The sequence below is a fragment of the Haliotis asinina genome, chromosome 4 (assembly GCF_037392515.1).
Source record: "Haliotis asinina isolate JCU_RB_2024 chromosome 4, JCU_Hal_asi_v2, whole genome shotgun sequence".
NCBI classification, from domain to species: Eukaryota; Metazoa; Mollusca; class Gastropoda; order Lepetellida; family Haliotidae; genus Haliotis; species Haliotis asinina.
This window is the reverse complement of record NC_090283.1, coordinates 41,761,284-41,905,462: the sequence shown is the minus strand read 5'-3', so window position 1 is coordinate 41,905,462 and position 144,179 is coordinate 41,761,284. Positions and strand designations below refer to the sequence as shown.

The window sequence follows — 144,179 nt, the reverse complement described above, 5'->3', positions numbered from 1 at the left end:
TTAATTTGTAAACAATAGAGAGGTGTTGAGTAGCTTGGGTATGGGAGGTCAATATAAATAGTGAGGAAGGGTAGTAATCTGCACAGTCAGCCAGAATCACCACTGTGTTCACTTGTATGGGTTCAACTTTTGTATGGGATTGCGTCTCACGCTGGCTGGCGTAAGTTTTTATTATCATTATTACTTTTGTATTTATTGATTGAGTAGATGTAGCAAGAAATTGTTTTACTGATGTAGTATTTCTAGATATATGTGCATATTGTAACACTATATAGCCACAAAGCCATTCAAAATTTGAATGTTATCGTTCCACAAAAACTGTTCCACTTTCAAGTATGTAAATCGGAGTAAAGTACATGCATAAAGTATAAGACATTGACACATGTCTTACTGAGTAACTGTAGTTACTTATATTGTATTGTAGTGTCCCGGAACTGGCCGGTTATCCTTAAAGTAAGGAGAGGGGTATTATCTCCGCCTGTAAGGAGACAGACAAGAGTCTTCCCTGTTGTACAAGGAGCATGTATCTCCTAGTAATGTGAGATGTGGATGGCACAGCCATCAACCATTACACAGGCCCCTTAAACTCCGTGAGGGAAACCATCGCCTGGGTGTGAGGGATACCACACAAATACCATGACGTCACCAAGTGGAACCAAAGTGCACTGACATTCTGATTACATTGTAAAGAGAAAGTGTTCTCTCTGAGTGGCTAATTCCTTTATTGTTATTTAGTTCAATTGTTTAGTTTCTGATTGGGATTATATGTAATCATTATCTATATTAGTGAGGGTATTAGGATTTTAGTGTAGTTAGTAGTAGTAGTAGTATTATTAGAACTTTAGCAATTTAAGTGGTAGACAGAACCGTATATGTAGCTAGGTTAGGTAATTAGATTAGTTAGTTGTATTTGCACCTGTAGAATTAGTTTAGTATAGGTATTGGGGTTACTTATATCTTAAGGGGAGGAATAAAGTTTTGCAAAACAAACTATTCTTCTGTTGTGGTTACTTTGGTATGTGACACAGAGAGCAGCTGCCTTGGTAGACTAGGTAGCACTACAATGTCACTTATGTCAGTAAAGATGTTTCTTTGTAAGTACTTCAAAGGATTGTTGGTGAAAGGACACTTTTCACAAGAAATTGCTGGATCTGTAACAGTTTGAGTGCTTTGTGTGATTGTCTAGCTGTGTTCTGAGGGTGTCTAAGGTAGTGACCCTGCAACAGGTTGAGTGTTCCAGTGGTTGTTCGGCTTTGTTCTGAGGGTGTCGCAGGTACGGAGATGCCAACCACTCTGATTTTGGAGGCGTTGCTCTGATTTTCGAATTCAAAATTTGCTCTCTGATTTGTCTGTAAAAAACTCAGATTTTTTAGAAAATGTGAATATGTTTATAAATTTAGAGTGTATGAAAGAATTTTAGTAATTCACCGATTGAATTATTAGTAACATCTGGTTAAGTAAGCCCCAAAATTACATATATGCAGCAGACTATATATGTTTTTGTAGGGCAGCCCCCTGTCAAAAGGGGCCGATCCCACTCTTTCGCTCACCCCCCAACTTGCACCTTCAAGGCTTGAGAATTGCTTTGGGCAAGGCGTCACTTTGTTTACACTTGATTCAGGTTTGGCATCTCTGCAGGTACCAAAATCGTGATCCCTGGCTTTTGATAGTACCGACAACCAGTATGTAGAGATGTTGTTCAAGATCTGTGGTGCTATTGTTTGAAACCAAATATAGTGACCAAATATAGAAAGTCTAGCATGGATTCTCTGAGCATTAATATTATTTTTAGCAATGTGACTCAAACATCAACTGACCAAGCAGAATTGTCCTGGATTAAATACTAAACTCAAATACTACAGGAACAAATCTGAATTCTCGCAGTCACTTCCTTCAGAGTTGTAGGCTTAGGGTGCCATGCCATGGATGGAACACCCCTTTAAAGGTGTAAGGGTTTGGGTGCTATGCTATGAGTGGAACACCTCTTTATAGGTCTGACTGTTGGGGTGCCATGCCATGCCATGCCATGAGGGGAACACCCCTTTAAAGGTCTGAGGGTTTGGGTGCCAGATTTCGGGTGGAACACCCCTTTAAAGGTCCGAGGGTTAGGGTGCCATGGTATGTGTGACACAATTTTCAGAGTCATAGGTTTAAAGTGCCATGTTATGGTACCCCGTTAATGCCATGGGGCTATTGTGCCGTGCTATTTGATGTACACCCATTTCAACCATGTACACCCGAGGAATATTCTGGACTAAGCCATAGTTTACCCCCAGCCCTGATACTTCGCCTACAGAAAATAAGTGATTAAGAATGCTGCTATGATTTTCTTGTACTTTTCACACAGTTGAACACTATTTACCACGCTAAAATGGGCTGATACATTTTCAAGATACAGAGCATAATAAGTCTGGGTTTTCAAGCTGAAAAAGGCAGGGAATGTCAGCCATGGCATTGTCAACATAATTCTTTAGGGGTATAGTCTAGGCTGGAGGGGTATACTTTGGACTGGTCCAGAATATACCCCAGGGTATAAACTGGGCTAGTCTATAGTTTACCTCAGGGTATAATCTGGTAGGGGATTATTCTGGGCTGCTACACTGCGGTTTGATTCCCTACGTGGGCACAATGTGTGAAGTTCATGTCTGGTTCCTGCCTTAATATTGCAGGGATATTGCTGAAAGGAGTGTAAAACTGAAACCTCCCACTCCTGTCCCTGCTGTTGTACCCCTCCACACGTACTGTTCCTTCACAAATCCTCTGACCTATGTCAGCAGGTTTCTGGATAAGGGAAGTTCCAAGTTACACATTTGCAGTAGAATGTGCAACAGTTTCCTGTCAGTGGCCATCCAGGCAATGTAAATATGAATGTATCAGGAATAACAGGTTTCTGGATAAGGGAGGTTCCAAGTTACACATGTGATGTAAAGTAGGCAATAGTATCCTGTCAGTAGCTGCAGGCATAACGTATGTTCAATGTCTACTGTCGATGAATAGCAGATGTTGAAGTCTCCCTGGTGTTGGTCGATGCAGCAGAAGTCAGTTATGTCATGGCACTGTGACAAAAATGTTATTCCCAATTAAATATAATTATTGTTGTCATATTGAAATGTGGCACTAGGGTTTATGCAGTGTAATGACGTTTGGTCAAAGTACTAATTGGCCTGAAATAGTGTTGGCGTGTCTCCTTAAATATTCCCTTTACTGAAAAATGTCATCAATGCATGTCATAACTTCCCAGTATTATCCTTTATCCGTAACACTGACCACTATATTGGTCAGTGTTGTACACCAGCCACCCCTGTACTGTACACTGTAAAGGGAGGTAGAGTACACTGGTCAATTCTGGACACGAGCCGCCACTTTAGTGTACACTGTTAGTGTTTGAGGCATGTAGAGCGACCTGGTCAGTGTTGTACACCAGCCACCCCTGTACTGTACACTGTCAGTCTTAAAGGGAGGTAGAGTACACTGGTCAGTGTTGGACAAGAGTCACCGCTGTACTGTACACTGTCATTCTCAAAGGGCGGTAGGGTACACTGGTCAGTGTTGTACACCAACCAGCCACCCCTGTACTGTACACTGTCAGTCTTAAAGGGAGATAGAGTACACTGGTCAGTGTTGGACAGGAGTCCCCCCTGTATTGTACAGTGTCAGTCTGAAAGGGAGGTGTAGAGTACACTGGTCAGTGTTACAAGAGTCATCCCTGTACTGTACAGTGTCAGTCTTAGAGGGAGGTAGAGTTCACTGGTCAGTGTTGGACAGGAGTCACCCCTGTACTGTACACTGTTTTAAAGTTGTGTAGAGTACATTGGTCTGTTTTGGATTACAGTCATCCGTGTACTGTGCACCGTCCGTCTTACAGGGATGTGAGGATGAGTAGGCACCATTTTACTATGCATTGTTTGAAAGGGATGTAGAGTCTGTGTTCCAGCCGCCTGTGTACTGTACATTTTCTTAAAGGTACACTGTTCAGTGTCCATAATCATTACTCTTTGATTTTGTCAGCATGAAGTTCTTTAATGTGAGACAGACAGGATGCACATAAGCCACATACATTGACTGCAGTTTCTTGCAATTCTATAATTATTTACCACTGGCAGATGTGTCTTATCATGATATTGAAGATGAAAATGTTAATGTGTTATAAAGAGGAAGAGTTTTTCCAATTAATTTCCAGTCTAAACTGTATTTCATCCCTTTTGTTCCTCCTTACACCACCAACTGCGCTTGCGGGTGGTGCTACAGAAATTGAAACCCAGCCATGACTGCTTGAATATCGTTAAGGTCCCAGTGAAGGAAAGATACACAGTCCCAACATCTGAGACTGGTGAATTTTGCAGGACTGGTAAAAAATTTGACCAGCCAGTGGAGAGGCGAGATTTTCTACATCTTTCCTACACTGCAGTAATCTATACACAGCCAAGGATTCTTAGATATAATCCAGGTATTTCAAATTTCAGGTGATAGCTAAGTTTCATTCTATTTTGACTGCTTCACTCCCTTTATTTCAGCCACCTGAAGTGAGCGTATGAAACAAGTATTAGGCTAACAACCAAGCTTGTATCCCACAACTAACTGCAATATGCTGATGCAGCTGAAACAAACTCACTCACTCACTCACTCACTCACTCACTCACTCACTCACTCACTCAGGATTATTACCAGCTGTGTGATAAACAATGTAAAACTGAGGCTCTTAAAAGTCTTGGAGTATTCTGTTTAAAGAAAATGATTACTCTCACATGATTTTAACCTTGAGTTCTTTGTTTACGTTGAGAGTGTTTGAGATGTGACCATCTCGTGTGTGAAGTGGATGAGTAACTTTGAGAACTTCCCGAATCTGGTCAATATTTGAATTAATGAGGTTCTTTTGTTTGTCTCTTGGTGACTTTCGCTAAACAATAGTGAAATTATTCAACCAGTTTTGAGTTCTGATTAAATAATAGAATTTATGGCTGAAAACCTGTACATCCATGAATTTCATGTACGTCTGGTACTTACACTTCGTACATCGTCCAGTACTGATTTCTTATAATTCCCTTGCTTATAGCCTGTTCATCTGGTACTAAAACTTGCACGTGTGGTCTGGTACCAGCCTGTACATCATTGGGTACAGCCAGTCTGTACATCGTGTAGGTACAAAATGTACATCTGCTACTTAGAGCTTGTAAATCTGCTACTTACTTCAGTACACAGGATTCTTACAGACTGTATGTCCGGTACCTACAGTCTGTAAATTTGGCACTTAGTTTCTGTACATCTGTTAGTGACTATCTGAACATCCGATACTGAAGTACTGTACATCCAGTAGTGACAGCCTCTACATCTGGTACTGACAGCCTAGCTGTACTTCCAGTACTTATATTCAGTGCACAGCATACCTATATGTTATATATATGACAGCATGTCCATCCGGTACTTACCGTCTGTTCATCCCATTCTGACAGACTGTATATCTGGCACTGAAAGCTATTGTGTCTTGTACTAACTGCCATTATATCCAATACTGACAGCCTGTACATCTGGTAGTATCAATCTGTACATCCTGTACTGGGCAAATTCTACTTCTGGCACTGAGAAGTTCTGCTTATAGTCCTATCAAGTCTACGTCCGGTTCTGACCAATTCAGCTTCCGGTATTCAATAATTCTACGTCCAGTTCTGAGGAACTGTACTTCCGGTTCTGACGAATTCTACTTCCGGTATTGAAGAATTCTACTTCCGGTTCTGACGAATTCTACTTCCGGTATTCTACTTCCTGTTCTCACGAATTCTACTTCTGGTATTGAAGAATTCTACTTCCGGTATTGAAGAATTCTACTTCCGGTAGTGGATTCTACTTCTGGTTCTGACGAATTGTACTTTCCGGTATTGAAGAATTCTACTTTCGGGTCTGACGAATTCTACTTCCTGTTCTCACGAATTCTACTTCCGGTATTGAAGAATTCTACTTCCGGTATTGAAGAATTCTACTTCCGGTTCTGAAGAATTCTACTTCCGGTTCTCACGAATTTTACTTCTGGTATTCTACTTCCGGTTCTGACGAATTCTACTTCCGGTATTGAAGAATTCTACTTCCGGTTCTGACGAATTCTACTTCCTGTTCTCACGAATTCTACTTCCGGTATTGAAGAATTCTACTTCCGGTTCTGAAGAATTCTACTTCCGGTTCCCACGAATTCTACTTCCGGTATTCTACTTCCGGTTCTGAAGAATTCTACTTCCTGTTCCCACGAATTCTACTTCCGGTATTCTACTTCCGGTTCTGACGAATTCTACTTCCGGTATTGAAGAATTCTACTTCCTGTTCTGACGAATTCTACTTCCGGTTCTGACAAATTCTACTTCCTGTTCTGACGAATTCTACTTCCTGTTCTGACGAATTCTACTTCCGGTTCTCACGAATTCTACTTTCCAGCGCTCACGAATTCTACTTTCCAGCGCTGTTTCCAGGTGTTGCATGCAGTGTTGTACTTAAAGCCTGTACATTCTGACAGGCTCAATGTATGCTGTGGATGTATGCTGTGGATATATGCTGTGGATGTATGCTGTGGATGTCCAAACAGCAATGAAATGTGCCATGAAGGTAAAGAATAGTTTGATATAAGTTTGGTGATATCAGCACATTAGTTGTTACAAGAAGACCACCTGAAAACAAGCTGCTTGTGTGTACCCGAGTATGCAGGTCTGTCAGACACTCAGCTGTCCAAGTAATTAGTATAACTAATACCGTTTTAAATGGCTACTCTGAAATGGCCTGGCCGTTAAAGCTTACGATCATCATGCAGAATACCTGAGTTTCCCGACATGGGTGCAATGTGCGAGGCCCATTTCTGGTTCCCCGTTATAATTTTGCTAAGTCGAATAAAACCATACTCATTCACTCACTCACTCACTCACTCACTCACTCACTCACTCACTCACTCACTCACTCACTCACTCACTCTACCACCCACCCACTCATCCACTCATCTGATATACAGAGACCAAGATGTAAGACATGCCCCACATCCCACTATTATTTCTCTCTCAGAAGTGAAAACAGTCTCTCAGCTGAAGGCCTGCCGCAGAATTAAAGTGTTCGCGGCGTGACGTCATCTGTGGCGACACTGACGTCATGACTGTGTCCTTACAATGGACTGTCCACCAAGTTGTTGTTGACTTGTTTGCACCATCAGCTGTGAACGAATTTTGACGTAATCAGTGGCCGTTTTCCATACCCTAATAAATCCTCAAAGTATTGCTGTAATAATTATTTTCAAATGTCCATATTCTCCCCCCTCCCAGAAAAAATACCTTGAATGTATCGACAACACATATACATCAGGTTAATTACTAGGTCACCTGACCGTCGCCCTGTCGGTCCAAGGTAAATTGATTGGCGTTAAAATTATAAAAATTACAATCTGTCGACAACAAATCAATGGATTGGTTGTATCAGTGTTTCAAAGTGATTGTTTATTTGTGTAATTGTTTTAACAAAAGAAGTCAGCAGAAATTATATATTCAGTATTTGCAGGTAATACAAACACCATACACTTGACGCAATGCTAGTTTTCAAGAAGCTCAATAACACTTTAACCATCTTCCAATCCGTCCATCTTCCATATTTCAGGTTAAATGTATTAATTATTACTTTCATCGTCACAAATATGCCCACATCAGACGATGGTTCGTAGGTGGGAATGTACAATCGACAAGTCGACAGTAGTCAATATACTTACATACGTATGTCTCCATAACGTTATGCAACGTTGTTACATAGTTGTTTTCGCAAACATGAAACGTTATTTTAAGTTAAAACCAGTTCTGGATATGAGAGTATATCTTTAGCAAACCTATGACATATCTTTGCAAGAAATAAATAAACAGTTCAGATGCTCGAAACAAATAAAGGTTTGCTGTAGTTTAGAGTTTTAACAATATGTAACCGACGGATTACATCAATTTGTATTTTGTTTTTCAGAGAGGGGTGCTGACCAAAGAGAAAATATTGCAAGAGCTCGGGTAATGCCTCTTCATTCTTGATTCTTCATCTGTGTGTGTAGTTAAAGATGAAAATATTAAAACAGTGTCTTAACTGTACAAGATTTTGTTCTTTGTGGTGAACTGTGTGTGATTCTGTGTTTGGTTTGTAAGACCACATACAGCAATGTTCCAGCAATATGACTGCGGTCTGTGGCAGTCCAGGTTATTACTCACATGTTGAACGATTGGGACAGGATGAATGACATGACTGAACCAAACCAGCGAGTCTGACCACACGATCCGGTTAGTCGCCTGTTGCCCGGATCTTCACGGATACCTATCTAGACCAGCAATGGTTTTGGTTTCGTCTGGGAACAGCAAGCTGTTAATTCTGCTGCCTTGTTTTTAACTGAATTTCTGAGTCGGCTTAAATGTATTTATGAACAGAATTGGTACAATGCACTTCAAAATGACAGCAAATCTATGTTCTATTCTTATTTCAAAATGTCACTGTCCAGGGAATTGTATTTAAATGTGATTTACAATAAAAAGTCTAGAGTAGCACTCGCGCAGTTTAGACGTTTTTCACTGTTACGTATTGAAACGAAGGTATTATAGATAGAAATGAAAGGTTACGTTTACAGTGCAATGAAGATTATGTTGAGGATGAGTACCACTTTCTCTTCATGTGTTTCAAATTCAGACAGCTTCGCTTGAACCATTCGCTACATCTACACCTACACCTACACCTTCACCTTCACCTACACCTACACCTACACCTTCACCTACACCTACACCTTCGCCTACGCCTACGCCTACGCCTACACCTTCACCTACACCTTCACCTACACCTACACCTACACCTACACCTTCACCTACACCTACACCTACACCTACGCCTTCGCCTACGCCTACACCTACACCTACACCTACACCTACACCTACACCTACACCTACACCTACATCTTCAAAATCAATCTTGAAAATCAATCTTGAAAATCAAGTTTCACATTCTTGGTTTCACCGGTCTCAGATTCTCCTTTCACGTTAGAGTTAGGAAATCAGTCATGGTGTGGAGAAAGTTGACCACCGCTCAGAGATGTCAGGTGATAGGTCATAGGTCATAGGTCATAGGCGTGAAAAATGCTGGCATGTCATGTAGGGCCATTGCAAGGCAAATGGGTCGTCATCACAGCGTCATCTCCCGTTTAGTTGGCAAACATAACCAAACCAATGATGTCATGAACAGGCATAGATCTGATAGTGATGATAGTAACCACTGAGTATCCAAAGCAGCAGATCACAGAAATAGTGGGTGGCCCCTAACTTTTGTGCATGTGTATATATTGAATTACACGTTAATATCTTCCTTTCGTCAATCTGTGTCGGTACTGTCGTATTTCGGACATGTTATTATTATAGAATTAACCATTCCAGGTAGTGTTAGGGCGTTCCCCAATAAAACCACTTCGACTATTTCTTCCAGCAATGCGTCGCATTGTCCATACTCCTTAACTAATTCGTTTTATAAAGAGATACAATCAATCCAAAAAATAAGACTGCCTTGTTTTCCATCAAGAAATACCGGTTAATGCTGGAATCGTCCCACCGTGACCTCATCCAGATGTCATAGGCAGTTAACCGCACCATTATGACGAGGGCGCTGTCCTTCCCGTGTGCACTGATGGCCGCCCTACCTTGCAGGTCATGTGTTAGAGACGATAATGTTATTTAATTACTCAAATTACGGCTATACAAATCGATGTTAGCTGATACTCAAAGTACCACAAAAGGTCAAATGTTTGTTAGTGTCTTGCAATGGTGTTTGCATCGTCCGGATGGACTATAAATATCGTATGTTTAAACTACACTAGTTCCGTTCTTATCACTCGCCTGTGAAAATAAGTAATGCTATGATGAATACACGTCTGTTGTGTAGTGTGTCAGGTACTGACGATTAACAATATGTACAGAAACATGGTCTGTATTAGAAAGTGTAGCAAATATTCCAAACCAAACACTAATACATGAATCGTGAAAACATGTTATAGCGGGATATACTCTGGAAAACAATTTAAGCAACTTCACAGTGACCCCGCAAATGCATTTTGAAATAGGTTAGATCCTGAATAAACATAATGTAGTTGCTTTTGTGTTCACTAGTTACAACATAACATGTTTGGAATCTTTTTGCATTTCTTATTGTCGTATGCATACAATCAATTGATGTTTACGAAAAATACCCAGCCACAGAGTACATTAGAATCACCAAGTGCGTGAGAGAATGGTTGATAGTTGAACAGACAGCAAAACGCCGTCAAAGGTGGACAGTGTATCTGTACAGGTTGACTGAAGTTTGTGCACATAACGCGCCCCTGTTTGAAGTCCCAGGACCAAGGCCTGCTCGTTCAGGTACAGACGTAATGACGTCAGGTTTCCACTCGTCTGCTGTCCGTCCAAGCTATCAAGATGAAGACTTCAAATGACTTAATATATTGACTTAAATATCCGCTCGGTTCTCTGGCTGAAAAGAGAACTGAATTGGTCATGGGATGGGAAAAAAATAGAGAGACACTAAAACATTTAGCACTACACTACAGTGTCCCATTTTTCATTGTATGTGGAGAAAGCAAGTCCTATGCACAGTCTATTTCTTTATTGGAATTAGTGTAGATATTCACATGAGATCACTGAATGATTGAATGATTCCCAAAAGCTTGAATTAAAAAAACCTAATAATCAAAGAATATATATGTACTATAACATTTATACAGCACAGCACAGCACAGCATGTTGCATTGCCCATGTCAGGATACAGCTGGCTTGTGAAGGTTGAGGAAAATGCCGGGTTTCCATTGTCAACATGGTTAAAGCCATTCCCAGCGTTCCCCGCCGTGAGATTTGCTGGAATAATGCTAACCACACGTGTAGCTCCTTCACAACAATGGCCCTATTTGTCATATCATTCCCTGCACATATCGGCAGCAACATTTTACCACTGGTCAGAAAGGTTTGATAAAACAAATTCTTCATATGAGGGCAGAGCCAAAATAAATCATAATACGCCACATGTTTCGCCATTCAACCCCAATTTAAACATGATTATGAATATTGTGCACTCTTTGTGAAATTGACTGACGTACATAGAAGCGCGTCCTGATTCATTGATTGATTGATTCATTGATTGAGTTTAGCTTTACGCCGCACCGTAATCTTCCAGCTATATGGCGACAATCTGTAAATATTAGAGTGTGGACCAGACAATCCAGTGACCAACAACATGAGCGTCGATCTGCACAACTGGGAACCGATGACATGTGTCAACCAAGTCAGTTATCCTGACCACCCTCACCTCTGACGACAAGCATAGTCGCCTTTTATAGCAAGCATGTGAATCCCATCCTGAACGTCTTGGGTTCGAAACGCTCAAGACATGCTTAAAAAACTGCTTTACAGATATACTATACCACAGAGGAAATACGTCTATACCTTGATGTAAACACGGTGATGAGTATAGTTTACGTAAAAGGAAATTACCACTTAATTTGGATCAGACTTGAAGGCACGGCGCCAGCATGAGTTTCAGTGAACGGCTGTTTTTTAGATATTTGTAGGCCGCTTCAGTTAGTTAACACTGGCTCTGTTAACCTAGAGGGGGTAATGTAATACTAGATCCAGTCAACCAGATTCGGATCTGCCGAACACACACGTTATTTTCATCAGAAAATATAAATACTCAACGCTCTCCTGGTAGATATGTGTATGTAGCATTCCATGTAAGAAACAACTTTTACCTTATCAATTTTAATCTCAAAATCACCACCCAAGATCTCTATTTCGATATTGTATGTCTGGCTATAACAGGTCACGGCAGTGTGTAAATGCTAAGTTTTTACACTCCATGTGGCTTGCGTCTGCCTTTATAAGCGTTACGTATTAGTATTTACAACCACGCCACGCCACGCCACGCCACGCCACGCCACGCCACGCCACGCCACGCCACGCCACGCCACGCCACGCCACGCCACGCCATATCATAACGCCATGCCATGGCCGGGTGGACATTTCCTGGTACCAGAAAGTTCCAAAGTTCCTGAGTCTATCCCGCCTTGAACATTGTTCATTTCAATATTGCTTTCACACCTTCTTTATTTGACCTTTATCCTGAGAGATAGTACGAGCTCACGTAAAATGTGAAGACACTTTCAATTCATTAATAACGCTCAAATGGCTATAATATCATGTATAACATATCCCACATTGCACACTGTACAACACCAAGTAACATTACTCGGGTCAAACAGCCCTACTGCCTTTCCGCACGTGGTGTATCAGTGCTTATTCCGCCCCACCATTAACACAGTGTAGGAAGGCCAGCGACAATGTCTCAACTTCATTAAGCATGTCCAAGGGCAGATGAAAAGAAAATGTTATTTCAGCTTCCGAAAAAAAAAACGAGAAAAAAATATCTTGTTTAGCGCATACAGTATAAAGCTGACACTGAAGCGCTGAAATGAACAAGTTAACGTTTCCGAGTCCTTACAGAATAAACATAACAGGTGAATGTACCCCCCTGCCCGCCTGATATACAATATATGCACGTGGGTCGTATATCCTTGGCCTCAGCGACAATTTGCAGGTATATTTCGTCCTCAAACTGACACCTGTTACAACATGCAAAGCAATAGTCGCCATGTATGCTTTTTCAGGACTTTGTACCTGGGTATGGTGGTACTTTTGGTCCCGCCAGCTTAAGATGGTTTCACATGCATTCGCATTCTCCCAGTCAGGAGTCGTACTTTCTCCGTCCCAGTGATTAGCCGAACAGGACTTCAATACTGCCTCCACGTTGTCACATTCACATTTAATCCAAAACACCACTCATATTACAGTAGTTTGTCTAATTTTATTAAAGTATACACTGGCATTTCTTAATTACACTGAGTTAATGCCCCTCGTGTGTTTAAAGTTTCATTTACTCTCATGAATGTTCCTTGGTTGTGGTTGATGAAAAGAACGGATTACGTCATCGTGAAGAACAAGAACAAAAAAATTATTTTCATTAGTTTTGGGGTTGGATGCATATTTAAAGAACTCTGACCCGGAAGCTATCGTGTTTACCACCGATTCCATCGTGTGATTGCGCTTTCCTGGATCATCTTAGGGTCCGAAAATTCCACAGTCCGAAGTCGTGGTCAGAATTCTTGGCCAGCGCGCCAAATCGGCATCCCCGACTAGAGCCATCGACATCGAAGCCGGAAGACATCGTAATCCGTACCCTTTGGGGATTTCTTGAAGGCACTTTTGGACACCATACCACGACCTACCTTCCCACTGCGTAACCATACCACGACCTACCTTCCCACTGCTTACGCTATTAATAGCACTGGAAACACCGTCAATTCACCAATCGCCTTCGCCTTCGTCCACAGTTTCGACAAACCCAGAACCTTGCGCCAGGACCATCTTCTTCATCTTGTTCAACAGATACAAACCAAACAACACCCAGCAAAACCTACCACAGGCTACCAACCCAACCCAACCCAACCCAACCCAACCCTCACCCTCATGTCCAGCCACACTGCCTCAACTTCATTCATCTCCCATATATGGTCACGTAGTACTATCGCCTCCACTCAGCCACATGCGCCCACCTCATTCACGCTTCTTAAATACACTCCGCCTGTAGCCAGCTCTTCACCCACCAATGGTGCATAATTTCATTTTATTTTCTCTACACAGACCAATAGTTTACAGTATAATTCTTTTTTTTTCCTCAGAGCCTTCATCCACTCGGCTCCTTCTAGTCTTGACATCAACACGCAGCTGGAGTAATCACTCTCACTGTAACCTGCACCCACCCGCAGGCATTCCCTATCCCGGAAGTGGCAAGCACCAATCAGGCGCCACATCGCACTGTTTACCTCCATCAGCTGATCATGGCTGACTAAACGTGACATGAGTCTCGAGGTAAGTCCATCGATGTTTTTCACTCCACATTTTAGAATTTTATGCACATAGCGTGTTCCTAACAGTGCCATGTTTCCGACAGCCACATGCAAGTCCCTCTTTCATGGAACACAGTGCATGTCACCTGTTTTCGTGCTATATTCTCATGTGCATAGCAATAATTGAGGCGCCTTTCAACGTGTCACCCAATGACTGCCCATCTGTGTTCTCTCATTCCAACAACGTATCTGCTGCTTTCATGATCACAGTGCCCACGTTTTCACAAGCAATTCATTTGTTTATGTTACAATGTTCGCTTTGTTTCTTAGTTTATTTATGTACGAAACGACTGACTCTTTGATCCAGCTAGTATCCACGAGGTAGTTTATGCGACAAGACATACAAGGTCATTTGTGTCGGATGAATATTGTCCATTGTGTTTATAATATGTCATGGATGTCAAAATGGGGTACACAGCTACTGGCCACTTACAAAGTTATTGAATCATAAAATAAGCAAACCCCCCACCCCCCACCCCCACCCCCCACCCCCACCCCCCCCCCAAAAAAAAAAAGAAGAAAAAAAAAAACCAAAAAAAAAAAAAAAAAAAAAAAACAACAACAAAAAATTCGTTTTTAACTTTAAATTTGGGGTGAATTAAAAATGACCGGGTTCTGCTGGTGTTCGAAGGAACCAAACCCAGACATGACTGAAACAGTATCAATCACATAAACCTTTGGTTCTGCAACACATACATAGGCTGAATTTGCCAGTGGTGCATTGAATGGTCAGACATATACATGCAAGTGTACTACGGTTTCCAACTACGGTTTACCAGAACGGTCCAAGTCCACCAGTATACGGGAATCGTAGCAGCGTGCTATCAATATACTTTTAGCACAATATGTGTATCGCCTACACTAGTCCTCCTAAGAACTACAATACTGCTACGTTACGCTGAGATTTGCCACGTTACAGTTTCCGTTGAGCAAATATTTGCGGTTTAGTATTTTTTACAATTTATTGCCTTACTGTGAAATGCTTACACATGTAGAGAATCAAACAGGGTAATGATTTAACTATGTTGATTGAAAGAGGAAGCGAGTCCTACAATTCGTCCTTGCCTGCTGTGAGGAGATTAGGAAGTGCGAGGAGTTAGGATGTCCGCGTCGTGGGGTGACTGGGTTCGGGAGCGTGCAGCGCAGTGGTATGGCCAATACCTCATATATGAGGCCTTATTATGGCATGCTTTGGAAGAGATAATTAAGCCTCAACGACCTGATCATCTCGAGGAGAATTTTATTATCTATATCAGCTTAGGGGAACCGTTTTAATGTTCGACGTTCAAATGAGTTAGGTGAAGAATTTGCCTTCGTTAAGCTCTGTTCATATTAATGAGGGGAATGAGCGTGTACTGACTTCTTGTAAGAGGATGCAAGCGCACCGTGAAATAACTTTTGAATATGATGAATATGAATATGTTTTGCATTCCATAAACAAACACTTTAAAGAAAAAACGTCTTTTGACAAATAGTTTCCTTTCACTTTGCAACCAAAGTGATACCTGGCGTTTCCATGGTGATGCAGATGTTATAGACAGCATCATATTTAGCGGTCGCGTGCAGTGAACTTGTGTTTACATTTTAATTTTAGGCAAGCTTTTTCATTCCATGATAACGTATGTCTCATAGATCAATTAAGACTATTTTACCAAATTATCTCCATCAATCTATCAAGAGATATTTAGTCCAACATACGTAGGCATGATGACTAGACCAGATGAACATGGTCCGGAAGTCGTCAAAATTAAACCAGTACCCAGCTCTTCACCTTGCACGTCTCCATTGCGTGTTTTCTGTGGCACTCCTGAGACTGAAAGCTTATGAAGTGTAAGATTGCATCAATGATCTGTGAATATCATCTGTGAAAACCAGAATGATTATTTCATTAATTCACGCCCTTTGTTTGGAGCAAAGGCCCACGTACATTTAATATATTATAAACTAACATGAATAAACACCTGCATCTCTTGGAAGACAGGGTCGTTTGCAGTGAAGTACCTCTAAAACGAACTGATATAACGAACTGTTTTGGTGTTTCTTTTTTGTTGTTGTTGTTGTTGTTGTTGTTGTCTCGGCCAATGATGTACCTATAAAGAATTATATTCAACAGTAAAAGAAACGCAACATTGTTTTGGTCAAGTTTTTAAATGGACATAAACAAGAACGCTTATTTTTATATGTCATTGATATCATTTTGTTTTCAAAACTTGCGTTTCTTCAGCTGTTCAGTATATAATGTGTCGTTTCTTTCACTTCGTTAAAACTCGTCTGCTGTAACTGCTGCTGAGTGAATTGAAGCGTTCCTCTTCACGGTGAAGACCCGTTGGATTTCCCACATGGATTCAATGTGTCAAACCCTTCTCCGGTGTGCCTTGTCGTTATACAGTTTGCATATTCCAAATCAGGACTGACTGACTGACTGACGGGACGGGACGGGACGGGACGGGACGGGACGGGACGGGACGGGACGGGACGGGACGGGACGGGACTGACCACGTATCTGTGTGGCATGACTGTAATATTTCTGACCCCAAATAGCTGATGTACTGCTGGGCGGTGTGACATAACGGTATTATTTCTCACTGTAATTACAGGTTGGCACATCTGTAATAGTTAACCATAGTACTGCTGACGACATGTCCACATGGTATAACAGTCATATTGATAACATGTTGGTATGGTTTAACTATAGTACTGCTGACGACATGTCGACATGGTATAACAGTCATATTGATAACATGTTGGTATGGTTTAACTATAGTACTGCTGACGACATGTCCACATGGTATAACAGTCATATTGATAACATGTTGGTGTGGTTTAACTATAGCACTGCTGACGACATGTCCACATGGTATAACAGTCATATTGATAACATGTTGGTGTGGTTTAACTATAGTACTGCTGACGACATGTCCACATGTGTAACAGTCATATTGATAACATGTTGGTGTGGTTTAACTATAGTACTGCTGACGACATGTCCACATGGTATAACAGTCATATTGATAACATGTTGGTATGGTTTAACTATAGTACTGCTGACGACATGTCCACATGGTATAACAGTCATATTGATAACATGTTGGTGTGGTTTAACTATAGTACTGCTGACGACATGTCCACATGGTATAACAGTCATATTGATAACATGTTGGTGTGGTTTAACTATAGTACTGCTGACGACATGTCCACATGGTATAGCAGTCATATTGATAACATGTTGGTGTGGTTTAACTATAGCACTGCTGACGACATGTCCACATGGTATAACAGTCATATTGATAACATGTTGGTGTGGTTTAACTATAGTACTTTTGACGACATGTCCACATGGTATAGCAGTCATATTGATAACATGTTGGTGTGGTTTAACTATAGTACTGCTGACGACATGTCCACATGGTATAGCAGTCATATTGATAACATGTTGGTGTGGTTTAACTATAGTACTGCTGACGACATGTCCACATGGTATAACAGTCATATTGATAACATGTTGGTGTGGTTTAACTATAGCACTGCTGACGACATGTCCACATGGTATAACAGTCATATTGATAACATGTTGGTGTGGTTTAACTATAGTACTGCTGACGACATGTCGACATGGTATAACAGTCATATTGATAACATGTTGGTGTGGTTTAACTATAGTACTGCTGACGACATGTCGACATGGTATAACAGTCATATTGATAACATGTTGGTGTGGTTTAACTATAGCACTGCTGACGACATGTCGACATGGTATAACAGTCATATTGATAACATGTTGGTGTGGTTTAACTATAGTACTGCTGACGACATGTCCACATGGTATAGCAGTCATATTGATAACATGTTGGTGTGGTTTAACTATAGCACTGCTGACGACATGTCCACATGGTATAACAGTCATATTGATAACATGTTGGTGTGGTTTAACTATAGTACTGCTGACGACATGTCCACATGGTATAGCAGTCATATTGATAACATGTTGGTGTGGTTTAACTATAGCACTGCTGACGACATGTCCACATGGTATAACAGTCATATTGATAACATGTTGGTGTGGTTTAACTATAGTACTTTTGACGACATGTCCACATGGTATAGCAGTCATATTGATAACATGTTGGTGTGGTTTAACTATAGCACTGCTGACGACATGTCCATATGGTATAACAGTCATACTGCTGATCACAGGTTGGGCTGATTTAGCAATGATACTGCTGATTATATGAAATATGAAAACAATTTTGCTGGACATTGGTCAGCTGTAACTTCAGTGACTACAGATCGGTGTGGTAACGTTTCCATCATCAAGCATTAACGTCATAATAGATCCGCCATGCCTGTATATGTACACGATATAGGGAACACGCATTCACCTAGATTCACCTAGATTCACCCACTGCGACAACAGCTACATCAACTTCCTGTGCAACACCTTCAGCTTTACAAGGACTAAAGGATGTAAGGCATGTCCATCTCATGTATGTCTATGTATATATACGCTATGTTTAGACGAAGTGCTACAGATTTCCATGCTTTTACATTTGATAGAATATCACAGAAAGTGCTCATTAACCTTGAACACTCTAGCAGCATATTCTCGTGTGCATACAAGGAGCTAGCTGGCTATTGTCTCTCATAACACATTACAACTCAAGTGACCAGGGGACCAGCATTGTGTGTGATTATTGTTGGGCTGTGCAACATAACCGCTTTACCGCTATTTGCCGTTTCAGACATCAAAACAACACACATTGAGATTTACTCACCGACAACCGGTATTTTACCTTGCGTTCGGAAAACTTCGTAACATCCGGAGATTTCCATGTTTCATTTGTGCCAAATATTATTTACAGTTTTATGATATTTTTGTCGTGATCAAAACTGATCAAGCATTGTGATTTTGCTGTGTTTTTGTCCTATAAATCAAACATTAACATGATTATAAGTAGTTTGTTGTTTAAAAATTACTTCATGCAGTTCTGCAACATATATCGCAATATAGACTTCAACATCGCAATATGTCGCATTAGGAAACTTCTCTTCAGTTTCCACCCCTAGTGATGATCATGCCCTGAGTAGCCCTAGATGCATGTTTGACTATTGTTGGTGGGTGAATAATACTCTCATTGTTTCTATTGCTCTAATGTACTGGACAAAAATAGTCAGGGATATTTGTAAATTTCGAATTTATGAATGATGATGCTTTTCTTCATTGGCATACTGATGAAATGTCAGTCATAACGATTCCAATATCCCTAACTTATTTTGTCCAGTATAATTACCCTTGCATTGTACCTCCTCAGAGGCTTACTCCCATATACCTCTGATTTTCCAACATAGTATGTTTATCTTCTTCTTGGAAGTGTGTGCATTCCGCATTCAACGACTTCACAACGGGAGACTTCATTAAATCTACAATACAACACATTCATGCCACATTACACTTCCAGTGATAGCATGGCAGGCGCAAGGGTGACCTATGAAGCTATCGACTAGTCATTTTCCCAGTACTGACTACAACTGACGTTTGGTCAAGTTCATTTTGCACAGATAGAATACGTCAGCACATTAACTTTACTACCTCTTCACTGGATTATATCAGTATTGGTTCCCCCATGGTAGTAGAGAAATTCATCTTCGATATATATAATTGCAACTTCAAACCTTATGCAGATGATCATGCGTCTAACTCATGAAAAGCATGTGCAAATATCGTGCATGTGAAAAGCTGCGTTTTGGTATAAAATTTTGTTAATTGGCCCATTTTCATCGAGTGTTATCATTTATTGACCTCATGACAATAATCTTTTCAATGTTGCAAACTTGTTTCACAATACACCAGTTCAGGTGAAAACAGACCTTGAAACAGGATGGAATATTTTGCAAAATCTAGTTTTATATCAGTTGACTTGAACACATGACACGTGTTGTGGATAACACACTTTTCATTCTTTAAACGACGTTTCAGAGGTAACTCTTGCTCCTTCATCAGGCAAATATGACAACATAATTACAATAATGTGCAAAGATAACAACATATTTACAATAATATACAAAGATAACAATATAATTACAATAATACACAAAGATGATAACAATATAATTTCAATAATATACAAAGATAACAATATAATTACAAAGTCAATAACACCGGGTTTATGTACAAAGAAAACACACTGTATCATAAGGACAAAGCCAAGAGAGGGAACGGGGTGCGTTGATGGTCAAAGTAAACACCATAATGGAAACCAATAAGATGAGATTAATGTACAATGATAACAAAATAATGTAAGACAAAGCTGACAATTATAGGACAATAGAGTGTACACTGGGAAGGTAAATGCCTTGGTCCCGGTTCATGACTGGCTTTTTTCTCTGGATTTCGATGCTTTCTTGAAGTTTCCTCTTTTGGCGGTGATTGATGTCGGTGTGTAGAATCTTGGTTTTTTGCCAGGAAATATGGTGGCGGGGATTATTCATGAGATGTTCCGAAAGAGCAGATTTCATGTCAGACTGTCTCCATAGGTCTTGTCTCCTTTTGTCTTAGTGGTTATGGGGCGTGAGGTCTCTCCTAAGTACGTGTCTGCGTTGGCTTGTTAGCTTAGCTAATCTTTGAATACAATCGTTAATTACATCACATAGTTTTATCACAGTGACATTTCAACATGCATCAGTATGCGTAAAATAATTGTTTGCGTATGTATGTGGTTATACATTATGCACAATTTAATGTTCAGCCAAATGACCCGTGCAGATCATCTCTTCAGCAAGCCATTACGGGATAGTGTCTTAAAGATCTTTACCTTGGTTGATGCTTGTCATTTGCACATATCAATACTCATGATATCAATCACTGGATTGCCTGGTGCACACTCGGTACTCGAGTAGCTGGGAATTGCAGACTATGGCGTCAAACCACAACAAACGAGTACATCTGAGATTAGAGTCTGTATTAGTCCTTTTTATGCACCATACATAGTAATTACTGATATCAACCCAGCCACTCTCCTCCCGCCCATTCCAGACACAAGTACGCTCTGTGGGAGAAAATATGACGGGACGTGAGGATGGTCAAGTTTCATACAGCTCTAAACTTGAGGTCCTGCTACTGTGTCTCTGTTTATTCGTTACTATGCATATGCATGTCTGGAGGGGAGGTGTGGTCCATCTGCAGTAGAAAGCTGAGGAAACAACACAAGCATATACAGAAATATTTGTGATAATATATCGAATGTCGATCAAAAAACAAATACGGGTTGAACCACCTCACCCTGCTTGTGTATACATACGGATCCAAAAACGAGCCACGTCAGGTTCGCACGTGCAGCATGTTTCTCGAGACTTCACAGCTATTTGTAAATCAAAAGTAGAAACGTCCTTCAGATGCAGTTCCACAACCCAGGCTTCTTTTAAGGTAGGCACTGAGCATGCACCCACCACCACCACCCCGGCCTCACCACGAAAAGCAAATTATTTCATAACAGTTACGTTTATTACACATTCCAAATATCACCTCTATACCAATATCTGGAGACATAGGCCTAGATGTGAGTGAGACGCTACACAGTGATAATATTTTCCACCAGCATCACGTCAAAATCGTCTACTCCCATTCGGTGGCCGAATCGAACACAGTGCATGGAAAACAGTAATTGACTACAAGAATTACTAACCTGTTTTCATGCAGGACAAGCTATTTCATAAATGAAAAATGATTTTTGGTACGAGAGGTGAAACGGGCCATAGCATTGTTTGTAAAATTGTATTTAGTATGTGAGCACACGTGTGTACCATGATATCGTGGGAAAATAAATACAAAATAGAGTAAATCATCACGCTCAAGACTAGGGTGTAATTCTTCATAAGGGTACAATGTAAACAGATCAGACACAAAGACCATTTCTGTCACCCCCAGTTCTAGCATTTCTGGAATATTGCTAAAAGTGTAAGACGATATTCATTGATTTACATGCTGATGAGCAGAGGTCACACATACCACTGGACGAATATCAAACCTCCGAAAACAATGTATGAGGTTACAAGAGGTTTGTAACGTGATGCAACCTCGGATTCCATGGCATGTTCTGGTATGTCATCACACAATTACAGTCTGACTGGCGGGTTGCTGTACGTTCATTAATTATTGCTATGAAGGTTTGTTTCCACAGACCACATGGCGCAAATATTTGACGGGTGATGATGCATGGAACAAATGTGCCCCAACAACAACAAGCAAACAGGCCCTTGATTGAGGAGCATACTCTTTGCAGGTATCTAGGTTATATAGAGAATGTGTCCAAATCAGAGATCGTATATATGGTCTCTGGTGTCAATGATTTTCACTCATCTGAGAGAAGAAAAGGGGAGGAAACATACATACAACTCTAGCTGTGACGTGTGGGATGTTACACAACCGGAGCTCAAGATGTGAAATGTTACCCCACTGAAGACACAGGTCTAGATGTGAGATACTACATCACTGAAGACACAGGTCTAGATGTGAGATGTTACACCAATGTCGACACAGGTCTAGCTGTGCGGTATTACACCACTGTAGACACAGGCCTAGATGTGAGATATTACATCACTGTAGACACAGGCCTAGATAGGAGACGTTACACCACTGAAGACACAGGTACAGATGTGAGAAACCAATGTAGACATAGATTCGTGACGTTTTTTCCTTAAGAAAATGTTTTTATTGGTTCCCGAGATTATAATATGACCGATATACAACGCCGTGATGCTTACGGCTTTAAGTCATACAACTACATGATGCACGGGTGAGATATCAGTATATTAGTATATTCATGAACATGCATAATTCATTGAATAGATAATGTATAGGTAATGTCAGGTACAAATCAATACAGTTTGAGTCATCTAAGTACCTGGAAGAGAAGGTTCCATTTAAGATGAAAATGATTTATTTTAATTTTTTTTGTGTGAGTGAGCGAGTTTAGTTTTACGCCGCACTATACGGCGGCGGTCTGTAAATAATCGAGTCTGGACCAGACAATCCAGTGATCAACAACATGAGCATCGATCTGCGCAACTGGGAACCAATGACATGTGTCAACCAAGTCAGCGAGTCTTATCACCCGATCCCGTTAGTCGCCTCTTACGACAAGCACAGTCACCTTTTATGGAAAGCATGGGTTGCAGAAGGCCTATTCTACCCCGGGACCTTCACGGGTCTTTTTGTGTGTGTGTGTGTGTGTGTTTATGTTATATGATTTTCCATAATCAACGTTTATTTTAGAGGTTTTATATATAACGTTACATTTGGAAGCATATTTTTATAATGCGATGTGAGACCTTACACTAATATAGATAATGTCCATGTGCCAGGCGCTACACCGCAGATACATCCCCTAGTGTTGAAGGCGGTGAAGGGGAAGGCGAACGTCGAGGACGATTCCCTACATAGGTGTAGCAGAATCACAATGAGTGAGTGAGTTTAGTTTTACGTCGCACACAGCAATATTCCCGCCATATGACGGCGGTCTGTAAAATTAATAATCAAGTCTGGACCAGACAATCCAGTGACCAACAGCATGAGCACCGATCTGCGATTGCAACCGATGACATATGTCAACCAAGTCAGCGAGCCTGACCAGCAGACGATGGACTAACGTACGGTGTACACTGGAAATAAGATAGATTATGAAAACGACCAAGACGATTGGGTGCAAACTATCCGTACAGACGTAATGCTAAGCATGGAAAAATATTTCATACACTATAAAACCTTAGATTGAGATACTTTTTGCCATTATTTGTGCAAAATAAGATAATCATACTTGGACAACATTTATATTCAAAGCATACTCACAATGCCTCGTTTTGTAGTTATTTAATGTGATATTTGTTTCAAAGGGAATATATGTATATAGATGAACTTTCCGTTTACCAGCTTACTATACATACTTGCTACCCTGACAGCATTAGTTACTAGTGACTTATTTAATATATGTTATGTGTTTTAAATTAATTATTTTATGGCTACACTAGATGTGATTAGAGACCGTTTAAGATAGTTTACTAACCTGATGAAAATTTAGTAGATGGCTAGGCTTTGTCTGTCACACAAGTTTTGCCAGTCGTGTCTGGTGACTATATGACGTGTCGGGGTGCGGGATGTTCATGCATAGAAAAAAGCATGCAGGTTTGAACGGGCCAATTGTATCGTGTTGTCATGGTTAAACACTATTGATTTTATTATTGAAACCAAGCAATTAAACTCTATGAACTCTGTGAACTGCTGATATGATCTGAAATCAAGAATGTGTTTAAAATACATAAATTATTATCTATTTTAGTTAGCCACTGTAGTAAGCTGAAATGAAAGTAATATATTAAGACATATTTGCATTTTCATGTTTCAGCGTCTGTTGGATGCTGAAATAAATATGGAGAATTAACGGTTATTTACGATTCTTCAAATTAATAAAGCTATCTAATTATACCTACAGACATACAAATGCACAGACATACAAACGCGCAGACATACAAAGTATGCCCCTGTCACACAGGTACAGTATGTGAAGCCTATTTCCATTATGATATTGCTGGAGTATTGCTACAAGCGGCATAAAACGAAACTCACTCACCCTTCCGATGAGTAATGTGTAATCACTATACATGTACATAGAAGAACGTCCCTCACAGCTATCATCATGAAAGTTTTTCCAATTGCGTGACAATATTGTTCATGGGCGTCCTCTGGCATCAAGGCAACGGGAGTGACCTCCCTTAAAGGAATAGGAGGAGGTGGAACTTTTACGGCCGCATTCGTTCGTACTGACAGACTTGAGGACGAAGCAGTGTGTGTGTGTGTGTGTGCGCGTGCGAGCGTGCGTGTCTGTCTGTGTGTCTGCTTGCACAAATAAGAACAGTAGTTCAGTCCAGAGATCCTTGAAAGAACCATTCAACATACTGCGAGAGAGGCCCTAACCAATACTTTGTCATTGGCCATCACAGCAAACGCCCAACTGAGATAGTCGGCACGATATTGTACTCGTCCAAGTGTCACTGCACGCGTGGAACCGGTGGTCAAACACACACATCTGGATATACTGTAAACGGTATCACACACCATACCGACGTGTACATTAAAACCATGCCGCAATGTAATCAGCATTGTTTCTCTCATATATCTCTCCCGCCTGTAGTCGACAATATTACATTGATATCACATCGACTTGTTGAGGACCCGTGAAGGTCCCGGGGTAGAATAGGCCTTCAGCAACCCATGCTTGCCACAAAAGGCGACTACGCTTGTCGTAAGAGGCGACTAAAGGAATCGGGTGGTCAGGCTCTATGGCGTCAGCCTGTAATTAATCGAGTCTGGGCCAGACAATCCAGTGATTAACATCATGAGGATCGGCCTGACCAACTGGGAACAGATGACATATGGCAAGCAAGTCAGTGAGCCTGACCACCCGATCCCGTTCTTACAAAGGCACTATATCGTCCCAGAAGGGAAAAAAAATAACATTTCAGCTCAGTAAGAAAGAAGACCAACCCACCAAGAAAGAACAGTATACTGATGCATCAAGAAATACAGCAACAAGCCCGCAACAACTGGGTCACCTTTTCTTTGTGTAAAACTAGTTTATTGAAATATGTTACAAAGGAATGTATAAACCAAATTACATTCATGCGTTCCACATCCCTGGCTCAGTTAAACGTATACTTAACAAAACAAGTGTGTTATTCCAAACATGAGTTTATGCCTGTATAAGCATTTTGACGCCGTGGAGAGGTTTGATCGGTTGGACATAAACAGATCTTTTACAGGTCAATTTATACCTCACAGAATATCACAATATAATCAACATCTATACGTACATCCGTCAACCAATGTCTTGTTGCATAAAGTTGTATCAGATACATATATACTCTTCAAAAAAAGAAACTTAACATTCGAACAATATGAATTTAGGAACGCGTTTTTACACAAACCAATCAATGATGAATACCATGTCTCCACATGTTGGGATTCAGCAAGGACTGGTTTGTGTAAGAATGGTATGGTAAATAAACTCAAACACACCATGAGAAGTTTCTTATCCTAAGAGTATATCTGTGATAGATCACTTCAGTAATGCATGTTAGCATTCCATTTTTTTCAGTACAGGCGAGGCATGAATCACTGCCTGAAAGAACGCTGAAAACAGCTTTGAGATCTGGCGTTACACATCAGGCGCTTCCGATAATGAGGACATCACTGATTGGCTGACGTTTGCCGGAAGTGAATCACTCGTCTATATGACTGGCTGCTACGTCCACGTGATAGTGTGGTTGCCAGTGAGGGTCATGTTCAGGTTCAGTAACGAAGTAATCTGTGGATAGACATTGTGGATCAAATTCCTGTATCATCTGAGAATGAGGTTATAGTTGCAAACTGTTTACCAATGTCTTGATTTATTTTGTATGCCATGTTATGCCAACCAGTATTAACTTTAAAATTTGTAGTGACAAAGTTGATTCCAGAAGTTAATAAAATATTGTGTATTTGTGATCAAATAAATCAAAATACCATGTCGTTTTTGGTCCGTTTCCAGCCAAAACCATCCATTAGTGTACACATTACCTTCGTGCAGTTTATATTTAGCTCCCTTTAGAGCTCCTTCCGCTCCAGATGTTGGAACCAGATTTTTTCAAAACCGTTACAGCACTAAATTTGGTGTGTGTTTTCCAGACATAAATGCCTTCATGCGTGTCGAACACGGAAACGGTGCTACAATTTGTTACAGATTTATGGCCCTTGTATGCAGTATGTATTTTCAGGTCATAAATACCTTGATGGAGTTACTTACAGAGTTAAAGCCCCTGCCATGCAGTTCTTGACAGTGCTTGTTGTCCCCAATGGAAACAGTTTTTCTCAGTAATCATTACTGATAGTGAAACCAAATGTATGTGTTTTTTGGACACGAATGTCGTGGTGACATTTAGAAAACAACAGGAACCAAATAGAAACAGAACGCTGTGGCGAGGGATATTGATGACCATGCTTTTTTGTTTATATTTGATCTGGCTTAATTAAAACTAGCAACATACTAACATTTACCCTCATAGTTTACTATATGGGTAGTATAAATAACTTGCGTGGGACTCACCGCGTAGGACTGCCGTATGTTGTCGACGGGCACCACGTGCCCGTCCAGACTGACGGACAGTGGAATGGTCTGGAGGCCGTAGATGTCCAGCTGGTCTAACGGCGGAGGCGGCGGGAACACTGACACAGACCCTGTCTGAACCACGTGTAGCTCACCGTACTGCAGAAACAAACAGGCTTGGATTGAGTCTGGACTCAAACACATACTCAAAGCTAAATAGTTCAGTCCTACTGTTGACTCGAATACAATGTGTTTTGGGTAAATCTTAATTGACAATAGTTACCGCACTTAAGATTATGCAAGACAGAAAAGAATCTGGACCAGACAGTCTGGTGAATATTATAATTAGCATCACTCTGAGAGAATCAAATGAATCAATACGAATCAAATCAACGAGACTATCAGTTACTACCCTAAAAGTACCGTTGGGAATAGGAAAAAACCTGTTTTTTGCTGCTACTCTGTATCCCTAAATTTTACACAATTGCAAATAGCATATGTCGAAATAATCCACATCGGCCTAACTGGCATCAAACTGTAGATGGCACTTAGGTCTCTCAGCCAGGTATGCCGAAGGTCTGTCGACTCAACTGGCATCAAATGCACGTGCTACCTACGGACACATGAGTCCATTGGAAAGCTTAATTTAGCCATCTTATTAAATGCCTTAAAATAAATAGATGTCCTGTGTGCCTCCTTCGCACTCTATTTTACATAAAGTCATGGTACGATCTAAATAAATCTCTTTGGAAAAAACAAACAAACAATAAAGAAAAAAAGAACCAGCATTGCTCATTTCTGCAGTACTCTCACCTCAGTAAAATCCTTTTTCTACGTTCACTCTTCCCCTACCACTCAGACTATAGTTAGGCCGAACGAACAGATAGTTCACACTTTCACATATTAACTACACCAAATGAATTCCGACAGTACTTTAAGTTGCTCGATAATCATAAGTTTCTCAAAATCAGTTCTAACCCAGAACTATTTTGTTGATGAGTCAGGCGGTGGCATAGTTCAACAAAGACTGGCCAGACGTAGGATTTACTTGATGTAGAGGTTGTTGATTGAAGTTGAACTATCACAAATGTAAGAAAATATACAGCGCCAATAGATGGTATATAGCATAAATAAAAATGTACTCTTGATGTTCAGCTATTTTAATGAGTTATCAAAGTTTTCTGCCGTGAACAATGGATTAAGCCATCAAGCAAAGACTCTTTTTGTTTTGAAAACATGCTAGAAATGTGATGCCCGTTTAATAAAAAAAATACAGATATAACAAAAATAGAATGTCTAAATTATTCAAAGTAATACTTATACAATGTTTCCAAGCGACATCATATGTTCACATTGTTCTATACTCCTAAAAAAAGTAGGGGAACTGTACTTTCAATGCACGATTGTCGAAACTGGGAGATATATGGGATTGAATCAGTGCTGATACAATAATGGGTGTTTTGAGATTGCATCACCTCATGGATTTCAGTCAAGGCAAAGCTGTTCGTTCAGTTATCCCCCTTGTTAGGTGACTGGAGTATGACATGAAAGTTTCAGGTTTACAATTTTCAGTAAGTAGTGTGTGATGTCACCCTGAAAACCCTGACCATGCACAGATGCAAGAAAATTATCGGAAAAATGGCCTGCAGTGATTTATCCACCTACCTGAAAAACGCCAAGATTCATAATGACACCCCATGCCCGTGAATGAGGCTCCCACGTTGTGCACGTGCTTCTCATGCATTGTGTTTGCGTGTGGCGATAACGTGAAATGATGAATGTCATTGTCACGTTCCTCAATGGGTTTTCTTTCTACCAGACTTCAAAGTTCAGGTTGCCCTACTTTTTCTGAATAGTATATATATATGATACCGTCACCTGATCGAGTTATGTGTGAATTACGTTCCAAGTTGTCAGCAAAGATGTCCAGCTCCGAGATTTTATTGGAGCTTCGCAAATTATGTTTCTTTGAATTGTTAATGGTCCTCGGTAGATGTATTTCCAAGCTGTTGATGTCATTGTACTGTGTTCGAAAACTCATTTGGCTCTCCATGTCACTCACAGTGCAGAGTGTTGGGGTAGTCCAGTGGTGAACACCACGCCAAACACCCGGGTTCGATTCTCACTCACTCATTCACAGTGCCCAGCTATACACTTATGACTCCGTATCCATGAGCAGAGATTTTATGTTCTATCTCAGATCCGCTGACAAATAATATTATTGTTAAATGCAGAGCTTACCTTGGGCATGCGGAACTTGATCAATAAATACTGGTCTGTTTCGTAGGTATCTGGAAAAGTAAATACATGGTCTGGTTGCATGGATCCTGATCACGAAGTGTTTCATAAAATCTTTGTTTAGACGTACTCACGTAATGTAGACAATTTATAGCATGGTCGGTACTACAAGTTAAACTTGGAGTGAGAGACCTTACAAAGTATGTCCCTGAAGTATCAGGACAATCGGTATAGCCCAGTGATTAAATCCACTTTCGACGCTACGACATTAATTAATTAACATTAACTTACGACTATCTTAGCGCCATGAGAGCTTCGAAATGTAGCCCCCAGGATTTCATTTCCCGCACGGGCAAAATGAGTACGGATTGTGGCATAATTCACTGTGCAGAGTTCTGTCTCGGTGACGCGGAATTTTCGCGTTTGAATCCTAGATTCGCACTGATGATGATATATAGTATGCTCCTACCAGCCGGATGCCTGTTATTTTTTTCGAAGTGGTATAGACAGCTTATATATACAACAATTTGGACATTTCTGACGTTCTGCGATTAACCTAAATTCATTAACCCAAAAGTCATTATGTTCTGTCATTTGATTGGCTGAGAAACATGATCAAATGGTATTAGAATCCCGGAATATTCCTAAAAGCGGCGTAAAATCAAACTCACTCACTTCCCGATCATCCCATAATGGCCTCACCTATTGCTTCCCGATCATCCCACGATGACCTCACCTATTGCTTCAGTATCAGACAACAATGACCTCACCTATTGATTCCCCATCATCCCAGAACAGCTCGCCCTCTGCTCGACCCTCTTTATCCAGGGCAACAATGGCACCCATCTTGTTCTTTCGACTACAATACAGAATGAAGTTACGAACAGCACAAATAAATTGGTAGATAAGACAGTGATGCAGGTTATCCTAAGCATTCAGTTATTCACGCCTGTCTGCCCAAATGTGCTTGTTTGCGCGCCATATGTGTACAACCTATCGACCATTTCTTCGCTTTGCGTTGCACCCTTTTTGATAGCTTGTATATTTCAGCACTGCAAAAAAGTTATCTATTTGCTGCAGATATAACGCTCTGTAATTGTCTTGTAATCTGTACCTATGTATATCTGTTACTCTCTGTTCGCTCACTTTGTTTATTTATATCTAAAACATGCATCCCGACACATTTGTTGCTATAATCCGGCGAGCTGGTCCTGAAGACCTACCTACCTTGAGTTAGTTGTGTTAGCCGGCACCTGCCATGGAATCACGTGACCACCCCTGACGTGAAGGTTGAACTTCTCCAAAGGCGTGTCAAGGTCAAGGTAATCCTTGTTTACCGCAACCGTTTCACCCTTTTACATGCAACAATAGGGATGCAGCATTAAACCCCTTTCCCGGGAGGGCATGCATACTTTAATCTTCAACCAACTTGTACCGTTACCATTATAATGAACATACTTCAACAATGGAACAGCGAACGCTCAATGAGTAAGCGACCATCCCAAGGCACATGTGTACAAGACCTACGTGTTCGAGAAGCCTGAACGTGGGATAATGGTTTCGACGGTATACCAGTTTGGGAATATTGGCATATTCCATGCTCAAAAGCTTACGGAAATGAACGAAAAGGGACGGAACGATGACGGACACACAGGGACGTTTCAGGTACCCATATGGTTGAGTGACTGCAGCTGGAGGAGATCGCGCATCAGCACACATTTTATAGAAAGTTGTCAGGAAGTTGTCAGATGACAAAAGGTCACCAGAAGATATGCTGACTCACCTGGAAGTAGTCATACCAACGGCCTTCTGGGAAATATGCTTTCACGGTTGTCTGCCCCTGGAGAAATGACAAGTCAGCTTTCTCTATTATATGCTTTGAAAACATATTGCGTTTGGGTATTTTTCTAAAATATGCTTAAACAATCGCGGGAAACAAATGTGTGTTTTAGCAGGATCATGGCTAATATTTCGTTTTTAGGTGAATATAACTGAAATGTTACCTGGTCTCTACAGAAAGTCAGAGAGCACTATTTTCAGTGTACACTGTATATGTTATTGGTTAATTGATCAGGTACAGGACAGGTTGGCGTTACATGAAGTCACCTTGTTTAGGACTGGAGACACCAGCAGTGCAGGTCCCAGCAGGAATTGTTCATCAACACTCAGACAGACAGGGTCGTTAGGGAACCTGTGGCAAATACAACACTCAGACAGACAGGGTCGTTAGGAAACCTGTGGCAAATACAACACTCAGACAGACAGGGTCGTTAGGGAACCTGTCTAAGTGAGTGAGTTTGAATGAATAAAACGTGTTACATTTATACTTACTTTGCCACACTGTGTCATTGCAGATATTCATTTTTCAATGATTCATAGATCTTTGAAGCGAAATTAGGAGCGCCTTCACCGTCCAGTTGTCTAGGCAGGCAAGTATAAAAGTATGTCAGGGACCCGCTGCTCTTTGGACATGGACAGTCGTAAGTCAATGTTAAGGCATTACCTATACGACAGCTTTCATAAGCGGACCCATGGTAGTTGAAATCCTTTCGTACTGGCGCGGGTAGTTACAATATTCATCTGTAGGCGTCCGTTTCAGCGCTACGGTTGTCGTAATTTCAAGTCTTGGCGTTACGATAGTGGCAGTGCAACAATCACATATGAGTATCTGGTTCATGATCCATAAAACGTCCATAGCGCTACGACATTCGTAAGATAATATGTTCAGTTACAAGTCATAACATTACGAACGCTTTGTGGATCGTGACCATGTCTAAAATCTGTAAACAGGAATAAACTAGGGATACCACCACTCACTCGAGAGAGTGAGTGAGTTTAGTTTTGCGCCGCGCTCAGCAATAACCACTCACTCGAAAAGGAGGGGCCTCATGACAGTGTCTCCCCGCGCATGCGCATTGTGCATGAGGGTGTACAGGTAGGGTAGCAGCTTGTAGCGGGTGATAAGTGCCTCTTTGGCAAGACGGACGAATCGGGCGTCCCAGGCAGCGGGGTCTTGTGGCTGGAGAACAGAGAACCATTCCAGTCTGTCATAATTTGTCGTTGAGCAAATCTTGACGCAAAATATTAGCTTTGTCCCGTGATGTACATAATTATGTGTGTCTCACGAGGACAGAACACCTGTGTAATCGACCGTTTTGTGTCTATCACATCATCACAAAAATGTAGAAAAACGCGACACCTACAGAATACATGTCCGATAACTATGGTCATAAGAAAGTTGATGTACTCTCCAAACATCCATTATTATCATCTCAACACCGATTGACACCAACATGACCAAATTTTTCAAAAGTAAATTAAAAATGAAGTTTTACAGACTATTTCATGTTTCTTAAACATTTTAAAAAATACACGAAATCTTGACAATGTCTCGCAATACCTATGTTCCTGAATCTTCTGGAAGGAATACAGGAAGACAGTCCCTGACCAATACCCACCTTGAAGAAGTCAGGAGCGTCCCCCAGAGCGTTGTGGTTGCGGGCGAATGGGTAGAAAGCGCCCAGCTGATGCCACCTGACGCACATCTCGTACTCCGCCTCGTACCAAAACCCGCAGATGTCGGCGCCGTTCTGTAAAATCAAGGGGAGATAACTCACGTGGAGAAAATCTGAATGGCCGGATTCCTGATACTTATTCATGTCACTTGCTGCGGTGAGTAAATAAGTTGGTATAGGCCTCTCCGGCGTCCGTGCAAAACGCCCATCCCGAAGGTCACTTCAGACGCCAGAACATCGACGTTAGTGAATGAGTGAGTATGGTTTAAAGCAATATTTCACAATATCTCGACAGGGACACCAGAAATGGACCTCACACACTGTACCAATGTGGGGAATCGAAAACGTTGACTAGGTATCTTTTACGTTGAACAGGTAAACGTGTGAACGTATGGAAGAAGACATGAAAGTTCAAACCAAAGGTACTTACCAAGGAAAACCCGAAAAGACCGAACTCTAGGATTCCTGAAAATCATAACAGGGCATCAAGTACAAGAATCCGGTACTGGTAAGGACTGGCAGAGAAAGGATGGGGAGTGTGCCCATCAATTACGTACATCTAATACTGTAAACATCGGTACGTTTCATCCTACAAGTTAGGGCTGAATCAGCTTGTGATGTACAACCAGCCTATCTAAAGTGGACCCGTGAAGATTCGGGTTAGAACTGGTATTCAGCAGCCCATGCTTGTCGTAGGAAGCGACTTTTGGTATATGGTGGTCAGACTTGTTGATTTGATTGACACATGTCAGCGCATCCCATTTGTTCAGATCGATGCTGATGCTGTTGACCACTGACCACTGGACTGTCTGGTCCAGACTCGATTATTTACAGACCGCCCCCACATAGCTGGAATATTGCTGAGTGCGGCGTAAAGCTCAACTCAATCACACACTGTCTGGTGTCAAGTTTAATAAATACATCGTTGATATTTAAATCTTTGATGCCGAGGCAACCTCTCCGATTTCACGTATAACAGATCGTTGGTGGTTATATTTGCGACGTGCGACTAGTTCATCAATGTCACGTATAACAGATCGTTGGTGGTTATATTTGCGACGTGCGACTAGTTCATCAATGTCACGTATAACAGATCGTTGGTGGTTATATTTGCGACGTGCGACTAGTTCATCAATGTCACGTATAACAGATCGTTAATGAAACAACCGATGATGTACAGCCCATACCATCCCATAACTCACGGCTACCCGCTTGAACTGGTAGCATTTGAGTTACCATTAAATACTTAAACCTCTGTCATTCGACTGGTCACGGATATGTCAACCTGTGACTTACCACCAGCGAGTTTAAATCCCCAGTACGTATGTGTATCCCGACATATTTCACAGATTGAAATATTGGGTTGCGACTTGTTGGGTTGTGACGTACCCACAATGGACCACTTCATCTGTTCCCAGCGAGACTGGTTGTCCCCCATCCACTTTGTAGCATACTTCCCTGTCCCCGCATAGGATGAACGGGTCATCGTCCAAGGCCGCTTGCCGGGGAATATGTTCTTCAGAGCACTGCAGGAAACATCACACACGTACTGGAGGACGGACGTACTTGACGGTTACGGATGTTTAGACTGTGAGCTGTTTGCATCTACATCGAATCTACATTGTACGAGTGAGCGAGCGAGTGAGTTTCGTTTTACGCCATATAGCAATGTTCGAGCTATATGGCTGCGGTCTGTAAATAATCGAGTGTGGACCAGATAACCCAGTGATCAAAAACATCAGCATCGATCTGCGCATTTGGGAACTGATGACATGTGACAACGAAGTCAGCGAGCCTGACCACCCGATCCCGTTAATCGCCTCTTACGACAAGCATAGTTATCTTTAATGGCAAGCATGCGTTGCTGAAGGCCTATTCTACCCCTGATCCTTCATGGGTTACATTGTAGGAAGACCTTACATATCCGGTCACATAAGCCTGGATGAATTATTAGTGTTTGGAACATAGTACTGACCGTCAGTCTCGTTACGTGAAGTCCATTTCTGGTTTCCCTTGCCGTGATATTGCTGGATTATAGCTAGAGGGACGTAAAACTAAACTCATTCACACTCAGTCTGATTATGTATAACGCCAGCCTCTGTGTTTATATCTCTGTATATTGGCGTGCCCTGTGAACTCATGTATATGTATGTATGTATGGATGGATGTATGTATGTATGTATGTATGTATGTATGTATGTATGTATGTATGTATGTATGTATGTATGTATGTATGTATGTATGTATGTATGTATGTATGTATGTATGTATGTATGTATGTATGTATGTATGTATGTATGTATGTATGTATGTATGTATGTATGTCCCGTGTACTCACTTGTATGTCTGTATGGCCTGTGTGTGGGCATACAAACTGTGTACGTCGTAGTGGCTGCCGAGATGTTGTATGGCATCCATACAGAGAGTCTTGTCATACATGCGTCCGTCCTCCCCTCGACCCAGGATATCTGGAATGGCACATTATTACCGTGTCACCGAGAACAAATAATACGTCATACACAATTGCTAACATCGCCATTCGCCCTAATATTTTTGGGTGCTGCTAGACGACTTCTTTCATCTATATGGGGAGTATGACGCGTTGTTCCTCTTATTTGGAATGAATGGCGGGTTGGTCCTCTTTCTTGGGATGCATTCTGGGGTTTTCCACTTACTTGAGATATATGGAGGGTTGCTCAACTTACTTGTGGTGTATGGCGGGTTGTTCTACTCAGATGTATGGCGAAATGTCCTACTTACATGGGGTGTATGGCGGGTTGTACCACTTACATGGGGTGTATGGCCGGTGGTCTATTTACCTTGCGGTATGTGGCGGGTTGTACCACTTACTTGGGGTGTATGGCCGGTGGTCTATTTACCTTGCGGTATGTGGCGGGTTGTACCACTTACTTGCGGTGTATGGCCGGTGGTCTATTTACCTTGCGGTATGTGGCGGGTTGTACCACTTACTTGCGGTGTATGGCCGGTGGTCTATTTACCTTGAGGTGTGTGGCGGGTTGTACCACTTACTTGGGGTGTATGGCGGGTAGTTCCACTTGTTGTTCTCACAGCCGTCTACAGATCCGGGGACAAAACTTGCAGGTTCGTTCATGTCCTGAAGAAGACATGGGCATATCAGTCTCCAGGGCACAATCATAATTCAAGTAACCGACTCATCTAAAGGTAGGAGATCAGATGGTGGACACACAAACACTTGCAGACTCCTCGTTCCAGACATATACTGAGTCAAAAAAGAAACTTCACAAAATGTAATTTTTAAAAATGATGAATAATGTTTCTATGATGGATGATACATCTATGTATCCGAAATGGGATACCTATCTTTCGACTCATGGAAAACGTTAACAAAACCCATTCAAACCCATCTATTCGTCGTGCAAATGACGTTAGTGCCAAATCAGGTTTTGCACGTTCGGTCGATCACGTTATTTTCGCCTCGAAGTTTTCTTCATTGGCACGTGTTTGCATTGGCCTCAAGAATTGACATAAACACTCTTAAACCACAGTTCTAATGGTACTTTAAATGTCACGATTGTCAAATGTGCAATGTGAACGCGCTGTTGGCATGTTGCAAGCGGGAAGATCAGTTATTGACATCGCAAGAGCAATGGATGCAGCCATCGTACTGTGTATTACTTGCGAGGTCGTCTACAAGAAACTGGCACCACTTCTGATCGCCTAAGGTAGGGACGTCCACGTGTGACGTCACGAGCAGAAGACCGCCAAATCGTCCCACGTCACCTACGTGACAGATTGCCGGCTACACGAACCAGGACTGAGATGTTTAGAGGTCGACTGTCCTTACATACCATTCGTAATTGGTTGCGGGCTGCCAATCTCCATTCTCGACGTCCATATCGTGGGCCAATATTGACGCCGTTTCATCAACGTCAACGTCTGCTGTGGGCCCAACGTCACCTCCGATGGACCCAGAGAGAAGAGACTGGAATCGATCTAACGTGCATTGTCACTGAACAAAGTACTGTGTCGACCCAGCTCACTCAGCAGCAAATGTGTACCTTCTAACGATGTGTCGGTGTGACAGCGGTGCTTAACATGAGTTGTATATACCCCAGGGAGCTGATTTGTTAAACTAATTCATGAAAGAAAGACATCCGTTGATGAGGGGACGCTCAAACGCATTCAGCATGCATTGCGTGGAAATGAGCTCTACATCAATGCCCTGCCCTGCCCTTATCTTATCTTATCCACCACCAACAACAACTGACGCCAAATGAAGCTTCAGGAAGCCCGAGACATACAGAGACAACACCATGATCACCATGCACGTTTAGCGTATCACTGGCCTCCTCATGTTGTCTTTTCAGCATCATTGCATTCTTTACCCCATCATTGCCATGTTATGTTAGTGCATCACTGGCCCCCTGATGTTGTCTTAGTGTATCACTGGCCTCTTCGTATAATTGTGCTATAGTCCATGAAGCCAATTACCTTACCGTTTCAGTACATTGCTGGCCTCAAGTCTGTATTATACCCTTTAGTCTTCAACGTTGGTAAACATGTTTTCTTTGCAGCGCCTCGGTATATATACCCCGCTTGGTACTCCCACTATTCACCTGATGAAGAAGCAAGCATACCAACCCACCCACCCCCCACCTTTGTTTTTTCCACAATAAAGAAGTTATAAATCTGGCTTTTCGTAGGCTACGATCGTTTAATTTGTGGAACGCTGTCCATTACCCCGTTTCTTAACGTGATCGTAAGTCCTAAGTTGTTCGTAACTCCAATACTTTAACATAGACTTACGACTATCGTAGCGCTAAGTTGTTCGTAACCCCCATACTTTAACATAGACTTACGACTGTCGTAGCGCTAAGTTGTTCGTACCCCCCATACTTTAACATAGACTTACGACTATCGTAGCGCTAAGTTGTTCGCAACTCCCATACTTTAACATAGACTTACGACTATCGTAGCGCTAAGTTGTTCGTAACCCCCATACTTTAACATAGACTTACGACTATCGTAGCGCTAAGTTGTTCGTAACCCCCATACTTTAACATAGACTTACGACTATCGTAGCGCTAAGTTGTTCGTAACCCCCATACTTTAACATAGACTTACGTCTATCGTAGAGCTACCATTGTTTTGAGGAACAGGAGTTTTCTTTGAGGATACAAGAGATTTCTTTATGATCTGTGTCAGGACGATGGCCCTACATAGTACCTACTACGTGGGCAGTATCTATGTTGATATGATCAGATCTTTGGATGGTCTCTTTGAAGTCTTTACCTTCAACGAGTCTCAACGGAAAGAAATACGACAAAACCAACACACGTGGAGTAATGGTTGACGTCTATAGTCAACCGTTTAGCAAAACCGTTTTGCGCCGCGACCAGTGCAAAACCGGCGCAAAACAATGTACTGGTCGCTTCCAACATACTTTCTTTGAGAAGATGACTTATACTCCCAGAACATATAGAGATCAAACAAATAATTACCACTTGAAGGAGTGAACGAGTGAACGAGTAACTTTGTAATTTCCTTATATGAAGCATTACAAATATCTGTATGTATCTACCTTCTTGAGCTATCATTCGGTAGGTAGGACACATCTGAAGGTCAAGTAAGGTCACTGACCCTGTTATGAACTAAATTACTCACGATCCAGAGGGAATCAAACTCGATACTCTCGTTGTCATGGAAATACCGCGCCCACTTCTCCCACCAAGCCTCTGTAGCCGGGTTTGTGAAATCGGGGTACCCGGTAGTGCCTGGCCACACCTGAAACAACCTCACACAAGTGTTCACCAGGTATTACTAAGGTCGGTAAATAATGACCAGACAGGAGAGATTTGTGGTTGCTATTGTGAACATCGTCCCTCCTCATCTCAGGTTGACGTACCAGCAACTGTCACTGGTAACATCAGTGAAAATTCGGGTTAGAATTGATTTTTCAGCGCTACATGTTTGTCGTAAGTGGCAACTAAGGGGATTGGATGCTCAAGCACGCTGACTTGGTTGACACAAGTCTCCGTATCCCAACTGCGTATATGGATGCTCATGATGTTGATCACTGGATTGTCGCACCGACGCCATGCAGCTGGAGTAGCGTCAAACAACAAACAAACACATGGCATTCTGGTCCATTATTGTCGCCTCTCACGACAAAATGTAATTTGGACCAGGGTTGCATCGCACAATGCAGCTTCGGGGCTAAGGAAATCGTTCGTAGCGTCAAAGGGGTGCAACCGGGGTGGTACGCCCAGCTGTGAAACCGTTTGCTCGTCACGACGAAGGTCACGGTTCTATGAGTCAGATGGATGCAGTATGTAAAGGCCATTTCTGTATTTTTGCAAGCAGTGGTTTTGCTGGAACATTGGTAAATGCGGCATAAAACACAACTCACCTCCCTCTAACCTGAACATTATCCTCACCTAACATGGCTGAAAGGGTGTTCGACTATCCCTGTCGAGAAAGATAGGGATCAAAATCGGGACAATTGTTGCTCTCAACCACAAGTAATTGACCTTTCCAAACACTTACTTCGGCTACGATGGGACCGGAGTTGTTCGGATTCATCACCAGCACTCCCTCTCTGGAACCATCGTCGAATACGTCGTAACCTGGACTGTTGTGTTTTATGAGGCTGCTGATGTTTGGGTCGTTGCCCAAACCTGGATCCTGTATTGCAATTGCAGGATATTAGAATAACTGTTGATACTCAGCAACCCATATTTGTCGTAAGCGGCGACCTAGTGGCCTGGCTCGCTGACTTAGTTGACGCATGTCGTATCCCAGTTGATATCCTATGACGGGTCGATCAAGTCGTCGAGCCTGACCACAAGATTCCTATAGTCGACTCACGACTAGCATGGGTGACTGAAAAACATTTCTTACCAAGATCTTCACCTGTCAACTCACAAAGACAAAACTTTCACTCAGGAAGGTCACAAGCCTACTCATTACCACACGTGTACTCACTGCGTCAACACTTGAGCTCACAATATCTACACGTATTCCCATCACAACTGCTCGTCCACTCCCAATCATGCCAAACTACACGACTACTCACCTCAACGACACGTGCACTCACATCCTCCACACGACTGCTCATCACGGTTACACGTGCACTCACAAACTAGACACAATTACCCAGTAGGACGCTACGTGCACTCATTTCTCCACATGACTATTCATCATGATGACGCGTGCACCCACAACAAGCTCAACACGACTTCTCACCTCAGAGACAAGTGCACTCACAACCTCTACACGAATACTCATAACAATGTCACGTACTCACACCCTCCACACAATTACTCACCAGGGCGGTAGGTGCACTCGCAACCTCCACACAATTACTCACCAGGACGGTAGGTGCACTTGCAACCTCCACACCATTACTCACCAGGACGATACGTGCACTCACACCCTCCACACCATTACTCACCAGGACGATACGTGCACTCACACCCTCCACACAATTACTCACCAGGACGATACGTGCACTCACATCCTCAACATGACAACTGACCACATGACTACTCACAACAATGACACGTGCCCCACATTATCAACCATATTATTCACCACGGTGACACGTGCTCTCACATCCTGCATGCAACAATTCATCACGATGACACGTCCTCTGACAACCTCCACACGACAACTCATCTGGACGACACGTGCACTCACATTCTCCTCACGACAACTCACCAGCATGATACGTGCACCCACATCCTCCACACAACTACTCACCACGATGACAACAAACTTCTGGTCGTGGTCATGAAGGTCACGCACAAGATCGGGGAGTCCCGGGAAGGTCTCGCGGTTGTAGCTGAAGACGAACTTGTTAAACATATATTCCAGGTCGGCCCACTGAGCGTCCTGTAGGAACACAGGTTGTTTAAGCAATTTGTGACATTTTCACATATGGATCGAACAGATATCAAACCATTCACGTTGATATACCTTCTAATAATAACCACTTTACACAGTAATACCCGTGAAGATCAGGGTTAGAATTGATCTTCAGTAACCCATGCTTGTCGTAAAAGGCGACTAATGATATCTGGTGGTCAGACTCGCTGATTTGGTTGACACATGTCATCACATCCCATTAACGTCAATTGATGCTCATGCTGTTGATCATTCAATTGTCTGTTCCAGACGCGACTGCCATATAGCTGGAATATTGCTGAGTGCGATGTTTAGCAGCAAACTTGCGAACACACACCAAGAGCTGTTGAGGTCACAATGTCTTCATCATCCGAATGGTAGTTTTACACCGCATTCGCCAATATTCCTTAACAACCCCATTATCAGTAGCATCACTATCACGAATCCATTAATGATGATCATTTATATAAACATTGTTTTTATCAATAGAAACAACAACAGCACTACTTCTATCATTTATATATTATTATTGTTATCGTCGTTGTTGTTATCATCGTTATCACTATGATCACTCACATATGGTATCCCGATTTCCCTGTTCCGGTCGATGACCATCCTCAGGTCGCTGATGTTGGTGTAGCCCCAGCGGCAGAGGTGGAAGCCCAGCGTCCAGTAAGGGGGCATAACAGGTCTACCGATAGCCTGTGGACATGGAAACATCATATTGTACAGCGAAGCAAGCAGTTATATACAATGAAACACTTATGTGAATCCATGCAGCCTCATCATACACTGAGCATATTTAGTTGTACGCCTCTAGTAGCTATATTCCAGTAATATCAAGCCCGGGGAAGCAAGAAATGGGCGTCACACATTGTAACCATGTAGGTCTTCAACGAACCTAGGTGTTAGTGGTGAGCGATGTTTTAATCACTAGACAGGCCACGCGCTCCCCTCCCTGTGGAATATTACAGAGTGTGGTGTAACACTAAACTCACTCACACATTTCAAAAGCAATATTCGGAGATCGAATCACACATCTGATGATTGTGAAGATTTGAATTGGTGTTTTCTGGATGACAACCCGTGAGGACGATTGGAATGTATCTTCAGGTCCATGATTGTCGTAAATGGTGTCTAATTGGATCGGGTATCGGGTGGTCAGACGCGCTGGCATGTCATCGGTTCCCAAGTGCGCAGATTGATGCTGATGATGTTGATCACTGGATTGTCTGGTCCAGACTCGAATATTTACTGACCGCCGCCATATAGCCGAAATATTGCCGAGTGCGGCATAAAACTCACTCACTCACTCACGAGACTGTTTTGTGTAATCGGATTAAAAACACATTTAGGCTTAGTTACCGCCGTGTACTGTTGAACCGCCTCCCCGGGGGAGGACCCGAGGAAGATGTAGAAGTCGAGGACGCCGCCGATGGTTCTAAAAGTGATGGCTGGATGTGGAGATGGCTGCAGGAACACCTCTGTTTATAAGGAAGTCAGACATTGTACTGTTAAACAAAGAATAGGTAAGTAATTCCACCTGATATACAGTTTTCGACATGTGGAATTGTACCTGTGATCGATAGTATGAGCACATACGTTGGATCAGTCATGATAGTACTAGCAAAAGTAGATGTAATAGGGGATATATGGAGCATATATTCTTCTTTTCGAACACATCTGAACATTTTTTCATGACAAAATGTTATTTTCTTTGAACATAAACTAATATTTGGTACTACCACACGTATATCGTGTTTATCATAATGACGAATGCGTCGTTTTTCTCAGTAGAGATGTCTCATTAACAAAACATGTCACAGTACAAACTACTTATATCCTGATATCAGAAGCACTTTAGGGCTTCAGAAGACTTCTATTTGCAGGGCGTAATCATATCTATCACTGGTTGAAAATGTGTCTCACCCATGGCGTTGCTGTTCTTGAGGAAGACCATGTGGGCACTACCGTCGTCCTCCACGTTCATGTAGGTGGGGTGAGCGCCGTACAGGTTCCACTCGTCCTGGAAGTAACTTGTTACATTGTATTAATACACGCATGTATTATATCGAGTCAAGCGAGTGAGTGATAGAGCTTAGTTTTACGCAGCACTCGGCAATATTCCAGGTATGTGTACATGATCGAATCTAGACCAAACAATCCAGTGATCATCAGCTTGAGCATATAATTAAGCAACTGGGAACCGATGGCATGTGTCAACCAACTCAGGGAGCCTGACCACCCGACTTACAACAGGCGCCACATCTCGGGTGAAGATGCTCCACGTCTTCCAGGACAGGTCATGACGGAGCTGGCGATGGTTGTGTTCACCGAAGCCGTATACGTTGCTGGACGCCAGTCTCGTAGTCAGCTGCAGGTACTGGTCGGAATAGATAAACCCTGGCAGGGAGGTGTTGAATCTGAAGAGCGAGTGAGAGTGGTTTTACGCCGCATTTAGGAACACTCCAGTAACATCACTGCAGGCAACACCAGAAATATAACTCACGCATATGGCAAGTCGAACCCAGGTGCTCATCGTAAGGACGAACGCTTTACCCTTTAGGCTATCCCAATGCCTGACATTAAGATATTTCCATTGTGTAGTGCGGCAGACATGTTCATTAACCTGTGGGTGTATAGAAACTGTGACAATGACATTTAAATACCCACAGTTAACGCTGGGTGTTTGCCATTAATACCTCAGTTTAAATGGAATCAAGTTGGGACGTGTTGCGAAAAGAACATGGACTGAGTGAGTTTAGTTTTACGCCGCACTCAGCAATATTTCAGCTTAATGGCGGTCTGTAAATAATCGAGACATATCAGACAATCTAGAGATCAACAGCATGAGCATCGATCTACGCAATTACGATACGATGACATAAGTCAGTCAGGTCAGAGAGCCTGACCACCCGATCCTGTTAGTCGTTTCATGCGACGAAAATGGGTTACTGAAGGTCAGATCTAACGCTGATCTTCATGGGGCGAAAATAACAGCGTTTGTATGACACGTAATCAAACAACACAAACACGTGTACAGGATATGTATAGGTTAATCACCCTTTCAGGGTAGTTATTTAAATAAAATCTGCGACGGTGGTAAAATGACTTACACCATGAGAACTTACTTCTCCAATACGTCTATAACGTATTAGGCATGATGTAGATTATGAAAATAGATGCATTTCGGTGGGTTTTTTGTCTAAATAGAAATGATTGCCTTGTGTCAGCTAAACAGTGCCCTTAGTCAGTCAAGAACTTTTCCTAGTGGTGTAACCCAGGTTGACCTACATTGTCTGGTTGTTGGACACCCGGGTGATGATAACGCCAAACACTGGAGTATCCACGATGGTTACATTGTACAGCCGTGTCGTCTCGCTGGCCTTGCTGGGAGACGTTATGTTCAGGACGCTATCGGGTATCTCCCATCTGGAGTCGTTCTTGGGATAGAACTGGGGAAAATCACAAGTACATAATACTTATAATGGGAGTACGCGATGTACTTTTAACATGTTTGGTGCAGGTGGTGAGCTCTCGAAATGGTTGGTTTCGTGGTGTACTCTTGAAATGGTTGGTTTACGTGGTGTACTCTTGAAACAGTTGGTTTAAGTGGTGCACTCTTGAACGGAGTGGTTCACGGGACGAACTCTTGAAAAGGTTGGTTTACGTGGTGTACTCTTAAAAGGGTTGGTTTACTTGGTGTATTTTTTAAATGGAGTTTTACGTGGTGTACTCTTGAAATGGCTGGTTTACGCGGTGCACTCTTGAAATGGCTGGTTTACAGGACGTACTCTTGAAAAGGTTGGTTTACGAGCTTAACAATTGAAATGGTTGCTTTACACTGTTTACTTTTGAAATGGCTGGTTTACATGGCAGAAAAGAGCTTTACTGCATGTATATATTTATAACCTTTCAAAGACGGTTTCACTATGCAATTTATGTTATGCACAGTTACTTTTTTCCGTTAGTATATATGTATGTCACCAATGCGTGCTAACGATGTTCACGGCCATTGATAACTAATTAGAAGTGTCACTGACGAAACCGTCAACATACCCTTAATCTAAGGCGGGAGTCGGTGTGGAAGTCCACGTCGAGGTATATATTATCGAAAGACGCCGAGCGGGTGAGATACTGAGGATGCGATGTGCGCTCCAGTTCCACGCGCATGCCCATTGGTGTGTCCATCACGTCACCCACCATTCTGTAGCCATATCCGGCGGGGAATTTACACCAGGGGGCGCCCTTGTCAGATACCGGAGACCATAAGCAGCTGTACCAAAGCAGAGCTCATTTTGATTATGTGTGTTTATAGATGAATGAATGAAATTTCCTTCAGTAATTTTACAATTTTACTGATAATATAGCACCATATGCCCCATCGTCTACAAATAGTAAAAACAGTCATCTTCTAACGCATATATGTTTAGTGTGTTTCAGAAAGTGATGTACCTGTTCAGTATTTTCTCTCTGCATATCCCCCTATTCTATTTTTCTCATGTCCTCATACCCACCTTCCTTTGCACTTCTCTCTGCATACCACTTGTTCCACGCACTTACTCTGTACATAACAAGTTTTCCTTTTTATTTACTTCTACATAGCAGTTTCATTGCAATTCTACTCTCAACATACCCATGTTTTTACGCTTCTCTCAACATACATATACCCACCCTTCTTTGCACTGCTTCTCTTTACATATCCTCTTTCATTGCAATTCTACCCTCTACATGCCTTTTCAATGCGCTTCCTTCTTCATACTCCGTTCTTTGCAATTCTCCAGTCTACATACCACTTTCTAGTTGTACATCTCCATTCTGCATACATGTACATCTATCTACCTCCCTTCCTTGCACTTCTCAAGTCTACATACCACCTTCTAGTTGTACATCTCCATTCTACATACCTCCCTTCCTTGCGCTTCTCTTAGCTACATACCACCTTCTAGTTGTACAGCTCCATTCTACATACCCCCTGTCCTTGCACTTCTCCTCTGTACCGTCAGACTCTGGGTGACAATCAACGATGACATCAGAGCGCTCGCCTAAGCTGGAACTAAACAGCGAAATACACACATTGTGGAAGTCATCTTTCCCGAAATATTTTAAGGAGTTAATGAGAGAGATAGACAGAGAGAGAGAGAGAGAGAGAGAGAGAAGGGGGGAGAGAGAGAGAGAGAGTAGGGGGTCGAAATAGGACGGATACGGGGAGGGAGTGTATATACTGGAAACACCGCGAAACACACTACTGTAATGCACGCACACTGGTGAATTTTCCTTTTCCTTGTTGAAATGCAAGACGAGCCCCACAGTCAGCGAGATAGCCAAACACACAATCAAGAAAAAGGCAAAGGCAATTTTCCTCTTGGCCGTGGAACTCCCAGTAACAGCATCGGCAGTCATATCTCAGTCTGAAATATAAAACAGTGAAAAGTTGAGGTTGTAGTTAGATATGGAGAAGTATCATTTGTACTCAAAAACGACCAGCCATACAATTCCATCAGCAATTTACAAGGAAGACCAGTGATACATTTCCATCGGTAAAATATAGGAAAAAACAACTGTATGAGTTCATTAGCAATATGCAAGAAAGAACAGTTATATAAAAGTAAGAGCAGTTGTACAATTCCATCTGTAATATATAAGGAAGACCAGTTATGCAATCCCATCAGTGATATACAAAAAAGGCTCAGATGTGCAATCCCATCAGTAATATATAAGAAAGGTCATTTGCAATATTCCATCAAAAAAGACAAGTTGTGAAATCCCATCAGTAATATACAAGAAAGACTAGTTGTACAATCCCAACAGTAATATACAAGAAAAGTCATTTGTAATATTCCACCAAGAAAGACCAGTTGCAAGACCAGTCATGTCACACATACTTTAAATGTATTTGGGTCAGATATACGTCGGATCTGTATGTTCAGATTGGGGTTGATACACACCCGTGGTGAAGTGAATAAAGCGTCTGCCCGAAAAACATAAGGCCGTCGATCGATCCCCTTTTGCCCCTTGTCACAAGATGTTGGAAGGCATCTTGGAAGTGGGGGAGTTAGTGCTTAATAACATGAATAAGTACTGAAGGATTCAGGGATCCATATTAAACTGCAGCATTGTATTTCCTCGGACAATCACAATGAAACACACACGCAAATACAAAATCACCTGGACTCTCAGCCTCCTTATTGTCCAACCTCACCTCACGGTTGTAGTAATGTCATTTCACCTAGGGGTGGTTGTGTGTTCGGAGAGCACCGTTACAACCGCATTTGTGTTAAGGTGGCGGGAGACATTACTCATCTCGAGAGACTTAACTTCAAATATAGAAGTCAGTGGCGTAACCTAGTTTCAGAGTTAGTTCGTCACGACAAAATATATCTCTCGCCGTACATGAGCATTGCGCCATTAGCTATGCCATTGCTAGGATATTGTGAAACGCGGTACACAGTCATCATACTCACTGACGTACAGTCGGATCACAGTATCTCGAACTTGGCTCCAACAAATAAAGAAAATATATGTTACACCACACACGAAACCATATGATTGTTCTTTGTAATATATTGTGTATTATTTGAAGGAATTTACTTTTGTGTCGTTGACAAACTGTGCCCGGTTGCGATTTGATTTGATTTCTGTTCAATGTAAACAGATAATTACACACTATAAAAACAGAAAGAAAAAAACACTAAATCACTTGACTCCAACTGTTAGTAACTCGAAGATGTCAGGACGTTTGAGATAGCTCACAACGTGCATAGCTTTAAAAATATTAAAATAGCTTTAAAAATATTAAAATTCAAAACTTCGAGGACAAAGTACAAGATTCCACATTCGCCCTTCTGCTATGGATGACTCAAATCAAAAGCCTTATTTTCGCTTTTCAGTTCAACAAAGCTCAAGTGCAGTGGAAAATGTCTTTCATACTCTGTCCTTGAGCCTAGCTGCGTCACAATGAAAACACCAACACGAAATGTGCATACAGTAGACCAGTATAATATACAGTGTCCAAACTTAGGGTTTAATGTCGCCATTAATCTTAGCGTCTACAGGCAACAGCATGTGTTTGACGACTTTTGTTTTTGTAAAAAAAAACCCGAATATTGTGTCTCATTTTAACTATTTACTATATCTTATTTTAAACCGAAACTTGCACAAAGATACGATAGAGATCATATTGTGTCATGAACCGTGACTAACTGAGTGAGTGCCCCTGAGTACCGCTTTGGCTGTGTTATATTTCATGTAATTTGCATGTCCTTTTGTCTATAACTTCTATCATTATGTGACACTTAAACGAGATTAAAATAGCATGTGATATTAGAGGAAAATGTGTTATATGCGCTAACGACGAATTGACAGTTATAACGCAATATTTACTGTTCCGTATCTGAAAGTCGAAATACGACGGGTACATTATGTGCGATTAGGGGAAAGAGTAAACATGTGTTATTGAAAATACTTAGAAATATGCAAACACAAGTGTAGATTCAGTTAATAGTGTATTACTCAGATGTAGGTGAGTCAGCATAGCTTTGCTGACATGCATACAGTTATCTCAGTCTTGTCAAGCAGTGAGATCGACATTATTTACAGTCGCTCATTTTTTATACGGGTGAAGTGGCTCTAGTTATCTGTGTCAAGGCCGTTGACGTGGAGGTTGTGTGTGTACAGAGACGACGTGCCTGAAGAAAGACATGGGGATCGTATACCTAGCACTCGTGGTGCCAGCAAGTGAGAAACAGGTTTCCGCGCACCTGTGCCACATTTTTATGCTTCAAATACGTATTACGTGGGTAAAATAAATCTTCGACTTGATGACAATCGACAAGATGAATGGATGTTGCTATGACAAAAGAGAGTTCTCATATCAGCACGTCTAGTCTTCTTTAGTACAGGTCTCGGTCCCGAGTGAGTGTCTCTGAGTCCGTGGTTGTATGCGCATGCGACGTGGATGCGTCCAGTTCTAAATGCAGATCCGGATCCAGAGTGAATGCATGCACGTGCGTACGTGCGTACGTGCATGCATTCAGTCCACAAGCTCGGATCTCCCAACAACTTTAGTCACAGTGATAGCGGATCGTGATATATTTTCATGACCGACAGGAGGTCAACATTGTTTTCTCACAATTGATCAACTAGCCCATAATTGAACTGCAACAACAGAGGTGTCTAAATAACAACTAAGAAAAACTTGTATGAAGAATATCAACACGAGCCAGTTACAACACTGATCAGATCCATAGTCCATTCGCTCATTTCTCCGATTCGTCACTAGGATTTATCACTAGGATGTGTCACTAGGATTTGTCACTAGGATTTGTCACTAGGGTGTGTCACTTTTTTATTTTGATTTTTGAATGGGCGTGCTAATAAACTATCGAACTTATACCCTTAAAGCGTTACGGTGTTGACCGGTCAAACTGACCACACAGCACTTCAGAGATGATTCATGCATGGAAATTTCCAAGGGGTTTTCTCAGGAAAGTGGAATTAATCCGTCAGTGTTAAAGTCACATCAAGAATTCGTGACGTCAACATCAGTCTTACGTTCATGTGACTGAATGTGACTGACCTATCACCTGATGGAAGAGATAATTATCGCGCAAACCTCGCTCCAAAAATATTTGCTTTTAAATGCCAGTTGTTTCGTTTAATTTAATTTAGTTTAGTTTAACTCCTTTTCTGAAAGTATGCATGCATTTGTTAACAATCCACCGAGAGGTGTGTGTGGTGGAACGGTCCTTCTGAATCGCGTGATTGAATGTAACACTTGGGATTGCGCTCTCGTAGTAAATTACAGATTCTTGTACATTTTGGGGTTGAGTCCCATACGGGGATTTGGATTTGCCCCCTTGGAGTCAACGATCTAACCCACTCAGCCACTGTGTGCGGACAACTGGTGGACTAAATCACATATTTTGTGTACCCTTCTGACAAGCTGAAATGGGCATGGCTCCAAAGTGGTTGGCAATGTCATATTTGGGATTTCACTTCATTAAGGCATTGTGTAATCTGCTTGGTTGAAGAACTATTATTTTACTTGAAATTTCATAGAGTGAAATAAAGTTCATGTTTAGCCTCAAAATTGGTTTTCCGTGTTGGAATGACACTCCATATTCATAACTAGAGTGACATGAGCTAATACTAATAAATCACAGTGATATATTGGATTTTGACATGTGCCAGTTATGAAATAATAGGACAGTTTATTGTAGCATAGTATAAACATGTGTCATTAGATATCGCAATGATATATTGGAGATTTTCATGTGCCAGTTATGGGATAATAAGGAGAGCTTAACGTAGCATAGTATAAACAAGTGATATTATATATCAAAGTGATATATCAGAGATTGACATGTGTCAGTTCTCTACACATTCGATGTGTTATCGTGACATTAGAACATTGTGAAAACCTGTCGTGTTTGATGGCTTGCATATCTGAATGGTGCAACATATGTCATATTTGGGATTTCACTTTCTTAGTAAAGTACAAATTCCACTGTCGGAAGTCGCAGTGGCTGAGCGGGCTAGGCGGCTGACTTTGTGTGCTGGCGATTAGGTGCCTGACTCTGAGGGTGCGGGTTCGAATCCCGGATGGGACTCAACCGAAAAAAGTACTAGAATTTGTACTTTACTAAGAAAGTGAAATCCCAAATATGACATATGTTGCATTTGACCACTTTCTAAATGGCATCGTGTAATCATATCTGAATGGTGAACATAACTATGTATGTTGTAGCGATGTGGTGATCAAACAGTCGTCCTGTGTCCTTTCTGGTATTTGCAGAAGCCTGAGGTCTTTCTTTAACTGCGAAGGGAGGCAGCTGACAAGACCGAGGGCTCCTACAAATGATAATGCCCTGAAAAGCAGCCTTACTGTCGTTATAGCTAAATGCATGGAATGTGTAATTAAATTGTAATAAAAACAACGGTTGTCAGACTAGTCACGTACCTGAGTGTTAATCTGCCTCCTATGAACACAGACCAACTAGTTGTATCAGATTAGTCACTTACCTTGGTATAACGGCTGTATTTATCGGGGGTGAAGAGACCGGACGGAATACCTTTCTAACTCCGTTTTGTAGCCTGCGTGATATAGCGGTGCGAGACAGTGCACTTACTCCCAAACCCAGCGTGTTTGTCGGTAAACATGGCTTGACACTCGGCCCTTTAGCTTCTGCTATGGGAGTGGCGGTGTACATCTATATTTATGCAATACTGCTGTAAGATACATTGTATCTGCAGCTGTTACCCATGTGCCAAATGATATGGAAAAATGTGGATGATTTTAATTATATTTGCTGCATTTAATACGTTCGTGTTGTGTGTAGAAAGCCGACCAATGCGTCACAGTTTGGTATATTCACGTTGGCATGAAGAAAGCTGTGGTATCTCCTCGATCCGCAGCAGGCAGGAGGTCTGCTTTAGTAGGAGATACACATATTGGATTTGACGACAATAATATGAGTCTCAATCAGTACGCTGTTCTACAACATGTATGTCACGTGCTCCTTTTGTCATGTATCAGGATCCGGCTTGACGTAAGAGGCGACTAACGGGATTGGGTGACCATTCTCACTGACTTGGTTGACGCATGTATCCTTGAAGCGTTGTCAGTTTTTGTTTTTTTGTTTGTTGTTTTTGGGGTTTTTTTAATCTGTTTGAAAATATCTTCACCATGTGAAGAGGAACATAACTATACACATAAAAGTGAATTAGTGTAGTTTTTGATCACATACGACCTCAGTTGGAGAGGGTTATAAATGTGTTTGACACATCTTGAGATTGTTGACATTATGGCCGTAGAGATGGATTACCGACCACAACCTACTTAGAGTTCGCATACATAAACAATTACTTGATCCCTCTTCTGACCTAGTGCATGCTATGTGGGATCGGGTACTCCCAGTACCCAAAGTGCTCACGGGAATAGAAATACAACGGTTTTGGTGTGTTTTTTTCCACGTAGTTTCGAACACGACTAAAGTTCTCTTGCCGAAAATGTACTATTTATTTTTTTAACGGTTCATTCATAGTTTTGATTGTCTAATGCACAATCTCTTTTGCGTTAGACGTGTAAATGCTATTTCCCACTGACACATGTCATCGGCTTCCCATTGTGTAGATCGATGCGCATGCTGTTGATCAGTGGATTGTCTGGTCGATTATTCACAGACCCCCGCTACATAGCTGGAATATTGCTGAGTGAGGCGTAAAACTAAACTCACTTACTCACTCAGTAGTATACTCTCATACCCAGTGTATGTTTATGTGAGTGCGTGAGTTTAGTGTTATGCCACAGTCAGCAATGTTCCAGCTATAAAGCGGCCGTCTCTAAATCATCGTGTTTGGAACAGTCAGTCCAGTGATGAATAGCTTGAGCATCGATCAGTGCAGTGAGGCACCGATGAAATCTGTCGACCAAGTCAACGAGCCTGACCACCGGATCCCGTTAGCTGCCTCTTACGACAAGCATAGTCACCTTTTTGGGGCATTTATTTGCGTAATGAACAAAAGACGATTTCGAGGTCTTGGTAGCAAATGTAAAACCCGCGGAGGAAGGAATTTGAACACTCTTCTCCAACGTTAAGTCAAATACATATAAGAGCGGGAATTATCAGCTAAGATACAAAAACAAACATCGATCATAGGGTTAACTGATAACACGCTGATTGATTAATTCCTTTTGTTTTGCTCACTGGATTTCTCAAAAGGTAGTGTTTATATGTGTAGATTTACTGTTGTATACCGATCAAACCCTGTCGTAAAGTACTTGTGTAAAAACAACATCCTTTCTCAAAGGATTAACCACAGACAGACAACGTGCACTAGATCGTGCTTAGAGCGTGTGTGAAAAATGATTCACATAAGCAATCCTATAAAATGTCTAAATATTACAGTCATGTTCACTACAAATATAAGCAGGTTGTCTGCTTTTCATGAAGTTTCAAAATGCATACAAAAAGGGTAATAAACTGTTTAGGATTATAAGACAAAATATTAACACGTGCATTTATTTTCATTCCTAACATTTTCTACCACTGGCAGATGGTTCAATATCCAAATGTTTTTGTGTGTTATCATAAAAGATCAAGATGGAAATATTATCAAGTGAAAAGATTTCATTTTAGGTGATGAATCTATACCTACGCTGTCAATTGCGAATCCGTGGGCGCCACAAAAGTCAAGAACCAAACGAGAATTCGGTTGATATCATTCTAGACAAAAAAAAGAAAGAAAACCCCCCAAAACGGGGCGGTGGGATAGCTTAGTGGTTAAAGCGTTCGTTCGTCCCTCCGAAGACTCGGGTTCGATTCCCCACATGGGTACAATGTGTGAGGTCCATTTTCTGGTATCCCCCGCCGTGATATTGTTAGAATATTGCTAAAAGCGGCGTAAAACCAAACTCACTCACTCACTCACTAGAAAAAAAAACAATAGCAATATTTTTTCTTAGAAGAGAGTGATGCCGAATTTGCAATTTACACTAAATTTATCGTCCCATGATGAACTCTCTGGGTGGATTTGTACACAAGAATAGAGCAAAATCATATTCTGTTCTGCAAATTGATTTGTTACATAAATTGAAAGCAGCATTTTCTGAAATGTGAGTCCATCTAACAAAATTAATGTAAGTAGTTCTTTCCTAACCAAGACTGATATGCCTCCAGACAGTCTACCATGTGATGACAATTTATCTGCATCTTTGTTTACAAATTTAAAATCATGAAAAACATGGTATAAATCAAGATCTTAACATCAAGATTCTGAGATTCCAATAACGTCAAATGCATGTATATAATTAACAACGTCAGTGGCGGTTAACTTACATTAAACTCAGGAATGTTGTCACCTGAGGCTGAGTAATCCTGATGAAGCGTCCTACAAATCATTTCAATTAGTGTCACTCACTCGGCCCTGGTCATACTTCGCCCGTATATCCCACGCCTGCTCTCTATAGTTCTTAATATATTTTGTTGTCAACCAGCAGAAATTAAATAACCTTTTGCTATCAGTGATTTATAACAATCAAATCCATCCATATCATCACCGCGTACCATCTGTCACTAAACACTTATCGCATCAAACATATCTTCCAATATACCCGAGTACTCAACCCGTATACCCCACACATTGTGCTGTCATCCCAGTCGCAAGTCCGAACTACGTACCCTACTGCACAATGACAGGGTGTTTAGGTTATTGTGACATGCATTTTAATCAAGAAATACCCTGTCGAACCTGTTGCGTAATTACACGGATCGTGCACAACTCACTACAGGGTATGACATCTGAAGTTGGATTGACAACGATAGGATTAATTGTAAAGTTTGATTTGTTGCTCGACTGTTTTGTGACTACGTTCTTCGCGTGCATATTTCTCTGATTTCCACTGTAACTATGCCATAATCAAGACAGTTTTGCTGGAATGTGTTGAGACGGGACAGGACACACCTACCTGGAGGTTCGACTTCCTTGTTATACATGTCACTTAAGAGTCACATGTTTCTGTGCGAGTTGTATCGCAAAAATATCCACCGAGGCATGCATTCTGTAACTATGACACAACACAATGTACACGGTTGGAAATGCATTAAGCAACACTAAATTCTAAGACCTATAAATCGGAAAATTTAGAAAGAAGACAATTTGCCCTAAGCGATACATGAAATTGACATAACTCAGTGTGCCGCACGAGGTTTAAGCATGTAAATCAATAGCAGACAGATCGTATGAAACGTCCCACCTAGCTCATCATCAGTGTCCTGGCACGTCATAAAATGTCCGAGGCTTTGAAATGGCAGATTATTGGCATGGGGAATGGTATGTCCCTTCGACAAATTGGACAGCAAGTTGGGTGCCGCCATTCAATCATTTCACGACTCATCAGCAAGCACAGGGCCATTGCTGTTGTTAAAGATCGCCCAAGACCAGACAGACCCCGTAAGACGGCAGCAAGAGAGGATAGAACACTATCGAGACTTGATTCTAGCTCCTTCTTACGATAATGGTTAGCGGGCAGAATCCTCTTTGATAGAACTGCCAGGAATTGCTTTAAAGCAGCTTGATACAGGGCCAGAAGACCAATAAAGCGCATCTAACTGTCTCCAGCTCATAAAGCAGCACGTCTTGAATGGTGTAATCACCGTGTACGCTGGAATTTTGAATCATGGCGGAGGGTCCATTTATCCGATGATATCTTATTGCATATGGTGGATGGTAGGACACGCATGTGGAGAAAAGGGGCACAGCTATGGTTCCACGATACATCCAAGAGACGGCTCCTTTTGGTGGACATTCGGTCATGGTGTGGGAATGCATTTCCTAAGCTGTACCTTATGAAGGTTCGTGGTACCCTTTCTGGGCCTCGGTATCAACAAGACGTCCTTGAGACCATCCTCTTGCGTCAAGGTCCATCTTTAAGGATGACAACGTGAGGGGCACGTGCTGTAACCGAGTTCTTTAAGCCATTCCATGGCCATCTATGACTCCAGATCTCAATCTTATTGAGCATTTGCGGGACATTTCGAGCCTCCGCGTGCGACAAAGAGACCCCCCCCCCCCCAAATATCTACATACGATGCTGGCACCTGTAGCTTCAAACTCGCAACTTCTCCAGCTGTTAGTGCGTGCGAATACTACTGTGGTCCCTTTGAACAAACGTGACAACACGTGAAGTATGGGTTGCCTCTCCCTCGCTGTGATGGGGTTGGAATATATGTAAAACAGAACACACAGTCATTTCTCTTTCTCTGTCTTTCTCTGTGTCCCTCTCTGTCTCTCCGTCTCTCTCTGCCTCTCCCTCGCTGTGATGGGGTTGGAATATATGTAAAACAGAACACACAGCCATTTCTCTTTCTCTGTCTCTCTCTGTGTCCCTCTCTGTCTCTCTCTGTCTCTCTCCGTCTCTCCCCTCCCTCCAAATATCTACATACGATGCTGGCACCTGTAGCTTCAGTCTCGCAACTTCTCCAGCTGTTAGTGCGTCCGAATACTACTGTGGTCCCTTTGAACAAACGTGACAACACGTGAAGTATGGGTTGCCTCTCCCTCGCTGTGATGGGGTTGGAATATATGTAAAACAGAACACACAGCCATTTCTCTTTCTCTGTCTCTCTCTGTGTCCCTCTCTGTCTCTCTGTCTCTCTCTCTGTCTGTCTCTCTGTCTCTCCCTCGCTGTGATGGGGTTGGAATATATGCAAAACAGAGCACACAGCCATTTCTCTGTCTTTGTCTCTCTCTGCCTCTCCCTCGCTGTGATGGGGTTGGAATATATGCAAAACAGAGCACGCAGCCATTTCTCTTTCTTTGTCTCTCTCTGCCTCTCCCTCGCTGTGATGGGGTTGGAATATATGCAAAACAGAGCACGCAGCCATTTCTCTTTCTTTGTCTCTCTCTGTCTCTCCCTCGCTGTGATGGGGTTGGAATATATGTAAAACAGAACACACAGCCATTTCTCTTTCTTTGTCTCTCCCTGCCTCTCCCTCGCTGTGATGGGGTTGGAATATATGCAAAACAGAACACACAGCCATTTCTCTTTCTTTGTCTCTCTCTGTCTCTCCCTCGCTGTGATGGGGTTGGAATATATGTAAAACAGAACACACAGCCATTTCTCTTTCTCTGTCTGTCTCTGCCTCTCCCTCGCTGTGATGGGGTTGGAATATATGTAAAACAGAACACACAGCCATTTCTCTTTCTCTGTCTCTCTCTGCCTCTCCCTCGCTGTGATGGGGTTGGAATATATGTAAAACAGAACACACAGCCATTTCTCTTTCTCTGTCTCTCTCTGCCTCTCCCTCGCTGTGATGGGGTTGGAATATATGTAAAACAGAGCACGCAGCCATTTCTCTCTCTTTCTCTCCGTCTTTCTCTGTCTCTCCCTCGCTGTGATGGGGTTGGAATATATGTAAAACAGAACACACAGCCATTTCTCTTTCTCTTTCTCTGTCTCTCTCTGTGTTCCTCTCTGTCTCTCTGTGTCTCTCTGTGCCTGTCTCTCTGTCTCTCACGCACACATGCACACACATGATCATATACATGATCTACACTGAAATATTTGTGTTAGTTGATTGTATTATGTTTAAACAACGCTTGCATTTTTGTCTCAGAGAGTATGCCTTCGCACTTTTATCGGCAGACTGAGAGAATTGCAAACTAACAGAGTTACCTCCCTCCGATCGAAATCTTTCTCGACAAGTGCCGTGAATCCTGAGTGAGTTACCGACAAAGCATAATTTAATCGACCGCTAGAGCATGAGTATCAAACCACCTGACAGGAGACATCCGACTTGGGTGACATCAGCGATTAATTGCCAAGTTTGTCTGCTGGCGTTTCAGTGCTTCAGTATGAAGCTGGACACATCCTGTTCTCAGCATGTTTAGAATGTTCTATTTTACTGAGAAACTATCTTCCATTTTTTTTATTCAAAGCATATTTTCATCATAATCCTTAACAATTCCCTACAAAACTGACATCGCTATGTTCATATACTACGAACAAAGTGTCTTCAGCAACTCTTACTTGTCCTAAGAAGCGAGCAACTGGTTGTCTTGATGGGCACTAGTCATCGTGTCCCAGATGCTTATTGATTCTGTTCACCGGACTGCTTGGTCCAGACAAGAATATTTATAGACGGTCGTTATGAGAGCGGCCCCTTACACAGCGCACGAACACACACACGTGTGCTATATAAGGAAAAACAAAGCCAATTCACAACGTACAATATTTCGCTATTGTAGTTCTAATCTACCTGGTATAACCGTGAATACATTAGGTATTAGATGTATGTAGTTTACAATCAAGCCCACTCAAAAGTAATGTCAGTATCGGTCATGTTTCAGTAATTCACCCCCGACGTCTATGGACCAAGCTGCACCAAGCCATGATTATCACTGGAGTACTCAAGACAGCCTTCACCACTGTTATGTTTGTTCTCAGTGATGACATCCCTCAATACTTTCGGCTGGTTTCAGTGCACTGTACCATGTCGACATCTACCATTCCACTTCATGTGTAAAGCCCCGTGAAGTCCAGGGTAGAATAAAAAAGGCGACTATGCTTGTCGTAAGAGGCGACTAAAGGGATCGCGTGGTCAGACTCGCTGACTTGGTTGACACATGTCATTGGTTTCCAATTTAGCAGATCGATGCTCATGTTGTTGATCACTGGAGTTTCTGGTCCAGACTCGATTATTGACAGACTGCCGCCATATAGTTTGAATATTGTTGAGTGCGGCTTAAACACAACTGACTCACTCCAACACACTCCAGTTTCCAATTGAGCAGATCAATGCTCATGTTGTTGATCACTGGATTGGCTGGTCCAGACACGATTATTTACAGATTGCCGCCATATAGCCGGAATATTGCATAGTGCGGCGTAAACTCACCTCACTCACTCATCATACGTAAAACCTGACGTTCCCATATACGACATGTTCTTCAGCGGAGGGTTCTTATTATCACACTTTTTTTCATTTGTATAAAATTTGACATACCAATGTCTCTAAGCGTTCCATGTAAACCAGCTGTTAAGTATGAGTGATGTCTGTTTTCCATAATTTGCTCGTAATATTGAACTCAAGTAAAATATTATTCCAAATACTGTAAATAATTTTATAGATGTAAGTCATACAATGATATCTGTGCAGTTTTCATGTTCGCCACTTCATTTCACGTCACGGCCGAGGTGACTTGTTACAGATCACTTTCCACCGATGTGCATATATACTGGACAAAAATAGTTAGGGATATCTGTAAATTTTGAAATTTTGATTAATGATTATTTAGTCACTGACATACTAATAAAATATCAGTCATAAAAATAAAAATATGGACAACTTATTTTGTCCAGTATATTTTTAAAAAAGAATGAGCGTTTACACCTCAGCCCTGAGATGAGATGAGTAGAAACATTATTGTTGTTGAAGAATCTATAGGAAACCATTGTTTTCAAAGCGAAAAAAGCAGACTTCCGGAATTCGCCGGGGGCATGGAGTCATTAGATCATACGTACTTCTTCGAATCCAAGAGTATGTTTACACCCAGATTTGCATGCGCTGTGTTGTATTGTAACTGCACCTCTTTATAATCGAGATGTGCACAAAGAGTAGTTTGCGATTATTTGTATTATCACTTCGTATGAACCGCTCATTTTGTCACTGGTTTATCATCCAAGGTATAATTTGAATTGCATCACAATGGTTGGGACTTCGGAGCCGAAACAGCAGTTTGTTTCTGGAACTTGACTGTTACTGACAAGGTGCCTAATGATAATGATGTTAAATGCCTCGCAACATAATACACATGCATGCAGTGAAGGCAAGAATGGTCAAGGCAATGAGACGATGCCGTTTGGTTATATTGAAATCTGTTTGAGATTTGCACTCGTGTACTTTGATTCTCGTGGACACTGCATTGTCATCCAGGGCAGTACTTCGAATATCTAATGTCCTGCATCGTCACCCTCTTGCAGCTTCTTCCATGTCGGACGTCGACATACAGACGTTCTTTATCATGACAACAAATGCCGGTTTCACTAGGACAAACGTATTGGTGAGCTGGGGTTTTTTCCAGTATGTTTGGGGATTTGCCTCAAAGTGTGGAGATCACCATAGCCTACTGTGAAGAAACTCTCTCTGGCCTCAAACATTTTCTATGGATAATTATTTTGATTTTATTGAGTCTTGTATTGTTCTGGGTCTATAAACGGAACAATATATACCTGACACGTGTTTCTTGAAAAGTGTCCAGATAACTAGATTAGTATTATATCTACCTACATATCACTTCATAGAGTTTCAAAGTGTAGTATTTGAAGCAAAAACGTTGTTCAAGGCGAGGCTGTCTTTTCCATACATTCTCAACAAAGGCACTTGATAACCTGTGCATTTGCCATTCGTTATGTTGTTGGGTAAGATCGCCCAGATACGTGTCTACAGCTGATAGCTATTTCCGGTTTTGTTTACGAGATAAATATTCTCTGTAATCTTAATCCATGCATATATTACATTGCTCATCAAAAATGGATTTGAACTGAAAAGGTAAACAAGCTTGTCTATTAATGTTTCTTGCAAATGTGAAGTCTTCACTGACACAGTCGTATTCTCTTTATTCCTTATAATAATTTCACGTCCGTCCCAGGTATGCATGCTAATTAAAATATTTGCGTCATTTGTTAACATTTTGCGTAATTTAAGCATGGCGCAGGGCCAAATGAATCCCTGCAATGTAATATGTAAGTATATATAATACTAATATATGGATTTAAACACAAAAGAGGATACATGTTAGGCATTCAGATGATTTTGAGAGCTCGGGCCAAGGCGGACCGAACTCTTGTGGTACAGTGTCTTTGTTGAGAATGTATGGAAAAGAGGGCCTCACTTTGAGCGAAGGTTTTGCTTCAGATCCTACACTTTGAGACTCTGTGGGGTGATATGTAGGGAAATATGATACCAATCTAGTTATCTGGACACATTTCTAGAAACGTGTCCGGTTTATATTGTGTTTAACATGACCGGCCAAGTCGGACCGAAGAGAGACTATTAAGCAATTGAGGCTGTGTTGGTGGTTTTGGTTCCAAAGGATTTTTTTCCGGCAGTCGTTGGGAACGGAGAGAGAAAATGGCTTCACTTTTAGTTTACTTATGAAGTGGTATTTAGGTACATGACTTATGATATAATACCATTTTGTTTTTCGTGTGTACTAGTAAATAAGCGCATATGCATATATTAACATGGAGAAAACGCACAGTGTTTCTGAAGATTTGATGGCAGTGTGTGCTAATGAAATACAGAAATATCACAGACAAACTGACCACGTTTCACAATCGTCAGTTGGCCATGGGTCACACTGTCAAACGAACGTCCGAGACCAGTATCTTGTATGGTCAGCAGATAGAGATAGGCTAATCGAATTCAGTGTGAACTTCACTCATCAACTCGTCAATAAAGTAACTTAACTGTGCAGTAGGCACCTTATCGTCAGTCGAATTAGGCAATGGGATTAAGATATAGCAACTGAAATTCACAGCAACAAGTATATCGTCAGTTTTATCAGAAAATGGGATTAGAAATGATAATTGGAATACGTATAAAACAGGGATGGCACAGTCACAAATCATTTTGTGACTGCTGAGTATTAAACAAAATTGTTTGTTTTACTCAGGTGAGAAACTTTCCTTTCTCCTACTTTGACAAATCGTTGCCACTGATGTTCGGAATTAACTGTAATCTATTGATGATACTTTATGTTCCGACCCTTGCCACAACCGTTAGGTATATGTGAAACGTGGCGTCGTTAAATGTATTTCTCAACTACTCCGTATTTGATAATGTTTAACTTTACATTGTTTTGTGGCTATTTTGGATTGTATAAAGTGCGTCGAACATTGCGTTATCAGCACTGTGCTGTCAGTGCTGCATGAACGCCCGTTAGGTTGTATGTGACATATTTTATCTATTATATTACGCTGTGAACACTATGCTGTTTTGTAACTATGTACTATGTAGATTGTATAAACGCCCTCTGGCTTGATGTGTAGAGTATTCAACAATGACATTACGTTGTATACTTTTGAATGTGTATCGTGGTTAATATCGTGTGTATAACGAATCTGTGTATGATGTTTATGTTCTTTGAAAGCTGATTAATAAATATAATTGCAACATAGTACTATTGAATTATCATGTAAAAATCATCCTGTGACTGTTGTGTATTAAACTCCTTGTTTGTTTTACTCATGTGTTGTGTTGTGTTGTGTTTTGGGTTGGTATAGTCATACCTCTTGCCAAGCGAGCCAATTCCCCAAACAGCTTGTGTGGTATAAAATTCATGACAGTTTTTGTGTGTGTGAATGTATGCTTTGTTTGATCCTTCATAACATATTATAAAATTGTGTTTTCTTTTAATATACATAATCATGTCATATTTGACCATTAAGACTCGTCAATATCAACCTCTCTTTAACATCAATTCTTAAAAATATGAGACCTAAAGGTTCATTAGGAATCCCAATGTCATTGTTAACTACACATTTTCAGTAAAACCATGCTTTTGTGAAGCCAGTAAGTGTATCTTCCCAAATGTGCAGATTTCGTTTGAATATTCTACAGTCCATTTTTTGTATTACCCGGTGGCCCGGTACGACTTGTCTCAAAAATGAAACGTACAGCTTTGTGGATTACAGCTTCTTGTTTATTACGTTGAGAGACGTTTCGTTGTAGTTTCTTACATTGATGCAAAGCTAAATGTGAATACAACCAAACTGTGAGATGAATCACATACATGGCATGTTGTGACAAACAGCGGATTAATATCGATAACAGCATGTGATAGAATAAACAGGTGGTGCATAACTGGAAGAGGCCAGTAGGGAACAAAAATAACAAAGAGCACTAGTGATGATTCCAATGACGAGTGGGATTAAGTAGTAACAACAAATAGACACAATGCTTAGATAGTCTATGTTTTGAATAGTTCTTCATATGTCGATGCTATGTAGTATCCTTGGTCTCTATTGATCAAAGGTTTGTGGCAGCGGATATCGATGGCGTCCAGCAGTTTCCTTTTTGTCCTGGTTTTTGGTTGACAGGACTTCGAATTCGTCGAACTTGATTCGATGAGTGGGGAATTTTGGTCTGAGATTGCTGATTTGCTTGCTAAACAAGTAGTAAGCCGACTTTTCTTGGCCCGACTTTCAGGCCATCCCGTTAATAAGCGGCTGAAAAACCTGTTAGAGCACTACTGCACCAATCAAATGTCATGTGTATGTCATTTCTAAAGCTAATGGAACTTGATCTTTAAGTTTAGAACAACAATATCTTGAAACCTGCCAAGGTCCTTACAACTGTGCACATACATGTGGAATATAACCAAAATATGAAAAAAGAAATTAACTGGAGTCGTATATTAGTAGTTGCCAGTGTAGAGATGATACAACTATTTGGATGATCAAGTTCTTTATATGGACATGCAAATTTTTCATGCTTGAAAACGGTGTCAGAACCGAAACGTCGAAGTTGTTAGAATAAAGAAGTTGATCATCAATATAGTTGTGCTATCTCTAAAGAAATTAACAAAACAAAACAAAACAAAGAACAATTTGGGAAAAAGAACAAAGGTAGATAGATTTGAAATTGTGTTCAAAACCAGAGTGTTCTATGCATCAGAAATATAGCTGAATCATTATTGTATAGCTATTGTGTGATTATTTCCCCTTAGCTGCAAGCGGGCAATGAACACTCAACTTTTCTGTTCACGGATATACTCTCGAGCATCTCTTGTGGATTTTGTAAGACATTTTCAGCTATGAATATACTGAAGTTATGTGAATTCACACAAATGACATCTTAATTATATGAAGATTTGTGTGACCACTTCAAAGATGTACAGTGACTATGTCTCATGAAGGTTTGTGTGACCACTTCAAAGATGTACAGTGACTATGTCTCATATATCTACAGACCATGCATATGTGTGTGGAAAAGGTGCATCAGAAATGTCCATTAATATAATGTTATGTATACTGTTATACTTAGTGAATATTAAATAAAAAATGTCACGTCAATATAAAGTAGCTATATGTTAATTTTCACAAAACATTCAAAGTAAACAAATTATATAGCTGATTAATTACAATAAAATACATAAATGCTTAGGGACATGTTAAGTGATTACATTAGGCAAATGCAAGATCCATCTGATTACAAACACCCTACTTCAAACAAATGCCAAAACAACAATACAATACTTAAACGCTTATGAAAATCCTCTGAACATTTAAAAACATGTATTTATTGGTAATTGTTAAGAAAATATTTCCACTTTTAGTCTTAATAGGTGATGGAAAGGATATTGATAAATAAATGAAAGCACTTTGATGTGTTAAACAAGGAACAATGAAAACATTTCTTCAAAAATATTAGTTTTAAGGGTGTGTGGGTAGACTATTACAGCATAAGCAGATTAATAACCCGAACCCAACATTTGCTGATTGATTGCGTGTCACCAGGAAACCCTATCACACACAAAGGTCTGTCCACTAGGTTTATCATGCTTAGAACCGACCTTCATCACAGATGTCATTTTGTCTCAAGAGAACAGTTAATGTCAACATGTCAATCACTGGATTGCCTTTCACTGGCATATAGCTAGACTGTTTGCTTTGTGTGGATTTAAACAAAGATATCAGTACCCCAGCATGTGGAGAATGACTGCCACTAGAGCAACACAGCCAGCCAGCACTACGCTGACAACCACGGTAGTCACAGACGGCATGTTCCGGTCCATCCATGAAGTCGTGATGGGACTGGCAGGGAAGTCCTCTGATTCTGGTTCATCTTGCATAATCTCTGATTTTTGTATCTTTCCCTCAGCAAACAACACCTGCACATAACAAACTGTTTCTTCAAGTAATCCGCTAAAACGAATGTGGATGTACTGTTATCATCCCTGAAGTTGAAGTTACACAAGGATACTGTGTGCACGATTGATTCACTAAACAGGGATCACCCATACATCCGTAAGCTCCCACGTCATGTCTACACCTGTAATTCCCCCTCGCCCATCCATCCACTCCATATCTACAGCTGTGATCTCCCATCTCACGTGTACACCTGTTATCTCCCAGTCCATGTCCTTACCTATGATCCCCCGCCCAATGTCTACACTTGTGATCTCCCACACCATGTGTACACCTGTGACCCTACTCCTGTCCACACCTGTGACCCCCTCCCGATGTCTACACCTGCACATGTGATTCCCCACTCAATGTCTACACCTGTGATCTCTACTCCCCTCCCTCCACACTCTACGTCTACACCCGTTACTCTCCCACTACATGTCTACACTTGTGATCCCCCGCTCCATTTCTACTCCCGTTACCATCCCGCTCCATGATTACACCTGTGATCTCCCAGTCCACGGCAACACCTGTGATCTCCCACTTCATGACTACACTTGTGACCTCCACTTCATGGCTACACGTGTGACCTCCCACCTTGTGTCTGTACCTATAATCTCTGATTCTTTGACCTTTCCCTTTACCTGTGACCCTCATGTCTACATCAGTGTCACCCATATCTACACCAGTGACCTGCATGTTTACACCAGTGTCACCCATGTCTACACCAGTAACCCTCATGTCTACATCAGTGTCACCCCAAGTCTACACTAATGACACCCATGTCTACACCAGTGTCAACCATGTCTACACCAGTGTCTCCTAAGTCTACACCAGTGGTCACCATCTCTACACCAGTGTCACCCATGTCTACACCAGTGGTCACCACGTACATCTACAACAGTGACCCCTATGTCTACATCAGTGTCACCCAAGTCTACACCAGTGACCTGAATGTCTACATCACTGACACCCACTGTCTACATCAGTGACCTGCATCTCTACACCAGTGTCACCCAAAGTCTACACGAGTGACCCCTCTGTGTGCACCTGTGTAACCCATGTTGCTCCATGTCTTCACTTGTGTCACCCATGTCTACACCAGTGGTCACCACATCTATACCAGTGACACCCATGTCTACACCAGTGGTCACCACATCTACACCAGTGACACCCATGTCTACACCGGTGGTCACCACAGCTACACCAGTGACCTCCCTGTCTGCACCAGTGTCACCCATGTCTACCATTTGCCGCGATGTCTACACCCAGTAACCCCCATGTCTACACCTGTGTCACCCATGTCTACACCAGTAGTTCTCATGTCTTCACTAGTGTCACCCGTGTCAACGCAGGTGTCACCCATTTCTACACCAGTGCCACTCCCTATCAACATGTCTCACCCACCTCTCTGGCTGCTCTCTCCCCAGCCTGGATTGCTCCCTCCATGTATCCCAACCATTCTGTAGCTGTTTCTGTTCCAGCAAAATACACACGGTGGTGTGGCTTCCTGATCTCCCTGAAGAAAACATTTCTTCATACGCATAACATATGTCTCCACTGAAATAACAGTAATGATTCTGACAATCATCTTTAGTTGGCATGACAAAGCAATGTACACTCGTATGATCAGACTCAACAGTCAATGGGTTTATATCAGAGCAAGGCATGATGACAGGTACCTAATGTCGTTGTAGACTTGAATACTGCATACTGCATTAAGCCCGTACGTTCCATTCTATACAAGCACTCAAGGGAAGTGCAAACATGAAGCTGCCTACCACATTTTGATACGCGTCCACTCCCTTGGGAGGGGCAATGAAGTAATCGCTTTGTGAAGGAAGCACTTCTGTGCGAGCTGAAACAGCATTATCTCACAACGAATACAATCCACACTTCAACCCGTCCGTAGCATCAACGACAAAGCACCACCGGAATACTGAAACAGTGTTACAAGTCTGATTCACGTCCGCCCATATTGTGCAAGAGGATGGTGTAATATGTTATCAAGTGTAATATCATTTCACTTTCTTCCCACACTGTGTTAGTACTCTGGAGTGACATGTGACTATGTCATGCCCCACCCCACACCACCACCCCAACCCCCACCCCATCCGTCTGCACCCAGAATTCTGGAACCAGTGTAACGTGGTACAGCTTACCTTCCATACTCTGTCAGTACTCCAGGAGGAAGTGTGACCGAGTAGCACCCCCCAGAATATTCATCATCCATCCAGTTCTTCTCCACATATCCCACAGGCTGAAGAAGTATTGTTTTGAGCAGTAAGAAAAGTCTAAAGATGACTGATGTCAAATTGCATGAACCAAATATATTCTTCTCTTTTCTAGAATGTACCCATGAAACATTAAAGAGCATAAATAACATGACTAGATATTGCATATCTCACTGAAACTATTCACAAACATCAAACTCATTACCTCCAAAAACTTCTTGTTTTTGAATAGTTCTGCAAATTGCTGGCACAATTTCTGTTTTCTGAAACGATGTATAACAATGTTATCATGATAAAATATACTGGACAAAATCATTTAGGGATAATAGTACTTTTATGGCTAATATTTTATCGGTATGCCAATGAATAAATACACCATCATTCAAAATTTCAAAGTTTACAAATATCCCTAACTATTTTTGTCCAGTATATACTGAAATACTATTCCAGCAACTACAAAACAGACTGTCTCATGTCTGAAGAAAACCATTACATACACTGTAAACAACCGCTAGAAGGTTTTAGATTAAAAGACAAACTACATGCTGTTCATGTATATAATCATTTACGTGTGATGATTATCACAATATCACAATGTTCATCCTCCACAGAAGTGTTTGAACATTGGATTTAACAACCTGTGTAGTTTCTAGTCGTAGTCGTAGTCGTAGTCGTAGTCGTAGTAGTAGTAGTAGTAGTAGTAGTAGTAGTAGTAGTAGTAGTAGTAGTAGTTCGGCGAACATATTGTACAATTTGACATGACACACTGATGGACATGGATGCTGACCATGTTATAAACTGGTGGTTCTCCTGGAGCAGACCCTTCTATTTGCAGGCTATTTTGATAGAGATGACTGACATAACATTGACCCACCTCTCTTCCTTTGTAAGTTGACTCAGGCTACGACACTTGTCAGCCAGGATGAAGGCCATGATCGAAGCATGGGAGCCGTCTGGTTTTGTGTCATCAAAGCATGCAGCAGATGGCCCTGTATCACTCGAAGCCATTCCACTCAGATCTGTAAATCAAACATCACTAGTGATGAGACGATATTGTGCCACTTTGATCTGTAACTTTGTATATCACTAGAAATGTAGTATTGATGTGTCATTTAGATTTGTAACATTACCAGTGACGAAAACCTCATTTGTCCCTTAGATCTGTATCATTATGCATCATTAAAAATAAATGCAGCAATGTTGTGGCATATACATTTGTACTCGTAACATAACTAACTGGAAACACTTCATTGCATGTTAAATGTGTATCAAAATACGAGTGATGAAACATTGCTATGCCATGTAGATATTTAGCTCTTCCACGTGGATCTGTAAACTCATCAATAACAGCAGACCAGCTACCAGTTCCATATATCGTGACATGTGCTCACCAAGCTCTCTCCAGAATGGGGTGCTGTAGAACATGTTTGTCTTGATGATGGAGCCCATGGGGACTCGCTGAATCAACTGGGCCTTGAGACCAGGTAGCGGAGGAGTGAAGTGCACTCTGGATATCAGCGGCAGTGGCATGGCGCTGATCACGTATTTACACTGAGGGGAAGAGAAAACACTCCTTAAGTCACCCGAGACAGTTTGGTATTTTATAATAACAGTGCAAGCAAGTTGTGTCGAACACGTTGGGACCAAGGGAACAGTTCAACGTCGATATGTTCGATACATCCATCAGCATAGAGTAATGGTACAGTGAAGGAAATTTGGCAACGACTGAGAGATGTGTTCGACACAACCGTGTTCGAGACATTAGGGTTCTACTGTATTTCAGTTTTGATAGGTTTTGTATCACTATCGGTGATATGCAGTTACAGTGACATTTTTTGCCCATTTCCTTGTCATTGTACCCTTATCACCATTTCTCAAGCAGTTTATGTGAGTGTTTCCGATGCATCTTATACCAATAGTCAGGTTTACAGAGCTTTATGCTTCAACCATTGATCCAGGGAGCATGATGCAGAAAGATAACACCAGTGTGGCAAGTGTGAATTACCGACCTTGACGACTTTCCCATCAACGGTTTGGACAATTGCTCCTGCACCATCCTGTGTGACGCTGGTGACTGGGGAGTTGAGATGAACATCAGCACCGAGCCAGTCACTCATCCCCGCAGACAGCTGCTGGGTCCCACCAACGATCTTCTTCTCCTTGGAAGACATAAACAAGGGGTAAGCACGACAGATCTTGCATAGTTCACGAGAATTTGACTAACATTCATTGCGTGGTACATCATTGATTAGGGACAGCCTGTTTCTACTGTATCCACATTGTATCCATTGTATGGATGGAGTACAGACTGAGACTATCAGGCTATCTGTGTTCCATCACTTATGAGAGACAACATGCTGACATTTAGGTCACTGTGAGTTAAGGGCTGACTGATACTAACATTCAACCATACTGACATTGAGGTCATTGTCGATGGTGTGCAGGCTGAAATTAACATTCTACCTGTGCTCCGTTAGTGATGAGAGATATCCTGTTGAAACCATGACCACCGTGGATATATTGGAGGAAGTATAGAAGGGACAACTGATGGTCCTCGGATGTAAAAATAGCGTTGATGAATATCTTGAGTATTCCTTTCACTTCCCTGAAATATAACAGAAAGAGAAAACAGTAGCCTCAATGGACTTGAAGGTGCAAGAGCAAACATCGTCTTTTTCAAAAACAGTAATTCTCTAGTTCTAACAGTGATTTTTACTCTTTCTAATGCTAATTGTAACCACCATCAGGATGAGAGGCATATAGAAGATCCTACACGGCCTTCTGTGTAATGTCATATTTATTGTACGAGTTAATGATTTGGTGTCAAATTAGCGAAAGCGAGTTTGATACTAAAACTTTCACGGGTATAATCAAAGTGGTATTTTACGGAAGCGACTTTAGTATTCTGAACCCTTATTCTCGAAACGTTCGTGGCCCTAAGAATTCTTAACTTTGACCGTAGCCAATGTGTTAAGAATGGGCTTAAGACGTTCGTAGGGATACGAACGTTTCGAGAATAGCTAGCCTGTTTATTGTTCTCCAAAACAAATTGATAAAATCTGCCTACAGAGTGATGACTCTCTGCTTTCCATGAGTCAAGCAAGGTCTGATACTATTGTGACAGAGGTATTCATACTGTGACGTCAGAACTGTAAACCGTTATGGCGTCACACCTCTTACACTATCACACTAGTTATATAATACCTGGTCCAGCAAATAGAGTCGATGAACTCCTGTACAGTGATTGAGTCCCACTCCTTCGCCTTGGCTGCCTTCCAGGGAGCTTCGACGGGCACCTGCAACCAGCACACTACTATGTTCATTCCATTGTCACCTGGTTCATGTTCATAGATCTTCAAAGGGTGACAAGAAACAACTGAAATTCTTAGTTATCCAATATGGCGGGTCATGGAAACGAAACGTCATTCGCGCACCGATAATACTGGTACATATGATCCCATAGTGCTCATGATTTCTTCTTACAAAATTTCGAAGTTGTAGTAACCGTTTTTTGGCTAAGATGTTTTCGCAGTTTGCGTTAAGAGAGAAACTAAGACTGTTTCTTAAACTTAAGCCTTCTTAAGGAAATTTAAGTGAAAAACTAAGAACATTCTCAGAAGCATTGTGAATTCTGCATCCAGTTGACTGAGAGAAGAATTAGAGAAGAATGAGATGCACACCCGACTCGTTCTCCACACACCTCAAATATTAACTGCTTGGAAAAGACAATGTATATTGACAATGTAAGATATTGTGTGAATGCTACTTTTCCCAAAATTACTTCTCCTCAGGAGTATGAGAATGGGAATGCAATGGCAGGTAACTCTCAGTAGAATGTCTTCCATGAAATGACCAAAACTGCTGCAGTACTCGGGTACTTCTTTGTGAAGATTTGGACATCAGTTCAAAATATTCTGAATATTCAGAGGTTTCGAAATATATTATGTAGATATACTTTGAGATGGAAAGGTAGCCAAACAGTAGAAGTATTGGTTTTGTCAATCGTTTTTTCTTGAGAAGGCAATTGTAAAGAATAGATAATAAATCATCAAGCAATTGCGTTGCAGTGCACCTGTTTAGCCATCTTGTCAATGGTTCTCATTGCATTATTATAATCAAGGTAGCTGAAAGGATTTCTCAGACTTGGCATTCTTCCCTTAAAGGCTGACCAGGAACCCTGAAAATATTCAGACATCACATGACACAAGCATGGAAGTAGTATCTTTGTGACTGTCCATTAAATCAGTTCCTTACAGTGTATCTAATTCAAGAAAATTCAAAATTTACGTTATGTCCACAATATTGGTTTGCTCTTTGCAAAAGTCAAGGTGATATGTTTTCTTCTTATGGTCATTGAAACGTTAAATCCTAAAAGACTAGAAATGTTGAGAATATCTTAATAATCGTTGTCATTTATAAGATGTTGTCTTCAGCCTCACTAAGGGTTGTCAGACTCGCTGACTTAGGACGTAAAAATACAAGTCATAATTAATGCCAACAAATGGGTTCAAGATATGTCACTAACATGAGTATACAGGATAGTCTTGTAATCCTCATTGACATTGTATACTTGTAGTCCAAGTTCCTTGATGAGTCTGTACACTCTGTTCTGGGTGGGTCCAACGTAGGCCGCGCCCACATCCACCCAGCCGTGAGTTGGGTCCTACAATTAAACAATCCACTTCAACAAAACATTGATCACAGATAGAAAATATATCCTGATTAAAAGGTAAGCCCGAGTTTCACCTATAATGAAAAGTAATTAATAGACACATAGACAAAACACACAAACGTATCTTCTTGTTGGCAATGTTAATAACATCATTGCAATGGTTTCTGAAATTACGGTCAGTAAAACAAGTGGTGGATAACCTACGGCAACATCCAGGTAGCCCGTATGTTAACGACTTAATAATAAACTAATGTCCAAAAGAAACGCTAGCAAATATTTTGCTGGTCTGAGAAAAGACTAAAGCTAAATACGGTAACATTAAATACTATATTGCAAAATCAATCATTCAGTACTTGATGACAACGAGAACAAAAACTAGGCCGCTCGTGATCTAAGATCACATTAATGACACTGGGGTGCATTGTCCAATGTTCGATCACCAATGCAGAGTCGACTGGGATTTTCACAACTTTCTGGGCAGCACATTTTGTTCAATGACAGGTGTGGCCACCTTTAGCACTGATGCAGGTCCGACCCCGACGTCGAACTGAGTAGCTGAGTCGTCTGACATCTTCATTAGGGATCCGACGCCACTCCTTCAGCAGAGCAGCAGCCAAAGCGTTCCTCGTCAAAAGTTCAAGACGTCCTAGTTATTCCCAAAGGTGTTCAGATAGGGACAGATCTTGAAGAGCTGGAACTTGCTTTCGTCACCAAAGTTCACTCTTCGCCAGTTTCACTGCTGCCGGTGTGGCACAGTGCTGGTTCATCCCAGTCTGGCATGTTGATGTTGACACGCCAACGTCATGCCCTTGGAAGGTCGATCGGTATACAGACTATGAATGCGGAGTCGTCTGGTCCGACTGTCTGCTGACTGGATGGTGTCAACGTGGTGTATCGGTTCCCCAAACGCAACACTCGTAAATACTGGTCTTCGTATTGGGTATAGAGACCTTCAGCCTAGCACTCTTTGACCTATCGACAGTACTGTCAGTCTGTCGTAGACGTGTGACCAGTCTTCCGATGGTGGGTTTGCACCATGCCATGGCCCTAGCCACATGCTCTTGTGTCTGTTCCATCTGTAACGTACCATTTGCTGTCTCTCTGCTCTGGTGTTAAGGTGCTGTAAAAGACCTTTCAAAATACTTCATCGCACATGTTGCTATTTTTGAGATATTGCTGTCATCGTGCACACTACCTTCCAGGAAATGTTGAAGGATAATAACTAAACAAAGATGACCTGTTCTTGTGTGTGCATATTCGGGTAAACTGACTTCAATGTGTTGAGTGATCTGGAGTTCATTTCAGAGTTGAAGGAGGCATAGAAGAATGAAGACAATTACAACTAACAATGACTTTGATAGGGAGCTGATGGGACTAGACTCAGCCAGACCCGTGCCTGTACCTTGACTGTGTAGGACCGTCCTCCGACACGGTCCCGGGCTTCGAGGACAGCAACACTTAATCCACTCTTCTTGAGTAAACAGGCAGCACTCAGTCCTTTAAGAAAGACAATAAGAATTCACATGAGCAGGAAAACTGTTAACTTGGATACACAGGGTCCACTAAACATATGATATCAAGTTTACCACAGTTTGCAATATGAGGAATCATTAACAGCAGGTGCTGCTACAGGATTGTGTTACAACCTGGTGGAAGGAGGATTGTGTTACAACCTGGTGGAAGGAGGATTGTGTTACAACCTGGTGGAAGGAGAAATCGTCAATGATCATGTTAAAAGAGTTCGTGTTAATGTTTGTGAGTAAACGTTAAGGACTCCTGCTAACAGCATCTGCTAAGATGCCTTCAGCTTGTAATTTGTGTAATTGTTGTAAGAGAGTAAATCTTGTAAACTATCTCCCTAACAGAGAGTCCTAGATGCAATTTCAACACAGTTTCCTCACCACTGATACCAGCGCCAATAACTGCAACATCCACACGAATGCCGTTCATCTTCAAATGCTCAGAGAAACTCTATAAACGAAGATAAAAAATCAAAATATTGCCACTGCTGTCGTCTGATAAGTAAATCAGTGATTATAATAGAACTACCCAGTTCATCAGGATGTGTTTTGCTGGGGCTGGATATTTAACACATTTCGATTTTTCTAGCTTAGTGTAATGCCTCTCAATAAATACTAGTAATTGAGTCTGAACCAGACAATCCTGTGATTGGTATCATGGTCAATAGTCTAGACAGCTGGCATACGATAACAAGCATCTACCAACCAACGAACCAACTGACCACTTGGCCCCACATGTCGCTTCCTTCAACAAATATGGGTTACTTGAAACCAGTTCCATTCCAGATCTTCACGAGTTTAACATGATGTGATCATATTTTGATTGGAAGTAATATATTTCTGCATACATTCCTGACTACGAGCAGAGAAACGTAAAATAGCTGTTAAACCTTCCACATCTGCAAATATGTGGACATACCTTATTGCCCGCTTTCCCAATATGATATCTATTGGTCTGTAATACCCTTACACTATGTGTCTTATCACATAACAAGAAGACTTCTTCATCAGTATCAACCGCCACAGTATTGTCTTCCTATCTTCTCCATTCTTCTCACAAACAGGGGTACATTAGCTGTTAAATGACGACTGATCACTGTTATGCCCCCTATGAGTGAAATGAGACGAAAGATATTGGATGTTAAAACGAACACTGTGCGCAAAAGAGAGCATTCGTCTATTCGTAACACGCTACAGTCAATCAGAATACGCATGGGACAGTATCGTTGTGAAAAAGGCAAATTGAAAACAGATACAATATAAGAATGATTCAGCGTTTACAATTTCCGTCTGCGCTACTGTGCGGAACGGTCTATTTTCTCGCACTGTGAAATTTCAAAACGGGTCTATTATTATCCCTATCAGTAAGTATTTCATATTATCAGACAGGTTCTTTTGTCGTCAGTTTGTGTTAAGGTGCATTTAGTCTGAAAATTATGTTGAACTACTTTCGATTGGACAGTTCATGTTGCGATACCCAATCGAAACATGTGCACTCTTAGTTTCTTGTTGAAAACCGGACAGGCAGGCTTTTGTCCGGACTGGTAATTTTGTAAACTTACCAGTCCGGCTGCCTACGTGGAATTTAGGTAGTTTTAAACACTGGGTAATGTGACATGCTTATATGAAGTTGTCAAAGTGTATGTGCAGCGAGAATCCATGACTGACACAAAATCACGCAGAAAGGAAACGATAATTATCGGCATTACTGGCTTCTTCTCTGGCAATGAAAACGATATAAACATATGACAATACACAGATTGTCACTATCATCCTGAGTTGCTTCAACCCCATATTTATGTACAAGCGATCCCTGAATCAAAGAAAAGGGCCTCGCAAAATCCATCGGTAGACATGTCACACATTAGTATTGTACAGGAGTATACACAGTTGCCGTATACCAACGATTACACTTTCACCATCCTAAAGTACAATTTGCGTATCGTTCAGACATTCTTTCATGTGATTGATTGGATCATTTACGTGTATTCTTTTTCGTATCATATCCGTCCATGTAGGATATACGGTTTATATTTTTTGAGTGTCTGAGTGAGTTTAGTTTTACGCCGCCATCAGCAACACTCCAGTGGTCTGCAAATAATCGACTCAGGACCAACCAGTCCAGTGATCAACAACAGGAACATCGATCTGCTCAACGGGGAACCAGTGAGATGTGTCAACCAAGTCCGCGTGCCTGACCACCCGATCCCGTTAGTCGTCTCTTACAACAAGTATAGTTAACTTTTGTGACATGCACAGGACGCTGAAGATCTATTCTACCCCGGATCTTCACGGGTCTTTTTCTTTGAAAGTACTGTTTGTTTCTTACTTACATAAGAACGTGACATACTGAGTGAAGAATACCATATTTCAAACGTTTTCACAAGTGGTAAAAGAGTCCATGCAGGCATAATACCAAAATGTACTTCAGAAACAGTGTTAGATTCTAACCTTTTGTACAATTCATGGAAACTGGAGATGCCTGTTAATCAACATACCTATGTCGTCTTTTTCCGATGTCGACAAATATATAAAACAACAGGGGCTTGTAACGCTAAAACCTGAAATTTTTAGAGGCATTTTAGAAGTTGCAAGGATGAAGGAAAACGAAGTTCTATTTTACTCTGATGAGTACGACGTTTCGGCGTATGTACTTACGCCGTTATCAAGCATGTGATACATACATTGCTGCTTGCGGAGTATATACAATTACGAAGGCTGATGCACACTGGGTATCTGGAAGTGATCTGAGCAGATTGGGCTGATGTACAGAGTGATGGATTGTGATGTGATGTGAGTTTGATGTACAGTGAGATAATAGTAGGTAGGTTGAAGGATGCAGTTGTGATTACAATACGCAAAGGAAATCCTGGCAGCCGTGGGTGGATTACCGGCGGTGATCTTTGATTAAGGGGTGATAGGCTGGGGAGATGAACTAGCCTTTGTCTCGTTTCATGGTGGGGTTGAGGGGTGGGTGATCATGGATTCAAGGATTTGTTTTATCTTGTCGTCTGCTCGGTTGATTTTCAGAATATCGACGTTACTCCATTGGATGTCATAATCAGGGTTATCTTGGGTGTGGCCGGCTATGGCGGATTTGGAGTCGGTTTTCTTGGACTGAGGTTTGGTGTTTGTGTTAATTGGTCGTGGGAGCGGGCGGGATTGGGCTAAAATAACCTTCATTGTAAATGTCGCGATTTAAGCCTTATTCGCTGTATGTTTTGAAATATGAAATCGGATAATTACTAGGACTATTGAATTTCACAAACAGCATCTTAATCATCACTCATATTACGTTTTCATATAAAAAGTAATGATAATTCTGAAACGTAGTCGATGAACCCAGAAACGGGTGTCATGTTTTCGAAAATACACTTATAGGAACGCCGAAGTGCGCATTCCGCCATATTGGATAGTGTTCATAAATTAATATCTTAAGTTTCTTTCTTTCATAACGTTTATGTTGAGATATGTAAAAGAGTATGATGCCTGATACCCACAGAACAACAATGTTTTAAATGTCCAGTAAAACATAGGTAGCATACGATCGACACGACTAGATATATATGCCACGTTCTTCCACACTTTAATTCCCCTCAAAGATTATCCTATATTAGCTGATATCTCTATCCCCAAGACCGACTCCAACCATCGTCTGCTACACCTGTCCTGGTTTTACTTTTGAGGCGACCCCTCCTACATCTGTCTTTTTCTAGTTATAGTGAGAGTCCGTGGTAGCTACATATATCGGTAACCAAGCGTAGTTTAATAACGAGGGGGCAGACGAGAACGGAGTAGTGTCGTCAACATAGTTACGTCATTCGAAACATGTATATTATCGCCAGATAAAGTACTGTTCATCTTTTCGCGAAGCTTCTTAGAATTTCCATTACTTCGTGATGTAAATAAACATGCTAAGTCATACTCTGTATCCCTTTGTATTTATCCTTGCTGAACTGCACAACACACACACATCGTTTCAACACCATGCACATTCTATACATATCATCTCCTCGATCGTGAGAACACATTGCTTAACCCTCACGCTGTTCACCCCAATGAGAGATCCCATTTATGCATGTACATTCAACATCAAAGCACTCAGGTAGTAAAGCTACCTTATTCTTATTGTATACATTACATACATTTGTCTCCTGTACGCAGTCAATATGATGTCATGCTGGAAATATTTGTACAAAGAGCGCTTTCAGAGTACATAGCATAACATCGAAGTTATAACACCACTTTTATGAACCACGCCCAGCCCAGACTACTTCACCAATTCATCATCCCATAAACAAGCGTAGAGGTGTACCACTGGCAGCACCCTTACACGTACATGCATGCTTTGAAACTGAAATATTGAACAGTAATGCAGTGGAAGCTGTCAAAAGTGGTATGTGTCCAATCCGGAAAGTTGTCAACACCAGCTTAAAATATCAGTCCCATCCGTAGCTTGTACATTTACCATCAGCTCTACAATCCAACACTTTGTCTAAACCGGGTAGTTTTTTCAGTCCCAATGAGACAACGTCTACCGTATATGTATTGTACAAAGTGAGAGGCGTGAGTAACACCTACCAACAAAGCTATGCCACTACCAAGGCCACTTTACAAGATTCACATCCCATAAGCAAGCGTAGAAGTGCCACTTGCAGCACCATGATATATGAGACCAGTATATGGAGGACAGCTTTGCCTATAGTGTATAACACGACGTTTAAGGCCTACGTCTTGCCCCTTTTATCACCTGATATATCGGACCAGTATATGGTGGACGGCTTTGTCTATAGTGTATAACACGACGTTTAAGGCCTACGTCTTGCCCCTTTTATCACCTGATATATCGGACCAGTATATGGAGGACAGCTTTGTCTATAGTGTATAACACGACGTTTAAGGGCTACGCCTTGCCCCTTTTATCACCTGATATATCGGACCAGTATATGGAGGACAGCTTTGTCTATAGTGTATAACACGACGTTTAAGGGCTACGTCTTGCCCCTTTTATCACCTGATATATCGGACCAGTATATGGTGGACGGCTTTGTCTATAGTGTATAACACGACGTTTAAGGCCTACGTCTTGCCCCTTTTATCACCTGATATATCGGAACAGTATATGGAGGACAGCTTTGTCTATAGTGTATAACACGACGTTTAAGGCCTATGTCTTGCCCCTTTTATCACCTGATATATCGGACCAGTATATGGAGGACAGCTTTGTCTATAGTGTATAACACGACGTTTAAGGGCTACGTCTTGCCCCTTTTATCACCTGATATATCGGACCAGTATATGGTGGACGGCTTTGTCTATAGTGTATAACACGACGTTTAAGGCCTACGTCTTGCCCCTTTCATCACCTGATATATCGGACCAGTATATGGAGGACAGCTTTGTCTATAGTGTATAACACGACGTATAAGGCCTACGTCTTGCCCCTTTTATCACCTGATATATCGGACCAGTATATTGAGGACAGCTTTGTCTATAGTGTATAACACGATGTTTAAGGGCTACGTCTTGCCCCTTTTATCACCTGATACATCGGACCAGTATATGGAGGACAGCTTTGTCTATAGTGTATAACACGATGTTTAAGGGCTACGTCTTGCCTCTTTTATCACCTGATATATCGGACCAGTATATGGAGGACAGCTTTGTCTATAGTGTATAACACGACGTTTAAGGCCTACGTCTTGCTCCTTTTATCACCTGATATATTGGACCAGTATATGGAGGACAGCTTTGTCTATAGTGTATAACACGATGTTTAAGGGCTACGTCTTGCCCCTTTTATCACCTGATATATCGGACCAGTATATGGAGGACAGCTTTGTCTATAGTGTATAACACGATGTTTAAGGCCTACGTCTTGCCCCTTTTATCACCTGATATATCGGACCAGTATATGGAGGACAGCTTTGTCTATAGTGTATAACACGACGTTTAAGGGCTACGTCTTGCCCCTTTTATCACCTGATATATCGGACCAGTATATGGAGGAAAGCTTTGTCTATAGTGTATAACACGATGTTTAAGGGCTACGTCTTGCCCCTTTTATCACCTGATATATCGGACCAGTATATGGAGGAAAGCTTTGTCTATAGTGTATAACACGATGTTTAAGGGCTACGTCTTGCAGCTTTTATCACCTGATATATCGGACCAGTATATGGAGGACAGCTTTGTCTATAGTGTATAACACGATGTTTAAGGGCTACGTCTTGCCCCTTTTATCACCTGATATATCGGACCAGTATATGGAGGACAGCTTTGTCTATAGTGTATAACACGATGTTTAAGGGCTACGTCTTGCCCCTTTTATCACCTGATATATCGGACCAGTATATGGAGGACAGCTTTGTCTATAGTGTATAACACGACGTTTCAGGGCTACGTCTTGCTCCTTTTATCACCTGATATATTGGACCAGTATATGGAGGACAGCTTTGTCTATAGTGTATAACACGATGTTTAAGGGCTACGTCTTGCTCCTTTTATCACCTGATATGTCGGCCCAGTATATGGAGGACAGCTTTGTCTATAGTGTATAACACGATGTTTAAGGGCTACGTCTTGCCCCTTTTATCACCTGATATATCGGACCAGTATATGGAGGACAGCTTTGTCTATAGTGTATAACACGACGTTTCAGGGCTACATCTTGCCCCTTTTATCACCTGATATGTCGGACCAGTATATGGAGGACAGCTTTGTCTATAGTGTATAACACGACGTTTAAGGCCTACGTCTTGCCCCTTTTATCACCTGACATATCGGACCAGTATATGGAGGACAGCTTTGTCTATAGTGTATAACACGACGTTTAAGGGCTACGTCTTGACCCTTTTATCACCTGACATATCGGACCAGTATATGGAGGACAGCTTTGTCTATAGTGTATAACACGACGTTTAAGGGCTACGTCTTGCCCCTTTTATCACCTGATATATCGGACCAGTATATGGAGGACAGCTTTGTCTATAGTGTATAACAAGACGTTTAAGGGCTACGTCTTGCCCCTTTTATCACCTGATATATCGGACCAGTATATGGTGGACGGCTTTGTCTATAGTGTATAACACGACGTTTAAGGCCTACGTCTTGCCCCTTTTATCACCTCATAAATCGGAACAGTATATGGAGGAAAGCTTTGTCTATAGTGTATAACACGATGTTTAAGGGCTACGTCTTGCCCCTTTTATCACCTGATATATCGGACCAGTATATGGAGGACAGCTTTGTCTATAGTGTATAACACGACGTTTCAGGGCTACATCTTGCCCCTTTTATCACCTGATATGTCGGACCACTATATGGAGGACAGCTTTGTCTATAGTGTATAACACGATGTTTAAGGGCTACGTCTTGCCCCTTTTATCACCTGATATATCGGACCAGTATATGGAGGACAGCTTTGTCTATAGTGTATAACACGACGTTTAAGGGCTACGTCTTGCCCCTTTTATCACCTGATATGTCGGACCAGTATATGGAGGACAGCTTTGTCTATAGTGTATAACACGATGTTTAAGGGCTACGTCTTGCCCCTTTTATCACCTGATATATCGGACCAGTATATGGAGGACAGCTTTGTCTATAGTGTATAACACGACGTTTCAGGGCTACGTCTTGCTCCTTTTATCACCTGATATATTGGACCAGTATATGGAGGACAGCTTTGTCTATAGTATATAACACGATGTTTAAGGGCTACGTCTTGCCCCTTTTATCACCTGATATATCGGACCAGTATATGGAGGAAAGCTTTGTCTATAGTGTATAACACGATGTTTAAGGGCTACGTCTTGCCCCTTTTATCACCTGATATATCGGACCAGTATATGGAGGAAAGCTTTGTCTATAGTGTATAACACGATGTTTAAGGGCTACGTCTTGCAGCTTTTATCACCTGATATATCGGACCAGTATATGGAGGACAGCTTTCTCTATAGTGTATAACAAGATGTTTAAGGGCTACGTCTTGCCCCTTTTATCACCTGATATATCGGACCAGTGTATGGAGGACAGCTTTGTCTATAGTGTATAACACGATGTTTAAGGGCTACGTCTTGCCCCTTTTATCACCTGATATATCGGACCAGTATATGGAGGACAGCTTTGTCTATAGTGTATAACACGATGTTTAAGGCCTACGTCTTGCCTCTTTTATCACCTGATATATCGGACCAGTATATGGAGGACAGCTTTGTCTATAGTGTATAACACGACGTTTCAGGGCTACGTCTTGCTCCTTATATCACCTGATATATCGGACCAGTATATGGAGGACAGCTTTGTCTATAGTGTATAACACGACGTTTCAGGGCTACGTCTTGCCCCTTTTATCACCTGATATATCGGACCAGTATATGGAGGAAGGCTTTGTCTATAGTGTATAACACGACGTTTCAGGGCTACGTCTTGCTCCTTTTATCACCTGATATATTGGACCAGTATATGGAGGACAGCTTTGTCTATAGTGTATAACACGACGTTTAAGGGCTGCGTCTTGCCCCTTTTATCACCTGATATATCGGACCAGTATATGGAGGACAGCTTTGTCTATAGTGTATAACACGACGTTGAAGGCCTACGTCTTGCCCCTTTTATCACCTGACATATCGGACCAGTACATGGAGGACAGCTTTGTCTATAGTGTATAACACGACGTTTAAGGGCCACGTCTTGACCCTTTTATCACCTGACACATCGGACCAGTATATGGAGGACAGCTTTGTCTATAGTGTATAACACGACGTTTAAGGGCTACGTCTTGCCCCTTTTATCACCTGATATATCGGACCAGTATATGGAGGACAGCTTTGTCTATAGTGTATAACAAGACGTTTCAGGGCTACGTCTTGCCCCTTTTAGCACCTGATATATCGGACCAGTATATGGTGGACGGCTTTGTCTATAGTGTATAACACGACGTTTAAGGCCTACGTCTTGCCCCTTTTATCACCTCATAAATCGGAAAAGTATATGGAGGACAGCTTTGTCTATAGTGTATAACACGACGTTTCAGGGCTACGTCTTGCCCCTTTTATCACCTGATATGTCGGACCAGTATATGGAGGAAAGCTTTGTCTATAGTGTATAACACGACGTTTAAGGGCTACGTCTTGCTCCTTTTATCACCTGATATATTGGACCAGTATATGGAGGAAAGCTTTGTCTATAGTGTATAACACGACGTTTCAGGGCTACGTCTTGCTCCTTATATCACCTGATATATCGGACCAGTATATGGAGGACAGCTTTGTCTATAGTGTATAACACGACGTTTAAGGTCTACGTCTTGCCCCTTTTATCACCTGATATATCGGACCAGTATATGGAGGACAGCTTTGTCTATAGTGTATAACACGATGTTTAAGGGCTACGTCTTGCCCCTTTTATCACCTGATATATCGGACCAGTATATGGAGGACAGCTTTGTCTATAGTGTATAACACGACGTTTCAGGGCTACGTCTTGCTCCTTTTATCACCTGATATATTGGACCAGTATATGGAGGACAGCTTTGTCTATAGTGTATAACACGATGTTTAAGGGCTACGTCTTGCCCCTTTTATCACCTGATATATCGGACCAGTATATGGAGGAAAGCTTTGTCTATAGTGTATAACACGATGTTTAAGGGCTACGTCTTGCCCCTTTTATCACCTGATATATCGGACCAGTATATGGAGGACAGCTTTGTCTATAGTGTATAACACGATGTTTAAGGGCTACGTCTTGCAGCTTTTATCACCTGATATATCGGACCAGTATATGGAGGACAGCTTTCTCTATAGTGTATAACAAGATGTTTAAGGGCTACGTCTTGCCCCTTTTATCACCTGATATATCGGACCAGTATATGGAGGACAGCTTTGTCTATAGTGTATAACACGATGTTTAAGGGCTACGTCTTGCCCCTTTTATCACCTGATATATCGGACCAGTATATGGAGGACAGCTTTGTCTATAGTGTATAACACGATGTTTAAGGCCTACGTCCTGCCTCTTTTATCACCTGATATATCGGACCAGTATATGGAGGACAGCTTTGTCTATAGTGTATAACACGACGTTTCAGGGCTACGTCTTGCTCCTTATATCACCTGATATATCGGACCAGTATATGGAGGACAGCTTTGTCTATAGTGTATAACACGACGTTTCAGGGCTACGTCTTGCCCCTTTTATCACCTGATATATTGGACCAGTATATGGAGGTAGGCTTTGTCTATAGTGTATAACACGACGTTTCAGGGCTACGTCTTGCTCCTTTTATCACCTGATATATTGGACCAGTATATGGAGGACAGCTTTGTCTATAGTGTATAACACGACGTTTAAGGGCTACGTCTTGCCCCTTTTATCACCTGACATATCGGACCAGTATATGGAGGACAGCTTTGTCTATAGTGTATAACAAGACGTTTCAGGGCTACGTCTTGCCCCTTTTAGCACCTGATATATCGGACCAGTATATGGTGGACGGCTTTGTCTATAGTATATAACACGACGTTTAAGGCCTACGTCTTGCCCCTTTTATCACCTCATAAATCGGACCAGTATATGGAGGACAGCTTTGTCTATAGTGTATAACACGACGTTTCAGGGCTACGTTTTGCCCCTTTTATCACCTGATATGTCGGACCAGTATATGGAGGAAAGCTTTGTCTATAGTGTATAACACGACGTTTAAGGGCTACGTCTTGCTCCTTTTATCACCTGATATATTGGACCAGTATACGGAGGAAAGCTTTGTCTATAGTGTATAACACGACGTTTCAGGGCTACGTCTTGCTCCTTATATCACCTGATATATCGGACCAGTATATGGAGGACAGCTTTGTCTATAGTGTATAACACGACGTTTAAGGGCTACGTCTTGCCCCTTTTATCACCTGATATATCGGACCAGTATATGGAGGACAGCTTTGTCTATAGTGTATAACACGATGTTTAAGGGCTACGTCTTGCCCCTTTTATCACCTGATATATCGGACCAGTATATGGAGGACAGCTTTGTCTATAGTGTATAACACGACGTTTCAGGGCTACGTCTTGCTCCTTTTATCACCTGATATATTGGACCAGTATATGGAGGACAGCTTTGTCTATAGTGTATAACACGATGTTTAAGGGCTACGTCTTGCCCCTTTTATCACCTGATATATCGGACCAGTATATGGAGGAAAGCTTTGTCTATAGTGTATAACACGATGTTTAAGGGCTACGTCTTGCCCCTTTTATCACCTGATATATCGGACCAGTATATGGAGGACAGCTTTGTCTATAGTGTATAACACGACGTTTAAGGGCTACGTCTTGCAGCTGTTATCACCTGATATATCGGACCAGTATATGGAGGAAAGCTTTGTCTATAGTGTATAACACGATGTTTAAGGGCTACGTCTTGCAGCTTTTATCACCTGATATATCGGACCAGTATATGGAGGACAGCTTTGTCTATAGTGTATAACAAGATGTTTAAGGGCTACGTCTTGCCCCTTTTATCACCTGATATATCGGACCAGTATATGGAGGACAGCTTTGTCTAAAGTGTATAACACGATGTTTAAGGGCTACGTCTTGCCCCTTTTATCACCTGATATATCGGACCAGTATATGGAGGACAGCTTTGTCTATAGTGTATAACACGATGTTTAAGGCCTACGTCTTGCCTCTTTTATCACCTGATATATCGGACCAGTATATGGAGGACAGCTTTGTCTATAGTGTATAACACGACGTTTCAGGGCTACGTCTTGCTCCTTATATCACCTGATATATCGGACCAGTATATGGAGGACAGCTTTGTCTATAGTGTATAACACGACGTTTCAGGGCTACGTCTTGCCCCTTTTATCACCTGATATATCGGACCAGTATATGGAGGAAAGCTTTGTCTATAGTGTATAACACGACGTTTCAGGGCTACGTCTTGCTCCTTTTATCACCTGATATATTGGACCAGTATATGGAGGACAGCTTCGTCTATAGTGTATAACACGACGTTTAAGGGCTACGTCTTGCCCCTTTTATCACCTGATATATCGGACCAGTATATGGAGGACAGCTTTGTCTATAGTGTATAACACGACGTTTAAGGCCTACGTCTTGCCCCTTTTATCACCTGACATATCGGACCAGTATATGGAGGACAGCTTTGTCTATAGTGTATAACACGACGTTTAAGGACCACGTCTTGACCCTTTTATCACCTGACATATCGGACCAGTATATGGAGGACAGCTTTGTCTACAGTGTATAACACGACGTTTAAGGGCTACGTCTTGCCCCTTTTATCACCTGATATATCGGACCAGTATATGGAGGACAGCTTTGTCTATAGTGTATAACACGACGTTTAAGGCCTACGTCTTGCCCCTTTTATCACCTGACATATCGGACCAGTATATGGAGGACAGCTTTGTCTATAGTGTATAATACGACGTTTAAGGGCCACGTCTTGACCCTTTTATCACCTGACATATCGGACCAGTATATGGAGGACAGCTTTGTCTATAGTGTATAACACGACGTTTAAGGGCTACGTCTTGCCCCATTTATCACCTGATATATCGGACCAGTATATGGAGGACAGCTTTGTCTATAGTGTATAACAAGACGTTTAAGGGCTACGTCTTGCCCCTTTTATCACCTGATATGTCGGACCAGTATATGGTGGACGGCTTTGTCTATAGTGTATAACACGACGTTTAAGGCCTACGTCTTGCCCCTTTTATCACCTCATAAATCGGACCAGTATATGGAGGACAGCTTTGTCTATAGTGTATAACACGACGTTTCAGGGCTACGTCTTGCCCCTTTCATCACCTGATATGTCGGACCAGTATATGGAGGAAAGCTTTGTCTATAGTGTATAACACGACGTTTCAGGGCTACGTCTTGCTCCTTTTATCACCTGATATATTGGACCAGTATATGGAGGAAAGCTTTGTCTATAGTGTATAACACGACGTTTCAGGGCTACGTCTTGCTCCTTATATCACCTGATATATCGGACCAGTATATGGAGGACAGCTTTGTCTATAGTGTATAACACGACGTTTCAGGGCTACGTCTTGCCCCTTTTATCACCTGATATATCGGACCAGTATATGGAGGAAAGCTTTGTCTATAGTGTATAACACGATGTTTAAGGGCTACGTCTTGCAGCTTTTATCACCTGATATATCGGACCAGTATATGGAGGAAAGTTTTGTCTATAGTGTATAACACGATGTTTAAGGGCTACGTCTTGCCCCTTTTATCACCTGATATATCGGACCAGTATATGGAGGAAAGCTTTGTCTATAGTGTATAACACGACGTTTAAGGGCTACGTCTTGCAGCTTTTATCACCTGATATATCGGACCAGTATATGGAGGAAAGCTTTGTCTATAGTGTATAACACGATGTTTAAGGGCTACGTCTTGCAGCTTTTATCACCTGATATATCGGACCAGTATATGGAGGACAGCTTTGTCTATAGTGTATAACACGATGTTTAAGGGCTACGTCTTGCCCCTTTTATCACCTGATATATCGGACCAGTATATGGAGGACAGCTTTGTCTATAGTGTATAACACGACGTTTCAGGGCTACGTCTTGCTCCTTTAATCACCTGATTTATTGGACCAGTATATGGAGGACAGCTTTGTCTATAGTGTGTAACACGATGTTTAAGGGCTACGTCTTGCCCCTTTTATCACCTGATATATCGGACCAGTATATGGAGGAAAGCTTTGTCTATAGTGTATAACACGATGTTTAAGGGCTACGTCTTGCCCCTTTTATCACCTGATATATCGGACCAGTATATGGAGGACAGCTTTGTCTATAGTGTATAACACGATGTTTAAGGGCTACGTCTTGCCCCTTTTATCACCTGATATATCGGACCAGTATATGGAGGAAAGCTTTCTCTATAGTGTATAACACGATGTTTAAGGGCTACGTCTTGCAGCTTTTATCACCTGATATATCGGACCAGTATATGGAGGACAGCTTTGTCTATAGTGTATAACAAGATGTTTAAGGGCTACGTCTTGCCCCTTTTATCACCTGATATATCGGACCAGTATATGGAGGACAGCTTTGTCTATAGTGTATAACACGATGTTTAAGGGCTACGTCTTGCCCCTTTTATCACCTGATATATCGGACCAGTATATGGAGGACAGCTTTGTCTATAGTGTATAACACGATGTTTAAGGGCTACGTCTTGCCCCTTTTATCACCTGATATATCGGACCAGTATATGGAGGACAGCTTTGTCTATAGTGTATAACACGATGTTTAAGGCCTACGTCTTGCCTCTTTTATCACCTGATATATCGGACCAGTATATGGAGGACAGCTTTGTCTATAGTGTATAACACGACGTTTCAGGGCTACGTCTTGCTCCTTATATCACCTGATATATCGGACCAGTATATGGAGGACAGCTTTGTCTATAGTGTATAACAAGATGTTTAAGGGCTACGTCTTGCCCCTTTTATCACCTGATATATCGGACCAGTATATGGTGGACGGCTTTGTCTATAGTGTATAACACGACGTTTAAGGCCTACGTCTTGCCCCTTTTATCACCTCATAAATCGGACCAGTATATGGAGGACAGCTTTGTCTATAGTGTATAACACGACGTTTCAGGGCTACGTCTTGCCCCTTTCATCACCTGATATGTCGGACCAGTATATGGAGGAAAGCTTTGTCTATAGTGTATAACACGACGTTTCAGGGCTACGTCTTGCTCCTTTTATCACCTGATATATTGGACCAGTATATGGAGGAAAGCTTTGTCTATAGTGTATAACACGACGTTTCAGGGCTACGTCTTGCTCCTTATATCACCTGATATATCGGACCAGTATATGGAGGACAGCTTTGTCTATAGTGTATAACACGACGTTTCAGGGCTACGTCTTGCCCCTTTTATCACCTGATATATCGGACCAGTATATGGAGGAAAGCTTTGTCTATAGTGTATAACACGATGTTTAAGGGCTACGTCTTGCAGCTTTTATCACCTGATATATCGGACCAGTATATGGAGGAAAGTTTTGTCTATAGTGTATAACACGATGTTTAAGGGCTACGTCTTGCCCCTTTTATCACCTGATATATCGGACCAGTATATGGAGGAAAGCTTTGTCTATAGTGTATAACACGACGTTTAAGGGCTACGTCTTGCAGCTTTTATCACCTGATATATCGGACCAGTATATGGAGGAAAGCTTTGTCTATAGTGTATAACACGATGTTTAAGGGCTACGTCTTGCAGCTTTTATCACCTGATATATCGGACCAGTATATGGAGGACAGCTTTGTCTATAGTGTATAACACGATGTTTAAGGGCTACGTCTTGCCCCTTTTATCACCTGATATATCGGACCAGTATATGGAGGACAGCTTTGTCTATAGTGTATAACACGACGTTTCAGGGCTACGTCTTGCTCCTTTAATCACCTGATTTATTGGACCAGTATATGGAGGACAGCTTTGTCTATAGTGTGTAACACGATGTTTAAGGGCTACGTCTTGCCCCTTTTATCACCTGATATATCGGACCAGTATATGGAGGAAAGCTTTGTCTATAGTGTATAACACGATGTTTAAGGGCTACGTCTTGCCCCTTTTATCACCTGATATATCGGACCAGTATATGGAGGACAGCTTTGTCTATAGTGTATAACACGATGTTTAAGGGCTACGTCTTGCCCCTTTTATCACCTGATATATCGGACCAGTATATGGAGGAAAGCTTTCTCTATAGTGTATAACACGATGTTTAAGGGCTACGTCTTGCAGCTTTTATCACCTGATATATCGGACCAGTATATGGAGGACAGCTTTGTCTATAGTGTATAACAAGATGTTTAAGGGCTACGTCTTGCCCCTTTTATCACCTGATATATCGGACCAGTATATGGAGGACAGCTTTGTCTATAGTGTATAACACGATGTTTAAGGGCTACGTCTTGCCCCTTTTATCACCTGATATATCGGACCAGTATATGGAGGACAGCTTTGTCTATAGTGTATAACACGATGTTTAAGGCCTACGTCTTGCCTCTTTTATCACCTGATATATCGGACCAGTATATGGAGGACAGCTTTGTCTATAGTGTATAACACGACGTTTCAGGGCTACGTCTTGCTCCTTATATCACCTGATATATCGGACCAGTATATGGAGGACAGCTTTGTCTATAGTGTATAACAAGATGTTTAAGGGCTACGTCTTGCCCCTTTTATCACCTGATATATCGGACCAGTATATGGAGGACAGCTTTGTCTATAGTGTATAACACGACGTTTAAGGGCTACGTCTTGCCCCTTTTATCACCTGATATATCGGACCAGTATATGGAGGACAGCTTTGTCTATAGTGTATAACACAATGTTTAACGCCTACGTCTTGCCTCTTTTATCACCTGATATATCGGACCAGTATATGGAGGACAGCTTTTTTCTATAGTGTATAACACGACGTTTCAGGGCTACGTCTTGCTCCTTATATCACCTGATATATCGGACCAGTATATGGAGGACAGCTTTGTCTATAGTGTATAACACGACGTTTCAGGGCTACGTCTTGCCCCTTTTATCACCTGATATATCGGACCAGTACATGGAGGAAAGCTTTGTCTATAGTGTATAACACGACGTTTCAGGGCTACGTCTTGCTCCTTTTATCACCTGATATATTGGACCAGTATATGGAGGACAGCTTTGTCTATAGTGTATAACACGACGTTTAAGGCCTACGTCTTGCCCCTTTTATCACCTGACACATCGGACCAGTATATGGAGGACAGCTTTGTCTATAGTGTATAACACGACGTTTAAGGGCCACATCTTGACCCTTTTATCAGCTGACATATCGGACCAGTATATGGAGGACAGCTTTGTCTATAGTGTATAACACGACGTTTAAGGGCTACGTCTTGCCCCTTTTATCACCTGATATCTCGGACCAGTATATGGAGGACAGCTTTGTCTATAGTGTATAACAAGACGTTTAAGGGCTACGTCTTGCCCCTTTTATCACCTGATATATCGGACCAGTACATGGTGGACGGCTTTGTCTATAGTGTATAACACGACGTTTAAGGCCTACGTCTTGCCCCTTTTATCACCTCATAAATCGGACCAGTATATGGAGGACAGCTTTGTCTATAGTGTATAACACGACGTTTCAGGGCTACGTCTTGCCCCTTTTATCACCTGATATGTCGGACCAGTATATGGAGGAAAGCTTTGTCTATAGTGTATAACACGACGTTTAAGGGCTATGTCTTGCTCCTTTTATCACCTGATATATTGGACCAGTATATGGAGGAAAGCTTTGTCTATAGTGTATAACACGACGTTTCAGGGCTACGTCTTGCTCCTTATATCACCTGATATATCGGACCAGTATATGGAGGACAGCTTTGTCTATAGTGTATAACACGACGTTTCAGGGCTACGTCTTGCCCCTTTTATCACCTGATATATCGGACCAGTATATGGAGGAAAGCTTTCTCTATAGTGTATAACACGACGTTTCAGGGCTACGTCTTGCTCCTTTTATCACCTGATATATTGGACCAGTATATGGAGGACAGCTTTGTCTATAGTGTATAACACGACGTTTAAGGCCTACGTCTTGCCCCTTTTATCACCTGACATATCGGACCAGTATATGGAGGACAGCTTTGTCTATAGTGTATAATACGACGTTTAAGGGCCACGTCTTGACCCTTTTATCACCTGACATATCGGACCAGTATATGGAGGACAGCTTTGTCTATAGTGTATAACACGACGTTTAAGGGCTACGTCTTGCCCCTTTTATCACCTGATATATCGGACCAGTATATGGAGGACAGCTTTGTCTATAGTGTATAACACGACGTTTCAGGGTTACGTCTTGCCCCTTTTATCACCTGATATATCGGACCAGTATATGGAGGAAAGCTTTGTCTATAGTGTATAACACGATGTTTAAGGGCTACGTCTTGCAGCTTTTATCACCTGATATATCGGACCAGTATATGGAGGAAAGTTTTGTCTATAGTGTATAACACGATGTTTAAGGGCTACGTCTTGCCCCTTTTATCACCTGATATATCGGACCAGTATATGGAGGAAAGCTTTGTCTATAGTGTATAACACGACGTTTAAGGGCTACGTCTTGCAGCTTTTATCACCTGATATATCGGACCAGTATATGGAGGAAAGCTTTGTCTATAGTGTATAACACGATGTTTAAGGGCTACGTCTTGCAGCTTTTATCACCTGATATATCGGACCAGTATATGGAGGACAGCTTTGTCTATAGTGTATAACACGATGTTTAAGGGCTACGTCTTGCCCCTTTTATCACCTGATATATCGGACCAGTATATGGAGGACAGCTTTGTCTATAGTGTATAACACGACGTTTCAGGGCTACGTCTTGCTCCTTTAATCACCTGATTTATTGGACCAGTATATGGAGGACAGCTTTGTCTATAGTGTGTAACACGATGTTTAAGGGCTACGTCTTGCCCCTTTTATCACCTGATATATCGGACCAGTATATGGAGGAAAGCTTTGTCTATAGTGTATAACACGATGTTTAAGGGCTACGTCTTGCCCCTTTTATCACCTGATATATCGGACCAGTATATGGAGGACAGCTTTGTCTATAGTGTATAACACGATGTTTAAGGGCTACGTCTTGCCCCTTTTATCACCTGATATATCGGACCAGTATATGGAGGAAAGCTTTCTCTATAGTGTATAACACGATGTTTAAGGGCTACGTCTTGCAGCTTTTATCACCTGATATATCGGACCAGTATATGGAGGACAGCTTTGTCTATAGTGTATAACAAGATGTTTAAGGGCTACGTCTTGCCCCTTTTATCACCTGATATATCGGACCAGTATATGGAGGACAGCTTTGTCTATAGTGTATAACACGATGTTTAAGGGCTACGTCTTGCCCCTTTTATCACCTGATATATCGGACCAGTATATGGAGGACAGCTTTGTCTATAGTGTATAACACGATGTTTAAGGCCTACGTCTTGCCTCTTTTATCACCTGATATATCGGACCAGTATATGGAGGACAGCTTTGTCTATAGTGTATAACACGACGTTTCAGGGCTACGTCTTGCTCCTTATATCACCTGATATATCGGACCAGTATATGGAGGACAGCTTTGTCTATAGTGTATAACAAGATGTTTAAGGGCTACGTCTTGCCCCTTTTATCACCTGATATATCGGACCAGTATATGGAGGACAGCTTTGTCTATAGTGTATAACACGACGTTTAAGGGCTACGTCTTGCCCCTTTTATCACCTGATATATCGGACCAGTATATGGAGGACAGCTTTGTCTATAGTGTATAACACAATGTTTAACGCCTACGTCTTGCCTCTTTTATCACCTGATATATCGGACCAGTATATGGAGGACAGCTTTTTTCTATAGTGTATAACACGACGTTTCAGGGCTACGTCTTGCTCCTTATATCACCTGATATATCGGACCAGTATATGGAGGACAGCTTTGTCTATAGTGTATAACACGACGTTTCAGGGCTACGTCTTGCCCCTTTTATCACCTGATATATCGGACCAGTACATGGAGGAAAGCTTTGTCTATAGTGTATAACACGACGTTTCAGGGCTACGTCTTGCTCCTTTTATCACCTGATATATTGGACCAGTATATGGAGGACAGCTTTGTCTATAGTGTATAACACGACGTTTAAGGCCTACGTCTTGCCCCTTTTATCACCTGACACATCGGACCAGTATATGGAGGACAGCTTTGTCTATAGTGTATAACACGACGTTTAAGGGCCACATCTTGACCCTTTTATCACCTGACATATCGGACCAGTATATGGAGGACAGCTTTGTCTATAGTGTATAACACGACGTTTAAGGGCTACGTCTTGCCCCTTTTATCACCTGATATCTCGGACCAGTATATGGAGGACAGCTTTGTCTATAGTGTATAACAAGACGTTTAAGGGCTACGTCTTGCCCCTTTTATCACCTGATATATCGGACCAGTACATGGTGGACGGCTTTGTCTATAGTGTATAACACGACGTTTAAGGCCTACGTCTTGCCCCTTTTATCACCTCATAAATCGGACCAGTATATGGAGGACAGCTTTGTCTATAGTGTATAACACGACGTTTCAGGGCTACGTCTTGCCCCTTTTATCACCTGATATGTCGGACCAGTATATGGAGGAAAGCTTTGTCTATAGTGTATAACACGACGTTTAAGGGCTATGTCTTGCTCCTTTTATCACCTGATATATTGGACCAGTATATGGAGGAAAGCTTTGTCTATAGTGTATAACACGACGTTTCAGGGCTACGTCTTGCTCCTTATATCACCTGATATATCGGACCAGTATATGGAGGACAGCTTTGTCTATAGTGTATAACACGACGTTTCAGGGCTACGTCTTGCCCCTTTTATCACCTGATATATCGGACCAGTATATGGAGGAAAGCTTTCTCTATAGTGTATAACACGACGTTTCAGGGCTACGTCTTGCTCCTTTTATCACCTGATATATTGGACCAGTATATGGAGGACAGCTTTGTCTATAGTGTATAACACGACGTTTAAGGCCTACGTCTTGCCCCTTTTATCACCTGACATATCGGACCAGTATATGGAGGACAGCTTTGTCTATAGTGTATAATACGACGTTTAAGGGCCACGTCTTGACCCTTTTATCACCTGACATATCGGACCAGTATATGGAGGACAGCTTTGTCTATAGTGTATAACACGACGTTTAAGGGCTACGTCTTGCCCCTTTTATCACCTGATATATCGGACCAGTATATGGAGGACAGCTTTGTCTATAGTGTATAACACGATGTTTAAGGGCTACGTCTTGCCCCTTTTATCACCTGATATATCGGACCAGTATATGGAGGACAGCTTTGTCTATAGTGTATAACACGATGTTTAAGGGCTACGTCTTGCCCCTTTTATCACCTGATATATCGGACCAGTATATGGAGGAAAGCTTTCTCTATAGTGTATAACACGATGTTTAAGGGCTACGTCTTGCAGCTTTTATCACCTGATATATCGGACCAGTATATGGAGGACAGCTTTGTCTATAGTGTATAACAAGATGTTTAAGGGCTACGTCTTGCCCCTTTTATCACCTGATATATCGGACCAGTATATGGAGGACAGCTTTGTCTATAGTGTATAACACGATGTTTAAGGGCTACGTCTTGCCCCTTTTATCACCTGATATATCGGACCAGTATATGGAGGACAGCTTTGTCTATAGTGTATAACACGATGTTTAAGGCCTACGTCTTGCCTCTTTTATCACCTGATATATCGGACCAGTATATGGAGGACAGCTTTGTCTATAGTGTATAACACGACGTTTCAGGGCTACGTCTTGCTCCTTCTATCACCTGATATATCGGACCAGTATATGGAGGACAGCTTTGTCTATAGTGTATAACACGACGTTTCAGGGCTACGTCTTGCTCCTTATATCACCTGATATATCGGACCAGTATATGGAGGACAGCTTTGTCTATAGTGTATAACAAGATGTTTAAGGGCTACGTCTTGCCCCTTTTATCACCTGATATATCGGACCAGTATATGGAGGACAGCTTTGTCTATAGTGTATAACACGACGTTTAAGGGCTACGTCTTGCCCCTTTTATCACCTGATATATCGGACCAGTATATGGAGGACAGCTTTGTCTATAGTGTATAACACAATGTTTAACGCCTACGTCTTGCCTCTTTTATCACCTGATATATCGGACCAGTATATGGAGGACAGCTTTTTTCTATAGTGTATAACACGACGTTTCAGGGCTACGTCTTGCTCCTTATATCACCTGATATATCGGACCAGTATATGGAGGACAGCTTTGTCTATAGTGTATAACACGACGTTTCAGGGCTACGTCTTGCCCCTTTTATCACCTGATATATCGGACCAGTACATGGAGGAAAGCTTTGTCTATAGTGTATAACACGACGTTTCAGGGCTACGTCTTGCTCCTTTTATCACCTGATATATTGGACCAGTATATGGAGGACAGCTTTGTCTATAGTGTATAACACGACGTTTAAGGCCTACGTCTTGCCCCTTTTATCACCTGACACATCGGACCAGTATATGGAGGACAGCTTTGTCTATAGTGTATAACACGACGTTTAAGGGCCACATCTTGACCCTTTTATCACCTGACATATCGGACCAGTATATGGAGGACAGCTTTGTCTATAGTGTATAACACGACGTTTAAGGGCTACGTCTTGCCCCTTTTATCACCTGATATCTCGGACCAGTATATGGAGGACAGCTTTGTCTATAGTGTATAACAAGACGTTTAAGGGCTACGTCTTGCCCCTTTTATCACCTGATATATCGGACCAGTATATGGTGGACGGCTTTGTCTATAGTGTATAACACGACGTTTAAGGCCTACGTCTTGCCCCTTTTATCACCTCATAAATCGGACCAGTATATGGAGGACAGCTTTGTCTATAGTGTATAACACGACGTTTCAGGGCTACGTCTTGCCCCTTTTATCACCTGATATGTCGGACCAGTATATGGAGGAAAGCTTTGTCTATAGTGTATAACACGACGTTTAAGGGCTATGTCTTGCTCCTTTTATCACCTGATATATTGGACCAGTATATGGAGGAAAGCTTTGTCTATAGTGTATAACACGACGTTTCAGGGCTACGTCTTGCTCCTTATATCACCTGATATATCGGACCAGTATATGGAGGACAGCTTTGTCTATAGTGTATAACACGACGTTTCAGGGCTACGTCTTGCCCCTTTTATCACCTGATATATCGGACCAGTATATGGAGGAAAGCTTTCTCTATAGTGTATAACACGACGTTTCAGGGCTACGTCTTGCTTCTTTTATCACCTGATATATTGGACCAGTATATGGAGGACAGCTTTGTCTATAGTGTATAACACGACGTTTAAGGCCTACGTCTTGCCCCTTTTATCACCTGACATATCGGACCAGTATATGGAGGACAGCTTTGTCTATAGTGTATAATACGACGTTTAAGGGCCACGTCTTGACCCTTTTATCACCTGACATGTCGGACCAGTATATGGAGGACAGCTTTGTCTATAGTGTATAACACGACGTTTAAGGGCTACGTCTTGCCCCTTTTATCACCTGATATATCGGACCAGTATATGGAGGACAGCTTTGTCTATAGTGTATAACAAGACGTTTAAGGGCTACGTCTTGCCCCTTTTATCACCTGATATATCGGACCAGTATATGGTGGACGGCTTTGTCTATAGTGTATAACACGACGTTTAAGGCCTACGTCTTGCCCCTTTTATCACCTCATAAATCGGACCAGTATATGGAGGACAGCTTTGTCTATAGTGTATAACACGACGTTTCAGGGCTACGTCTTGCCCCTTTTATCACCTGATATGTCGGACCAGTATATGGAGGAAAGCTTTGTCTATAGTGTATAACACGACGTTTAAGGGCTACGTCTTGCTCCTTTTATCACCTGATATATTGGACCAGTATATGGAGGAAAGCTTTGTCTATAGTGTATAACACGACGTTTCAGGGCTACGTCTTGCTCCTTATATCACCTGATATATCGGACCAGTATATGGAGGACAGCTTTGTCTATAGTGTATAACACGACGTTTCAGGGCTACGTCTTGCCCCTTTTATCACCTGATATATCGGACCAGTATATGGAGGAAAGCTTTGTCTATAGTGTATAACACGATGTTTAAGGGCTACGTCTTGCAGCTTTTATCACCTGATATATCGGACCAGTATATGGAGGAAAGTTTTGTCTATAGTGTATAACACGATGTTTAAGGGCTACGTCTTGCCCCTTTTATCACCTGATATATCGGACCAGTATATGGAGGAAAGCTTTGTCTATAGTGTATAACACGACGTTTAAGGGCTACGTCTTGCAGCTTTTATCACCTGATATATCGGACCAGTATATGGAGGAAAGCTTTGTCTATAGTGTATAACACGATGTTTAAGGGCTACGTCTTGCAGCTTTTATCACCTGATATATCGGACCAGTATATGGAGGACAGCTTTGTCTATAGTGTATAACACGATGTTTAAGGGCTACGTCTTGCCCCTTTTATCACCTGATATATCGGACCAGTATATGGAGGACAGCTTTGTCTATAGTGTATAACACGACGTTTCAGGGCTACGTCTTGCTCCTTTAATCACCTGATTTATTGGACCAGTATATGGAGGACAGCTTTGTCTATAGTGTGTAACACGATGTTTAAGGGCTACGTCTTGCCCCTTTTATCACCTGATATATCGGACCAGTATATGGAGGAAAGCTTTGTCTATAGTGTATAACACGATGTTTAAGGGCTACGTCTTGCCCCTTTTATCACCTGATATATCGGACCAGTATATGGAGGACAGCTTTGTCTATAGTGTATAACACGATGTTTAAGGGCTACGTCTTGCCCCTTTTATCACCTGATATATCGGACCAGTATATGGAGGAAAGCTTTGTCTATAGTGTATAACACGATGTTTAAGGGCTACGTCTTGCCCCTTTTATCACCTGATATATCGGACCAGTATATGGAGGACAGCTTTGTCTATAGTGTATAACAAGATGTTTAAGGGCTACGTCTTGCCCCTTTTATCACCTGATATATCGGACCAGTATATGGAGGACAGCTTTGTCTATAGTGTATAACACGATGTTTAAGGGCTACGTCTTGCCCCTTTTATCACCTGATATATCGGACCAGTATATGGAGTACAGCTTTGTCTATAGTGTATAACACGATGTTTAAGGCCTACGTCTTGCCTCTTTTATCACCTGATATATCGGACCAGTATATGGAGGACAGCTTTGTCTATAGTGTATAACACGACGTTTCAGGGCTACGTCTTGCTCCTTATATCACCTGATATATCGGACCAGTATATGGAGGACAGCTTTGTCTATAGTGTATAACACGACGTTTCAGGGCGACGTCTTGCTCCTTTTATCACCTGATATATTGGACCAGTATATGGAGGACAGCTTTGTCTATAGTGTATAACACGACGTTTCAGGGCTACGTCTTGCTCCTTATATCACCTGATATATCGGACCAGTATATGGAGGACAGCTTTGTCTATAGTGTATAACAAGATGTTTAAGGGCTACGTCTTGCCCCTTTTATCACCTGATATATCGGACCAGTATATGGAGGACAGCTTTGTCTATAGTGTATAACACGATGTTTAAGGGCTACGTCTTGCCCCTTTTATCACCTGATATATCGGACCAGTATATGGAGGACAGCTTTGTCTATAGTGTATAACACGATGTTTAAGGCCTACGTCTTGCCTCTTTTATCACCTGATATATCGGACCAGTATATGGAGGACAGCTTTGTCTATAGTGTATAACACGACGTTTCAGGGCTACGTCTTGCTCCTTATATCACCTGATATATCGGACCAGTATATGGAGGACAGCTTTGTCTATAGTGTATAACACGACGTTTCAGGGCTACGTCTTGCCCCTTTTATCACCTGATATATCGGACCAGTACATGGAGGAAAGCTTTGTCTATAGTGTATAACACGACGTTTCAGGGCTACGTCTTGCTCCTTTTATCACCTGATATATTGGACCAGTATATGGAGGACAGCTTTGTCTATAGTGTATAACACGACGTTTAAGGCCTACGTCTTGCCCCTTTTATCACCTGACACATCGAACCAGTATATGGAGGACAGCTTTGTCTATAGTGTATAACACGACGTTTAAGGGCCACATCTTGACCCTTTTATCACCTGACATATCGGACCAGTATATGGAGGACAGCTTTGTCTATAGTGTATAACACGACGTTTAAGGGCTACGTCTTGCCCCTTTTATCACCTGATATCTCGGACCAGTATATGGAGGACAGCTTTGTCTATAGTGTATAACAAGACGTTTAAGGGCTACGTCTTGCCCCTTTTATCACCTGATATATCGGACCAGTATATGGTGGACGGCTTTGTCTATAGTGTATAACACGACGTTTAAGGCCTACGTCTTGTCCCTTTTATCACCTCATAAATCGGACCAGTATGTGGAGGACAGCTTTGTCTATAGTGTATAACACGACGTTTCAGGGCTACGTCTTGCCCCTTTTATCACCTGATATGTCGGACCAGTATATGGAGGAAAGCTTTGTCTATAGTGTACAACACGACGTTTAAGGGCTATGTCTTGCTCCTTTTATCACCTGATATATTGGACCAGTATATGGAGGAAAGCTTTGTCTATAGTGTATAACACGACGTTTCAGGGCTACGTCTTGCTCCTTATATCACCTGATATATCGGACCAGTATATGGAGGACAGCTTTGTCTATAGTGTATAACACGACGTTTCAGGGCTACGTCTTGCCCCTTTTATCACCTGATATATCGGACCAGTATATGGAGGAAAGCTTTCTCTATAGTGTATAACACGACGTTTCAGGGCTACGTCTTGCTCCTTTTATCACCTGATATATTGGACCAGTATATGGAGGACAGCTTTGTCTATAGTGTATAACACGACGTTTAAGGGCTACGTCTTGCCCCTTTTATCATCTGATATATCAGACCAGTATATGGAGGACAGCTTTGTCTATAGTGTATAACACGACGTTTAAGGCCTACGTCTTGCCCCTTTTATCACCTGACATATCGGACCAGTATATGGAGGACAGCTCTGTCTATAGTGTATAACACGATGCTTAAGGGCTACGTCTTGCCCCTTTTATCACCTGATATATCGGACCAGTATATGGAGGACAGCTTTGTCTATAGTGTATAACACGATGTTTAAGGGCTACGTCTTGCCCCTTTTATCACCTGATATATCGGACCAGTATATGGAGGACAGCTTTGTCTATAGTGTATAACACGACGTTCAAGGGCTACGTCTTGCCCCTTTTATCACCTGATATATCGGACCAGTACATGGAGGACAGCTTTGTCTATAGTGTATAACACGATGTTTAAGGCCTACGTCTTGCCCCTTTTATCACCTGATATATCGGACCAGTATATGGAGGACAGCTTTGTCTATAGTGTATAACACGATGTTTAAGGCCTACGTCTTGCCCCTTTTATCACTTGATATATCGGACCAGTATATTGAGGACAGCTTTGTCTATAGTGTATAACAAGACGTTTAAGGGCTACGTCATGCCCCATTTATCACCTGATATATCGGACCAGTATATGGAGGAAAGCTTTGCCTATAGTGTATAACACGACGTTTAAGGCCTAGGTCTTGCCCCTTTTATCACCTGATATATCAGACCAGTATATGGAGGACAGCTTTGTCTATAGTGTATAACAAGACGTTCAAGGGCTACGTCTTGCCCCATTTATCACCTGATATATCGGACCAGTATATGGAGGACAGCTTTGTCTATAGTGTATAACAAGACGTTTCAGGCCTACGTCTTGCCCCATTTATCACCTGATATATCGGACCAGTATATGGAGGACAGCTTTGTCTATAGTGTATAACAAGACGTTTAAGGCCTACGTCTTGCCCCTTTTATCACCTGATATATCGGACCAGTATATGGAGGACAGCTTTGTCTATAGTGTATAACACGACGTTTAAGGCCTACGTCTTGCCCCTTTTATCACCTGATATATCAGACCAGTATATGGAGGACAGCTTTGTCTATAGTGTATAAAACAACGTTTAAGGGCTACGTCTTGCCCCTTTTATCACCTGATATATCGGACCAGTATATGGAGGACAGCTTTGTCTATAGTGTATAACAAGACGTTTAAGGCCTACGTCTTGCCCCTTTTATCACCTGATATATCGGACCAGTATATGGAGGACAGCTTTGTCTATAGTGTATAACACGATGTTTAAGGCCTACGTCTTGCCCCTTTTATCACCTGATATATCGGACCAGTATATGGAGGACAGCTTTGTCTATAGTGTATAACACGACGTTTAAGGGCTACGTCTTGCCCCTTTTATCACCGGATATATCGGACCAGTATATGGAGGACAGCTTTGTCTATAGTGTATAACAAGATGTTTAAGGCCTATGTCTTGCCCCTTTTATCACCTGATATATCGGACCAGTACATGGAGGACAGCTTTGTCTATAGTGTATAACAAGACGTTTAAGGCCTATGTCTTGCCCCTTTTATCACCTGATATATCGGACCAGTATATGGAGCAAAGCTTTGAATTTAGTGTATAACACGACGTTTAAGGCCTACGTCTTGCCCCTTTTATCACCTGATATATCGGACCAGTATATGGTGGACAGCTTTGTCTATAGTGTATAACAAGACGTTTAAGGCCTATGTCTTGCCCCTTTTATCACCTGATATATCGGACCAGTATATGGAGGAAAGCTTTGCCTATAGTGTATAACACGACGTTTAAGGCCTAGGTCTTGCCCCTTTTATCACCTGATATATCAGACCAGTATATGGAGGACAGCTTTGTCTATAGTGTATAACACGACGTTTAAGGCCTATGTCTTGCCCCTTTTATCACCTGATATATCGGACCAGTATATGGAGGAAAGCTTTGAATTTAGTGTATAACACGACGTTTAAGGCCTACGTCTTGCCCCTTTTATCACCTGATATATCAGACCAGTATATGGAGGACAGCTTTGTCTATAGTGTATAACAAGACGTTTAAGGCCTATGTCTTGCCCCTTTTATCACCTGATATATCGGACCAGTATATGGAGGAAAGCTTTGCCTATAGTGTGTAACGCGACGTTTAAGGCCTAGGTCTTGCCCCTTTTATCACCTGATATATCAGACCAGTATATGGAGGACAGCTTTGTCTATAGTGTATAACAAGACGTTTAAGGCCTACGTCTTGCCCCATTTATCACCTGATATATCGGACCAGTATATGGAGGACAGCTTTGTCTATAGTGTATAACAAGACGTTTAAGGCCTACGTCTTGCCCCATTTATCACCTGATATATCGGACCAGTATATGGAGGACAGCTTTGTCTATAGTGTATAACAAGACGTTTAAGGCCTACGTCTTGCCCCTTTTATCACCTGATATATCGGACCAGTATATGGAGGACAGCTTTGTCTATAGTGTATAACACGACGTTTCATGGCTACGTCTTGCCCCATTTATCACCTGACATATCGGACCAGTATATGGAGGACAGCTTTGTCTATAGTGTACAACACGATGTTTAAGGGCTACGTCTTGCCCCTTTTATCACCTGATATATCGGACCAGTATATGGAGGACAGCTTTGCCTATAGTGTATAACACGACGTTTAAGGCCTACGCCTTGCCCCATTTATCACCTGATATATCGGACCAGTATATGGAGGACAGCTTTGTCTATAGTGTATAAAACGACGTTTAAGGCCTACGTCTTGCCCCTTTTATCACCTGATATATCGGACCAGTATATGGAGGACAGCTTTGTCTATAGTGTATAACATGACGTTTAAGGCCTACGCCTTGCTCCTTTTATCACCTGATATATCGGACCAGTATATGGAGGACAGCTTTGTCTATAGTGTATAACACGACGTTTAAGGCCTACCTCTTGCCCCTTTTATCACCTGATATATCGGACCAGTATATGGTGGACAGCTTTGTCTATAGTGTATAACACGACGTTTAAGGCCTACGTCTTGCCCCTTTTATCACCTGATATATCGGACCAGTATATGGAGGACAGCTTTGTCTATAGTGTATAACACGACGTTTAAGGGCTACGTCTTGCCCCTTTTATCACCTGATATATCGGACCAGTATATGGAGGACAGCTTTGTCTATAGTGTATAACACGACGTTTAAGGGCTACGTCTTGCCCCTTCTATCACCTGATATGTCGGACCAGTATATGGTGGACAGCTTTGTCTATAGTGTATAACACGACGTTTCAGGGCTACGTCTTGCCCCTTCTATCACCTGATATATCGGACCAGTATATGGAGGACAGCTTTGTCTATAGTGTATAACACGACGTTTAAGGGCTACGTCTTGCCCCTTCTATCACCTGATATATCGGACCAGTATATGGTGGACAGCTTTGTCTATAGTGTATAACACGACGTTTCAGGGCTACGTCTTGCCCCTTCTATCACCTGATATATCGGACCAGTATATGGAGGACAGCTTTGTCTATAGTGTATAACACGACGTTTCAGGGCTACGTCTTGCCCCTTTTATCACCTGATATATCGGACCAGTATATGGAGGAAAGCTTTGCCTATAGTGTATAACAAGACGTTTAAGACCTACGTCTTGCCCCTTTTATCACCTGATATATCGGACCAGTATATGGAGGACAGCTTTGCCTATAGTGTATAACACGACGTTTAAGGCCTACGCCTTGCCCCATTTATCACCTGATATATCGGACCAGTATATGGAGGACAGCTTTGTCTATAGTGTATAACACGACGTTTAAGGCCTACGTCTTGCCCCTTTTATCACCTGATATATCGGACCAGTACATGGAGGACAGCTTTGTCTATAGTGTATAACATGACGTTTAAGGCCTACGCCTTGCTCCTTTTATCACCTGATATATCGGACCAGTATATGGAGGACAGCTTTGTCTATAGTGTATAACACGACGTTTAAGGCCTACCTCTTGCCCCTTTTATCACCTGATATATCGGACCAGTATATGGTGGACAGCTTTGTCTATAGTGTATAACACGACGTTTAAGGCCTACGTCTTGCCCCTTTTATCACCTGATATATCGGACCAGTATATGGAGGAAAGCTTTGTCTATAGTGTATAACACGACGTTTAAGGCCTACGTCTTGCCCCTTTTATCACCTGATATATCGGACCAGTATATGGAGGAAAGCTTTGAATTTAGTGTATAACACGACGTTTAAGGCCTACGTCTTGCCCCTTTTATCACCTGATATATCGGACCAGTATATGGTGGACAGCTTTGTCTATAGTGTATAACAAGACGTTTAAGGCCTATGTCTTGCCCCTTTTATCACCTGATATATCGGACCAGTATATGGAGGAAAGCTTTGCCTATAGTGTATAACACGACGTTTAAGGCCTAGGTCTTGCCCCTTTTATCACCTGATATATCAGACCAGTATATGGAGGACAGTTTTGTCTATAGTGTATAACAAGACGTTTAAGGCCTATGTCTTGCCCCTTTTATCACCTGATATATCGGACCAGTATATGGAGGAAAGCTTTGAATTTAGTGTATAACACGACGTTTAAGGCCTACGTCTTGCCCCTTTTATCACCTGATATATCAGACCAGTATATGGAGGACAGCTTTGTCTATAGTGTATAACAAGACGTTTAAGGCCTATGTCTTGCCCCTTTTATCACCTGATATATCGGACCAGTATATGGAGGAAAGCTTTGCCTATAGTGTATAACACGACGTTTAAGGCCTACGTCTTGCCCCTTTTATCACCTGATATATCAGACCAGTATATGGAGGACAGCTTTGTCTATAGTGTATAACAAGACGTTTAAGGCCTACGTCTTGCCCCATTTATCACCTGATATATCGGACCAGTATATGGAGGACAGCTTTGTCTATAGTGTATAACAAGACGTTTAAGGCCTACGTCTTGCCCCATTTATCACCTGATATATCGGACCAGTATATGGAGGACAGCTTTGTCTATAGTGTATAACAAGACGTTTAAGGCCTACGTCTTGCCCCTTTTATCACCTGATATATCGGACCAGTATATGGAGGACAGCTTTGTCTATAGTGTATAACACGACGTTTAAGGCCTACGCCTTGCCCCTTTTATCACCTGACATATCGGACCAGTATATGGAGGACAGCTTTGTCTATAGTGTACAACACGACGTTTAAGGGCTACGTCTTGCCCCTTTTATCACCTGATATATCGGACCAGTATATGGAGGACAGCTTTGCCTATAGTGTATAACACGACGTTTAAGGCCTACGCCTTGCCCCATTTATCACCTGATATATCGGACCAGTATATGGAGGACAGCTTTGTCTATAGTGTATAACACGACGTTTAAGGCCTACCTCTTGCCCCTTTTATCACCTGATATATCAGACCAGTATATGGTGGACAGCTTTGTCTATAGTGTATAACACGACGTTTAAGGCCTACGTCTTGCCCCTTTTATCACCTGATATATCGGACCAGTATATGGAGGAAAGCTTTGTCTATAGTGTATAAGACGACGTTTAAGGCCTACGTCTTGCCCCATTTATCACCTGATATGTCGGACCAGTATATGGAGGACAGCTTTGTCTATAGTGTATAACACGACGTTTAAGGCCTACCTCTTGCCCCTTTTATCACCTGATATATCGGACCAGTATATGGAGGACAGCTTTGTCTATAGTGTATAACTCGACGTTTCATGGCTACGTCTTGCCCCATTTATCACCTGATATATCGGACCAGTATATGGAGGACAGCTTTGTCTATAGTGTATAACACGACGTTTCATGGCTACGTCTTGCCCCATTTATCACCTGATATATCGGACCAGTATATGGAGGACAGCTTTGTCTATAGTGTATAACACGACGTTTCATGGCTACGTCTTGCCCCATTTATTACCTGATATATCGGACCAGTATATGGAGGACAGCTTTGTCTATAGTGTATAACACGACGTTTCATGGCTACGTCTTGCCCCTTTTATCACCTGATATATCTGACCAGTATATGGAGGACAGCTTTGTCTATAGTGTATAACACGATGTTTAAGGGCTACGTCTTGCCCCTTTTATCACCTGATATATCGGACCAGTATATGGAGGACAGCTTTGTCTATAGTGTATAACACGACGTTTAAGGGCTACGTCTTGCCCCTTTTATCACCTGATATATCGGACCAGTATATGGAGGACAGCTTTGTCTATAGTGTATAACAAGACGTTTAAGGGCTACGTCTTGCCCCTTTTATCACCTGATATATCGGACCAGTATATGGAGGACAGCTTTGTCTATAGTGTATAACACGACGTTTAAGGGCTACGTCTTGCCCCTTTTATCACCTGATATATCGGACCAGTATATGGAGGACAGCTTTGTCTATAGTGTATAACACGACTTTTAAGGCCTACGTCTTGCGCCTTTTATCACCTGATATATCGGACCAGTATATGGAGGACAGCTTTGTCTATAGTGTATAACACGACGTTTAAGGCCTACGTCTTGCCCCTTTTATCACCTGAAGAAGGGACAAGACGTAGCCCCGAATACTAGTCTCATATATTCACCAACTTCTAACGCCTCTCACGAATCTCAACTTACATACACACGCATGTCATGTATACACTGTATATGTCGGCCATCATGGATCGGTCAAGGAATGCCGCCAAGTTCTTTGGTTCTAATTATAGCACGCTTACGCCAAGCCGTAGAACCGTCACGCCAGGCCTAGCTACACCGTCACTAAGCCTTGCTTGTGCATGTCGTGTAAATGGAAGGTGCCCCTAAATCTAGTGTAGTGCTTCACGTCTGACGTAAGGTAAGCCTGAGATATGCATACGTGACGCTGATAGTAGCTTGCATATAAATGCAAGTATACACTCTATATGTATATATGTATACATCTGTTCACGCTTACAGTTTCTATACATCTTATACAGTGCAACGCAATAGCAAAGCAAACCTCTATATATCATACAAGAAGTGTGAAGATTGAATATCATAGCAGCATGTCAGTTGGCCAAGATTTCAGGCTGAGAAAACTGTTGACGCAGGAATGAACCAGTCTTTGCTGTCTGATGATCCGCAGCTTAACATGTGATTGATTCGTAAGAATAATGTTACAGTACCAAGGATGGATGAACTTCTCTGGGATGCCTTTGAAACACTTTTACATGTTGTGTTCCCTTGTAGCAGATGACAGAAGAGACATCATTCATGGAAACTTGCCTGTTGGTGTTTCGATACGAGATTTGATGCAGAAAGTGAAAAGAAATGAAGGCATCTGTGGACATTCCCTCAGAAACATGGATCAGATTTCAGTTCTGGCTGAAAGATCCAAGGTCCCCACCACCACTACAATAGTAGTATTAACATCAAGTTCAGTCAAGAAGTATCTACAAGAGTTTTGCTGAGAGTCATAATTGCATGACATTCTTGAAATGTTAAAAGGAATTTGCAGTCTTACACCAGGAAGATGTTCTGTTGTACTGCATGGATGACGGACACGGAGTACGTGTCAGAGCACCAGATTCTCCACTGGCTTCTCGTGACAGAGTTAAGCGGGTAGTGATGTTCAAAGGAAAGACACCAGTGGCTCTTGATCATGCCTTTCTCAGATTCAAGTTAATCCCTTCTGTACTTCTGGTGCGTGATGTTATAGAACATACTGATGGAAGCATTTACAGAGGGCAAGTGTTTGTTTCTGTCAAGGACAATCTCTTTGATGCATCCACAGCTTTGAGACATATGGAGTTTCCAAAAACATTGTCTGATAATTCCCTCAAACCAACTGAAGTTTTGTTGACAGATGGAGGCCCTGACTCCCATTATTTGGTTCTTTCAAAGCATCTCTTGTTGCACACTTTCTTAGCCGAAGTCTTGATATGACTGCTCCATGATGACGTTATGTCAATCTTGCCAAAAGGATTGAGCAGGGTTGACCTGGGTAAAACAGCATGGCAAAAATATCGCTCATGTGCAAACACGACAGAACAAGAAAAAGCCAAACTGTTGGATGGTTATGAAATGTCCAGTGGGGAAGCAAACAGCCTGTCAAAAACGCTTTATCTGAGCGTTTCAGTTACCTCAGCTTGAAACATGTGCCTTTCAAGATAGTTTATTAGGTGTCTCCTGAAGAGGTACCTGAACTTGTCAACCAGGCCAAAGCCATACTGTCAGAACGTTTACGTTCAGACACCACAACACAGAAACAGCTTACCAAGCACAAGAGTCTCATGCAGGATACAGTTACTCATTGAAGAGAAAGACAATACTCCTTTCAACCGGAGCAGTGCCAAAAGAGCCCATCCAATGAATGTTTGAAAGAAGAGGCCAGCTTACTGATACTTTCAAACAAGAGCCTGAATCATGACAGTCAAGATGAATATTGTGAAGCAGCAACTGTCAGTAGCAGATCTCACACTGAAGGTGGAAAGTGAAGACCCGTGTACAGTTTGTCAGACTCCAAGGATAAGATTACAAAAGTTTATGCCTCTTTCGTGGATTCATGGAAACAGTGTCGACAAAGCAAGGTTCATGCCTGTTATGGACCTCAATGACAAAGATGCCATAAGGGCTGCATCATACTAAGACTGATGATGGCCAGGAACAGCGAAAAAACCAACACACAGACGAGTGGTTGAGTACAGCTGAATACTGAAAAGGGCGACTATGGTAGGGTGAGAGGTGACTAACTGTATCGGGTGGTCAGACTCCCTGATTTGCGAGTCTCGATTATTTACAGACCGCCGCCATATAGCTGGTACATTGCTGAGTGCATCGTAAAACTAAACTTATTCATTCTCTTAAGAAACCAAGGGAAATTTATTCTAACAAGAAGTTAGCATTAAGAAATAGGCCCAGTTTTCGATTTAATTTCAATGGCAAAGTTTTGAAGTTTATTTTAGATATGATTCATGGAGTAGTGAATTTACAGCTAGAAAAGACAACGAATGTTAATATCAAAAATACTAATCAGAGCGTTTTTGAAAAATCTATAACCAGGCAATGAATATTTTCATAGATTGAACAAGTATTGAACAACTTTATTATATTCCTGAATGTTTCAAAATAGTTAACATAATATTTCAATTGTTTCCAATTAAGGCAATCGCTGAAAATATTTTGAAAACTGTTATGCCAAACCTTTAACTTGATTTACTTCTCAACAGGATATCCTCTATACTTGCGGATCACCCGTCTTTCCAGAAGGACATGAATCTGGGGACAAGATGGTGGTTATCAGAAAGCTCTCTTGCGACAGCCTTGTCAAAATCCAGGGACTAGATTTTTGATGCTCTTAAAATAGCGTTAAGATAGTCGTAAGTTAATGTAAAGCACTGAAGACTATCTGAGCGTTAAGAAGAGCTTTACAAGTCTAGGCCCAGTACTACACATGTCAGCTCTTTCCACCTGTGTGTCTCCTGAATACAGTCAGCATGATGTCATGCAGGAAATATCTCTACTTTCAAGGTCTGTTACACACGGCGACACAGTCCAGCGATTTCTATGTACAACATAACAGTAAACATTACTGCGTCTCTGATCATCGCTAAGCCTCGTCGTAAACATAACGTATGAATGCGTTTCTGCCAGCCAACACTAATTAATAAGATCCATATCGCATACACAAACGTAAAGGTACAAGCTTGTGTCTCACACTGTCATTACGATGTCATGCTGGCCAAATCTGTCCAAACCTTGCCTGTAAAATGTATCACAAACGTCGGCACAACCGAAGGGTTTCTGTGTAACATGACATGACAGCAAAGTGATATCACTATGTTTATGAAGTACGTCCTGTCAAGAATACTTTATAAGATGTACATCCCATAAGCTGGCGTAGAAGTACCAGTGGCAGCACCCTTACACGCACATGCATGTTTTGACCCTGAAATGTCGTACTGTAAGTAACACGTGGAAGACAAAATGAGAGGCGAGAGACATACCTACCCGGACCTGGAATTTTCTGCACTGTTGACGTAACTTCCGGGGTATGCATCTATGTTTACGTTCCCTTGTATATATCATGTACATGTGACAACAGGTCGAGGTTTCTAATGAATTAATACACAGTCACGGATATATGAGAAAGTGAAACTGAAACCCCCTTTGTGGAAAGGAGTTATCGCTGAGGAGGTGCACATGTACTTTCTGAAAGAAAATGCAGCGTCAACAGATGTCTATATCAAACTACACAAAAAGCATATGAAATGCCATTTGAAATGATAAAAACGTTTTTTGTAACGAAACATATTTACAAGGCACAATATTTCCAAACTTTAGTACATGCATTAGGAAATTACATATCACAGACATTGTTCTCCAGGTGTAACAATCCCAAAGCATTGCCTGTATAAAATATTCACTTATTATTCATTTAGGGTGGCGATGGGAAATCCCAGCTGCTAAAGCGTTCGATCGTATAGCCAAAGACCCAGGTTCGATTTACCACACGTGTACAATGCGTGAACCCAAGTTCTGTTGTCCCCTGCCGTGGTATAGCTGGAATTAGGGCTCCGACGTGTAGGACGGGTATCACGGATACACGGACCAGATGAGTAATGAGTTGGACCCTGGTATACGTCCCAATACTGGACCCACTTTGATCACGTGACTAATAAATGAAGATTCTGGATAACTGAATGTTTCTTTGACATAGCCTTATTTACAACGAGATTGTTGTCTTATGCTTGAGACTGTGGACAAAACGTGCACTGAAAACTCACAAGATATCATCTGTGGACAACTGCGCATGTTGCGTGTAACATAGGTCGGAACTACGTCAAGTAGGTCATTGTTGACATGTAAAAGACTGAGGAAAGTAAACATCCGCCTCGAGTAGAGTCAAAAGCCGTCCAGTGTCCTCTGATTTTGAGGAAAACGATGTCAGCGCCAATTCCTAACAATGTGTCTATATCTATATCTGAACTAAAGCAAAATCTAACACAAAATATTTATTCGATAAAAGTGTTAGCATTGTTTTTGTGTGTGTGCTTAATCCAGTGTAGTTTTCAAGGAAGAAAATACGACATGGTATCAGTATTACGATGGTCTGCATTGTTTAATACCTCTTTACAATACTTTGTTACTTGTACGTTTATTGGTATACACTATGTATTTATACCTTGTATATATCGTTGTATATTGTATGTAGGTTGTTAGAACCGCAGCTGTTTGTACCTTCATGTTTCTTATGGAAGGATGTCTGTTGTTCAGATGTTTCGACATCTATGACGTATCCACTCCATTCAGACTTAGCTACACTGATCTACCAGATCCAATGTAGTTGTAAAGAGACATATATTGGTGAAACTGGTCGACCACTGACTATCAGGTTAAAAGAGCACAAAACATCAGTTCAAAATTTGGATCAGAAGTCTGCCGTATGTGAACGCATCATGCACAACCGCAATCACAAGATTGTTTGGGACAACACCAGGACATTAGTTAGGAACGCCAGTGACTTAAAAAACGGAAGCTCCTAGAAGCCATTGCAATCAAGCGGAACAAGCCCTCAATCAACAGAGACGGAGGTGTTTACTTACCCAATGCATGGAACCACCTTATCCTCGGTGACTAATCTTTATCCAAACATCTTTACCTGTAACTCGTTAACCTAATCAACACAAGCCTGCACACCAATCAGTTGAAGCCTGTACATAAGTTGAAGTCTGTACATCAATCAATCGAAGCCTGTACATCTTGTTACCCATTGTCATCGGTCTACTGTTATGTGTACATATACTAGAACCCTTTAGTTGTATCCTCACCTCACCTGAAGAAGAGACTAGAATCTGTCTCGAAACGTTGTGACCTTGTATAATAAAGAAGTTGAACCATAAAGCACTTTTAGTTTGATTCCTCCAACTTCTAAATGCCTTTGAAACAACGTATGGGGAAAAGTAATGAATCCCTTAAACTGCGATTTCACGGGCTTTTGTCATCGCGTTATTTTTCAACTTTATCAGTTGAATTTGCATTTTTGATAATTAATGTCTTTAAGGCCATAACGAGAGGTATCAGAAACTGCAAAGTGTCGCGTTGCCTGTGACCTTAAAGACACTGGATACCTTCAGAATAACGGTGGGTAAAGAAACGCACAAAGAATAACAACGCGTTAGAAATGAATATAGAATTGTGTGACGAAGAAATGTTCATATGAATATGACTGTGTAAATAATCACATGGCCACAAGTAATAACGGTAAATTATTTTGGTGAAAACTGAACTCATACGTTTTGTCCTACGTTGGCTAAAAGTAGTATTATACTTTTACGTAAGAAGGGAAGTGTGAAAGATGTTGATAATTATTGAGGTTTATCCTTGACACATTAGGAAAACGTTTAACTGCGGTTCCGAATGATAGATTAGCTCAGTCTGCCGAACGGTATAAAAAGGTTCCAGAAGCACAGGCTGGATTTAGACGTGGTGGCTGTACTGTTGATAATATGTATACTTATAAGGCTTGATTAAAAAGGCTTTTGACGCTATTAAAGGAAACTTTTTCGGTCTTCTATAATATAGAATGGTGTTCATGGTCGTGTATTAGTGTATTATTTGTCCATTGTTATGTTCCATGTTTATGTGAGAACTTTCGAGTATGACAGAATCGACCACTCTAAGAGGTATATCGGTTGGTCAAGAGTTTGTGGAAATAATGTTATTACTACATGCGGCTGACTTGTGTTTAGTTGATGATAGTGTCACTTGATTGCAGCGAAGATAGCTCTTCGTACTTTCTGCAATAGGAGGGGTTTTCGGGTTAATTTAGATTAACAAAAGTCATGGTTTTCAGAAATGGCAGTATATTAAGGCATTATGAAAAATGGTTCTTTAGTGGCACTCAGATACAGGTTACTACCTAAGAATGAAGGTTTTTATGGATATCAACTTCTTTATCAGGTGGATGAAGGAGTAAGCATTAACTCCGAAACGTTGTGTTCTCATATAAAGAAGTTGATATCCATAAAAATCTTCATTCTTATGTATTTCACTTCTAAATGCCCTTCAAAGACAGGTTACTGCGTGCTTGGTTATTTTGTTGTCAAATAGATTGTCTTGGTCAGAGTGTGTAGACACGTTAGCTTTCAAGTGTAATAAGGCCCTGTTTTTCATCAAAAGGCTACGTTTTAAGTTCCCAGGAATGCCGAATATGATGCCGAATATATCCAGGGCCTAGATTTTCGAAGCACTCTAAGACAGCCGTAAGTGACTTACATTAACATTAACTTACAGTGATTGAGTGAGTGAGTGAGTTTAGTTTTACACCGCTATTAGCAATATTCCAGCAATATCACGGCGGGGAACACCAGAAAATGGGCTTCACACATTGTACCCATGTGGGGACAACGTGGGGAATCGAACCCGGTTCTTCGACGTGACGAGCGAACGCTTTAACCACTAGGCTACCTCAACACCCCAACATTAACTTACAACCACCTTAGCGCTAAGAGAGCTTGGGAAATCTAGGCCCTGTGCTAGAATGATCATATTCTAATTTCTGTAAGTTGGTGCGAGGTGTTAGCAAATATATTTCTAGTAATGCTGTTTTGGCGGAGAGTGGTAGGCATCAACTGCATGTAGAGTATCATATTAAATGTGTCCAGTATTGGTGCACACTTTTGAGGATGGATAATAGTAGGTATCCCAGCAGAGTTATCTTGTAATAAAAGAACTCGATGAATCTGGCAGGACAATATGGGCAAGTGGTGTAAGGCACCTATTTTTCAGTTTCGGGTTTGATGTGTGGATGTTTCAGGATATTGGCATGGTGGATATGTTATTTAATACTTAATAGGAAGCAAGGCATGTGTGAATGTAATGTACGAGCAATGTTAATAACATAAGTACATCTGATGATAGCCTATTCAAACAACTATTGGTTGCAGACAGGGTGTGGATAAACGTTTGTGTTTCTGTAAGAACTGTAATGATATGGTAGATAAAGATGTTGTACACTTTTTGTTTGTGTGCCCAATGTATAATCTGAAAAGGTCTAAACATACTCTTTAAAAAGTAAGGGAACTTATTCTTTTTATTTACGATTAAAAATATTTAGAAGATTTACCGGAGTCAGTCAATGTTGATGTGATAATATTGAATGTTTTGAGAGTGCATCACCATTTGCACTTCCTTACAACCATAGCTATTTGGAATGTAGGCGCTTTTGAAAGATGATTGGTGTATGGCATGTAATTTGCATGTGTACGATGTTCATTTTGAAACAAACGACTAGAAACAAGCACTAACAAATGTGTGATGCAAGATGAGTGTCACAATTAATATTCTAAGTGATTTCTCGACCTTCTTGAAAACCGTCAAACTCAAGCATGGGATCCCATGCGCATGTATGGGATACTGCGTTTGTGCGTTGAATATTAACGTTGCATTCGTTGCATTCCACAAACCGATTCACTCTCGGTATCACGCTCTACACCCTGTTCAATCATCACTTTTTCTATTACATATTCAACTGCAATATTTCTGTGACTGTAGTCGCTTTCCTGTTTTTAAAGATGGGAACAGATGTCTGTCTACTCGTTTACATCAATTTCAAGAAACCGTGAATTTCTTAGCATCAGTTCTATTAGGTCCGGGGTTGCACTGGAAACACCAGTTGCACCTTCTGCTCGCTGCCTAAAATCGGAAAGCATAAACTTTCTGAGGCTTGTTGTTTACAGAAAATCAGTACACTGCTGACAATTTCTCCACACTGAGATGTCAGACGGCTTGTCCTTGTCTCAGCTGTTCACAAATGTTGACAATCAACTGAAAAAGGTGCACCTCTTCACAATAATAGACCCAACCAGGTTTGACAGGGTCATGCAATGCATTAGCATCCACTTGACCAGGAAAGCTGAACGGCTTTTACTATATGTAAGCACAAAATGTCACACTATACATAAACATAATATGTTCATGGCTTTTCACACAACCACTCTTTTTATGCACCACATACGTACATACCCACAACCGCTGTCTACACTGGATTGTACTACACTGCAGGAAAGTTAACCATTATTTTTCTGTAAATGTCAGAGGCAATGATAACGCGCAGTGGTTAAAGCATTCCCAGCTCCGCTGCACACCCGAATTCGATTCCGCACGTCTACTTCTTAAACAGCTTTTTCATATCCTACACCTGTGTGTATAAACGAAGGTTTTGCACAAATTGTGAAATGACAACCGTAATTAATATTCATAAGGTGATCTCGATGTGAAAGTGTGTTTCGGTGTGGTGATGTGGACATATTATGGTACTCAGGTCAAGATATGCACCGCAGTGTTTTATTTATAAGCATAAAACGTACTGAACAACATATTGTGATTTATTGTTCAGGTGTATGGGGTGTGAAGAAATACATAGAAACATACACACTACAAAACAAAGCATGTACAGATGTCTTGGTGTTCGTAAAGCCACTAAAATTGTAGTTAATTCTGTGATTCTCCTCGCTTGGCTGTTCCAAGAATGGGGCGGGCGGACGGTGGAAAATGGAAACAGGCAAAAAAAATAATAAAATAATAATAGATAAATACTATCCGGTATTCAAGTATGAATGTTTACTCACGAAATGCACCGGCAAAAACAATATAGTTTGCCTCTAAATTTTTTATCAATGTGCATGTTCAATGGTAGGGTGCTTGGTTACTGTAAGGGTGGAGTCTTTGTGACTTTTGCCACAGAAACTTTATGATTTCTGACAGAGATACTTTGAATTTCTGACAGAGATACTTTGAAAAAAATGCAATAACTTTTCGATTCTATACGTGATATCATCTTGCAACTTTATAATCTACGTATATAGTAATAGTACAGACATCAATAATTTGCAATGAAAGTCATTTTGATGACTTGCATGATTATCAACGGTTTTCTGAGTATTATAGCAATAACGGATCTTGAAGGAACATAGCATTGAGGTAAACGTGGAATTAATTCCCGTTACAGTTGATCTTGGGATGTACATTTTACCTTCACCTCGCCTTGTAGATGGTATATGTAATCACAAAGACTCTGCCACAGATCATAACGTTTCTGTCTGAAAAAAACACAAAGACTCAACTCTCGCTGTAACCAAGTCCCTACCAGTGATACACGATATTGTTTAGTTGACCGATATTTTTAAGCCGATCTCCATGTATGAGCGTGAAAAATCGCAAACTCCTAACATTGTCGGATCGTAAATGACAGTGGATGGCAATCTTAAGTCGTGACAGGGATTAAAGGTGCAAGAGTTCAGGATGAAGATTCGTTTTTCGTTTTCGTTTTTCAATGAAATTTAATACATTTAGCTCATTTTTAAAATTGTTTTTGTCAGGCATTTTGTTTCAATGAGCGGTGTACAATTGAGAATTGGCAGCGCAAAGTTTAAAAAAATATTTTCTTTATTGTATGGGCAAGTGGGATTTCTAAGGGCAGCGGAGATGACATACTCAAATTAACTACGGACGCCCTTAGGTATCTGCTACAAAACGGTGTGTTCATAGTCAGCATCAGTATCACCATCACTTCAGTGCCTTGACAATCGTGACTTTTTTCTCCTCTGTCCTGTTGATGTCATTGCCCAGTACAAGTCTCATGCTGACAATGAGGAGACTTGGGTTATACACTCCGAACATCGGCCACAGTGGTTCACTTGAGTCGACATTCTCTACCGTCGACATGACTTTCTCCTCCTTCACATCAACGAAGACAATCTTCTTCCTGACATCGTCATAGACAACACCGTAATGTAGTGTGTGTGATGCCCCTGCTGTGTTAGGGAGAGTGTCAGGCAGACACAATACACACTCCCCCTCCTTCCATATCCACCTACATATCCCTCCGTGTACAGTACATTGGGAGACGTTCATACTGTAGGAGTGAGGACGTCCAGCTATACAATGATGCACGTCCCTCTCCTCCTCCCTACTTACTCCAATCTCCAGGATGAGCCTATTGTCTGAGAGTGGTTCGTCCACTGTGACCCAGTTCTCCACCTCCCAGTACTGGGGACAGCCATCCTGGGGAAGGGGGACAGTACTGCATGTGCCCTCATACCTCTTCAGTCTCCCCACCCCTGCAGGTCTGGTGTCCGACTTCCTGTTGACCAGCTCTCCTTCTGTGTTGATGTGGACTTTGTCGTTATTGACTCTGTCCTTGTCATACTTCAGTGTTATACCTACAAACGTAAGTCAAGTGAGTCATGTAATGACATCTACATTATGAAATCTACTAGGTGGGTAAGTCTCAATATCATTGGCAAAATGCTGTATAACGAATGTACGTGGTGCAATAACAAAACAGTAGGTGGAATATCAAACAGTGTCAAGATTGGAGTGTCACATGACCTGGTTTCAGTCATTAAAATATTTCCCGAACATTCTGCCTCATTATACTTTCCAGAATGTGGTACAATTCTGTTGAGGCATTGATTGTTTGCTGTTTAACGCCACACTCAACAATATTCCAGCTATATGGCTCCGGTCTGTAAAATAATGCAGACTGGACCAGTTAATCCAGTGACATCCATGAGCATCGATCTGGGAAACTGGGAACCGATGACATGAGCCAACCAAGTCAGCGAGCCTGACCACCCGATCGAGTTAGTCGCCTCTTACGACAAGCATAGTTGCCTTTTATTGCAAGCATGGGCTGCTGAAGCCCTATTCTACCCCGGGACCTTCACGGGTCTCTGCGGATCTGGGATACGATGACATTTGTCTATCGTGTCAATCAGACTGGCAGTTCCCATTAGCTGTCTCTTACCATAAGCATGGAAGATCAATTCTATCTCGGATCTTCACGCGGTTCTAAATGAAAAGAACATCTGAAATCAAAAGCAACTGAATGAATTGTAAACATCCAAACACACTTGGAAAGATTTTCTTCTTTATGTGACGTGACCAATATGTTTGAAATTCTATTGATAGTGATGCACCTCAGATTTTACCTTTTTCAGTTTCGGAAGCCAGTATGGAGAAGACGAAGAAGTTTGGGAGGTTTCAACAGTTTTGTGGATAATATTCTGGTGACTAAAAATGAAAAAGGCACTTTTCGCTCTACTACGATGTCCACCAAGTGGACAACAGCGTGAGTGAGTCTATGAAAGCACTGACTGGCCAATTTGATGCGGTGAATTACATAGTAGCGTCCATGAGTGAAATGCTAATCTTGAAGAACACAGTGGACCAAAACGATGCCGAATTAAAGAATCAGTTGGAACCAATTCAAAACGAAGACACAGATCAGAGGAAAATTGAGACGTCTCAGGCAAACTCTATCACCGCTTTCAAGGCCAAAATTGATAAACGTCCGGAGACGACAAACTGAGCGCCCTCAACATTGGTAATTCAGAGCTGAAAGCCAATACAACATTCAGAATGTCTGAGGAGATGTCTGCAGAAACAAGGGGCAGAAACCTGGGCCAAATGTTATCACGCCTGTCATAATGCAATTTAATCACTCACTTTATGGTGAACAGCATCGACCACGTCAGCAGTGGTATGGCACCATTTATGGTGGCAGTATGTCATCTTTTTGCCAATCATATTCACGATTCGGTGGTTCCTGTGCCCATTCGGCGCATTCCTTCAGGGTAAAAGGTCATTCTGGGTTATGTCTATATAACACCACAAAAACGTAACAGTAATTATGGGGTTGAACGACTGGAAAGTTACATTAAAAGTATTAAGTGCTTAATGTGTTTTGAAAAACAAGAACATTTGAAAATCTGAATAAATAAAGAAAGCAACAACATTAGATCTCAATTTAAACAGACTTGAAAACTAAAACTAAAATTGAAAACCAAAACATGATGCAGTTTTTTCCAGTATAATACTGGCAGAAGCAACCTTCACTTGTTCAACATCTCCCTTATCGATGTGCTGTTGTCTTCCAACCAACAATACCTCGGTCTTGTCATCATTAACTTTAGTTTTCTTTCAGCCATCCATGACTTTATTTAAGTTTCTACTTGGTGTAGGGTGTCTGATATTGATTCTGATATATGTATGCTAATATTTATGTTTGTATAGCGCCGATATCATGTTCAGCTGCTCAAAGTAGTTTTTGTTTTTCCTCGATCTTTGGATGTCAGTGTCAACGGCACATTGTATTTTCACTCTCATGTCCCTGTGAATATATGCCATACAACAACATTTTTCTTACACATTACACTAATGCACTTGCTATCATTGTGAGGTGCTAATATTTCAGTTGTATCATAAAGTGAACCAAGGTTACAAAGCAATAAACATAACAAAGTAATTACTATGGGAGAACACAATTGTGTGTCGGGGACAAATTAAATGGCTGTGTAAACAAAACGTCAGATGAGGTAAAATGGGGTTTAACCTCGCCCTTAAGAATATTTCGCTTAAACGATGACGTGCATGCATGTGTATGTGTGGCGCCTTCTACTAGCCCAGACTGAAGTTGGTTTCATAGTGCTACGTCATCAAGATACCATGCCACAGTTAAGCATGAATATCTTACTCAGACTCAGTATTCTGACTCCGAGTCGACCAGTCCTTGTGTACCAATTAATGCCGAGTGCCAGACAGGAACCAACAAGCATCATATTTAAACGTCTTTTGGTATGACGCGACCGGGATCGAACCAGCGGCCTTCCCTTGTCCAGGCAGACACTCTAAGCACTACACCATGTAAGCGGTCATAAATGAAAGGAAACAATTGTAGTAGCAGACAAATAACATTCCCCACATGGCCTCGGTGATGAAACTTCCAAACTAGGCCTAGAAATGGTACCCAGGAAGAGGTATTGCTATTCACAAACTGTTCGTCGTGAAATGGGATGCTTCACACCTTAGGTACGTCAAAACTATGTCATATACATCTGTGCAGTTCTAGAAGACTCCGGATAACTGACTGCCAAAATAGATACATATAGTACTTTCCACAGCACTACTTACATTGACCATTAATGTATACTTGACTGCTTGCTATTCCTTATTCACATCTATTGTTAGATTCTACAGAAACATAAGAGAAATACAAGTGCACAGGGACTTAGCGGGTTGAAGAGGTGTATAGGCATCCTCTCAATAGATATAATTATGTACTCACAATGCAGTGCCATGTCTGTATCTGGCACGCTCGTCTTCAACATATGAACGCAGCCTCCAGTTGGGAAACCTGCAAGGGTACAATAACATGGCCTGTCCAATAACCTCAACATGACTAAACGTAATACTTTCAGAAAAAATATGACACGTAAGCCTGCCGATAAACATAATTAAACAACGACTCAGATCAATCGGCCGGAGTGTCAGTAATATGGGAAGTGGAAAAGAAAAGGAAGAGAGATCAGGTTGGGAAACGTTCTGAAATATTCCTGTACGTACCAGTCAGGGACGTTTCTGGACGATCAATGGTTTCTGAGGCGATCTCACGGCTTTTGTCTTTCTCAGCTAGCAGCTGCAAGTATGAAAAACGGCTTGCTGTTAAAGAAATTCAAATTGACATTCACGTGTGCAGTATATATCTGTAAAACATTAGTGCAATGCACTATATTTGATCATACGAAAACATGAGTCTCATTAACCTATTCAGACAAGGCACTACTCTTCAGCCGGTCCGCATTTTCTGCGGAAAAAGTGAAAATAGACACCACAAACAACTCTGGTTACACCGTACTTATATTCAATGGCGAGGTGCAGGCAGCATGACCTTAACGAAGACGTCACAGTCTGTCCCTACTTGATGAGGTCGTAAAATGATTCACAATGCATCTGGCTCACCAGACCGTCAAACTTTTGTAGCATTTTCAGATTGCTTTAATATAAGATCTGAATGATAACCAGCTTGGACAAGTCAAACGATAGCGAAATCAGTGGTAGATGCTTCTTAAAGTGTACTTATTGAAACTGACAAATTAGATACATTTTTAATAATAAGAACACATATTCTCATATATAATATATGTCTGTAAAATATTAATATAATGCAAAATTACCGATACAGGGTTATAATGAGGACAAACAGTAAAGTAACGTTGTGATGTTCTTGAATTTGTGATCTCAATGATAACCAGTTTGGACAAGTTAAACGATGCTCCCTACGTATTCAAACAATATTTAAAGCAATCATATCTACCATTCCCGTGATTTAGGCAAATTATCTCAGTGACATACCAGTTTCATGTTGTTTGCTGGGGCATTCACCTTCTCAATTAGCTGATAATGTTCTTCTTGGTCTGAAGCCAAATTTGTTTTCATTTCTGCAACTTCCTAAAACATAGATTATACTTTTAGTAGAATATGGAGGCTGTCTATGTGTACAGCAATATACTCTCATACGTGGACCCATCGCATATTAGACGTATCCTTTCCTGTTTCTGTTTATGAGCTTCAGAAATGTCATCGGTCTGTGTTGCCTTAAAGTTTTCTGAAATGGTATAAGCAATTAGTGTGAATAATGACATACAAAAACACATGAATCAAGTTTAAAGGATTATCATATCATATCATATCATATCATATCATATCATATTTAGCTGATATAAGACCGCTGGTTTGGTATGCATACCATCACTCTTCGTCTTTCAAAGCACTGATAGTACCATATCCACACATATCAGACTTCAACCATTCGCGTTGAATGCAGCTGTAGGCACATCGTAGTATGTTTGAGGTGAGGCAGTTTCTTGTTAAGTTTCTGTGTGTCGTGTTAACTGAGACTGAATGCTCATTCGTTCTTTCCTTCGTTCGTTCGTGTTCGTTCGTTCGTTCGTTCCTTCATTCGCTCGTTCGTGCCACCTGTTGCTGGGTAACGCTAAGCGCGCTTCTCCCGTGTGGACCCGGTGCAGAATGTGTCCACAGTACCCAATTGCTGGTCATAAGAGGCGACCAAATTGGGCAATCTGCTGAGACTAAATGCTCATTCATTCATTCATTCATTCATTCGCTCGTGCGTTCGTTCGTTCGCGGGTGGCACCCGTTCATTCATTCATGTTTTCCCTTTAAAAATTCTCTACAGTATATTTTGCCTATATAGGATTCTGACAAGATTACTGACAACGGGATCCTTCTCACATCCTTTAATCCCTTAAAAGATAATACCATACAAGTATTACGAATAGCAGGTCACACTGATAATATGTTAGATCCTGTCAACCTGAATGCCAGTTTAGTTATTCACAGTATATACGATTACCAACATGATTTTTTTGCAGATTGAAATTATGGTATAAAATCACAGACCACACTCATGAAAGACGTATATCTCGAAGAGATTTCCGCGCCAAGGATACTTTTAGATGGCCTTAGAATAATTTGGTTTAAAAGACATGAGAATAAACATTGTCGAATCATAATAAGACAAGGCTATGAGCCATCTAAAAGCACCGATGGAGTTCGTATTGTAGATGAATACACAATTATTAATATCTCACCCATTTACCTGTATGGTAATCTAACCCTATAAGCGTGTAGAGGGATTTTGACTTAAACCGATATGTGAAATAAAATGTCAGCTAGAACAAGAGCGTGATATTCGGGCATCGTCACATAAAAAAAAAATACAATAGAGCGTTAAACTACATAGATGGTGCTGATACCACCCTAACAACAACTAGCATGGGATTAGGTGCAGTTGGAGTTGGGTTGTGGACAACCATCGTGTCCACACCGGTAGTATTAGGACTAACAGCTATAGTGGGAGGAGGTTTAAATTTATATCCCGCAAACTGAATCATAAAGCAAAGAAACACGATGAAAGTAGAATTCTTGCTGAAACAACGTTAAACACGATAGAAGATCACATTTCCATCGCACTGAGTGATATAAAATCTCAGAGGAAGAGTTTCGTTTGATCCTAAATGAACTAGAAAAACACAACAAAATGAAAGAAGTGATTCGATCAAAGATTCATAAAAAAGTTCTGCTACAAGTGAGGACGAGAATATATATATGTATAAAACAATGGATACACCAAGCCCAACAAACATTTATTATGAAAAACAACGACATAATAGAAGATACAGGTTAAACTGTTTTGCTGAAGTCAATTATTTAAGTTGATATGATTACAATTTGATTCCCTGTCTTACATAAACTAGTCCCTTACCCCACAGTCTTCCTCTCACTAGTAAGACTATTTGGTACTTTTTACAGGGAAGATGAAAAGTAGTCGTGTTATGGGTTTGATAAATTAATATGAGTCAGGGAAGGATGCCTTTTTATATTCTATGGATTATATGGGCTGGTCCCGTACCCCTACTGTTTATGCTACTCTTCCACCTCGTGACCAGCATGGTCTCCTCTCAAACATCGACAACAGGTAGATGTGTGGCAACTTGTGCCAGACAAATCAAGAAGATACCGATTATGTATTCTACAATTTGTTTCACACACTAAATTTTGAGGAACAATATCCCTTGAGTTATGCACGGAGTGATTTCTCGATAGTCTGAAGCTGCTGTGCGTGTTATGGCCATATTCACAAAGTAACCCTTCACACTCCTGACACCAACACACAGCCTGGTTGCCATCATTTTCATGTGGACAGAGGAGTTCTGTGGGTCGCAGTTTAATTGTCAAGTGGAATATTTCGTTCTGTCTCACTTCATCCTTCTGGAGGGCTGTGTCTGTGAGGTTGACCTCCCTCTGACACGTAGAGCATGCTATCACACCACCAGCGGCAGATGTCACACACGTCTCACACACAGCGTGTAGACAGGGCAGTAGGTATGGGGCGGGGCCTTTCAGGGTAAACTGCAGCTGACAGGCAGTACACTTTGGGAACATGTCCATTCTAAAAGACACAAAATGATTTTGTGCAAATACAGCCTTCAAGAAGTGTGTTGACTGTGTGTAAATAATGACGTCCTTAACTGCAAACCAATATTAAATTTTGAAAATCGATCTCCGCAGTTGGGCTATGATGACGTATTACTTAATAGAGCAGTATGTCATTTTCATGACATCACATTTTCATATGTGTTTTACATAAGCCTCAGTGCTTGTTTATCACTGGCTGGTTAGTTGCTTTTCTAAGGCCTTCTACAACATGTACGATACGACAGTGAAATCAGTTGGCCATATGCTGCTCCGATCCCAAATCAAGGAGTCTGGTGTGTCGCTTCTTAGACGCGTTTCGTTAGAAAATTGCGCTTGATGAATCTAAGAACAGTGCAGTGCAAACAAAATTCCTTTTAGATGTGTTATCTACATCAGAGTGTTGGTGTGGCCTAGCTGTAAAACCGTTCACTCATCATGGCGGGTTAAAAACCTTGGTTTCATTCTGGTGACATCTCTGTGACATTGCTGGAGTTTTCAAGAGAAGGAAGAAGAGGATAACCACCACTACACCGCTCTACCTTACTCATTCCCTTATCCAACTACAACGCTCTACCTTACTTATTCCCTTATCCACTACAACGCTCTACCTTACTTATTCCCTTATCCACTACAACGCTCTACCTTACGTATTCCCTTATCCACTACAACGCTCTACCTTACTTATGCCCTTATGCACTACAACGCTCTACCTTACTTATTCCCTTATCCACTACAACGCTCTACCTTACGTATTCCCTTATCCACTACAACGCTCTACCTTACGTATTCCCTTATCCACTACAACGCTCTACCTTACTGATTCCCTTATCCACTACAACGCTCTACCTTACTTATTCCCTTATCCACTACAACGCTCTACCTTACTTATTCCCTTATCCACTACAACGCTCTACCTTACTTATTCCCTTATCCACTACAACGCTCTACCTTACTCATTCCCTTATCCACTACAACGTTGTACCTTACTTATCCAATTATCCGCTGCAAAGTTGTACCTTTTAACTCTCTTATCCACTACAATGTTCTATCTTACTCCCTTCCTTATCTGCTACAACATTGTACCTTACATATTGTTTTATCCGACCCCTGAAGGTCAGAGGTAGAATAGGCCTTCAACAACCCATGCTTGCCATAATTCAGCAAGCCATGCTTGCCATAACAAGGGACTGTGTTCTAGGAGGCGATGCTCAGATCGATGCCAATGCTGTTGATCACTGGGTTGTCTGGTCCAGACTCGATTATTTACAGACTGCCGCCATATATCCCATTACTGTGCCACTTTGATCTGTAACGGTGTATATCACTAGAAATGTAGTTCAGCAATCACCTTTTCATTGAAAAAAAAATATATATACAAGATACAGTTTTGGTACCAGTTGAAGCATCCTCAAAGTATCTTGGCACATACATGCAAGGTTTGTCCCTGAAGATCAAACTGTGACTGTAGTGGAGGGAATTTAGTAAGAGATGCGACACGTCACACCTACCTGGACAGGTACCATCATTCACTGTTGAGTCACAGATAACGTGCAGGTGATAACATTGGGCGACTCTGATCAGAAGATTACTATAGCTGATACGTGCATATACATACATGGTAATAACTGTCAAAACATACCTGTGTATTTCAGTGGAAAATTCTAGTCTTTGTGTCGTGTTAACTGAGACTGAATGCTCGTTCGTTCGTTCGTTCGTTCGTTCATGTTTTGCCTCTCAAAATTCACGAGTTTGCCTATATAGGTGTTTGGGTTTAGATTCATGCAAAATGTATCCATCCCCTTTTTCCTCAATGAGGAAAACATTCTGACTTTGAATCATAGATCCTGCTTATATTATCATATATGCCCACAGACGTATTATCTGCACAAGACGACGACACGAACAATGCAACAAAATTCCCCATTTATTTCCGGGCTGAAATGAAGCAGGAAAATGCAGCCTGTAACTGGGTGTGACATAACATCTGTTAACCCGGTATTAGCAGCAACAAATACTGCTTATGATGATGGTAGACTATGACTTAAAATGATTGCTCTATATTCCTTCATATGTGTGAGTAAGTGAGTGAGTGAGTGAGTGAGGTCACGTCAATATTTCAGCCATATCGCCATTACATGACCGATCTTACATTGTACAACTATTGATTCACTCCACATTAATCTTATCGTGGCCCGCCAAGCTTCGCAATAGAATATTGACCTTCATTAACCCATACTCGTAACAGGTACCTAACGGTGATCGGGTGGTCAGGCTCGACACATGACACATGACACCGGTCCTCATTTGCACAGATCGGTGTTCATGCTGTTGATCACTGGATTGTCTGATCCAGACTCGATTGTTAACAGACCGCCTCCATATTCGTGAAATATTGCTGACTGCGACGTAAAACTAGACCCACACACTGTTTGTTGTCGTATTTAGCTGAATACGCCGTTGAAGTTATCACACAATGGCTGTTCAGCCTTATGGATCTGAGATGAAAACGACATTTATAAAATACCCACACATTTAATTGGTTTGGTGCATTGTAATGAAACTAGTATTGAGCGTGATGTTTGATATATCTCAATAGAGTTTGATGGAGCAAGGCGGGCACATGAGGACATCACTTGACGTGTTTGTTATCTGATAAACAGCATACCTAGTCTGCCACTGCATTTATCCAGCCACACTGTACCGTCTCTCAAGATAAACGACTGCTTGCCATACGGTTGCCATGACTGATAAATGCGTATTGTTTACAGATACAGAGAGTCCATTTAAACTGATGCTGTACATACAGTCTTTACCATACCTGCTGTCACCAGGTCACCATACTTCAAACCATCTATACATCCTAACTTTACGATATAAAACGCAACTCGTAGGTTGATGTTCATGATGTTGATCACCGGTTTGCATGGACTCAGTTATTCCACAGATTGCTGCCATGTAACTACAAATTGTACCCACAGCAAGCAAACAAGAAACGGAAAACGTTACTCAATTTGTTAAAATAACTTGATCGAATAATGTTGTTTTCACAAATGAAAATGTTAACATATTCACAAAACTATGACTGCCTCCAGCAATACAGGACCAATAGAACCACTAAGCAGGTTTCATGATCCTGTGTGTGGAAGCAGTTGTTGAACTGTGTTGAGTAGTATGCATACAACTTGTTCAACGTGACCAGATCAAGTCAATAATAATGCATTGCCTGACCGTGTCACAACTGGTTCGTCTATTATTGTAAAGGGGTGCAATTTCGTCAGATGAGTGTCAACTTGTCCGAACAGGAATTCCACGGAACAATACAGCAGTCCCCATGGTTCCAAGCATGATGCTTCCTTCATTTGCTGGTTATAAATGGCCCATTTTACGACATCTTGATGTTAATTTTTTATTTTTTGAAATACTACCAGCTACTTGCAACTTATGCAACTGTGATAATCTAGCAATTCTACTGTCCATTAACGACACTGTTTTATTCCTTATGTATTTATTCTACATTTTCAAATTCTCGTCACGAAATGGCTGAAATATTGCCGATGTGACACTAAACTTAAACAAATTAGCTTGCGGGCGTAGTGGTAGGTAAAGACACAAAACGCAGCTGCTGAGGTCGTAGGCATTATTTAAATCATCCAGGGGATCCTTCACGAAGCAACCATTACTACGGTTAACCTAACTTCCATTCTTTAACAAAAGGCGCCTATGTTGTTGCGACTAACGGGATCGGGTAGTCAGGCTCGCTGGCTTGGTTGACACATGTCATCGGTTCCCAAATGCGTAGATTGATGTTCATGCTGTTGATCACTGGATTGTCTGGTCCAGACCCAATCATTTACGTACCACCGCCATATAGGTGGAATATTGCTGAGTACGGCGTAAAACTAAACTCACTCACTCTTTAACATAACACTAAGGTTGCCGTAGTGGCTTACGATCACCTAAATGAAAGGACACCCGAGGCATGACGTGTCTCGTCTTATTTGTTTGCTGTTTAATAGTCACATAATCATAACATCAGAGCCAATCCGTTTGTTCTTTGCGTTACTTCTATGGTGCGGATGAGTCCATTGTATGTATGCACCTCGTCATCTACATCCCATCAAACATAAAAAATATATAATTTTCATAGACACACCCTGTTTCAAGCTTCACGTGCATGCTTGCATTGAGAATGCTTGTTCCAGGGGTCGGATTGCTTAAAATGCAGTATGTACATAGCCTCTTTTGACCTCTTTGACCTATGTTATGTTCGCAAACACAGTTAAAATTTGATGGGGCATAAATTAAGGTATATTTTACCAACCAGTGCAATGCCCAAGCGCCCACTGCCTCTGAGCATAGATGGCAAATTATTGATATGCACCAGACTGGTTTGTCATATCGTGCTATCGTGCAGCACAAATGCATATTCATCACATTGTCGTCAGGCAGGCTAATGCGCAAGTATCCTACTTCATATGATGTGACGCATGCACCGACGTCTGCATGTCCCAGAAAAAGCAATGACAGGGAAGAGCGTGTTCTCGTACGCCAAGGCACACGATGCCCAAAGTTCCCTTATACGTCCAGTCTTCATGCACGATCATGCCAGACCACACCGTGCTTGAGCTGTTGTTCAGCATCTCCAAAACAATGCCACCGAGACAATACCATGGCCTAGAGGGTGGTTCGGAATTTATGACGGGGACCATACATGTTGGGATTTGTCCTGAATCTGTGACGTCTTCACAAGCAGTCCATCGTGGATCTATCACGACACTTTCCCCTTATTTACACGATCAACACAATCCAGGTGGGTACCTGAAAGTTCCATTTTGGCTTCTGAGTATAGGCTGGATCTGATATCTGTGTACACTTGCACGTCTCAGATAGTTGTTACATTGAAGCAAGGCATGATTGTGTTGCATGTTGAAGAATTTAACTGAAGAACCAACACAGCATACGAGAGTATTGTTCCAAGAACCTGAAAAAAACAATATTATGTATGACATGTTTTGTTTGTATGTCATTCTAGAAGTTGAACATCCATAAAATTTTGTAATCTGTATGACATGTTATCTATGTGTATATAAACATTTTTTTTCTTGGCATCGTTAGTTTGCGGAATCGGTTCGTGCAGTTGGTGCTGAAACTGTTCTTACCGTCAGTGTTGATGTTCTGTCTATGGTGAAGGTGTCAAACATGGTTATACCAACAGGTTGACCAGTAACTCGAGCCAGGAACAGATGAATCTGAAAAAAAGATTGAAAGCAAATACAAACTGAATGTTTGAACACATTAGACGCAATGAATGTATGATATGTTTGTCATGGCAAACAACTAACACGGCCTTGTATGCGTACGATGTATATATAGTGATAGTGCAATTCATCAGTAGACACGTTAAGGAACCCAGTGGGATAGATAATGCCTGAGAAATGTATTGTAAACCCAGTCTATGACATTATGATTATATTTATTTATTTATTTTATTTTGCTTACATTTGTATATCGCGAATACCCAGCTAAACTGATCAGATGCTTGTCCCCCGATCACTGGATGCCAAACTCAAACGGCACATTATATCATCAAGCTCAACTCCATTGGGATAATACACCATTGCATCTACAAGGCGCACCGAGTTAATGTGGTTTTCCTATATCTACGGGGTACCAATGCACAGCTGGATGGAGGGGGACACATAGTCACAGTACTTTGTCATTGCACATTGCTGTACCCGTATATCGATACTTGCACGTATTCATGTGGCCACCATCTGGTCATTTACCAACGGATTCGTGGGTTCTTTTAAAAACACAGGGTTGTGTACTGTACACTAGGGGTTGTTAGAACTCGGACAGTGTCTGCACACAACGATGGCGCCAATGTTTTACACCCAGATACAGATGGACTCGATCCCGAGATCTAAGGTTCGCTGGGTCACGTCCACCACTTCCCCTATGACATGATAGTCAACAGATAGTTAGGTGGTTGTTGTATGTCCATATAACCAGTCAGTACTTCACAAACATAAAACTGCTTCGGAAGCTAAGAAACAGCACTAGTACGAAGACTGATATGTTGAATCGAACGGAATAGCACTGAGCTGTGTTGTTTAATTATATACACGTGAAGTATCACCAAAATTCAAACAAGAACAGTTTGTGCAAAACATTGTAAAGTCATTTTGGGAATGAAAAGAACAGTCAGGTCAGTCTGGATATGGACGTTTCGCGTTCCAAGTCAAAAGTAAGACAGAGGAAATATGATTTCAATTTCACGATATAAAATATTTGACATACTGGACAGCAAAGCATACAGTAATCACATAAATCTGCATTTGGATAAATTATTTTGGTAATGACATAAACAGTTATGCAGATCAAAAGTGTGCACGTCTGTTGGTGACAAAGACTTGAAAGCTTTCTTCAAAATGCACACCTGTCGAAGCAAAATCGAAAATCATATTCTGATTTTCCCAAACTGAAGTCATAATTATAGGCCACAACGATAAAAACTCGGCTCTTCGCCTTTTTATAAATTCCAGGTGTATATTATCTGTACAATATTGCTTTTATGGCACTGCACACAGCTGATGATTCCATCAGAGTCTTGTGGACAACACTGATTGAACGACCCTTGAAACGTGTTAAACAGGGTCACAGCTAATTACATACAACATTAACTTTGAAACAAAACAAAACGATCAAACAAACAAGCTGTAAAATAATACAAAACGAAACACATTTTACTGTTGTAACAAACACTAATTGAAACTCACTGTTTTGTAGGCATTTTCGTTCATATCAGTGACTTTGAATTTAAGCAGAACATGTCTTGCAGAGTGTGCCTGGAACAGAAATTGGACAGCATGGAGAATACAAAATTAATATCCCGTTAATAAATATATTTTAGAACATTTCATAAGTCGCATCTACTCTTCACCATCGCTCTGTTATTTTGACATGAAAATGTATCAGATGCTCACAGTGAAGAACGTAAGGCCATGGCTGAAATTTCACCCTCCACACATTGTACTCTTAATGAGATTCGAACTTGGTGTGACGAGCGAACGGTTTAAGCACAGGGCAAACACCCTCCCACAGCCACTCCAACACATTATAATGAATGCAATCTGATTGTTGTATTACTTTACTGACAACATCATGCAGAACAAGAAGTAATGTTTTTCAGTGCTTTGAACCTCCAAGTCTGCATGCTTTATCCGCTTTATCACGGTCGCATTTATTGAGTAATGTGTCGGGTCAATGGCTTCCGTTTGCAAAGAATCAATCTTTCTCCAGGCATGATTTACTTTGCTGTTTCAACAATTTGGAGCGTTTATTTCCATAATAGGAAAACATTAATGTTGAAAAATGATATACAGAAGTAGTGATACTTTTTACATGAAAATATGAAAGCATATGAAAATTCAATCTCGTCCAGACAATCGGGAGCCTGTGTTAATTTCTCTGTATATATCTAACATGAGAGGAATGTAAACATCATTAGGCTATTTCATCAGTGAGTAAATATGCCTTCCAGACCGCTGTTTCGGATTTCAATCCACAGGTAAAAGTGTTCTACGTCACCAAACGAATTTGGGTGGAGAGAGGTTGACATTTGTCAGCAATAACAGTAAGGCTGCAGTGTCTGTATCGATACGTGTTCACTCACCCAGTGTTAATGTCACGTGTTGAAAATGTGATCCATAAATGGCTTCTAAAGCTGTCCTGATTTACCGATCAATACAACAGAATGGCGAAATTTAATGTCCTAATGGATTTACAACCAACACGTTCTCATGTCGACATCGAAAGCAACTTAAAAGAAGCTGATTACAGCAAAGGTACAAAATAGTTTCCGTACAAATACTGAGGAGTTATGATGAGATTGTATTTCGTGAAAATCATAAGGGGAATCAAATACAGAACGTCGAGTTATTTTTCTGGAAATATCAGAAGAGACGTTTTGTAAGATCTTTATCAAAACTGAACTATATAACAACGTCAGAAATTAAACTATGAGTGAGTGAGTGAGTGAGTGAGTTTAGTTTTACGCCGCACTCAGCAATATTTCAGCTATATGGCGGCGGTCTGTAAATAATCGTGACTGAACCAGACAATCCACTGATCAATAACCTGAACATCGATCTGTACAATTGGGAATCGATGGCATGTGCCAACGAAGTCAGCATGCCTGACCACCCGTTCCCGTTAGCCTCTTACGACAAGCATAGTTGCCTTTTATGACCAGCATGGGTTTCTGAAGGCTTATTCTACCCCGGGACCTTCATGGGTCATTACACTATGAGAAAGGAGTGGCCCCATTATTCACCAAAATTACAGAAATCTCAATAATGGTTAAAATGAATTCTGGTTCAAGTGTTTATTTCTAGTAAGAAGGCCCATATACAATGCAGAGTATACAGCTGTATATACAGTGTATATTATATATATTATGGTAGTCATATACTGTCTATGTGATATCTGTCTATTATCTAATGTTGTACATGTATTTTCTCTAAAATTTATATGCATGCCATAGGAATTTACTTAAGCTTTTTAAAACTACTACATTATCCGTCGATAGAAGGGATCTAAATTTGTACATATTCGGATTTTGATGATACACAGAACGGAGGTACTTAATTTGCAGCGTGCTATATAATGTACAAATGAATACAAAATGGTACTCGTCTTCAGTAGCTAAATTACAACATGGACATAAACGATTTATCTATTCCTAACCATCTCCCTTCGTTACATTTTAATCTTAATAAGCCACATCTGAACTTAACAAATATATTCCTAAGTCGTTTGTCAACAGTACAATCTAGATATTTCTCAGGAGCTAAAATGCTTTTATATTCACGATATAAACAATATCGTGAGCTATTATTCAGAGTACAAGTCCAAGACTAGAAAACATATTAATAGCAACATTTTAAAGGCATTAATAAAGGTTTAAACCAGTTGATGAAAATGGATGTTGTTTATAGGACGAAGGATTTTCAGCTTCATGAGCTAAGTAGTTTGTGGAAATACTTTCAGGAAGAGCAGGTCATGACATAAGTTCATTTAATTGTCAGTAAGGTCGGCTAACTGAAGCAGTTGGCTAATTCTACACACTAATTAGTGAATTCATCACTATAAAAGTCTGCAGTAGATTGACGGGTGTTTCTTACCTTATCATTCAGATGGGATCCAGATACAGTATAGATAATAATCTGTGACAAACTAATTGTCATCAATACCAGAATCGTGCCACTTTCCTTTCGGTCAAAATCGCCTATGCTGATACAGTACAGCGTGAAGCAGAACACCAGAATCCCGAAGAAGAAGCCAAACAGAGCTGTGTATTTGATGACTTCATCAGCCTGTGACACCACATCACACACTCTCTCGTAGTGTTGACGCAAACCCTCAAGCTTTTCCGACTTCAAGTCAATATCTACCTCCTGATCACACTTCTCGTCTAGGATCACATACAAACACGATGTTATCCTTGAGAATTCTCTCCCAAGAATGACGCATACCTTAACCATCAAAAAGGAAATGAAAACCATGCCCATCACGGACATTATGGCGATGGAGGTGTAGACGACAGCAAGAAGCCGACCCTCTAGTGTGCCCATTTGAAATGGGTAGACTCTGATTGAATCACTGAAAGCTGGTGCTGCATCTGTGAGAGGCAGAAACATATTCCTATGAGCATAAATGACGATAGATGTTGCAGCTACCGAAATGAAAGTCAGAATTAACGGCATCGTTAAGAAGGTAGGACGACCTTCATCTGAGCAGACTGCGCTGAGTTTCTGAAGAATCTGAGGGAGGCGTTTTGGTAGAAGAACGCTGATTACAAGACCAATGACAAAGAGCCAAATATATTGAATGACAAAACAAAGTGCCAATAAATTCCTTTGGTTCAAACCCTCGGTTGGTGTTAATAGTAACAATGTCTTTATGGCCCATACACTGTACACTGTCACATATACCAGCATGTCAAAGGTGGACACTACGTTCAAGAGTTTCTTTCTTCCAGACTTCCACTTGAGAACAGTGTGACGACCAAGGGGATCACAGTACATTCCAACAAGTCTTGCAAAAATCTCAATGTAACCAAATGACTTCATGCTCTTAGAATTACCACCATCCATTTCACTTGTCACGTGTATTGTGTTCAGAGGCATAGCAAATCTGGCAGCGCGTCCTGTAATACACCAACAGACTAATCTGTTGGTGCATTACCTTCATCAGTTTATATGTATTGTCAGAAAGGATCCTTTTACTATGACCATCCATTATAGACAGTATTTACAATACAGAGGACGCAGTTCAGCTAATGAACATCAATGAATACAGAATACACAGAAAGCACTTAACAGTCGTAATACTGGATCCGATATTGATCTCTATGGCCATTAATCCATTTGAGTGTAATGGAATTAATGAGTAAGGAAGTGATAATTACCAGTGTATATTGCCATTTTTGCTTTTCACACGACTTGACTGAACGACAGATTGATGCCAGAGAACGCTGTTTTGTGTTTCTCGTGCCCTGCGACCAAGTTTCATCAGGATACGGTATAACATGTTCACATTTGTCATAATTTAGTTCTAGTTTTAACTAAAATTCGAAAAATATTGTACAATGTTTTATATGACTTTATTTTACTCTAACTAACTGTACTTGCGCCTGGCAGCTGACATATAATGACTTATTACCTCAGGATACAAGCAGTCGCAACTGGTCAAGCGATGCTACATACAATTAAATGTTAAGTCACTTTGCAACTTAGTCGTAACACAGGGCTTTGTCAAATATAATCTATCAAAGGAACCAGCACAAACTGTGCCATCAAAGCAGCATATTGATAAGCTTTGATTATCTAACGTTCACTACTTAGGCATTCAGCGCTAGCATCTGTCATCCAAAACTTGCTTAAGGTAACCAGCATGTCACATATTCTATCATCGAAACTGACAATTAAACTTGCCCGTACAGACATGCTTTCAAATGTGGACAGGAGACCTCGGGTATACATACAGGAGGGTTGCACACTAGAATCATTCCTGCTTTGCCTTAGATCCCTCTCTGATTCTTTTTGACGGCGTGGAGATCCCCGAGTTAATTCCCCGTAATAGTTCTAGGCATAAACAGGCCCCATACAAAGCCTGTTTCACGGATAAGGACCGGCGTAAAATGTCCACTTCTGGCCCGGAGTAGATTCTCGCCTATCCCATAGGTTTTGGAACACTTTATTTAGCTTGACCAGTTTTGTAGCCCTTTTTTGTAGGCAAAAGACAGGAGACCCCCCGACACAGGTCTTAAACCACATGTGCAATGTTACGGAAGAATGACCCTTTACTTGGAACTGGAGTTGAAGTCGGAGACAAGATCTCACCTCAGTCTCTTATGTTTGGAAAAAGAGATATTTTGCAGTATTGTTTGTTATCGCATATGTCGGGATATATTTGTAACCCCCTCTGCCGAACAAAGATATTATGGAGAAGGTTTTAATACTATACATGAAACCAACACATTTAGTCGGATACCTGAGGTATTTAAGGGAGAGGAGATAAGGACAGATTGGCAATGGATAAGGGGTAATGGGCAGTGGGTGATGATTGTGATGGAAGTCAGATGAATTAAATAGCATAGATGGGTAGCAGCACAGATAATTACATTTGCCGTCCTATTGTACAATGCATGGTGTCACAAAACGTTGAAATGAGAGTCTAGAAATTTCGAGAATTCAGAAGACATCATTTCTGCATCATTCATAAACTCTAGTTTCACTTTGTTGTTGTGGAGACCACAGGCTCATTGTGCCTTTCCAAATTTGACTGTTGAAGAAGTATCACGACCTTAAATAAATGACAAGTGGTTCAGTTACATTACAATCTACACATATGATTGTCAAAATGTCATCTTTTCTCTGAGATGAACTATTCATATATCGGATTATATATCGGATATATTGGCGGTTTAATGGAAACTCGCTTATGCGGCAACTCACACATCCACAACGTCGGCGTGGCATTTCAGCAGCTGCGCGAGTCCTGGGCTGTAGTCGCCCCAAATAACACACAGTCTGAGGGTCAGTAAGCAGCAGATGAGCTTTGTTGCACATTGCCCAATGGGTGCCGCATGTGACGTCCACATCAGTCAATTCCGACAGGTTTGTAGCTCCAACACCCACGAGCAGACAGTTGTTGTGAGGTACAGTGTCAGCACAGACAACACGAATCGATTGCACGCTTCATCTGTCAATGAACAACTTCAACAGACTTAACCATCTATCACTTGTCCCACACCCACCTGTCAATGAACCAGTTCACCAGAGATTTAACCATCTATCACCTTTGTCACACCCATCTGTGTATGAATAACTTCGCCAGAGACTCAACCATCCATCACCTGTGTCACACCAATGTGTGTATGAACAACCTCGCCATAGACGTAACCATCTGTCACCTTTCACACCATCTGTGAAGGAACAAATTCACCAGAGACTTAACCATCTGTCATCTGTGTCACACCATCTGTGAATGAACCACTTCAGTAGATACTGAACCATCTCTCACCTGCTTCACATCCGTCTGTGTATGATCCACTTCAGCAAAGACATAATCATCTGTCACCTGTCTAATACCCGTCTGTGTATGAATGAAAATACAACAGACTTAACTATCGGTTACCTGTGCCACACCCGTCTATATGTGAACAACTTCAGTAAAGACATAAACATCTATCAAACCATCAGAATAACTTTGTGCTATCAAAAACCATCAGCATCACCTTATCCTATCGAAACCCTCAGGATCACCTTGTGCTATCAGAAACCACCCGAATCACCTTGTGCTATCAGAAACCATCTGAATCACCTTGTCCTATCAGAAACCATCAGATTCACCTTGTGCTGTCAGAAACCATCTGAATCACCTTGTTGTATCAGAAACTACCAGAATAGCCTTGTGCTATCAGAAACCATGTGAAAGCGTTGTGCTATGAGAAACCACTTATCCACTCTGAATCAGTATATGTTTTCCCAAGGTAACTTTCCCACTTTGTGTAGGTCTAACATTTTGTAATATTAGGTTCATGCAGAATTTCATTAAGTACCTTACATAAAGATTTATTCTTTGTGTATGTTTGAGATGTTGAATGGCAATATTGGTCCTTTTCACTAAATGTTTCCTATTGATGTTTTTTGAGTGAGTGAGTGAGTTTAGTTTTACGCCGCACTCACCAATATTACAGCTATATGGGGGCGGTCTGTAAATAATCGAGTCTGGACCAGACAATCCAGTGAGCAGCAACATCAGCATCGATCTGCGCAATTGGGAACCGATGACATGTGCCAACCAAGTCAGCGAGCCTGACCACCCGATCCCATTAGTCGCCTCTTACGACAAGCACAGTCGCCTTTTATGGCAAGCATGGGTTGCTGAAGGCCTATTCTACCCCGGGACCTTCACGGGGCTGATGTCTTTTGAATAACTCAACATAGCTTGTTTAAATCATTGATAGGAAACTCATATAATTTTACCATGTTCATCAGTAGAATCGTTGAGACATATCATACCCTTTATATGCCACGTTGCAGTATATACTGTACAAAAATTGTTAGGGATAAATGTAAATTTTGAAATTATCAATAATGAAGTATTTATTCATTGACACACTGATGAAATATCAATCATAAAAATACCAATATCCCTAACGTATTTTGTCCAGTATATATGGGCTTACCATCAATTTTGATGGAATTGTTATACCAAACTGATTCGCTCACAGTGTCTTCAGTAGCTGTTTCTTTAGAGTCAAAACAGTTCAGTGTGTGCTCCATAATAGCAATATCTACATCCAAAATTGGTATGTTTGGAGCAATATTTTCATAAATACATGCCAAAGTCCTCATATTCACATTCACTGCAGATTAAACAAATATGTTTCACCACTTAGATTGACTAGTAAATCATCTATTAACCCATCCCAATTTCTGCAATTTTCCATAGGTGCACCAATGCCACCATATTCTGGCTGTAGTGACATTATCTCCTTTGTCTGGTTTAAACTTCCAGATAAACTGAAACCATTTTTCTGAAAATTTTCTGTCATATGCTTTGGTGGAGTAGGTATACTGCTCAAAAGATGATTAAGCATAGGTAGAAGCAAAGGTTTTTAGGTTGAAGCAAAGGTTTTTAGGTTGAAGCAAAGATTTTAACACTACATTTCTGCCAATTGGTGTTAATGTTCTCTTTGCCTGTTACCTGTGAGGGTCCAGGGTAGAATAGGCTTTCAGCAACCCATGCTTGCAATGAAAGGCGACTATGCTTGGCGTAACAGGTGACTAACGGGATCAGGTTGTTATACTCACTGACTTGGTTGACACGTCATCTGTTCCCGGTTGCTCAGATTGATGCTCATGCTACTGATCACTGGATTGTCTGGTCTAGACCTAATTATTTACAGACCACTGCCATGTAGCTTAGATATTTCTGAGTGTGGCATCAAACTAAACTCACTCATTCACTCAATAACTCTTTGCCCGCGATTTCTTTTTCTATCTTAACAAATTTATTTGTGTAATTTAGGCTAACCATATTTTCTAATTCCACATCAAACGTAGTTTAAATTGCGTTTGTGTCCAGTCGAAATTCCCATCTTCACATAGTTATTATCTAGACCTTTTTGACCATATCCATATCAATTTAGTTTTTTCAAGCATTAACTTTTAACCTGAAAATCTAGCAAAACACGACAAGGTGTTCATGGTAGCACAGAGACTTTTTTCAGATCCATCTAAAGTAAGCGTAGTGTCATCTGCAAATTGTGCCAAAAGAGATTTTGGTGGCCTATTTTAATTCCTTGGGGGTTTGGGTTTTTTTGTTTGTTTGTTTTTTGTTTGTTTGTTTTTTTGTTTTTTTGTTTTTTTGTTGTTGTTTTTTGTTTTGTTGGGGTTTTTTTGGGGGGTGTTCACTTTTGTTCCATTCTCTCATTCGAGAATTTGGAAGGGTTTGAGGGTTTTTCACTATGTTGGATCCATTTGGCTTCAGATCTCATAAAGAAGACTTCCGTTCTTATTTTGTATAATTTCCTAGTTCAGATCCAGCTCCTTTAAACTGTTCCCTTATATACTCTGCCTCTCTATCAACATTTTGTTCTCCTAGCTTACTCTCAAGACAGTTTAATTCATTTTTTTCTTCCTATGTGTATAGATGAAAAAAGTAATGATGCTCCACTTTATTTATCAGTAACATTTCCCATAGTAATTGATCATTAATTGTAAACATTCTTTCATCTTCTATTTATATTCTTCTAGGGTATCACTTATATTTTTTCATAATTCCACATATTTCATATCCTTTGTCAGTGAATTATTGAACTTCCAAAAGCCCTTCCCTCTTTGTATATCTGAAACTGTAATTGACACTGAGTGACACTTTTGAGGGATCTGAATAAATACTTAGGTGTATATTACTTTCCTCTACAGAACTGAAAGCATTATGGGAAAAAACAGTCTATTCTAGCTTGCTTTTGTGGTTATTGCCAGGTGAACCTTCTTAGAGGGACGCAGTTCTCAGGTTGAGTCTTTAAGATAGGAAGTCTATTGCCTGTAAACAATTCCTTCCTTGCTATAGGGTTATTAACATGTGTATACTTACAGGTATCATTATCAGGATTAATCACCAATTTCCAAACACAATATGTAACAATATTTAATTCTTCAGATTTTTCTGTAACATTTCTATAAATTCTGGTTTATCAGAGTTTTTCCATCGAAGTTTATATCTTATCATTGATATTCACATCCACTGCTACACAGTTGCCATCATCTTTGTCTGTTTTAGTTTGCATAACCTGAAATTTATTGCTGAATAAATTGCTGTCCTCCTTGCCTTACTGTTAAATGGGCTTATGTACGGTAGTATCCACTATACATGCCCATTGTATCCCCATTGTTGTGTTATTAGTTGTTCCTGGACAGCTGTAACATGATCATCTTGAAGACAATAGATTTCAGCCTTTTTCTTTCTCAAGAATCTGAAAACTTGTATCCTTTTAAGGTTATTTTTAAAACCTCTTCAATTTAATGATAATATTTTATTTCTTCCCTTTGGGAAACTGTTCCGCCCTTTTCACATGGTAGATTTGCTCCAGGGGAATATGCCAACACTGAAAAAAAGTTCATTGAATCGATTGATTGTTTTTGTACCTGTTATAGTTTACTGAATGCATATTTAGGGTGAGCTTTGCATGTCCGTTTGCAGTTTTGGTTTTTGATGGGAGTTGGGGGTACGGGCTGAACTACTATGCTTCCGTTTGTTCCAAACCGAAACAGCCCTCATTAATGAACATATTTACATAAAAAAAAACACTGTCATGTATCTCAATGGTCAGCGCATACCGTGACTCCATCTTGTTCACACAATGCCATAATGTTTACTCTGTGTCTCCTGATAAAAAGTAACGTTTAGCTACCTCAAGCGTCACTTACACTGGAAACAAAATCACGTGTAACTGATGGCCTTGACCTCATCACAAAACCATCCGGTTTTGGGGTTGGCGTTTTTGTTCATTTTTGTTTTTTTACAAACAAACCCACGTAGTCAGTGGGGAAGGAAAGGTTCACCGTGTCTCTCTTCAGACGGAATCTTAGTGTAAATCAGGATCTGGTCGAAGAATGACTGGGTAGACCTTAGTATGTCGAACACTTCACTAGCACGTTCAGTATATATCTCTATAGCGATTAAACTCTGAGTAAAATGCTAGTACATTTGCGTTCACCAAGAAACGCACACACTAACCGATCCGCGAATTAGATTACAACTGGATGTTATCACCAAGCTTGACAGTTTTCTATGTCCTTTCTATATTCATGTATCACATGAATTCCCCTCTCATATATTCGAGTTTGAACCTTGAGTTCGGTTTTTCGCGGGGTTGCTTTTGCTGCTCGGTATTTCTTTAGAAGGACTGGTAGATCAGAACCGATTGTTATTTTTCTCTGTTTTAACAGTGTAGTATGCTTAACGCTCGAGTGCAGCACACCTTGTCCATCTGACATGTGTACAAATGTAACCAATATTGGTTTGGGGGACTTCTTGGTGCGCTCATTTGTGATGTGTGATGGTAGGCGATGTATGTTGACAACATCCAGTGGCGTGGGCAGGCCCGTATCGTTTAACAGTTTTTATATGTTGATTTGGGTTCTCACATCAGAAATACCCTACACTAACAGGTTTTGTTTACGGGAATACAGTTGGTACCTTAACAGCTTTGTTTCCATCTCTTCCATACGAGTTCAACCGGCAGACTATCATTTGTTACATCAGTGTGCTAACACATACCTTTAATTGTTGCCCGCGAGATGAAAAACGAAGCGCACTATACTTTAAGCAGATTACTGACCCAGGTTGTGTCCGATGAGCAACTTGATTGAAACTTCAATAATGAGTGAAGGACTGAGAGGGTTTCTCACAACTGTCACTGGTGTGTAACTGAACCCCAGTCTTCAGGGGAAGCACGCTTCAACTACTTGAGGTCTGTACCCGGGAAACTTTGTACAGTCCACCAGCAAGTAATGGTATGAACAGGGGCTTGTAACGCCAAACACTGCCATCAAGGTATGTACTGTCACTAACGGGGTCTTGGAAATACATGTGGGCTGAAGAACGTTTTAACCACTTAATGTCTATATCTGTACCCGGGAAACTTTTATGAACACCCCCCCCCCCCCCCCCCCCACCGCACCAAACAATGCTGTGTCCAGACCAAGCTGTATTCCACCCTGCCGCCTGAACTCATTAACACTGGTGGTTTCCTTGTGCCAAGAGAGTTATCTTCTATACTTGACAGGTCTACGTTGGTAAAAATCTGGTACACAAAATATCTGCCAGTTAAGATGTAAAATTAAGAGTCTTTGGAAAGTTTATTGGAAACCGACGAGTGACAAGCTTAAGGGAGAAGATTGCACCACAAACATGTTCAGAGTACCATTTCAGTATATTTTGCAAATATTGGTCCCTTCTAGCCTAGACGAATACAAGATCCAGTTGATTTCCTCGCACAGGCAGATAAACGTATCAACCTGTTACAGGGTAGGAACGTCACCTGATAGACATACAGAGATTCTACCGTCAGTGTATTTAATGCACACCATAGGTGGTACTACAAATCAGTTCATTAGATCAAAATATATACTCACAACACAAAGTATTCTAAAGTTTAAACTTGGCAGTTATTGGTTTTCTTCAACCTATCTATTTTCGTATAGATCCGTGAAGGTCCGGGTTAGAATACTGATCTCCAGTAACCCATATGCTTGTCGTAATAGGCGAGCATAACGGGACCGGGTGGTCAGGCTCGCTGACGTGGTTGGCCCATGTCATCCGTTCCCATTTGAGCATATCGATGCTCGTACTGTTGATCACTGGGTTGTTTAATCCAGACTCAATTATATAAAAACCGCCGTGAAACTAAACTCTAGTTGCTAGACTATAGCTTAAACCGGCATAAAACCAGAGTCACTCACTCACTCGAGCATGCCCAGTTAGGTACACAGTACCGGGAGACACGCATTACAGCTACGTTTCAGCTATCGTGGCCAGGTTTCCTGGATTGATGGTGCAAACTTGATTATACCCAGGTTGCCGTGATATTCAACTGATTGCGGCATAAAACACGATAAATCTGTCATATAATTACGTAATTACATGACATATCTCCTCAGAGCGAAACACAAACAACAAAGAAATATGGTACAACAACGATGAGTGTGTCTTAATACAGGCACTGACATGTAAACAGTAGTGTAATACATAACATGACATCATAAACAATTAACCTGTGTCTGTGTTCTTGACTGGTAATGTGGTACAGTGTGTAGCTTCCCATTCTGTTGTACGGGGGGATAGCGGTCACACTTGGACTTATCAGCTGATTCTATCAATGTTCATGATGTGACTCACAGGATTGTCCGGCCCAGACCGGATAACATTCCAACAAGCATGGGTTACTGAGGACCAACTCAAAATACGTACGAAGGGTTGATGTTCTTCGGACAATGATCCCTAGGCACCAAGTGTGTAGACACTGTTATACGTCAAGCTTAGAATCCAGATCGCTCCCTCAATGTCGGCCACTTAATGGTGAAAAACTGAACTTACGGAGCTTCTGAACTGCTGAATGACAAAATGAATGAATACTGAAGTCATTTGTCTCTTTTGTTCATTATTATCATGTTCATGTTTCAGTTAGAGATGAATAACACATGAACAAATATGGCCGGCTATATTATATCATTACACATATAGCAACTATCAACTTAGAATACGAGATTAATAAATTTATGTTACCTCAGTATAGTTCCACATGCGCTGCGGTTTGCGTAAAATAATAACTTAATCACGAATACTGATTTAATTTAGAGCTGCGAGTAAATACAGGTGACTTCAAATACAAATAACTCGAATGTGTAAAAGTAACCAGTGGCCGTATGCAATGTAGCCGTCTCAATTCACAATGAGTGAGTGAGTGACTGAGTGAGTGAATGAGTATGTTTTAACAATTAACAATTAATTCCAGCAACATCACTGATGGTATATCACAAATTGACTACACACATTGCACCTGTCTTCTAAATAGAACCGGGTTGAAATGTAATGAGCGAAAGCTTTACTCACAAGGCAACGCCAGCTCCACCATCAGAAATGGGCTCCAAACACTGGCAGTGGGGTGAGTAAACGCTTTAACCAGTGCGTTGTCCCACCTCAGATATCCTTCTCGGCTCACAAATTGAATGCAGGCATAACACGCACGCACTCACGCACAAAATACTACTCTACAACAATTTATTCACATTTCACTCCAAGGGCCGCGCACTCTCAGATACAAATAAGAAGTAACCAAAAGGAACATTGAGCGAAGACTAGTATCAGTCGAGGCCTAAAGTATCTAAATCAACCACAAAATGCCAAACAAACTTGAAGTGGAAGTCGCGGTGGCTGAGCGGGCTAGGCGGCTGACTTTGTGTGCTGGCGATTAGGTGCCGGACTCTGAGGGTGCGGGTTCGAATCCCGGATGGGACTCAACCGAAAAAAGTACTAGAATTTGTACTTTACTAAGAAAGTGAAATCCCAAATATGACATATGTTGCATTTGACCACTTTCTAAATGGCATCGTGTAATCAAACAAACTTGACATGGTAAATATTCCGTTGTATTTCACAAAATATCTTGCTTGGGATCAAAGGGAAAAATAATCCCATAACATTTTGTCTTATATTAGAATACCGACTTCTAAATGCCTCTCAAGAACCTCACTTGAACTGAGAAATTTGGAAATATTTATTCTTGAGACTAGACATTCTGTATACCAATGTTTTGGCACGCACGCACGCAAATAGAAAGTTATTGTGCTATGAAATTGGCCTTCAGCAATCTTTTTTCTGTGGAAATACTACAGCATATATATCAGCAATGTTACTTTTTGATGGCATGTACTGTACCTGTAAATGAGTGAAAAATTGTAAATAAACAAATGAAAAAGCATAAATTATTATCTAAAAATACAAGATTTGAGTGACTTAGTTTGTATCATTACTTGTCAGTTAAATAAAAATCCAAACAGCATATCTATACAAGTTCGCACAGCTCAAGCGGCATATATTTTTTCTTTCTTTTTTCTTTTTTAAAATGCAGACGTCTATGTAATTTGTAAATGTGTCATATATCTTAATGGTATACCTCACAGAGCTGTTACCTATTTCTGACTTCCAAACCGTTAGTGGACAAACCGTCATTAAAACTATGTCTACTATATTCCTGTATGCGTCTATATACGCATACAGCAAAACATGGGAAAATGATACACTGTTAAAAAGTTTAAATGGTATATTTGACAGAAATATTACACTTTTGTCTCTTGGTGATTTCGTTCACAGTCAGTTTCCTTTTCTCGTCTATTCAGTATAATATAAATATATGACAACAGAAACACAGGGATGAACTTTTTACTCAAGCCAGCCCTATATAATTCTGGTTTCAAATGT

General features: G+C 41.2%; 4 protein-coding genes across 7 annotated transcripts; all 4 read right to left on the bottom strand.

Annotated features, from left to right (window-relative positions):
* Positions 1-25,580: 25,580 nt before the first annotated feature.
* LOC137281574 (sucrase-isomaltase, intestinal-like) lies at positions 25,581-50,900 on the bottom strand. 4 transcript variants are annotated; one of them, XM_067812887.1, is made up of 25 exons: positions 50,772-50,900; positions 46,012-46,159; positions 45,721-45,804; positions 44,808-45,024; positions 44,043-44,203; positions 43,003-43,171; positions 42,678-42,774; positions 42,114-42,232; positions 41,325-41,450; positions 40,605-40,736; positions 39,390-39,527; positions 38,508-38,627; positions 35,892-35,976; positions 35,200-35,329; positions 34,251-34,387; positions 33,292-33,326; positions 32,805-32,936; positions 32,217-32,365; positions 31,453-31,537; positions 31,130-31,186; positions 30,574-30,698; positions 30,117-30,205; positions 29,350-29,399; positions 27,109-27,267; positions 25,581-26,331 (listed from the first exon to the last, which is right to left on the bottom strand). In XM_067812887.1, exons 2-25 carry the CDS (start codon positions 46,149-46,151, stop codon positions 26,269-26,271), a joined length of 2,799 nt encoding a protein of 932 aa, XP_067668988.1. In that variant the 5' UTR covers positions 46,152-46,159; positions 50,772-50,900; the 3' UTR covers positions 25,581-26,268. The 4 variants fall into 4 exon arrangements, with proteins under 4 accessions (XP_067668988.1, XP_067668987.1, XP_067668989.1 ...); XM_067812886.1 differs by lacking the exon at positions 50,772-50,900 and adding an exon at positions 50,710-50,755; XM_067812888.1 differs by lacking the exon at positions 50,772-50,900 and adding an exon at positions 46,917-47,075.
* A 12,956-nt stretch (positions 50,901-63,856) lies between these two features.
* LOC137281581 (amine oxidase [flavin-containing] B-like) lies at positions 63,857-109,332 on the bottom strand. Its single transcript, XM_067812908.1, has 15 exons — positions 109,287-109,332; positions 108,480-108,554; positions 72,969-73,038; positions 72,470-72,564; positions 70,921-71,058; positions 70,468-70,572; positions 69,600-69,691; positions 68,859-69,000; positions 68,405-68,554; positions 67,787-67,946; positions 67,270-67,414; positions 66,601-66,658; positions 66,324-66,421; positions 65,569-65,680; positions 63,857-64,145 (listed from the first exon to the last, which is right to left on the bottom strand). The coding sequence occupies exons 3-15, from the start codon at positions 73,015-73,017 to the stop codon at positions 63,948-63,950; spliced, it is 1,542 nt and encodes a 513-aa protein (XP_067669009.1). The 5' UTR covers positions 73,018-73,038; positions 108,480-108,554; positions 109,287-109,332; the 3' UTR covers positions 63,857-63,947.
* A 5,314-nt stretch (positions 109,333-114,646) lies between these two features.
* On the bottom strand, positions 114,647-120,715 carry LOC137281582 (uncharacterized). The gene is made up of 4 exons (XM_067812909.1): positions 120,474-120,715; positions 119,685-119,757; positions 119,407-119,475; positions 114,647-116,500 (listed from the first exon to the last, which is right to left on the bottom strand). Exons 1-4 carry the CDS (start codon positions 120,555-120,557, stop codon positions 115,845-115,847), a joined length of 882 nt encoding a protein of 293 aa, XP_067669010.1. The 5' UTR covers positions 120,558-120,715; the 3' UTR covers positions 114,647-115,844.
* Positions 120,716-122,567: 1,852 nt separating this feature from the next.
* LOC137280950 (E3 ubiquitin-protein ligase TRIM33-like) lies at positions 122,568-123,101 on the bottom strand. The gene has a single exon (XM_067812129.1). It carries the CDS (start codon positions 123,090-123,092, stop codon positions 122,568-122,570), a length of 525 nt encoding a protein of 174 aa, XP_067668230.1. The 5' UTR covers positions 123,093-123,101.
* Positions 123,102-144,179: the final 21,078 nt, after the last annotated feature.

Excerpts from the sequence above, each read along its gene's own strand:
- LOC137281574 (XM_067812885.1), bottom strand. The coding sequence starts at position 46,151 with ATGACTGCCGATGCTGTTACTGGGAGTTCCACGGCCAAGAGGAAAATT. Across the intron at positions 39,528-40,604 it reads AGAAGTTTGTTGTCATCGTG|GATCCAGGTTTGGGCAACGA; the intron begins GTGAGTAGTTGT and ends ATTGCAATACAG. Across the intron at positions 27,268-29,349 it reads TCAAGTTCCGCATGCCCAAG|TACGGTGAGCTACACGTGGT; the intron begins GTAAGCTCTGCA and ends TTGTTTCTGCAG.
- LOC137281581 (XM_067812908.1), bottom strand. The coding sequence starts at position 73,017 with ATGAACGGCATTCGTGTGGATGTTGCAGTTATTGGCGCTGGTATCAGT. Across the intron at positions 72,565-72,968 it reads TATTGGCGCTGGTATCAGTG|GACTGAGTGCTGCCTGTTTA; the intron begins GTGAGGAAACTG and ends TCTTTCTTAAAG. Across the intron at positions 64,146-65,568 it reads GGGAGAGAGCAGCCAGAGAG|GTGTTGTTTGCTGAGGGAAA; the intron begins GTGGGTGAGACA and ends TGTTATGTGCAG.
- LOC137281582 (XM_067812909.1), bottom strand. The coding sequence starts at position 120,557 with ATGAAAACAAATTTGGCTTCAGACCAAGAAGAACATTATCAGCTAATT. Across the intron at positions 119,758-120,473 it reads CAGCAAACAACATGAAACTG|CTGCTAGCTGAGAAAGACAA; the intron begins GTATGTCACTGA and ends TCATACTTGCAG. Across the intron at positions 119,476-119,684 it reads TCCAGAAACGTCCCTGACTG|GTTTCCCAACTGGAGGCTGC; the intron begins GTACGTACAGGA and ends GTACCCTTGCAG.
- LOC137280950 (XM_067812129.1), bottom strand. The coding sequence starts at position 123,092 with ATGGACATGTTCCCAAAGTGTACTGCCTGTCAGCTGCAGTTTACCCTG.